Source organism: Thermobia domestica, chromosome 16 (genome assembly GCF_964235325.1).
Source record: "Thermobia domestica chromosome 16, izTheDome1.hap1.1, whole genome shotgun sequence".
NCBI classification, from domain to species: domain Eukaryota; kingdom Metazoa; phylum Arthropoda; class Insecta; order Zygentoma; family Lepismatidae; genus Thermobia; species Thermobia domestica.
Genome location: NC_137469.1, coordinates 134,733,355 through 134,839,445, shown reverse-complemented (window position 1 = coordinate 134,839,445; position 106,091 = coordinate 134,733,355). Strand labels below are relative to the sequence as shown.

Here is a 106,091-nt window from a genome sequence, read left to right as displayed (position 1 = left end):
AGGATGATGTAAATGAAATCTTTGAGTTTTACGTCCCACGGATATGCCGATTAGGCTAAAGGAGACGGTGATGATGAGTAATGGATGAAATGGTGAAATGAAGATAGTGGGAGGAAACGGGAGAACCCCGAGAAAACCCATGCACACGGTGTTTGTCCACCACAAAGTTCACTTGGCGGGGGCTGGGATCCAACCCGGGACCCCAAGCACCAGAGGTAGGTGAACGCTCTACCACTGAGCCACCGCGGCCCCCAGGATGATGTACTCCGCACATATGCTCTGCCTGATTTCTATATTTCTTTGCCTTTGTTATTAATGTTTCGGCATAAAATGGCCTTTCGGCTCCATTTGACATTTCGTTTTCTAAAATAAATATTAATTAATGCATTTAAATTTACTCCCCAGTTGTGTGTGTGTCTAACACAGCAGCGGTCTATTTCTCAAAACTACTCGTCTTGTAATGTTTTTTGAGAATCCATCAAATATCATGACGCAGAAATACTAGAATAATAGTAAAATTCATTTCTAAGTACTATTGCTGACAATTTTAATTTGCCGCTTTTTTACAGTATATACAAGTGTAAAATATTTGATTTTGAGAAGTTTCACTAGCATTACAAGACTAGTAGTTTTGAGGCGTAGGCCCCTGTAGTCTCAAGTTTGATTTTTTAAAAAGGAAAAGAATTGGGTTCTCGATGTCATTCAAAACGCAGATATGTAAATAAAATATATATAGTAAAAGAATCGTACGGACCGTTCTTTATTTTTACTCATTTCTAGATTTATTAGAAAATTTTGATATAAATATACCTAACAGACAGTAAGTACCAGCATTTAGTATGTCGTCCGTTTTTCCTAAGACTTCTCTTTGATCTGTATGTAAACTTTTGTCAGTTGATGCAACAAATAAGCGAGTTTGCTCTACGCTCTACAGTTCGAAACTCATTTTATAAGATGAATAGACTTCCCTCACTTGAAAACAACATAGACAGATTTTCTGAAACTGTCGTACCTTGTTAGCTGCAATATTCTTGTACAGGTAATTATTCGCGGAGATGTTTACGTAGTTTTTATAAAATTTTGGAAAGAAATATGCTATGTTATTATATATATAATGTTCCCCTCGCGTTCCCCCTCAGTTTTACCCCTACCAGGCACGTAGCCAAGGGGGGGGGTCCGGACCCCCCTTCGAGACCAGAAATGAAAAAATTAAGGAAGGATAAAACAAAATGAAATGACAAAAAGAAGGATCAGCGTTAAAAATTAAAAGAAAACTACAGGAATCTTTTGCTTACTCTTTCTTATGAGGACCTTTGTATTACTTGCAATATGGTGGCGAGGTAAGCGAGGTATTCTGGAGGAGTCAGGGAATTTGAAATTTCAAGAAAAGTTATAGAATTCTCAGAATTCCTGCTACTAGTCAGGGAGAGTTCAAGCTTTCGAAAGCATAAGTGCCGTTGTGTAACAGCGTGGACATTTTAAATCATAACTTTTCGTCATCGCATCCTTACAGTATCAAACATGTTATTTCAAGGACAATTTTCTGTTGATCCTTTAACCTGTCATTTGGAACCGACAGTAGTTGACGGAATAATAAAAACAAAAAATATGTTGAAAGAAAGTTTTGTTAGCATTTGATTCAACAGAGAAAGGAACGCATATATTGTAAAACTAGTTGAATATACACATGCTTCGCACAGGGGCTGTATTTGGAAGTCAACGCCTGTGGGAGTATCACCATTGATCTCAGCGACCGCGAAAACTATGTATTTGATACTAATATCGGTCATTTTGGACTATTTCTTTACATGTGTCGGTATCCACCCCCCGCTGACTCCCGGCCCCCATACTTGCAAGTCATTGCTAATGGAAGTGTCACCATTGATTTCAGCGACCGCGAAAACTATGGGTTTGACACTAATATCGGTCATTTTGGATTACTTTTACATGTCTTGGTATCTCACCCCCCTCCGGTGACCCCCGGCCCGGAGCCGCATAGCGTGAATTTAGAAGTTAATGCGACTGGAGTTTCCCCATTGATTTCAGCGACCGCGAAAATATGAATTCGACACTAATAGCTCAAGTGGTAGAGCGTTGGCTTCGCATTCGGGAGGTCGTGGCTTCGAATCCCGCTGCCTACCATCCTGACAGGTTTTCCAGAGTTTCCCTCAGTCCTACCAGGCAAATGCCGGGATGGCACCTACTAAACAGGCCCTGGTCGATACCTTCAAAAATCCTTTCCATTGTGATTGTTGTTGGATATTCAATGTAAAATGGCCTCTGAGCTGTATCTGGTGATTGTTAAATAAATAAATATCGGTCATTTTCTACTACTTTTACATGTCCCGGTAAACGTCCCCCTGAGACCCCCCTGGTTTGAATTTGGACAAAAACGTTTAACTCTGGTCTGGAGCCTGGACCAAGGTATTCGTGACTAAAATTTGGTAACTCTCGGACAATTTGTCTGGTTCCCAAGCCGGTTCCGGTAAACGCTCCCCCTGATACCCCACTGTTTCGAAATTTAAAAAAACGCTTCGTCTTGATCTGGGGCCTGGGCCAAGGTACCCCTGACCAAAATTTGGTAACTCTCGGTCCACTCGCCTGGTCCCCAGGTCGAACACTAGACAGACAGACAGACAAACACACAAACAAACTCTTTATTTTATTTATATTAGAAGATAGTTTACAAGACAGTATTCAGTGTGTACTTTTTATACTAATTGAGGTCATAACGAAAGGAAAATTGTTAGATTTGAATAAACAGGAGAAGGTCGTAAATATTGCAAAATCTTTTTCAATCCTTTTTTTTTATTATTATTTTGCTCGAAATTTCTTCATAGTTTGTTATTAAAATACTTGCCAACATATTGTTTTGTTAGGACAATAAAATGAGGATATATTTTGATAGTAAAGTAGTTTAGATTGATCGAGCTCCTGGACCTTCAGAATTTCATGCCACTCCCCCTCCCCCCCGTTACGAAATCCTGGCTAAACGAACCAATATATGTTCCAGTAAAATAGTTTAGAGTGATCGAGCCCCTTTTGTGATGACCACACTATTTCATGTCACGGACCCCAACGTTACGAAATCCTGGCTACGTGCCTGCCCCTACTATATATGAGAATTAACATTACCCTTTATACTTATTATGGAAATAACAAAATGGATACTCAGAACAGTTTTGGTTTTCAAACACTTAATGCCAAGAAGCAAGCATATCTCCATGAAACAAGCATATCGCTTTGTTTGTTTATTCTTTCTTGACTCCTCTAGTCGATCGCCTGAAGTCAAAACATCGTACAGCAAACAAGCTGATTCGACACGTGCCAACGACAGAACAAACGTCTTGATTTTAGTACTTTAGTACACTCAGGCAAAAAAACAAAATGCCAGCAGGCTTCTGTGCCTTGAAACATTGTGCTAAAAAAAAACAGACAGAAGGTCAGTTGTGAGTTCCTTACTTCTTTCTAAAACACCTAATAATACTTTTATACAAATCGTTGTTGTTTGAAGCCTCTTTATTCCTCATAAAAACAATACATCCAGATTCGCGAAAGCCCACAGGGATTGTATTAGAAAGTTAAAAAAATATATTTATCATTCAGATCCTTTATTATTATTATTATTATTATTATTATTAGTAGTAGTAGTAGTAGTAGTAGTAGTAGTAGTAGTAGTAGTAGTAGTAGTACCACATAACATTTTTCGTTACTCCTTACAGCAATTAATACTTAGCAGCAGAGGTAAAAGTGCTTGGGAATGCAGGGGACGCTGTCCCCCACCTCCAAAACATGTGTACGGCGTCCCCCCAGTTCATAAGAAATTACAATGAGCAAAGATAGGCATGGGGGACGGCGTGACGTCATGCCGCTACCTACCGTTCCCCTACCTTTTCAGATTCATTTTATCTTTGCTTAGCAGGAAATCGATACAAGAGTTAGTAGGACAGCTACTCTTTATTGATAAAAATCGTAATTTGGAGGTTATTAAAAACAATATATTTGTGTCTAGAGGTAGAAGAGAGGGGACCATGGAAGTTACTATTGCCACGTACAAAAATGAAACCTGTATTCAACACTGACTACGTATAATTCAAGGATTTTTTTTTTAAAAAAAGCAAAATGCTTACACCTTTTCAAAAGTAAAATTAAAATAATTACTAAGAAATACATTCATTGAAAAACTCAGAGGTGGCAAGTCCACCGTCTCAAATCCGCTTGAGGGGCCGCGGCGGCTCAGTGGTAGAGCGTTCACCTCTGGTGCTCGGGGTCCGGGTTCGATCTCAGCCCCGCCAAGTGAACTTTGTGGCGGGCAAACACCGTGTGCGTGGGTTTTCTCGGGGTTCTCCCGTTTCCTCCCACTTTCTTCATTCCAGGAGTCTTTTCTCCAGGAGTAGAGTTAAGCAAACATTAAGTTTAGTTATTTTTTTTGTTTTTTGTTCGTTTTATCTTTATTTTTTGTCCAATCCCTTGTTTTGGTTTCACGTCCTTTTCCCCTTCCCTTTCCTTCTTCAAAATTATGAAATAAATAAACCCAAAAGAGAAATCATTCGCAATGATGATACTTCGCCGGTTTTGAATGCTCAAGGCACCGGCTGACAGTAACGCGGCTGAGCGAATGAAAAAAAAAACTTTCTTCATTCCACCATATCATTCATTACTCATCATCACCGTCTCCTTTAGCCTAACCGGCATAACCGTAGGACGTAAAACTCAAAGATTTCATTTCATTTTTTCATTTTTTTTTCAAATCCGCTTGAGAGCGCTCGAGTCCAATTCAATAAAGTTAACACATGGAAGACCTAGGTTCGATTCCCGGTGGGAGTTCATGTGATTCGGATTCGACGTTAATTAGTAGGTCCACGTTTCATATAGCTTCGCTGCTGAAAGGGACGTTAAGCTCAAAATCAACTCAAGAAAAGTTATAACAATGAGAATGTTTTCTACTGTTTTGGCGTATGCAATTCTATGTTAAATAAAACTACATCATTATTTGATAATGGAAGCATTGTCAGAAATACAGTATCCAATAAATCAAACTTTTCGAGGAGGGTTTATCTGAAGATACATACAAATATTGAAAATAGTTTAAGAAGGTGCATAATGCAGAAATACTATTTTATCGCGTATGAACTTGAGACTTCTAGAACAGCAAGTTCTGACCAGATATTAACACCGCAGAACCAGGATATGATCAAGGGATGGGCTAAACCATAGTTTCCAACTTAACCCAGTGTAAATAAAGTAGGATTCAAACCCACTCTATCCAGTGTATACCTGAGCGTCATGGGGGGGGGGCTGTAGACCCTATAAAATTCCTCTTGGATCCGCGCCTATTGAAACCAATTCGTATTTCATAACTTCATACACGGCACAATCAAGCACTGAATCTATTGAAATTTTACTATGTAAAATAATTATCGAGTGTCTACACTTTTTCTATTAAAGCTCATAGTATATTCTATCATAACATAAATTGTCACTCATGTAGTGTGTGCTAATGTAACTAGGGATGCGCACGAGACAAGATTTGTGGCTGTCTCGTCTCGAAAATGTGCTGTAAAAGTGATGTCTCGACTCGAAAAATGTATATTCTCTATTGGAAGTGCCGTGTCTCGACTCGAATTTTGTCAGGAAAATCCTGTCTCGATTCGTCTCGTGCGCATCCCTAAATGTAACTCATGACAAAAATGTTTCGTTTTAAAACAAAATGAAACGGTTGAGGTGGACTCTGCCGAGTAGAAGACATCCAATTTATTAAATCGCCTCGCAACCCACTTGGCCGCACACTTAGGTTACAGTTTTCACCTTTATCCCATGCTATCTAAAGTATTGGCTAATCTTAAATTCGCATTGCCGACTCGGGTTTTCTAACAAAAATTATTATGTTCCAACTTAATTTGGATGTGAAATCCTTACTAAATTAGCATTTAAAAACTTCGCAGCGTGCATTAAAATCATGACAGAAATATAGTTAAATCTCTGTTTTAATTTTCATGTCTACCTTGCATCCAAATACTTGTGCTGTCATTTCTTTCAATGTTGGTAAGAGCCGAAAGTTTCAATTGATCCCAATTTTTCGCTTTAATTCCCTCTATTTGTTCATACAATTTAAAAGAAATATTATTATTAACAAGCAACACTTCTGAAATGTAACACTCCGATTTTGGTAAAATTTGGAAGGTAGATACTACACATGAAATAAACGAATACGTGTTTCTTATTTTCTACGGAAAAACGGTTTTAAAGCGCAAAAGACCCCACCCACAATTTTGAAAGTTGACGCCCCAAAGGCAAAAACCAAGGAAACCGAAGTAAACGAAATTTTACACACATATTGCAGACATAAAATGAGGGAACACGTGTTTCGTATTTTCCTGGAAAAAACGGTTAGGTGGGGATCGGACCCCTCCAAAACTTTCATCACGAAATAAAATTGAAAGTGATAATAACAATATGACAAATGTGTGTAAAGGACACAAAGAAATGCAACGAAACTTTGTGTATGAAGAACATACCAAAAAATAAAGGAACACGGGTTTTTTATTTTGTGCTGAAAAACGGTTTCAGGGGGCAAAAGCTATCACCCAAAATTTTGAAAGTTAAGGCCCGAAGGCCAGAGGAAGTGAACAGAAGTGAATGAAATTGTGCACAGATATTGTAGACATAAAATGAGGGAATACGTTTTTCTTATTTTCCAGAAAAAAAGAAAACCATTTAGGTGGGACACACACACCTCCAGAACTTTGATCGTGAAAAATCAAAACTGCTAATAACAGAAGTGTTTGAAGGACATGACGAATTGGAACGACACATTGTGTACAATACGCAAAAAATAAACGAATACGGTCTTTCTTTTTTTCTGCGGAAAAAACGGTTTTAGGGGGCAAAAGCCCCCACCCCAAATTTTGAAATTTGAGGCCCAAAATGCAAGAAGGAGTGCACCGAATTAAATGAAATTGTGCGCAGATATTGTAGACGAAAAATGAGATAATTGGGTTTCGTATTTTCTTGGGAAAAGCGGTTGAGTGAGCACGGTCCTTCTAACCGTTGATTACGGAATATCAAAAGTGCAAATAAGCATACGCAAAAGTTCCTAAAGAATATGGAGAATTGCAACGAAACTTCGTAAAGGGACTATTTGCAAAACAGTATATGAAGCATGTTTTAATTTTTGCGGAAAAACAGTGTTGGGGCCTAGGTCCCATCCGAAAAAAAAGAAAATATTACCGTAATAGCTCAGAAAGGAGTGGACCCAAGCAAATCAAATTGTGTGTAGATATTATATGTAAAATAAGGGCTCTCGTGTTTCTCAAGTGTTCCTATCCGTTTTGCTTCAAATTTGTCATATCAATAGCAAACTGAAAATAAATTGACACGTGTTTTTCTTTATGCTGAAAAAACATTGCAAGGATTAAAGGTGCCTCCTGAAATACTATAAAAGACGCTTTACTGTTTGTGTTTGCTGTTACTTGATCTGCCAAATTTGAAAAAATCGGATGGAGACACGACACTTGTGAAACACGGAAGGCCATATTTTACATATCCAATATCTACATACAATTGCTTTCGCTTCGGTCCACTTCTCCCGCAACTCAACGCCTCGGTTCACTCACATTTTTATTTCTTTCAGGAAAATACGAAACACGTATTCCCTCACCTTACCTCTACAATATTAATGCACATTTCATTCACTTCGGTCCACTCCTTCTTGTCTTTTGGGGTCAAATTTCAAAATTGTAGACGGGGGCTTTTGCCAGCCAAAACAGTTTTTAACCAAAATTTAAAAATGTATTCGTTTATTTTTTTCCGTATTGTCCACACACGCAGTTTGATGCAATTCCTCATGTCCGTTACACACATCTAATATACTGTTACTAGATATTTTGATATTCAGTGATGAAGAGTTTGGAGGGGTCCGTGCCCCACCTAACCGTTTTTTCCAGGAAAATACGAAAACCATATTCCCTAATTTTGTGTCTACAATATCTGTATAAATTTCATTCACTTCAGTTCACTTCTTCTTACCTTTCTCGCGTCAACTTTCAAAATTTTGGTTTTGGGTTCTTTTGCCCCTAAAACCGTCTTTCCGCAAAAAAGAAAAAAACATATTCCTTTATTTTTTGTCCATACAAAAAGTTTTGTTGCAATTCTTCATGTCTTTTACACACATCTGACACATTGTTACTAGCATTTTTCATTTTTTGTGATCAGAGGTTTGGAGGGGTAGGTGCCCTACCCAACCGATTTCTCCAGGAAAATACGAAACCCGTATTCACTCACTTTATGTCTACAATATCTGTGCACAATTTCACTCCCTTCGGTTCGCTTCTTTTTGCCTTTCGGGAGTCAACATTCAAAATTTTGTTTGGGAGGTTTTGCCCCCCAAAAACCGTTTTCCCGCAGAACATAAAAAAAAACCCGTATTCATTTACTTTCTGCGTATTGTCCATACACAAAGTTAGGTTGCAATTCTTCATTTCCTTTACACACATCTGACATACTGTTACTATTACTTTTGATTTTTCGTGATAAAAGGTCTGGAGGGGTCTGTGCACCACCCTACTTTTTTTCCCAGGAAAGTACGAAACTCGTATTCTCATTTCACGTCTGCAATATCTGTACACAATTTCATTCACTTCGGCTCACTTCTTCTTGCCTTTCGGACGTCAACTTTCAAAATTTCGGGTGGTGGCTTTTGCCCCTGAAGCCGTTTTTCCGCAGAACAAAAAAAAGTATTCTTTTTTTGTGTATTGTTAATACACAAAGTTATGTTAGAATTCTTCATGTTGTTTGCACACATCTGACACACTGTTGGTAGCACTTTTAATATTTTGTGATCACAGGTTTTGAGGTGTCCATGCAGCACCCAACCCTTTTTTCAGGAAAATAGGAAACCGTATTCCCTCATTTTACGTAGAAATTCATTCACTTCGGTTCATTTCTTTTTGCTTTTCGGACGTCAATTTTCAAAATTTTGTGTGGGAGCATTTGCCCCCTAATACCATTTTTCAGCAGAACATAAAAGAACCCGTATTGCTTTATTTCTGGCGTATTATCCATACATAAATTTCATTGCAATTCTTCATGTCCTTTATACACTTTCTACATACTGTTATTAGCATTTTAATTTTTTGTTATCAAAGGTTAGGAGGGGTCCGTGCCCCACACGTCCATTTTCTCCAGGAAAATATAAAACTCGTATCCTCATTTTATGTCTACAATATATGTGCACATTTGCACTCACTTCGGTTCACTTCTTTTTGCCTTTCGAGCTCAACTTTCAAACTTTAGGGTGGGAGCTTTTGCCCCTAAAACCGTTTTCCCGCAGAACTTAGAAAAACCTGTATTCGTTTACTTTTTGCGTATTGTCCATACACAAAGTTATGTTGCAATTCTTCATGTCTTTGACACACATCTGACATACTAGCACTTTTGATATTTTGTGATCAAACGTTAGGAAGGGTCCGTGCCCCACCCAGGGCCGGATTTCCCAATAGGCCCGGTAGGCCCGGGCCTATGGGCGCAAGCTCCCAGGGAGCGCACGGCCGAGAGAAAAAAAAATTAAAAAATATCTAGAAATAAAAATAAATAGCCATAACTTAACATATTTTTTGAATTGATTAAAAAAATCAGGCTAATAAAGCATTCTGAATTTGAAGTTCATTGGAACAAATAATTGTTGGTAAAGTTAAAGATAAAATTGCATCGTGGAGTGGTGTTTAAGCAATTAACATATAGGCCTGATATCTTTTTAAATGAAGGTTTTTAAGAAAGTAACTTTAACCAGACTAGGGGGCGGAAAAAATTATTGGGCCTAGGGGCGCCAAAATGCTAAATCCGGCCCTGGCCCCACCACCCCTTTTCTCCAGGAAAATAACAAACTCATATTCCCTCATTTTATGTCTACAACGTCCGTGCACAATTTGATTCACTTCGGTTCACTTCTTTTGCCTTTCCGGCGCCAACTTTCATAATTTTGTCAGAGCTTTTGCCCCTAAAACCGTTTTGCAGCAGAAAAAACCCTTGTACATTTTTTGCGTATTGCCCGTACATAAAGTTTCATTGGAATTCTTCATGTCCTTTACACAAATCTGATATACTGTTACTAGCACTTTTGATATTTCCTGTGCAAATGTTTGGAGGGGTCCGTGCCCCACCTAACAGTTTTTTTTCAGGAAATACGGAACTAGTATTCCCACATTTTATTTTCACAATATGTGTGCAAAATTTCATTCACTTCGGTTCATTTCTTCTTGCTTTCCCGGCGTCAAATTTCAAACTTTTGGGGTGGGTTCGTTTGTTCCCTTAAACCGTTTTCCTGCAGAACATTAAAAAACGTATTCTTTTATTTTTTGCGTATTGTTCATACACAAAGTTTCGTTGCAATTCTTCATGTCCTTTACACACATTTGACATATTGTTACTAGAATTTTTTTTTTTCGTGGTCAAATGTTTGGAGGGGTCCGTGCCCCACGCGGCCGTTTTTTCCAAGGAAATACGAAACTCGTATCCTCATTTTACGTATGCAACATCTGTGAAAATTTTTATTCACTTCGGTTTACGTCTGCCTTTCAGGGGCCGCGGTGGCTCAGTGGTAGAGTTCACCTCTGGTGCTTGGGGTCCCGGGTTCGATCCAAGCCCTCGCCAAGTGAACCTTGTGGTGAACAAACACCGTGTGCGTGGGTTTTCTCGGGGTTCTCCGTTTCCTCCCACTTTCTTCATTCCACCATTTCATTCATTACTCATCATCACCGTCTCCTTTATTCTAACCGGCATAACCGTGGGACGTAAAACTCAAAGATTTCATTTTTTTCTTCTGCCTTTCGGGCGTCAACTTCCAAAATTTTGGGTGGGAGCTTTTTCCCTCTAAAACCGTTTTTCCGCGGGAAATAAAAAAACAATATTCATTTATTTTTTGTCCATACATAAAGTTTCGTTGCAATTCTTCATGTCCTTTACACACATCTCAGATACGGTTACTAGCACTCGTGATCAAAGGTTTGGAGGGGTTAGTGCCCCACCTAATCGTTTCTTCCAGAAAAATACTAAACCCGTATTCCTACATTTTATATCTACAATACCTGAGAAAAATTTCTTTCACTTCGGTTCACTTCTTCTTACCTTTCGGGCGTCAAATTTCAAAATTTTGAGGTTGCCCCCTAAAACCGTCTTTGCGAAGAACATAGAAAATCCTGTGTTCCTTTATTTTTTGTGTATTATCCATACAAGAAGTTTCGTTTCAATATTTCATGTTTTTTACACACATCTGACTGACATACTGTTACTAGCCTTTTTACTTTTCGTGATCAAATATTTGGAGGGATCGGCGCCCCACTTAACCGTTCTTTCCAGGAAAATACGAAACGCGGATTCCCCGTTTTGTCTACAATATCTGCGCACAATTTCATTCGCTTCGGTTCACTTCCTTTTGCATTTCGGGCGTCAACTTTCAAAATTTTGGGTTTGAGCATTTTCCCCTTAAAACCGTTTTTTCACAGAAAATTTAAATAAATGTTTTCTTTTATTTTTTGCGTATTGTCCATACACGCAGTTTGATTAAATTCTTCATGTCCTTTACACACATCTGACATGCTGTTACCAGCACATTTGATTTTCCGTGATCAAAGGTTTGGAGAGGTCCGCGCCCCACCCAACCGTTTTTTCGAGAAAAATACAAAACTCGTATCCTCATGTTACGTTTGCAACATCTGCCTTAATTTCGTTCACTTCGGTTCACTTCTTGTTGCCTTTCGGACGTTAAGTTTCAAAATTTTGGGTGGGACCTTTTGCCCCTAAATCCGTTTTTTCGCAGAAAATTTTAAAAGCCCGTATTCCTTTAGTTTTTGCGTATTTTCAATACAAAAAGTTCCGTTGCAATTCTTCATGTCTTTTACACACTTCTGACATACTGTTACTAGCAGTTATGATATTTCGTGATCAAAGGTTTTTTCCAGGAAAATACGAAACTCGTATTCCCTTCTTTTACGTCTACAATATCTGTGCACAATTTCATTGACTTTGGTTCAGTTGTTCTTGCGTTTTGGGTGTCAACTTTCACAATATAGAGTGGGACTTTTATATTAAAACTTATGTAACTTTATGTAACTTTTTCTTTTTTATGAGATTCTTTTTTTGGGAGGTGAGGAGAGAAATGCTTTCCTCTTATATATGTTTCTTGCCATTCATCTTGTTTGAACTGCTTAAGTAAGATCATTTTGTAACTTTTGATGTCATCCATCTCCGTCACGATAATATTATTGTCATTTTTAACAATTTGTTTTATTCCCTTATTTGCAGTTTGCCACACTGATATATTTATTACAGATTTGAGGTTTGGTCCAGCGCCTTTCGAATTCGGAACCAACCGAACCGCCGAGCTTTTTGGGTTGCCTGCTATTGCAGGAAAACGAGAATTGCAGGTGGTAATGCACTTTTGGAGTCGTGTATACATTGAAAAGGTTCTTTCAGTTTCTACAGAAACCACAGTAGCATATTCGAAATAGACCATATCACTAATTCCTAGATCACTTTCTAATTTGGGCAGTACAAATTTTCTGCCTGAAAGAATGTTCACTATCGCACACAAAACATGGTAACCTGTTTTTTTCGATATATCTGTCATTTTTCTTGACAGTACAAGTCCTACTTCCCCAGGAACACTTTCTAATGCACTTGCTGCATTTTTGATTGCGTCAATTGAAGTCAACTTTTCTTCAGATTTCTCTAAAGAAGTAATCACACCTGGTAGAAATCCAAAATTAGATTGAATGTTCACAAGCTTACCTTGAATTTCAGGATTGACCAGTATCTCTTGTGCAGTTCGAATCGCGGAAGCTTCGGAGGAGTCGAAAGTGTCTATCATTTTCTTCACAGCTTCGAAGTTTTGACAATAGTATTTACAGGCTTCTAGCCACGTTCTCCACCTGGTAAGAACGGGGCTAGGTGGTAGAGGGAGTTCAGGATGCTCCGACTTAAAAGCAGCTACACGTGGTCGGTCCTTACTGAACACTTCCTATGAGTTTATCAACATCAGGAAACTGCACACGTATCTCTTCAGCCACTCTGTGGCAACCATGCGCGAGGCACGTAATGTGAATCATTTTCGAATATAGCGCCTGCAGTGAGTTCGCTGCTTTTACCATATACGGTGCAGAATCGGTTACAAAGAGCAGCACGTTTTCGTAAAGGACGCCATTAGGCCATAAGAGATGCATTGATTCATCAAATAACTTACTGATCGTGGAATAAATGACCTTTTCCAGAACTTCGCAATTCAAAAGAAATGTTTTACCCGGCCCCCCGTCATGCATCATTCCAACAACATTCACTACATTTCGTCCCTCCGAATCAGAAGTTTCATCCATGGACACCCATATTTTCTTTCCGGCCATTTCTTGTCTAATGCACTGCATTGTTTTCTCGTAAAGTTTGTTCACATAATTCTTCCTTAATGTCGAAGAATCGGGGAGGGGTTTACAAGTGTATTTTTCCAAAAAGGCACGCAATGTCACGTTGTCCACTTTGTTCAACGGAATGTCAGCACAAATAAATGCTTCACAAAAATCTTCGAAAAAACAGAATGATTTTTGGATGTACCACACTGCGGGAGAAGTTGTTGCGCGGCGTTTGCCTCTCGTTTGCACGTAACTTAAGTCCCCGTGGGTGTTTGTCCCTTGAAACATGCTGTTCAACGGTAAATTTTCTTTCGGCAAGGCAGTACAAATTTTCTTGCCGTATCACACACCTCGCTCCAACGAATATTTCGAACTAGAATCGTGTAGGTGGAAGCATTCTACTTCAATTTATTGTTTTTATAAGAAAATGAGAATTGTGCAGTTAAAAGTAAGAATAAATACTAAATATGCACGTAAAATGCCCAAAAACTTTAAAAAATGCACTTATACACAGAAATGGGCAAAAAATGCAAAAAAAAATGCACAAACAAGTTTGTCTTAAATTATTTCTTCTTAATAAAGCAGGATTTATAACACAACGAGCAATGTTTATACTAATCCAGAAAAAAGATGCAAAATCAACAAGATCCTAACCCTATTAATGATATACCAAAAACTACCAAAACACATATAGCAATGTATGCAGATGACACAATCGTGTATGCATCATCATTCTTGCCAGATCAAGTCACAAAATACATACAGAATCACCTGAACGAACTCAAACCCTGGTTTAAGCGTTGGAAAATTAAAGTCAATGCTGAAAAGTGTGAAGCCATACAGTTTACTAAGAAATACAAACGAAAACCAAACAACCAACTAACTCTATATAACACACCAATAGAATGGAAAGATAAATATTTGGGAGTAATACTAGATAAAAGGCTTACCCTTAGGTACCACATGAACTCCCAAAGAAACAAGGCTAGTGCTAGACTGCGAACCCTAGCCGGACTTTTCCGCTCACCTGCCCTCAATACGCAGAGCAAAGTTATATTATATAAAATGTTAGTTAGACCAATAGTCACATACGCTGCGCCAGCATGGGCTTTCTCCGCACCCTGTTATACGCGGGCTCTGCAGAGACTTCAGAACAACGCTGTGCGCATAATAACAAATTCACCCCGATATCTGCCTGTTCTACGCCTACAGCAGCGCCTAGGGCTGACTCTGATTGAAGATCATATACAGTATTTAGTAAGGAACTTCTATCAGTCTGTGAAAGCAATAGACAACGACCTTGTGAGTTCTCTGGGTAGCTACACGATTCCAGAAAGCTACTACAAATTCAAACGCCCGCTTCATGCGCTAAAATAGAAACAAACGCAAGACACTTTTGAGAATCTTAAGAGAGAGAGAGAGAAAAAAAAATGTAAATATGTAAATAAAAAGGTATGACGAGGCCTGTTAGGCAGAAACATAACTACTACATCTCACTTAAATTATTGATATATCACTAGTATTAACAAAATTGACAAGTCCAATAGGATACTGATATCAACCATATCTCACTACATAATCGTATACGTGTATATATCTTAGTCTCATTTTAGATTGACGCAGTCCAAGGGTGAAGAAGACGACAGACTTGCATGAAAAAAAAAATCCCACTAACAAAATTTGTCCACCAAACTACAGACAACTTAACACAATAGTATAACTCACACTTGACTCTTTACGATAGGGAATCAATACAGACAGTAAAGATGCTTTTACATGGATTTTACCACCCCTTCATAGTGTGGTTTTGCCATGTAAATACTTGAGCACGAGCATGACCAATAAAGGGGGTTTTCCTGGACTCCATGTGTTTCCTGGTTTTTCCTCCTACTACCCAAGCCAACGGTGAGGCGAAAAATCTTCACGCGCTTTCCTATCTTCTATTTTACCCTTCTTTCTTTCTCTAATACACACTGTCCGGTAAATGTCTTTGGATAAAAACCGTGACGCGACACAACACTCGACATGCTGCTTTAGATCTCTAACTGCATGTAGGAGGTGCACGTAGATATAGGTTGGTGCATCACTCAAGGGGGCGAGCTTTCTTGCTAAGGGGCCCTCTTTATTCTCTAATTTATTTCCGTAATTTATTTCCGTATGTTCATTAGTAAACACTCAGTATGACCATAGTTATTGAAATATAAACTTTGGTGCAAAGTAACCCCATAGGTGGAACTATTTTCTGGATCCGCCACTGTTCATAATTTATTTTCCAACAAGAAATTCATTCCGACATCTACCTAAATTTAGAATGCAGGAGTTTCCAATAGCAATAATTTCCTATCTAAGGGGTAATTGGGATTGATGCAAAGTAACCCCGAGTAGAGGTTGAAACTGCCTTCTCTCAGTTTTACTTTTTATGACTTTAAAACGTTTTACATTTCAATTTCAACTATTGCATCAAAGTCCCCTTATACACAGTAGTATTCAACGAAACTGACTTAACTTTAACGGAAATTCTTGTAGGTGATACCTTTCAAATTTTGGTGGTCTTTATATGATTGCTTTCCATACCTCTACAACAAAACCCTCCGGGTAATTAGAACTCATGTTAACCGCCAACATTATAGTCGAAATACAGTTAGATGTTCAATCTTACAGTGGCAGTTGAAACTTCCTCTTTACAGTTCATGGTTTTACCGACAGAGGACTGTGAAACTCTTATCATATTTTGTGCAAAGTAACCCCTGATGTGCAAAGTAACCCCTATACGGTATCTAAACGGTCTTACGGTATCTATAAAGGCACGTAACGTCTTTTTTGTAGGTGATCTGTTCTGACGCTATCTGCGAAAATGTGCTCTACTGAAGAGCAAATAACCGTGGTATACCGTCCTCTGCGTGGTAGGACATATGCATAGGTAACCTACAAGAATATTTCATCCTAATTAAAAAGGAAAAAAAAAGCACCTTCAGCGTACATACAGGAGATTATTCATAGCGTTGACAACAGTGTCCCATGTAGTTCACGTGCATCGTGTAACGGAATTATAAATTAATGAGAAAAGTTTGTAACTGAAATGGACATTTCCAAAATAAAAGAAAAAAAAATGTTTTTGATATATCTTATTATTTTTGCTCTATGGAAATGAATATTAAAATTAGAAGTACTAGTAATTTCAACTACTTCCAGTTTTGGTAAAATGAATCGCGTAGTAATGATATGTTGTCTTAAGACGTTGAGTCGATTGTAAAAAAAAAAAAAAAAAAAAAAAAAAAAAAAAAAAAAAAAAACGCTTATCAATATTTATTACCGTTTTCTGCTAAAGTGATAACGTTGATGGCGTACACTTTTGATTTCTACTACTTCCGGTTTGAATAGAGAATTGATGGAAGGAATGGAACTTATTCTTGGAACGTTGAATCGATTGTACAATATGTTTGTCCATATCTCCTAGCTTTCCTACTCTATGAAAATCAATGTTGAAAGCGGAAGTACTAATATATTTCAACCACTTGAATGTTGGTAGAATGTTGCGGGTAATGACAATGTGTTCCCTTGGTGCACTGAATCAGTCGCAACAATAATTTATTGCTGTCTGTTGCAATTTTTGTTCTATAGAGATAACATTTGAAACCGGAAATACTTTATTCTACAACTTTCGGTTGGATTAGGGGGTTAGGCCCTAATGTTGTTTATGGAACCTATTCTTGGAACTCTGAGTGGATTACAAAAAACAACTTTTAGATATCTTTACCGTTTTTGGCCTATGAGATTCAGTATTGAAAACGGAAGTACTAGCAAATTTTAACTTGGACCGGTTGCGGTAGTGATGTGTTCCTTTGACACGCTAAATCGAATTCAAATCCACTTGTCGCTGTGTTATCGACTTTCTTGTATTGCTATAAACGTTGAAATTGGAAATGATTGAACGATATCTCTTCAAAAAATAAATAAATAAATAAATAAATAAATAAATAAATAAATAAATAAATAAATAAATAAATAACTAAAAATAAATAAATAAATAAATAAATAAATAAACTTTCGATATCTTTTACTTTTTTCTCCATCAAATCGATAATGAAATCGGACGTACTAGTAAATTGAAACCACTTCTGGCTTTGGTAAATTGTAGCACGTAGTGATGGTATGTTGTCTTCATAAAAGTGGCGAAAAAATATTTTTTAACACTCATAGGCAAAATCCCTAGTGGCGCCCCTTCACCTATCGAATAGGTCACATGCATGACCATCTATGTATAACTTATGCCTACGCGCAGAAACGAACATAAACCGAAAATTATCAGTGGGACAGTACTGACATTTTTTTTTCTTTTTATATCGTTGGGTATCTCTTTTAAAAGTAAACTGGACATTAAAAATACACTCGTGTAAAAATCGGCCTCTTTTTTGTATTGGTAGTGTAAATAAACTGTAATGCATCAACCAGTACTGCCGAAAGGATTTCAAATGAATACATCTATATAGTAAGTTATGATTTTACATAATTATAAAATAAACAATAAAAATTTGTGAAACCGCTTATAAGCATTTTTTTTTTTTAATTGACAAATTGTATACAAAATCAGAAGTGTTTCTTTCTCATTTTTGCTTATGCATATTCTTTTATCAGTTCACAGATTTCCAATTCATGGGCAAAATTTTCACTGTCAAAGTGTATGTTTGCCGCCCCCCACCTAGTCCTAGCCTATATTTAACATTTTATTACAGTGATATTAGAAAATACGTTGGAAAATTTATTTGGGATGATCGTTTGGGTGCTCCCTGACGTTGCCCCTCAGGCTGTTGCCCGATTTGCCCGACCTTTGGTGCTTCGTCTGGGTCCTATGTATCCGCGGTACGTGGCAATAGTACTGTGACTCCATGGCAACACTTTTTAATTCCAGATTTTATAGATCATAGAATTTGTCATTATTGTTGAAGCCTGTTGTGCAAGGGAATTTTATTTAAAGTTAGTAAGCTCAGTACATGTAATATAGGACTGATATCGTATCAATATAGGAGGATTAATATCTTAGCAATACTGTGCTATAACCTTGACGAGTTTACAGTAATGTTAATAATTTTATACGCAAATGTAATAGACTGCGAGTGAAGTGAGCAGAATTTTTGTTCTTGCCATGTTCAAAGAGAAATACCGCGAAAACTTGGGTCTCTATTTATATAATTTGCTTCTTTTTATTAAAAACCTGGGGCACCCCTATTATACCGAAATTTCCTGGGCCCGTAGGCAATGCCTACCCTTTCTACCCTATTGCTACGCCACTGATCTCCAGAAGCTATGGTACGCCGATTATCACAAATTAAAGGGAAAAATTTGTATTGCGTTGGCGCAAATCATTACTGAAAGAGAAACCAAGTTGGTTATTGGTTTCTGAAACTTGGTTTACATAATTATTGGCAACACTGCCGGTGAAGCGGTAAAACAGTAGCATTGAAGAATTGTTTGTTTTTATTAACAAGTTTTGAAAAAGATCTTATTATGTTATAGTGAAAGTGCTTTTTTTAAAAAAGATACAAGGTAGTCAAATAGTCATTACCTTATTATATTTTATTTATTGTACTTTTCGTAAAAGTAGATAATAAATAGTGAGGTTAACGAAACAGAGCGCAGAACTCTTGATTAATATTTTTGTATAATCTGCGTCATAGAATGTTCTAAAAACAGTAATACTTAACCTGAACCCGATAGAAAAACGTTGTTCATGCGTGCAAATATGAAATACCTCAGTCTATATGTTCTGCCTGCAAATGTTCTCGTTTTGACAAAATTAAGTTTCTCGATGCCTTATACCCCTATTCCCACATTTACTTTAATAGCTATTAGTTCCGTACCGTAACCCAGTATAAAGTGCAAAGGCCAGACTTAATTAAGGAAGACAAGTAACATAGACAGGATATAGAGACGTTCCATTACTTTAGTTAAAGGTATGCCCCGCTGTAGTTTCGTCTTCATGCGCATCAAATAGTAGGACTGATTTGAATGTATTTTGTAACAGAGCCAGGCATTGTTTACCGATAAAGCATGCTTGGTGGCGTTCTGTCGTCAAGTACGAAAGACACGCACCAACATATGTTAGGCAGTCACTACAAGTTAGTATTGCATGCAATCCGAGTTAGGGCAGGGCGAAACAGGAGCATATGTACGAAGACGTTTCTTCAGGGAGAAGGCGTGTTTGCGAATATGGATATTCTATAGTTTCCTAATTATAATTGTCTTGATGGTTGAAAGTGTTGTGCTTTAATAGATACAACCTGGTGTTTTAAGAGTTTGTATAAAGATACGACCTATGTTTAGCAGAAGGGGTCCAGCTCTTTTGTCTAAAAAATGTTACAATTTTGGTAATTTCTGTTCACATTCGGTTAGTTTATAGTAGATTATGTTATTTTAGGCAAGCTTAGGTTACTTTAGTTTAGTTTAGGTTAGGTAAGTTTATGTTAAATTAGTGTACGGATCCCGCATAATTTTCCAAAAAATTATAGAATTTCGCTTATTTCTATAATATTAGGTAAGTTTAGGTTAGTTCAGGTTAGCTTAGGTTAGTTTATGTTAGGTTAGGTTAGATTTGGTTACGTTATGTTACGTCTAAGTACTTGCATCATTCATTTCTCCTGTAAATTTTGTGTTTTTTACGTGCTTCTGGACCCCTTGTACTAAACATACTCCAAAGATACAAACTGGAGTGGGAAGTGCAAAGTTGAGTCAATATTTCTTAGTGAATTTACATGGCCTATGTTTAGCAGAAGGGGTCCAGCTCTTTTTTCTTTAAAAAAATACAATTTTGATATTTTTTTTCACGTTAGGTTAGTTTATCTTAGTGTTAGAGATGCAAAAAAGCCGGCTGTTTTGAATCGATGGTTTTTTGCACATAAAAAGCCGGGTTTTTGGGGGAAAAAAGAATTTTAGAAATTTTGGCTTTTTTCATTTTCATGATTTTTCTGTTTAAATAGCTTTCTTATAGTATACTCGAAAGTTAAATAAGATTCCATGACCTAAATGCAATATTTCGCTCTGGAATTCACCATCATGATGGATGGAGCACATGGTTTATGAATTAAAGTAAACATAAAGCACGTAGTATTTGAGGGCAATTTTAGAAGCTATTTAACTTTATTTTAACTTCTGAATTATCGACATTTTTTCTTCTCTAGATCATTTGTTTTTAGTCATCCGTGTTTCACTTCTTAGTACTCTAGCTTCTAGCACATAATTAAACTTATGTTTTTCAATATTTGCATCAGAGCGTACGTTTTTCAATATATCTCTCAGAGTGTACTTCCACATTTCCATTGTACTGCAGCTGTGCAATAATTTAACAATAATCTTCCGGACACAACTTTAATACCATTTGATAGAAATAATCAGTATTGGATTTAGAAAAAAATATTTAGGAGGGTTTTTTCTGAATAATGTTTGGTTTCTCTAAAAATTGCTAACTTTTATTGAAGAGAAGCTTAAGTTTATGAATACAGGCATAACAAATATTTCGTTTCGTTTGTATATTCAGCTATATTCTTCCAGATACAACGTTGAAGACCTTTTTATACTGATAAGCAGTGGCGGATTTAGAAAAGTATTTTGGGAGGGGCTTCTCTTATTAATGCGTAGTTATTCTAAAAATTTCTAATTTTTTATTTGAGGACAGCTTGAAGTTTGTGAGTAAAGGCAAAACTAATGTTTCATTTGTTTTAGAAATTCCGTAATTTCGGGGTAGAAGCTTCAATCCGAAAAACATCCCCACCCTAAACCTCTTTGCAAATCCATCACTGCTCGTAATTAGTAATAACAAAGATTTAAAAATCATTAGAAAGGAGGTCGGCTAGGACTCACAGTACACGTACTATCTCTACATTCACATATTCAATTAAGAAAAACTGTTGTCAAAATGGTCGAATGCGGGGTTGAATCCCGGACTTCACGATAGAAGCTGAAAGCTAATCACTCACTCATGTTTGTTCTGCAGTTGTGCTTAAGTTAAATGTATTTTCTCTCTCTCTCTCTCTATGGCCACAAAAGCTCTCCATTGACTTCTGTCTTTATCCAATTTAATCTAGTTTCTTCTCTGTATTCCTATTTCTGCTAGATCCATCTTAATATTGTCCTCCCATCTGGGCCTAGGTTTTCCTAATGGACGTTTCCCGATTGGATTTCCAGTTAAAACTTTGAAAGCGTTCCTGCTTTCTTCCATTCTAGCTACATGACCTGCCCACCTGAGCCTCCTAGACTTGATGACTAACGATGTTTGGTAAACCGTATAAATTATGTAGTTCATCCTTACGAAGTTTCCGCCATTCCCCATTTCCGTTCCTCTTGGGTCCAAATATTCGTCTCAGAATTTTATTCTCAAATAATTTCAGACTGCATTCTTCCCTCAGCGTAAGCGACCATGTTTCATAACCATAAAGCATAACAGGGATGATTATCATTTTATATATTTTAAGCTTTAAATTTCTTGACAGAATTCGCGACGACAAAATATTTTGAACTGAATAATAACAATAATTTCCTGATTTCAGTCGACATTTAATTTCTTTGTGGGTATGATTTTGATCTGATAATACTGATCCAAGATATTTGAAAGTATCCACTGTGTCGAAAGTATTAATTGATATTTTAACGCATTCATAATTTGCCGTATTACGATCCTTGTGAACTTCCTTGTATTTAGATTTCTCTGCATTTACTGATGTCCCTGCAAGCGTTTAATAAGGCCTCTGCATTTCTTTCGATTTTCTCCTATCAGATTTACATCATCATCAGCATACATCATAACCTGGTGAATACCATTCAACTCTAGGCCCTGGTTCCTATCTTTAATTTTTCTTTTAGCGTACTCCGGAACAAAGCTGAATAATAACGGCGATAACGCATATCCTTGTTTCAGGCCAATCTCGACGTAGAAGTACTCGGACTTAACTCTGGGATTCATTTAAACACTTAATAAATCTAGCTTTTTCGGTAATCAAAATTCTGTAAAAATGTTGTACAATGTTTCCCTCCTAACCGAGTTGTAAGCCTTTCTAAAATCAATAAACAGTTAATGTAGTGGGTAATATATTCCCATTTCTATTCGAGTATTTGTCAAATGGTAAATCTGGTCGATTTCGACTAAATCCACACTGATAATCTCCAATAATTTCATCTGCGTATGGGGTCAATCTTATTAATAGAATGTTAAGAGAAATGCCTTGATAATTATTACAATCAATTTTGTCTTGTAAATTGGAACAGTGATTTATTCTTGCACTCTTTTTAAATGTATTCCATAGTTTTCCTCTTTGTAATAAAAATAAAAGAAAAGAAAAAAAGGTTTCGTAACGATATGTTGTATTTTCTTGTTAAAAATTCAGAAACCTTCAGGACTGGGTAAACCATGATGGTGTTTGAATATTCTACAGCCTAGGAAACCATACCTCTCAGATGAACCGTCTATTACGTATATGATCCATGAACAGCAAATTCGATACTTTCTCGATTCTGAACAAGCTTAAGTCAGTGCATTACAGAATTTGGAGCTTTACCTATTTTGCAGATCCGAAGCACCTGATAGGTGGTAACAGCTTATTACGTATGTGATCAATCAGTAAAAAATTTGTTCAAAATATTCATACAATGTATATGAAAGTTAAAACTTAACTGAAAAATTTCAAGAATGTACAGAACCACCCGAGACGAAGCTCTTGATGTGCAGATTTCTCTCATTTTTATTTTATTTTATTTTATTTTTTATTATTTTTTTTTTTTTTTTTATTTTGCTTCAAAAAGAGGGTGTGTGATATTTTGAAGTAAAAAAACTGCATATAAGAGATTAAAATATTATTACATATATTGGGTAATCCTTTGGAATTCATGTAAATATGTTACGAATTTTAAAAAGCCTTTTTGAAATTCATGGTTTATTCTCGAGGTTTCATATTATTATCTGCATCAACCACTAATTAAATGAATTTTTTGTTTTAGAGAAGCGAAACAAAGTCTGCTTTATCAGTTTAAAGCAACATTTTCAAAAAAGCCTAAAATTTTCCAAGTAAAATAGCGAAGCAGAAAAAAACGAGATTTCCAAAAAAACCGGTGTTTTTCCGAGCCCTTGCATCTCTAGTTAGTGTAAGTGTCCAGCATAATTTTCCAAAGAATGGTAAAATTTCGCGTATTTCTACTAATATTAGGTTAATTCAGTTAGGTTACGTTACGTTACGTTATGTTGCTACCTACTTCCGATGCTAAGTACTTGCAGCATTCATTTCTCCTGTAATTACGTGTTTCTGAACCCCTTCTACTAAACATGCTCCATTTACAGATTCTCCTGCTAATATTTTGTTTTTGTGCAGGGGTATTTCTAATATCTACCATTCTATGTATAGTCAGGAAATGAAGTTATGAATTAAGTTGATGGGAGTCGTGAGATACTAAATTTTTTGTATAAATTTTTACTCCTCCGCTCCACCGAAAGATAACCATTTTAATAAAAAGAACATGATATAAATCAAGACCTAACCGGCATAAACGTGGGACGTAAAACTCAAAGATTTCATTTCATTTATATGTATGTATGTATGTATGTATGTGTATGTATGTATGTATGTGTATGTATGTGTATGTATGTATGTATGTGTGTATGTATGTATGTATGTGTATGTATGTATGTATGTATGTATGTATGTATGTGTATGTATGTATATGTATGTATGTATGTAGGTATGTATGTATGTATATGTATGTATGTATGTGTATGTATGTATGTGTATGTATGTATGTATATGTATGTATGTGTATGTATGTATGTATGTATGTGTATGTATGTATGTATGTATGTATGTATGTGTATGTATGTATATGTATGTATGTATGTATGTGTATATGTGTATGTAGGTAGGTAGGTAGGCGGCGGCGGCGGCCCAGAAGTAGGTATATACCCCTGCATTGATCAAGTATAACATTCTAGTTTATAGGTTTATTTGATTCGGTTTACTCTTAGAAAGCCCTCTAGATAGATTTTAAAAAATACCAAATTTCAACTTTATATATCAACCAGTATTGAAAATAGGGCTATCTAAAGTTTGAGAAAAATACCCAAAATAGCATGTTCAATGAATTTTCAAATTGGAATTGCAGCTGTCCTAATTGAGCTAGAGAGCTGGTTGAGGTATCATTTTACAACATTTTTTATGCCCTTTCCTGTGGTATGTAACATCATATAGGGTAATACAGATTTTTTTTTTTCAAAATCAAACTCAATTTTTTTAAAAAAGTACATGTATTTTAAGATTTTGAAATTAATTCCATGAATAGATAATATTGTTGTAAAGCACCTGACAAATATGAATGTGGGATGATAATGGGTTCATTGTTTAAAAAATTCAGAACTAGCAGGTGATTTTTCAAGAATACTCTGTACGTAGGGTAATAACACAAAAATACTAAGTTCTACACTTCTGTGAAAATAAAAATGAACACTAATTTGAAGAAAGAGTACAGATGATTTCATAGTAAAACTTTTCAATAAGTAATAGGATATGTTTATCACTTGAAAGTTGAAAAAGAAGTGACATTTGTTAGGCGTACATCACTTTCAAGGAGATCATAACTTATTCCATCTGGAGTTACAGGATTCACTTTTGTCAGAACGTCCACTACTAACATCCACAGAACATCAGCGTTTCTTGGATATGGATGAAGAAAAGTTATTTTTACTTCATCAAGTTCTTCATTTTTCTGTAAAACATACCCGAGCCACCAATTTCCTTCATAGCGATCAGTGACATAGCCTGATATGTCTTCTAATTGAAGTTTATTTGGAGATTTTGACACTTTCTTTTCCCAACCCTGTACATATCTGAAAATTTTAATGCAATTTGCTCTCATATTGAATTTGACCCCCCCCCCCTGAAAAGCTGTGGATCCCCCGAAATAAATTCCTGCGTACATCCCTGATAATCAGTGTGCTAAAATGGCGTTTATACAAACATTGAATGCTGGAATTTTAAAATTAGAAGTTTAGTATATTACTCAAGAAAATTAAAAAGTCCAATTGATAAGGTACAGATGTAGTCGATGAAGTTTGCCTACTTTCTATCAATATATTTAAACAAAGTTAAAAATATTGATAACTATGAAACAGACACTCAGGCAAGCAGATAGATAAGATAGAATTTGTTTCGTTAGCAGGGGTGGTTTGAGGGTTTGAATTTTGAGTAGGTCAAATTATTTTATTTTATTTTTTTAAAAGTATGAAAATGTAAAGATTTGTTCCTTGTCAGTAAATATATATTTATATGTATAATATTATAAATATATATCTTTTAGACGTTTATTTTTTTCAAAATTTTTGGGTAGACCCGGGCCTACCCGCTAAAGCTGTTTCAGTGTGTTTGGTTTGTTTAGGCTTAACGTTCTTCTTGGCTTCTAGCTGAGGGAAATTTTGTGGCTCATTGGGATCCCTTAATTACAAATCGAAAATTAGATTCAACTAACACAGATGATTCGAGATATATGAAAACGTCACTTGGAAATTACACGATTTGTGGCATCATTTTGTTGATACCAATTAAAAAAAAAATGGTTTAAACCAGCCAACCCTGCTGTTCTACCAGTGCTAGATGTATACTTATTACAAACCACGTTTATTTACAGCAACATTTTTGTGAAACTTGTATTAGTATTATTTTATTGCCTTCTATAAAACTGAAGTTCAAAAGTACCAGCACCTTAACTTAGCTTTAAGTTAAAGTTTTTAGAGCATGAGCTAATAAGTATTACCAGCAGATTACAAGTCTGTATGATATGTTTTAGACCCATTACTCTACTCTTCACATTTATTTCCACAAGTAAAACAAAAAACATTGTATACTTGTATTTTTCAGCTACGTACAGAGTATTAATGAAAACTCTAGTTTTGAATTTTTTTTAACGATGAACCCATTATCATCCCAAATTCATATTTTGCCAGGTGCTTTACAACAATACGGTACTATCTATTCATGGAATTAATTTCAAAATTTTTAAATATGTACTTTTTCAAAAATTTTGAAGTAAAATTTTGATCTTGATTTAAAAAAAAAACAACTCTGTATTAGCATATATGATGTACATCACAGGGAGGGGCATGAAAAATGTTGTAAAATGACACCTCAACCAGCTCTCTAGCTCAATTAGTAGAGCCGCAATTCCAATTTCAAAATGCATTGAACGTACTATTTTGGGCAATTTTTTGAAAGTTTACATAGCCTTATCTACAATACCGGTTGATATATACCGGTAAAGATGAAATTTGGTATTTTTCTTAGTCTATATGAATAGTACCGCTGTGCAAAATTTTCATGACAATCTGAGATGGTAAGGTAAATTTTGTCTTCAAATTGTGTTGATTTGACCTGGAACGGCTCAATGGCCTCACGTAGCGTAGTCACTAACGCTCTCGGCTATCTGGGGTTCGATTTCCGGTGGGGATCTCGGTTGAAAGGGTTGTAACAGCTTTTTTAGGTCAGCTATCCTGAGTAAGGTTTTTTCTCATTCACACGAGGCAAATGCTGGAATGGTACCTAAGATACAAGTCCTGGATCGCTTTCTTCCTTTCCCCTTTCCTCAAATAGTGTGTTCGCCGAGGGACGTCATCCTTCATACGTGACGGAGTTAAGGCTGTAGATGCCGGTATTGTCCAGAAATACATATGAGTAAATAAGTAAAATCATTTTGCTACAACTTAATTAGACCAATTTTTTTACTGACCTTTGTAGATCATCATCTGTAGGCTACAGAGCTTAAGGTGAGATATGAAAGCAATGATAGTTATGTTAGCGATTTATAAGATTACTTAAAGAACGAAGGAACTTTTATTTATATTTTTAATACACGTGTCTATATTCCCTGAGAACAGGTATTTGTAAAGTGACCTGATATATTTCAAGAACTCCTTCCTCTTCGTGTAGAAGTGATGCGTGTGTATTTTACATGATCCTATTTATAATTAGTGTAACATTGAGTTACATCTGAGAAACACCAATAAACTTTTATAAATTGCGTGTTCCTTACTCCTTTTTTATTATTGAAAATGCGTAAGCTTGTGTATCTTCTGTCGAACTTACGCGAAAACTAATAAACTTGAAAGAATATTAACGTAGAACAAATCTACAAAATTGGCTTATAGGTTCAGTGTGTTTGACTTGTTAGTTTATGAACACCTTTCCACCTCATTAAGCAACACCTTCCACATAGCAAGAACTACCAATCATGTATAATATCAATTGATGCAAATTGTTTGTGGTTAGGCGTATAATGTATGTATCTATACTTGAAGTTATAACGAACGATAAAAGTTAAGTTGTTTATATTTGGCAGGGTTTGAAAAAAACAGTTCTGTTTTTAAAGCCCAACCCACCTGGGCCCATGTGGGTTTTTTCGGAATATTTCAATGTCTGAGGTAAAAGTGTTAAAATGTGATTTATATTTCAAGATTATCATTGTCACAACTTGCAACAATTTTCTATTCACTGCTGTTTTGAAAAAATGACCGCCATTTTGAAATTTTACGTTAGATCGCCGCCAAAATATATACAGCTAATTTAGAGTGTCTCGTGCTTATATTCTAAAAATTTCAACGTAAAAGACCGAAAATTGTACTTTGTAGCGTGGATACCAGCTATTTTTTTTAAAAAAGCCACCATTTTGAAATTGTACGTTGGTATGCCGCCAAAGTCTATACTGGAAATTTAGCGTGTCTCGTGCTTGTTACCTGAAAATTTAAACTTAAAGCATCGAAGGTGGTACCCTGTAGTATGTGTGGTATAGGCAGACGAACGAACAAATGTGGATCGAATCATCTCAGAAGCCTCACTGACGTTTGCAAAAATATGAACATTAAATATTTGGTATTGTCTTGTTCTTTTACAAAATGAAAAGAGAAGAATGTTGAAATATGGAGATTAATATGCATAAATATATAAAGGTAAAATAAGTATGTGGTTTAAGAAATTCTATCCGAAAGATTATTGTTAGATGAAGCCTTTAACGAAGAAAGGAAAAGAAAAACCAAAGGAAATGTTTTATCGTGTGTTTAAACTGTCCTTATCAGATGCACATTTGCATACAAATCCTGACTAGCAAATAATAAAATTAGTAATATTAGATTAGCCACGGCTACAGTTATTTCTGTTATTTTTGCCTGTGTTCTAATAGAATTACAGATTCAGTTTCTTATGAGATCATTTTAAAATTTAATAACTACATAAAATATATGTTTACTGTTGTTTCTGCGGCATTAAATATGTAATCCGTAGTTTGTTAGTATATTTTCAGTGTGTTAGTACATCTATCAAAGTTTGATACAGTTGTATAAGCTCGTTTATCCATGTTTTACAGATACCATGCTTCCTGACTGGGAAAAAGCGGAGACGGAATCCGGAATGCCTTACTATGTTGAGTAAGTGTCTTATTATAAACCTTTTTCCACAATTGACTCAGTGTGCGTTATAAATATAGTTATATTCCCCATTTCATTTATTAAACAAGTAATAAGTAAAATCCTAACATAATTGATATTTAGATATACATCTACGAGATACTCTTCATTCTGTGTTGTACCCAGGGTTGGCAAAAACCATGTTTTTTTTTTTTTTGTTTTGTTTTTGAAAAAACAAAAAGTCAGTTTTTTCCTTTGGGTTTAAACTTTTTTTTTTTTTTTTTGTATTTTGTTTAAACCAGTTTTTTAATAATAATTTGCTCTATGTATTTATATCCCATATAAACAGAAATAAGTCTGTTTCACCTTGGTGTTATTATGCAACAACCGGGTTATGCTGGAAGGGGTCACATAAGCTTAAAGCGGAATCCAAACTATTTCTCGGCTTACATACGAAAGAAACTGTCCTCCATTTGAACTCGAAACCGGAACTAATTGGCCACAAATGCGATACGTCTGTCGACTCAATCACGAAGACTTCTGATAAAAAATATGTTGTACTGATCTTTACATACTTGTTAATATAATTGTCAAGAGTCATTTCAGAAGGACAAAAAGATAAACAGTTGCAGAAGTGAAACCATTATACAGATTTATATATGGACAATTTCAAAATATTGCAGAATACAGAAGAACTAATTTAGTCCAAGTTAGTTCAGTACGACTTAATTTGCATAAAGTGAAAAGTGAATAAAGATTTGAATTGTTTGAGTCCACTTTGGCTCTGACCCATTTATCATAAATAGATACCAAAGATACTTTTGATTTCAATAAATGCCTCTCGTAGGGTTTGTATGACACCCTCCCCCCCCCAAAAAAAAAAATAAAATACGGTATTTCGATGTATTTTATCAATAGTAAACATTATTAAATCGAAACAATATTTAGAATCTTTCTTTGATTGCAATTGCATAACAATAATAACAAACTATAAAAATAAATCACAGAAGGAATATTGGGAGTAAAACATGATAACCCACAAATGTGTGTTCATCAAGATTTTACGAACACTTACACTTTTACTTTAAAAAAAAAAAAAAAAAAAAAAAAAAAAACTGGTTTAAACCAGCCAACCCTGGTTGTACACACGGAAAAGAAAGTATTTGACAGTTAACAAATTTTCTTTTGCCAATAACTCGGGAACAAATGAATTGATTTGAATCTTTTTGTTATTATTCATAGGATAGTTATAATTTGATGACTTGCCAAAATCTGTACTGTAATAGGTTAATTTATTGTTGAGTTATTAAGAAAAGAATTTTGTCAACTGAATAATACTTTCTTTCGCGATTGTACCTCCGTTAATGTAGATGACAGAATCGTGAGAGGTTAAAACAAGTATTTTATATGTACATATATACAGGATCCAATAAGAAAATGCTACCATTGATAGGGAAGAGTTTAAAATACATACACATTTAATACACCCTTTCAACCTGTAAACCAGAAGTGTTAAGACATATGAGCACTCCGTTGACCATTAAGTCCGTGACCTTTGAACATATGTCTTGCGATATAGAGCGTATCACTCCAGAAATTTAAATAAGTTAACATACCCAAACAGCAGGCGACAGTTAACGTCGCAGTGTTAAAAGAAATAAGGGCCCACTATTCCCAGCTTAGAAACACCACGTCATACTTTTATCTTCAAGGAGTCCCATAAATGGTGCCTCACTTCATGTAGATATTCAGTAACTCAAACAGTGTTTCTTCCAGACATGTTTTTGGGGAGCACTGCCCCCCCCCCCCGGAGCTCAGTGTCCCCCTCCCTGACGAGACCAAAATAATACGTCTATAGTGTAATAATAAATAAAATATTACCAGCATTGCCCCCCCCTTCCCTCCCCGGAATACTTTTTCTGAAAGAACGACTGAGCCCAAATCACACAGTTATGTTTGTTAACACGACCACTGATATGAAGCGTCGCCTCGTCGGAAAAGGAAAACAGTACAGATGGATCTATTCTTGTCATTTCTTCTAACACTCTGCAATTTTTACGCGGTCGATTTTATCGGCATCAGTGAGTGCTCACACAATTTGAGTGTGATACGGTTTTAAAGCCCAAATTATGGTGCATGATTTGTCGAAGAGGTCGTTCAGGAATTCATGTTTCACATTCTAACCGAGAGTATGACCTTTTCGAGTTATTAAACATGGCTTCTTGGTTACATCTTTACAATGTTGTACTCAGTTCTGACAATTCTGGGCCGTCCACTGTTACCTTCGAAGTTATTGGCCACATAACCAGTTTGTTCGAATTTCTCAGGTACTCCTCGAATGATTAACCTACTTGCGGGATCTTCGTTATACCATATTCTAAGCTAGTTTCTTTACTGCTGTAGGTGATTCATATACTTGCATCCACGTCGCAATCTTCGCTCGTCGGGACTTACTTATCTGGCAATCCTTTATCTGAAAAGAAAGAAAATATCCCATATTAGCCTTTTTTTTTTTTTTTTACCGGGCCATATATATAAAAGGGAACCATTTATCTTTATACTCCCTTGTAACTTCTAAACTAATAAAAAAAGAAAAAAACACTGAAATGATTTTTATAAAAATTAGGCTATTATGTTAAACACAAAATTTTATGTTAAGGTTTTGTTTATTTTAAATTTGTATGTTCAGTGTACATCATTTTACGCTTCCGCAATTAAGTTAGACATTATAAAATTTAACTCAAAACGTACATTACAGTACATAACAAAGATTTATAAAGATAACTAAGAAAGTTCTGTCGTTTTTTGTGGAGGTCTGTGTTCCATTGGCCCTCACACCGTGATTTCAATGCGAATGGAGGTAAGTCGAATGTCAGTTGTTGGTGTGGGTATATCCAATATACTACCTGATTATCACATTTCAGTTACACCGTGAACTTGAGTAAGGACAGAGTAAACATGGGACCTCCACAGACAGTCATAAGAGAGTGTATGCTGTACGAGTTCAAACTAGGGTCAAACTCCGCTGCAGCAGGGCGGAAGATATGCCAGGCCTTTGGTGAGAGTGTCATGATTACGCGAACAGAGCAACGGTGTTTAACAAGTTTAAGGACGTGACGAAGCACTCGAAGACGCACCACGTCCGAAAGACCAACACATGTACAAAATTAAGATCTTCAAGCAGCAATTCAGACGAACACTGGCCAGTCATGTGAGGATCTGGGAGGGACTACAATTCAGTGTGAGTGGAGAGAACATTTGGCAGCTCCTCCATCGACTTGGGAAGCACTACAAGTTGGGTCGATAGGTCCAATATAATTTGACTCCGGGCCAGAAGGCAATGCGAGCAGACACCTGTGTTTCTTTGCCAGTCTCGTCTGAAGAAGGAGCCATTTCTGGACAGGATGTTGACATGTGATGAGAAGTGGGCCCTGTACGAAGCTCCACGGCGCCGTCATCATTGGTTAGCATCCCATGTACCGGTTCCAAAACAGCCGAAACCAGCACTGCACCAGAAGAAGGTTCTCCTGTGTGTTGAGTGAACTGCTCTTGGCATCGTGCATCGGGAGCTGCTGCCAGCTGCTCAGAGCATCAGTGCAACTGTGCACTGTCAGCAGTCGAGCCATGTCCAAGAAAAACTCAACACTTTGAAGTCAGCACTTCTGTATCGCTAAGGGATCCTTCTGTTACGGGACAACGCTAAGCTCCACGTGGCTAGGATCACCCGGGACACCATTTTACGCCTTGGATGGGAAACACTATTTCATCCGCCATACTCCCCGGGCATTGCACTGTCCGATTATCACCCGTTCCATTCCTTGGATAATCATCTTAGAGGACGCCAGTTCAAATCCCTAGTAGAGGGGCAGAATGTACTTGATACCTTCTTCGCTTCACGGCCTACCAAGTTCTACCGCGATGAAATCAATGGCCTTCCAGAACGTTGGCAGAAGGTCGTCGATGCTGAGGGGGACTATGTTTAATCTTCCAGGTACGTCTTAGGTGACGTATCAATGTTCGAAGGTGATGGGTGAAATTGCAACAAAACTTTCTTGTTTACCTTTATATAAAATATTAACCTGTACTAAGAGAACACAAAATATAACAAGAACGAATTTTGGTACAAAGAGTATTTTACAGTATGGATGGTCAAGATGTAAGTGATTATAGAACTTCGACCTATCCGGCATTTTGTTACCAGATCTGCTTTTTGGCCACATTAAGTCATCATTAGGCATGAGTCTACTGTATTTACATTTACAAATAATGAACTTACTATATACCATTACCACACGAGTTGTGAGTAATCCAGATTTGTGTATCGTCTTTGAATGGACGCCTCTCAGTTACGGAATAATGATCGTCTGCTATCGATGTCCTTTATTCAGACGTTTCTTGTATTTTATAATTATTATCTTGTTGATGCATTGTAGCATTCCAATTTTCTCTTTTAATTTCCATGTCTTTTAACCCAATATTGACTGCTGTGTCCGTCTTCCATCAAATTTAGGTTATTACTTTCAGGGTTAATCTCGGACAGCATCGTGTCAAATGGGCATTATGGTGAACAAACATCTTGTGCGTGGATTTTCTCGGGGTTCTTCCGTTTCCTCCCACTTCCTTCATTCCACGATTTCATTCATTCTCATCACCTCTTTTAGCCTACATGACGTGACTATGGGACATAAAACTCAACGATTTCATTTCATTTCGAACATTACGTTATTTACTTTACATATATAATGTTGCACTTTGTCATTTACTTTATGAACACTTCAAACACCATGTGCATGTATTTTATGGACACATTGTTTTTTTTCAGCAGGTCACTGCACGTTGCTGGTCTCAGAATAAAACATGTACTTTTGGAGTTTAGCCCTTAAAGTGTTAACAGAAATTTATGTTCACTGCTTTATTTTATTTTATTTTTTTAAAGGGAAATTTTGTTACTAACGTTCTTTTCGTAATTTTGTATATTCGTAAAATTGTGACGGAATTTTCTGCCACTCACCATCTGCGTGCAGATCAGAAACTAATTATTAAGTTCTAACACAGATAATGTCTGGAACATTTTTGTTATGATTAACAACCACTTTTTTATATCTAGAGCATATATAAAAACATAGTGGTTGCTAATTTTCAAGTATTTTTATAGAATATATTTCTAAGGAGTTACTATATACTAATTGTAACAATAGGGTACGTAATTGTGTACTACAAATTAGCAAGTTTGTATCCTTTCAGTCATAAGAATAAGAAGACGCAGTGGGATCATCCCGCATTTAAGAGGATACGAGAACTTTTGGATGAATGCAACAGTATCAAATATGCAGCGTATCGAACAGCAGCAAAGTTGAATGTTTTACAAAAAGCTCTGCATTGTAAGTGTATTATAGAATACTTTTTTAAATTTATTTTTATTTTTTTTAAATAATCATCATATGTAATTATATGGTATATAATTGTCTTCCTTTCATGACATATTTCTTTTGATGGTACATAGAATTAAAGGTTAGTAATAAATGCCCCTCATAAACCCACCGTTTTCCTCTAGATGTATTTAAGTTCTCAATAACAAACCAATCCACTACGAATCACACACCATATTACTAGTGACTCGTCGCAGAATTAATGACAAAGAGACAATGTGCATTTTGATATTTTACTGCATCTCGAAATAAAGAACCTCAATGGGCCTACAAGATGTAAGACCCCCACCTACGAGATTCTAATGGTCAAATTACTTTTCGAAAATTATGCCATAGCAAACTCATGTAGCTTTAACAGTACACTTTGTTCTGCTTTCCTGTCATTTCAGTTGTTTTAAGCTCTGGTAAGGGGTTCATAATTGACATATAGTAGATTCCTAACATTGGCCAGTTTGCTATGTTTCCTTATTTTCATTGAAATGTCGGCGTTTGATTGAGAACATTTAAAAAAAATTGAAGAAACAAACTGCATCCTAATAGCATTTGGCTATAATATAAATTAGAAAACGAACATTAGTGTGAAATTAGCTACTTTTTCTGTCATAAAAATGAAAGGTCACTTCGTAATTCCAATTCTCCATTTCTTGATGGCATTATAGTTTCAGTATTTAATAAAATAAAACAGCTCCATATGGACACATTCAAATCTGGTTATCAGTTCAGATTATTTGGAGAATGAAAAAAAAAAGTTATTATTGTTTTCTAATAATAATCATAATTGTTACTACTTTTTCTGGTTTGTTTTTTCAATATTATACTTCTGTGTGATATACAAAATGGTTAATTTTTGTTATATCAGGTCTGCCTAAAACAGAGTAATGTATAACATTATTTGCCTTCCTATCGAAAATGCTATCCAAAACTGCAATGTAAATTTAAATTTATTTAGCAGTTCGCTACCCAGAAAGGTTTAAAAGAAAGAAGAATATATATATACACGAGGGTTGGTTCTAAGTCAGTGTAACCCAGTAATATTTCGACAATCGAATGATGTATTAAAAATGTGTTATATACAACTGAAAGATTAACCAGAGTAGGTATTTTGTTAGTAGGAATCATGAAAGAAACCCGAAGCAACTCTGTGACATACCATGTATTAATACACATGGTATAAAAACACGTCTCTTACGATAAACCCTCAAAATACTTCATGGCATCGCAGACTGAGCGAAATGTACAATCTAGCTGTGCAAAAGTCCAAAATCAAGTTGCGTGGAATTGCACTCATTGTACCTGTAATGAGTCACAAAGAAATCACAGATGACAGAAACAACAGTAGAAAAATATGACGTTCTGCAGGGAAATGGGTTTGGACATATAAAAGACGGATTGTGATACAGCAGCAAGTATTACTTACAGCAGATTTAGAGGGTCAAAGTTAACCCATCGTGCTGAACGTTTGCTCGACTATTGGAAATCGAGAACTGCTGCAGGGATGTACTATGATTGAAATACAAATTGACTAAAAAATTAAATGCGTTTACCATAAGTAGCACGCATACAACATCGGAAGTTGCAGTTCGTACAAAATGGTATGTGATACTGCATTTTAAGGGAAAACAATAAAGATATCCACCTCGAAATTTGTTTATGTGCCATAAATGAATGTTCTTGTGTGCAATAATAATGACATTAGCTGCAGAAAACTGCAACCTATGATGTGTTTAATCATTTCAGTTACGATATCTATATCCCGGGGAGAACGGTTAGATATTTGGCGTGAGGAAGGAACCCTACCTGCCAAAAGTGCTGCAGTTACAACATATGTCTGGAGCAGACTGGGACTGGAGAAGACAAACACAGATGAAAATTAGTACATTCAGCAGCAAGTAAAGAATTTTAATCAAAAAGCTTATCAAAAATGACAGAAATCGAACCTTGTACTGAAGGCATTTTTATCACGAGATAGTGTGGCTGCATAACAATGTCAGCTTGGTACCTCAACAGTAACAAGATGATCCAGAACCAGGGGCAACATCCTGCAGCACACTCGGAAGGCCACCGAAGGAATTTGAACAACTGTCCGTACCAGAAAAGAAGAGAAAGATTTCCTCGTTAGTGAAAATACAACAGAAGAATTAGCATTTGCCGCCCAAGGTAGTTTACATTTGTCTGAGAGAAGAGATGAAGCTTGCTGCTTGTGGGGTATTGTTTCACCGACCTCACGCGCCAAGATTTTTGCCACTTTTATTAAAATTTTGGATATTGTTATCCAGCCACTTCCCATTTCATGATAAAAATGCCTTCAGTACACGATTCGATTTCTGTTATTTTTTTATACACTTTGCTATTAAAATTGTTTACTTGCTGCTGAACTTACTAATTTTTATCTATTTTGTCTTCTTCAGTCCCAGTCTGCTCCAGACATATGTTGCAACTGCAGCATTTTTGGCAGTAACGTTCTTTCCTCGCACCAAATATCAAACTATTCTCTCCAGGATATAGATATCGTAACTGAAATGAGTAAACACACCATCAGGTTGCAGTTTTCTGCAGCTAATGTCACTATTATTGCACACAAGAACGCTAGCGACCAAATTCAAATGGGGCTCGTCAAACAGAGGTATAGTGTGATGGAAAAAAAAGTCGGCAAATAGGGCATCAGGAATGAAAGGAATTTTTTGTACTGAAACGACAAACAAAAACACGAATAACATAATACGGCACACACGTTACGTGACGAAGTGTAACGAGGATTGCACGTTTCCTCTTATTGTGTTATTTAGTGATGAGACTGTTCCATGTGAACGGCGAGGTCAATAAACATAATTACCGTTATTGGTCAGACACAACCCAGCATGGACAGATGCCTCGAGGTAATTGGTGCGGAATAGGTGATGGTGTGGTGTGGGATATGGAACACTTGTATCATCGGACCGAACAGATATCTTGCTATGCTGCAGGAACAGGTGTTTCTGCCACTGCTGAACCCAGAAGGTGACTTACTTTTTTCCAACAAAATGGTACGTCTCCTCAATATGCATTAGGGAGTGGTTGAATGCACAGTTCTCGGGCCAGTGGATTGGTCGTCGAGGGCCAATTGAGCTGCCATCCCGTTCGCCCGACCTGACACCTTTAGACTTTATCTGTAGGCCCATCTCAAAGCACTTGTTTATCAAGAAAAAAAAATCACTGATCTCCGACACCTCGAAAAACGAATCAGTCACGCATGTGACTCTGTGACGCCGGAAGTTTATTACATATCCATCAGAACTGGAAAAGACGTCTTGCATTATGTGTAGCACAGAATGGGGAACATAGTAAATTCTACATGCAATATTTTCTGGAAATTTCATTACTGGTTAAAGTTTCGTGAAAAATAATTTCAGATTCGTATTTCTGGTGAAATTCTAGCCTAAAGTCGTGTGTCACATGCTCCCCTTCCCATTTGAAATATTGGACCTGAATTCAAGATGGCCGCCATGATGCCAAATGGCACTATCTGGTGCACCTCCACCCCAGTTTTACCAAAAGTTTTGTTATCTTTCCCAAGCCGTTTCAAAAATAAAAGGGTGGTACTGGACTTTTGCCTCACCTTGTAGAATGTTCCATGATAATTAGTGAACACCTTCTTACACACATCATTATAATCAAATGTTATGTTTCACTTTGCTGAGAAACATTTACTGTCGGAGTTTAAGCTCTGAAGGAATCCCATTAAAAAACGGTTTGCAATTTGCACGAAAATTTGGATTGCATCTTGCAGCGTAAGTCGAATATAACTTGAGTATGTGGCATTGTTTAGGTTAACAACTGAAATAATATTAGGAAGTAAAATAATAATAATAATATCTGACCAAAACAATCATTTATTATTACTAATCTGTGTTACAGATTAGGTAATAGATTATTGTCTTAATCAGACGCATTTTGAAAATACAGTGTAAGGCTACAGGAGACTCATAGCTGGAGATTGGCCAGGGTGGACTCAACCTTTCCTGAAACATTGAGTTGCATGTTGTTACGTATATATGAATGAATGTAAGGTGAATTCAAGTTGCCTCTCTCGAAAAATAACTTTGCTGATGTTTTGACTGTGTGCCTGGATTACAGCTTATAAATTTCACAAGTAACCTCTTCTTCATTATTTTCTGAAGTTTAAAAGCTGTAATTTAAGATTGTGTCTGATGAAAGCAGTGATATATTGCGTAAACTTTGCTACAGAATAGTATTGATAAATGTTTGGTTTGGTCAGATTGTATTTTTAAGTTATACAAAGTTCCAAAGTCAGAATGAGTAGCATTCAAAAAGAAGAGTAATATTAAGAAAGATGCAGTTCTTACCAATAAGAAATTATACTTGTAGTGATAAAATTAGTGTTAAAATGTAGTAGCTTTCAGGTTTATGATGTACTTTCTCGTTGAGTGTTTTTCAGCTACATCAAATTGTTATCAATTCAGATCCTACGTGTATTTTTTTTTTCATTTTTTTTCTCTGGGTTCGATTCTCGGTCGGAGCTCATGTGGTTCAAATCCCTTGTTAAGTTATAGGTCCACGTGTCGTATACGTCTTTGCTGCTGATCGGGACGGTCAACCCCGTTTATTCCGGTATCAACTTCGACACGGTCAATTCCGGCATCAACCAACCAAGTTTATTTCTTTTTCTAAATTTTAGTGCCTTCCTAGCTGTCTAGTTTATAATCAGCGTGTATTGATTTAAATCACTTGATTTTTTAAGTAAAAATCGTTGATTTAAATCAAATCCGGAAATAAATTAATTTGAAGTGAAAATAAGTAAAATCCCGTTTCTGTTCTGTTATTTCGATTTTGGAAGATAATAATCAAAATACAACGAGACTCAAATGTATGTACAGCACAGTATGAAAACGAGTATCATGCAGAGGATGATTAGGGAAAAATCCTGTTTTGAACGGGTAACAAGGCAATCCTACTTTCTTCGCTTCGTAACATAGGGTTTTTAAATCATTAACTATTCCAACGGGGAAATCACCATGGACATTTAAGAACGAAAATTCTTGTGTGCGCGCGTCTGTTTGTTTGTTCCCAGATAATAGAGGCGTATTTAAAGGGATCCGATCCCCTCCAAAAATAAAAAACTTTTTAGATTTTAAAACTTTAGGCGAAATTTATGTATTTTATATGTATTCCGTGCCGCAAGCTATTTTTTTTTTTTTTTTTTTTTTTAATATCCTTCTGCCAAATATCAGTAACTTTTGTGAGAAAAAAAAAAGTGTCATGTTGATGAACGTTGCTGTACTTATTCCTTAATGTTTAAGAAACATTGTGTGCAATTGAAATAGGTTAATGATTGGAGATCAATTCAAAATTCAAACCCAACACTTTCACTTAAATTGCATAATTAACATTTAATATTAATTTCTAATGTTTTTTCTTCAGTTCGCAACTTGTATTATACGAGGAGAAAAACTTGATTTAAATTTTTAAAAAATCGATTTAAATAAAAAAAAAAAAAAGAAACAAAAATGATTTTCAAAAAATTATGATTCTTTTCCACCCTATGCCTAACGTACCTAACGTAGATGCAAGAGATCTAAGATTCGATTTCCAGTTGAAGATCATCGATAGTGATTCAGATCCCATTTCAAACTTTACATTTCGTCCGGTTCTCCTAGCGTATTTAATTACATCATAGCAATATTTCTTTTGCGTATTCATGAAAGTTAGTGTTAGATTTTATACCTAAGTTATAGAATTTACCAAGGGGTAAAAGTATTCTTAACTATATTCTATACTTTAATACAAATTCTGCATGTGTTTTATACATATTCTAGTAAAGGATGTGAGGTTGGGCATCATAGCAAGCGTCTTCGATCACCATAGACTGAAGGCAACAGAGAACGAAGTAACTCTTGAGTGTGCAGAATTAGAAGCAGTGTTGGCAGATATATTTTTTGCTGCTCATAAAGAGAGTAAGAATGCTTTGAATGTCGATCTGGCAACTGAATTAACAATCAACTTCTTGTTAAATGTTTTTGATGAGTAAGTATTTTAATATTTAATTTTTTATTAATGTATTATTTATTTATTTATTTATCATCTATAGTCATGGTTCAAGACGTGGATGTTGGGTTTTAGTTATAAAATACTCTTGGATGAAATAATAAAAATTGTACTATATTTATGTGTCAATGTTGAAAACAGTTTCTGCGATTTGTACGGAAATTTCAATTGCTTCTTTTTGTAGCATAAAAGAAATACGGCTTGATTACTGTTAAATCTTTTCGCTTTGAATCTGCTATTCTGTATACCCTTCTAAGTCATTGAAATTGTATAAATGCTTGGTTTCAGTCAATTGACCTTAAATTTTAACATGTTTCCAACGGATATGAAATTGAAAAATATCAAAAGATTTACTTACATGTACGCTAAGATTGTGTCCGAAGTATACTTAACATTGTTACAATTTTCTATTGTTATTAAAGTGCTACAGCTATTATCCGACAATGTTTTATACTAGTTAAAGAGTAAAGGCCGTAATTTGCTTTTGAAGTGCAAACATTTATTTATAAAATCAAAAATGTGTGGGGAATTAAAAGCCTTACATCTTACATTAAGAAGCACATATATTTTCACTTCGGATTATCAGCGATCAGCTTCATAGTTCATAAACCATCTGGGTTCATAAATGAGGATGTAATAAGGGACATCATTGTATGTGAGTCCATACTAACACCGAACAACAGAGATTCAAGTTGTCCTACTTTTCAATCAGAAATAAATTTTAGCAAGTAGTATTTTCATGCAGTTTACGCTGCATTTTTGTTGAAATACGGTAGTTGATCTTGATCCTAACTGCTACCTAATAAAATAATTAGGCTAAGAACAATAAAATAATAGTAACAGTAATAATATTAGTTTTTCTCAAACAGGACAAAATGTTAGGTGTAAATTAGTATTGAAGTGTGTAAAAGATTCTCCTTTGAGAAATATTAGCACTTCTGTTTTCTAATGCATGGGTCGAGAAACCTTTAAAGCTGCTTCAGAAAGAGAGACCACTAATTTACGTCAGTGAATTTAGTTTAAAATCTGTTGAAGAACGTATTCAGACAAGATTTCCAAGTTCATATCAAGAGTTAATTAGTAATGAACTGGAGGTACGTAGGATTAAGAACAAGGCAACTCTAGAGAAAATGAAAAACCTAAACACAATCTGTTTTCTTGCACGGAATGAGAAAATTCTTCCAGCAGGTCAGAAAATGCGTTTTCTGAACTACCATTCATCAGTCCTGTCTTAATTTGATTATCTTCTACAGCCGTTACTTCATTGAAATGAGTGGGAGATACTTCATATTAAACTTTTTTTTTTTTTTTTTTTTTTTTTTTTTTTTTTTTTTTTCAAAGCCCAAAAAATGGTGAAGAATCCTACAGTGAGGAGTAGCGGTCCAAGAAGATCGTAGAACTGTGCGTGATGTTTCGTTTACTAAAGTTGTGGTGAAGAACGGTCATCTCTGATACAAAATATTTCTCATTTGATCCCAGTTCATACAACAGCATCCTGTCTCTTTGGTCATTATTTACTCTCATTTATCATGTGTTAAACTGAATATTTCGTTTCCCAATGTTGCAATCGATAAATAGCGACGTAGTACGAGATCGACCCGCCTTGTTCTTCATCACCACTTCTTTTTTCGGAATCTCCTATTGGGTCATTCCATGTCAAGTGGACCAATTTTGAAAAAAGTTCCCACTCCACCATCGCATTTGTTTCAAATTTTGTACAAATGTTATCTGCCACCAACAATGAAGAATGGTCAGTTTTGAGTTGAAGATCTGTATTGGTTGCGGTAGTAGGGCGTCCTCAAAATGGCTCCTGTCTCAGCAACAACGAGTAGCAAACGTCTTCTTCCATTTTAAAGTGCTTGCTATTTTGAACTGGAAGCTCTGACAACCTTCAAAATTGATTTCCTAGGAGAACTTTTAGAGTAGATGGGGTAGTCAGTAGGGTTTCAGAATTCCCTTGGGTTTTCAGAATTTGCACAATAAATTAACAAATTTGACTAAAAAAAAAAAAAAAAAAAAAAATGTGTGCACGTTTCATGTGCGAAATATTTACAACCCATAAAGTTGTATGAAGTCTAGTCAGTAGATTGATATCTGAAAGAGACAAACCATAACATGATACTTACTTTAGAATAGATAAAATGTTTACCCTTTAGCGCATATGGTTTAAGGGATATGTGGCCTTAGAAATGCGCAAAATGAAAGTATGCGAAAAATGAACCTTTTTGTTACCCAAAAATGACCATGTTCCAAACCTTGCATCAACTTGCAACCGTAACCAATTCAAAGAGCATATCTTGATGTAATGAGGAATGAATTTTGGTGTTGGTGCCTTGTTTGATTTTTGGCTGGTCGTAAGTTATATTCTAGATCAGTTCACAAAAAACCACAGACTTAATTTCTATAGTATATCTATGCAAGTGGTAATTTTATTCAACCTTCGCTCTTTGTTATCAAGTTACATTAAGAAATTTTCTCTTGCAGATAATAGAGCCACATCAAGCGATATTGGTGTTCCAGATTGTACTATAGGGGAAAATGAAGGCTCTGCATGCCACAGCAAAAGGTTTCTTAGAAGTGTTACGTTTAAAATGTGTGCAGACTTTACAGAACAGAGATAATTATTATTTATGCGAATAGGGTATGAAGTACTACCAGATGATGCATCTATATATATTCACAATGAACAACTGCTACTGGCTAAATATGAAGACCTTCAACTCCACTGTTGCAACCCGTTCGATTACCATAAATCAACACTGCCCCCCCTCCCCCCCCAGAAAAAACTACGAGTCATTGATACAAAAACAGCTGTTGTGTTAAAAGAAAGAACTTAATGGGGTGTAGATATTTCACACATGAAACGTGCACACACTTTTTAGCCAACTTTGTTAATTTATTGTACAAATTCTGAACCCGCAAGGGAATTTGACCAACTGACTCTAAAAGTTCTCCTAAGAAACAAATTTCGAAGGTTATCGGAGCTTCCAAAATGGCAAGCACTTTAAAATGGAAGAAGACGTTTGCTACTCGTTGTTGCTGAGACAGGAGCCATTTTGGAAACGCCCGCATTACCGCAACCAATACAGATATTCAACTCAAAATTGACCATTCTTCATTGTTGGTGGCAGGTAACATTTGTACAAAATTTGAAAAAAATCGGATGATGAAGTGGGGACCATTGGTCCACTTGACATGGAATGACCCTATTGCCTAAAAACATGGAGAGGTTGATTTTCTATGTTCAGTTGTTTGGCGATCTATTCCAGGTAGGTTCGTGTTGATAACCTTTGGCGGTGACATTTTATACACCACAAAGATCACTCATGATCTGAAACAAGATATAAGTTGATTCAAATTTAATTGTAAAAACATAAAGTAAAGCATTAATAGTGAAATCACATTTAACAGAAAAACAAAAAATTTAAGTGTGATTTCCTAAGGTTTCCTATTGTGGAACTACGCCACTTACACTGCCGGGAAAAGAAATGAAAGAAGAAAAATAGATCGGTAGATAAAATTTGTAAAAGATTGTATTTAATATAATGCAAATTGATATAACTTTGTGCAGTACTGGTGAAGAAATTTAGAAATGGGAATGTATTTTTCAGGAAGCGGAGAGGGATTCTTCAAGTAATCTCTGCTAAATTAATACTTGCAGTCCTTAGTGCAGGAAGGCTTCAAGAAAAGTACCAATATTTCTTCCGACAGTTAGCAGATCATAATAACTGCATTACTAGAAGAAAGCTTGAATGCTTATTAAAGAATCTAACTCAGCTGACAGAATATTTGTCGGAGTCACTTTCCTTTGGTTCTTCTCTCATTGGTGCTACAATGGAGAGTTGTTTTAAACAGGTAAGTAAATGTTGAATGTAAATGTAAGTATGACCGCAGGAATTTATCAGAATCTTTTAAAAGAAACGTGTGTATGTTAACTCGCTGATATTAGTAATTATCAGTGAGTTATTTACTCAAAGAAAGAATTGAAACTCTCAGTCGAAACTACCATATAATTTTTCAAAATTTGTTGAAAAATAGCTCCTAAGTTTCATCAGTGAACAAGACATAATCTTGAAATCACAACATGGTTCACAAAAGTTAAAATCAATAATTAATGTGATATATAAACCCATGAAGATAACAGTAGCAGCTATTGATTACCAGGTCCACTCTATAAACATTTTTTCTGATTTTGCAAAGACTTCAGGTAGTGTAAATCAGTATACGAGGGCGTACCCCCCCCCCCAAAAAAAAAGTGGAAACAATATTGAGCGGATTACCGATGTAGTTGCGGCTCGTACCGCTGGGTGTCGTTAGTATGGGATATCTTGCATCAATCTGCAAGTTGGCATTTTGCTGTAGTGAGTAGTTCGTTCGTAGTAATGCATTGTTTGTAATGCTGCGGCAAGAGTATGGAGATTTCTGATTGATTGTTGAGATGCTTTCGTTGGACATGGTGAATTTAGAGTTTTCCATTGGCTGGATGTTTGTTTTGATTCAGATTGTATCTGTAGCACCAGGAATTATCCCTAATCACAATTCTTGTGAGAACATTTGGGACATTGTGGAGTTCAGTCTTCGTGCCACGACAAATATTCACTCTAATGTCTCTCTGCTCCTCTGACAGCAAGCGAGGCACAAATTTCGCGAAAACCCGTCTCATCTTCAAATTGTCAGTTAAAATGCACTGGCAAATTTGCACGATGATCTTTCGACGATCTTCAGTAATCACACATCGAACTTTTCCAATGTTTTCTTCATTTCTTCCTATCGAGGGATTCCCAGGACGTGTCAAGTCTTCAATTCTGTGTCGCCATGTTTGAAGCGAGAAAACTACTCTTAAACTTATGTCTTTCTCAAAGCAGCATCAAGAAAAGCTTGGCGAAGCATAACATCGGTCTCAGGTGCAGTTTTCCCAACAAAAAGCAAAATTTAACACATATCCTTTGTTTCTTGTTGTCCATTAATATCAACAAATCAATCAGAAATCGTCAGATTCTTGCCGCAGCACCACAAACAACGCAACACTACGAACGAACCGCTCAGCACAGAATAATGCCAACTTGCAGATTGATGCAAGACATTCCATACTAATGGCATCTAGCGGCATAAGCCGAAACTACATCGGTAATCCGCTCAATACTATGTTTCCAGTCTTTTTTAGGTACCCCCTCGTATATTCGTTAGTAAACTAGAAAAGTGCAGTAATCAGAGAATTGGTTTGTAGTGGTTAAAATCATGTCTATGCAGTTTTCTTGCGATATCACCAGAATTCTGAGCAAACTAAGCCATGAACAAATAAATAGTAAAAGTGATCTACAGAGAGGAGTTCTAGGATCTATAACACTGTTCTACAAATTTTAACTTTTTTTTTCTTTCCAAAACGAAAGTAGGTGTTCTTTATGGTTTCTGACCTGCTGATCACGAATCTGAAGTCAGATATGCTGTATCAGGTCTACCTTTTGAGAAATGTTTAAATGAAAGTTAGAATCAAACTCTATATTTGGTGAATTTATGCATTTTAATAATATTATTACTTTTATGTACAATAGAAACCATTTTTTAAAAAAAATGTAAGCATGGCATATCTGGATATCACAAAGATAAAAGAATGCTTATACATTAGTATTTCATGGAGTTTTTCATTAACAATAAACTAAAATAAAGTTTAAAAAACACTAAAATTCCACATTTGGATTTGAAATGCCTTTATACATTGCCACCCAAACAAAAGTCATCTTTTGATTAAAACGTAGAGATAGATTGAGACATCGTAAGAAACGAAATACCTACGAAGATTTCCTCTTGTGTGATGTGGGGACAGTATCACGGGCCAATGTCCAGCAGTAGTCTGCGAGCATTGAAACACCAGATTTCCCTTTGTATCGCTGCTCCAGGATCTGAATTGATTGATGAAACCTCTCACCATGCTCATCAGACACATCTCCTAGGTTTTCGGGAAAGAAAGACAGGTGACTATGTAGAAAATGCACTTTCAGCGACATATTGCACCCCATAGTGTGTAAGTTTGACAACAACTCCTCAACTAGTTGCGCATAGTTCGCACTTTTGTTGTTTCCTAAAAAGTTTTCTGAAACACTCTTAAGAGAATTCCAGGTTTTCCTCTCCACTTCAGTTAGTTTTCCATCGAATACGTCATCTTTCATCAATTGGCGTATCTGGGGACCAATGAACACACCTTCTTTTAGTTTAGCATCTGAGATGTTTGGGAACTTTGTCTGAATATACTTAAATCCTTGTCCTTCCTTTTCCAACCCTTTAACAAATACCTTCATAAGCCCTAATTTAATGTGGAGGGGAGGCAAAAAAATCTTCTTGGGGTCTACAAGAGGTTTCTCTTTCACATTCTTAACTCCAGGAGTGAGGGATGCACGGGTAGGCCATTCTCGTTGTATGTAGTGCATTTCCCTGGCTCTACTGTCCCACTCACAAAGAAAACAGCAGTACTTTGTGTAGCCTAACTGTAACCCTAACACCAAACCAATCACCTTCAGGTCCCCACATATGTTCCACTTATGCTCATCATACCTCACTTTTTGCAAAAGGAGTTTCAAATTTTGGTAAGTTTCCTTCAGGTTTACGGAATATCCAATTGGAATCGAAGGGTAAGTATTACCGTTGTGGAGGAGAACACACTTCATGCTTGCTTTCGACGAGTCCAAGAATAACCGCCACTCATCAATTTTATACGGTATTTGTAATGCCTGCATCAGTCCTACAACGTCAGTACAATATATGCAGTCATCACTACTGCTGTAAAATTTAAGAAAGTCATGTTGTCTTTCACGGTAGAATGTAACTTTGGTTCCTTTTTGAAGAAGGTTCCAACCTTGCAGTCTTGAAGCTAGAAGCTCAGCTTTTTGTTTGGGTAAGTTCAAGTCTCTAACAAGGTCGTTCAGTTCCTCTTGAGTTATCAAATGTGGTTCTGTGACACGTTCACTGTATGTAGGATCTTCATTCTCACTACTCACACAACATTCATTCTCATCATCACTACTGTCTACTGTCCATACTGCTGGCGGCACAGGCACAGGAAAACCTTCGCCATGTGGGATGGGTCTTCTAGCTGATTGTAGATTTGGGTATTGAACCGACTTTTTACCTTTGGACGTTATTCCCTTTACATTTGAAAGACAAAAGTAACAGTCATGTAAGTGATCATGTGATTCAAACCATAACATTGGTGTAGCAAATGGCATACACTTATGAGAACCACGTAACCACCCCCTTAGATTCACAGCACAGGATTTACAACAAAATTTCGGTGCCCAGGGCTTCCCTACGTCGACCTTTGATGAGAAATACAGTTCGTATGCTTTCTTAACAATAGGCGTTATCTTGGTGAGTTTCTGTTTTGGAGTTATTCGCCCACACACATAACAGAAATTGTCACGATGATTCTTACATTTCCTAGGCATTTTCAAAATTGTAACACTTAATTTCACAATACCAAACGTTTCCAAATGTTAACTACTTTACAATGAAACATCTACCCGTTACGGGTCACAAAAACACACCTTTCAATGTTCTTTGTCTGCTATAGCATTCAAGAGGAAATAAAGCTCACCACACCAACAAGCAAAAAGTAAATATTGATAGTCAGTTGTTTCACCGTCATCCGGTGTTGCCAGGTCTATGTGGGGAAATTTCTTTCCGACGTCCAATTTTCCACTTTTTCCGCCAAATTTCTTTACCTTTTGTGTGTGAGAAGGGGTAGTCATGCGTTTTATATTAATAAAGGCTTGCATTTTATACATCAAGATGTATGAATAATGTATAGTGTCTGAAATATATACATATAAAACATTATTATAATAAAGTTTTTAAAATATATATTTCCCCGAAATAGTTCCACAAAATAGAAAATTTTAACTACATTTCCCCATTTTTCCAGTAACTGAGACCTGATACGCAAAAATGGATATTATTTTCAGATTCAGCAGAAAAAAATCTTTAAGAATCACCTATTAGTTTACAGGAAAGAAATTCAGTGTTGAACAGTGTAATCTTTGTATCTTCATGAGTTACCCATTAATGTAGAAAATAATATTTTTTATTGATAATATAATAGTAATGGTGACTAAATAATATAGTTTGCAAGAATATATATGCAATACTTTGTTAAGTTTCCCTCCTTTTTCTTAGAAGAATAATTTGCTGCTGCTAACAGTTAAGCTTTTTGCTTGTATATAAATAAGAAATTGTCATGGCAAAAGCACAAAGGCAAACCAAGCTGAATACTATATCAGGCTACGTACGTAATACTTCTCTAATCCTTAATATGCAATCTGTTACGTCTCTTTGCTCTGCCTCACTCTATTCTCATATTAAATACGGCATTATCTCCTGACGATCTTCACCGCAACATCAAGGTCTATTCAAACAACGAAACCAGTGTTCAAAGTGGAAAAAAAAAAGCAAGGGCAGTGTGTTTTATTACGATTTTGACTAGACATACCGGGTATCTAAATGTTGAAATGCAGTGAGGGCATGTTGCCTAACACATTGCATTTCTATTTGCATAATGTCTGAAAACCATTGGAGAGCTTCTCTGTAGTAACGGGGGAGGGAATATGGAGAGACTTTGATCCCCCGCCAACAACTTTTTAAAAATATTTAAAATATTCCCTTATGTTGTACTATAGAGAATTATACACGAAAATACTCAAAAACCGAATGAGGATATTAACAATTTCCTTCGGGAAAACTTCAAGTTTCCCCATTCGACTGTGTGGTATTCCAAACCCCCAGAAGGTCTTCCCCCCACAGTAGACAACCATAAATTCGCCCATGCTCAAAACAAAGTATTTATATGCATTAAGGCAAGAAGACACACGCATACATAAGAAACAAACAATTCAATATGGCACATCAAAATATAAATTAAATGAACTTCTTTGAAGAGACTTCATTTTAAAAACAAAAGATAGGGGAAAGATATAAAAAAAAAAAAATGTCGGTGTTGTCAACTTAGAAATTATTTGTACATAAGAAATAAAATCTTTTTTCGTGCAAAGCCAGTCGTCAATTGCTGTGTATAAAAATGGATTTATTAAAGATATTTAGCATCTACTTTCCAGTGATGGTATGTTTTAATCATTGAAAAACCAGAGACGGTATGGCATACCACCGCACACCATCTCACTTCGACCACTGAACGAAACCATATAATAAGAATTATCAGAAACTCACCTGAACGCACAAGCTGTAGGAAACTATCATCACTGATTTTGAACCTATCAAATTACGTAAAATTTCACGCGGTCATTTATACAATACATATTAAAAGAAACGAAATAACTCTCACAACTTTACTATACGTGAGAATTTATCAGCCGAATATATACATTGGAAAGTAGTTTTATAGGTGTAAAATTGTATAATAAACTAACTAGTTATGTAAAAGATAATCAGCCAACTTAATGTGCAAACTACTGTTAAATAAGAGAGTTATGAAAACAGAAATATTGCATCTGCTTTAAGCATTGACAAGTTCTATTCCATTTTGTTTAAATATACTGCAATATGGTCTACAACATGATTAATAAATTAAATCAGGAATACCTACAAATGCGCATTTTGTTGATAAACACTCATTATCCCTTGTACCTTTAAAATACTTGACGAGCTCCTTTTTTAGTGTTTGTTGAATGCTCTTAAACACAATGGTATTTTTTAAAGTTTAAACATGCCATATAAGTGTGCGATGCATAATTATTTTACTTATTTACTTGTGTGTTTTAGACTCAAGGAACCTTAGGGAGCACAGAAGAAACCTTCATTGGTTGGTTGTTGCATGAACCACAGTTGTTGGTGTGGTTATCCACTCTATATCGAATGAAGGCGGCAGAAGGAGGTAAGTTATATGTGTTATATAATATGAACATGAGTGTTTGTAGATATATCTTATAACGTACACATTTGTCATGCACTTCTGCATGTTGATACATTTTTTATTTTATTTATGCATTTTATTTTGACTCATACATGCTTTCACTGTATGTTTTTGTATGATTGTAATTGTATACTAGTTTGTCTATTTTCTTTGAGTAATACGTAAGTTGTGTGATAACTTGAGAAAGTGGGACACTCGAAATCACTCAATGTTATACCACTTTACATTACATGAATTGTCTGTCACATTTACCACTCGTAGTAACAGTTAGTAAATTTTGTAACGTGAAATAAATTGGGGGGACACTGTGGTTCAATTAGAGCACTTACTTTATGTGCTAAAGGTCTGTGGTTCGATCTCAGTTAAACATTGTGGGCCATATGCAGAATCGTTCTAACACGTGATTAGTACCATACTAAAGAGGTCGATTAACATGTTTTCTGCAGTAGTCAGGCCTTTCATACGTCAAAACGCTTTCAGGCCTTTCATACGCTAATCATACGTCAAAACGACTCTGCATAAGGCCGTGTGAGTTTATAGTTGACAGTTGACTACATTGTGTCTGTGTTTTGTTCTTGAAATTCTCTCCTTTTCTACTTTTTTTTTTATTCTATCATCATTTACTTGCATTTGTTCTGTAATCCATAACCATGAAACATATTCCGTGTGATAAATGAATAAAACCCAATCAATTGAGCCTGCTGAAGTAAAAGGACATAAAATAAAAGTTCAGCATAGTTGCCCTGCTGAACAAAATGATGGTGTAATCGAACGTTTTCCTAAGTCATTTATTTACGATTTATCTAACGGCAAAATTGTTAACCTAAGTAAATTATCATGCATCTTTTTGTCCATGTTTCTTTTCGCAAAACATGAGCACCTTCCCACTGTCGAGAATCTTAAATCAGTGCATTGCATTAATTTTTCTACAATTTTCTGAATTATTCAGTGAAACTACCTGACATTTGCAACAACAATCAATCATTATAGAGTTAAATAATTTACCAAGGAGCTCCAAATCAGGCAGTAAATTCAAATAAGGGGAGACCACAGTTCAATTGTAGGACTATTGTGGTGTTTGTTGCTTTGTTTTCCTTTAATATATATATAGCTAGATAGATAGATAGATAAATAGATAGATGGATAGATCAATCAATCAATCAATCAGGCTTTCCAATGCTCCTATATTTCCTATTTTCCTCTATATTTGCGTCTCTTCCTATAAACTCCTATATTTCTTACCTTTTAACGAAACTTCCTATATTTTTGTGGCATTGCTACTTCCACTTGTGAAAATAACATAAGGAAATAAGGTGTGAGTGGTTGGAGGGTCTTTTTTTCCTCTACAGTAGGGTGATTGAATGGAGACTCTTCTGTGTTTTGTCCTTTCCTGCTTATTGTTTAAAGATAATTACCCCAAACAATATACAGTTAGTGCAAAAAATATTCACATACCTACAAAATGGAACAAAAAATATTTTCGTCATATTTGGAAAAAACTGTGTGCCGTTGACCTTCGTACCTCTCTTTACCCCGTCACCCCTCTGTATAGAGTTTTCTCGTGGCGCGCGGTCTGTAGTTATATTTAGAGTGGAATGTATGTTCATATAACAATTGGTGTAATTTCCATGTGATTTTTTATTTAATTTATTTATTTCTACCTATTATATAATTGAAATATTCCTTGCAGTAGGTAGAAATATTGTTATATGAGTTTCTTTGTTCCTTGTTCTTTCAAAATGTTCTTTGAAAATGTCCCAGGAAATTATTGAAATGTTCTCTTTTCATAGCTTCACGAAACCTCCTATATTTTTTCGTCGTGATTTCCTATATATTTTTTCATTAGCATTGGAAAGCCTGATATATATATATATTTTAGAGGCAGCCTACCAAATTGTTGTAAAGCATTTGACTAATTTCCAAGCTCAGAGTACTTCACAAATCCTATCGTAAGTTGAACAGGGCGTAAAATGAAAAAGAGAATAAAAACTGTTCCTTAAAAGAAAAAAAAGTTAACCGGAGTTAGTTCTGTTTATAGGATAGTGTCAGTCAATTTCTGAAAATTTCTAGAATTATATTCTTTTCGCTGATACACTTCATTTTGACATATTTTGAAGAGCAAAGTTGGTAATTTTCTTGAGGTATCAGAAGCATCACTTTGGAAATTTGTTTTACATGAATGCTCAACTATTCCCCAATCTCAACAACACACCAAGTATACTTCCCAGACTTCAACCACATGCTCCATTGGTAGTTGATACTGTTTATTAACACTTCAGATATCTCACTTGAAACATAATTGTAGTCGTCTTTAAAGAGACTGACAAAAAATTTCTTGTAACATTAGTGGTCGTCGGTCCAGAGTAGGGGTGGTCGGCATAAAGAGGGCCTAGTGTACATTGTTTTCATGAAAATAAAACCCTTTCCAGTAAAAATCGATTATAATGAGTGGTGGTCAGCGTAAAGAAGTAGTAGTTCAGAAAGGTTCCATTGTAATTATGGACCTACTATTTTTGAAATAAGTATTTCGAGATTAAGGTGTTTGCTATGCGTAATTGTTTTATGGATTTCGGATGTTTCCTTCGTTATCAAATCAGTGTCTTGAAAACATTTTGTTCCATACATATTTTTACTTATTTATTTATATATAAGAATAATTCCGGTTGCAGTATGTTGACATTTTACACAGAAACGTGTAACAGAAAAAAAGTAAGACCTGTAACAGTAATTAAAGAAATTATCAACAAAACATTAACAATTATTTACATAACAATATTTACAACTTAATTTTGCACAATGCAGGTTTGAAAATTGTTTTAGGGGTAAAGCTGTGTGTTATAAATGGAAGTCTATTAAATTCGCTAGAAAGTCTGTACATGAGCAACCTTTCGACCAAATTTAATTGCCTATAAATAGTGTTATAGTTGAAAAGTTCCCTCAGCTACCGCAAAATGGCACCATGGGTATTAACAACATACCTAGACGCGATTGAGATGTGTGTCTTGCACACGGTGCTTGCATTAATGCTTTGTGTTCCTTGCTGAACATGTTTTGCCAAAAGCAAAGAGTTTTCATTGCTGAACATTATTTTACCAGTGGATATTCTTATGCACGTGTTGCAGACAAATTTCGAAGGAAATATCCTAATGTGGCAGTGCCTAACTATTACGAGATTAATCACCTGTTTTAGAGCTTGTGGATATGTTGTAGACAGGAAGAGAACCAGGTGACCGTCCATTTTCGCTGAGATTAAAAATGTAATGCAGAGTTCGCTCTCAAGAAGCTTGACGAGACTATCAGGGCACTTTCAGATTTCATATGGAAGTGCTTAGAGAGCGATAAAAGGGTTATACCTCGTGTTCGCAATTTTCAGAAATTGAACGAGCTGGATAAAGATAAGCGCATAGTGTAGTGTACATAGTTTCGCTCATTAGTTGACAGTCATGGAATTGCAGAGCTTAACTATGATGTCTTCACTAATGACGCATGGTTTCACCTTAGTGGTTACGTGAACAGACAAAACATTCGAATTTGGTCAACTGAAAATCCATATATGGTACACGAAATCTCCTTACAATCTTAAAAAATTGGAGTTCGGTGTGCCGTATCACGTCAACGTATAGTGTGGCCCGTTTTCTTTGAAACTACAGTGAGCAGTGTTGTGTACCAAGATATAATTACACAATTCATTGCGCTTCTTGACGAGGATAGACGTGATTGCTAGTTCCAGTAGGTCAGTGTTACATGTCACGTATCTAACGACACTATTAAACCTTACCGGTGCACTAGCACAAAATGTGGATAACATCACTTCAAGTAAAGCACAAATAAGCGTTGATGACAGAACGATTAATAAATTTCATTGCTACCGAGGCTTTAAAGTAAGACATATGCAGTTGTTTTGAGAATAATACTATCTAACCATGAGAACAAATGAAATTGTAGATTGTCCCACCAATTTCCAACAAACAGGTTTTAAAAAATAACAAACATGCTCCAAGAGGTACAGTTTAACCTCCTAAAGAGACAGTTTGGTGGAGATGTAATATTAACAACTAAAACATTGCAAATATTTCGTTACTACTTTACAATATTTCGTTACTACTTTGCAAATATTTCGTTACTATTCTTGACATTACATTCTAATAGTTGTAAGGCCAAGATTCAGTCACGCACTTTAGCACGCATACGTATGTATGTTATAATTCGTACTGTTTTTAATTTATGTTTATGTATTGTATGCGTGTCAGAATGCACTGATTTGAGAAACATGATAGAAATAATATGAAAACATGATACACTTCCATAAGCAGAATCTACCAACAATATACCACATTGTCTAAGTAAGTTAATAGTTAATTACTTGATTTTTGAACATAAATCATAGTGCTTGTGTCCAGATCCTTCCCCATCTTATTTAACAGTTTACTCAGTTTTAATCTTGACTGCTCTACAAGTGTCCCACGCATCGAGGCGAAGTATTACCAAGATCTTCTGTTTTATTATTATTATTATTTTCTTCAAATGGTTTCTGTGCACGCCACTGTTCTTTTTATTCACAATCGACGTAGTTTATTTTCCTTCTTTCCTCTGTGTAATATATGTATGTATTTCAGTTTTATTAGCATGAGTAGAGATAGCAATCATTTTATTTCGTTTTTACACATACTTCTTGCAGTTAGTCATTCTGTAAAATGTGCTGTATGCAAGGTGTATCCAATCCATGGTTTGCGATATCGATGCTTACAGTGTTTAAGGTATGACATGTGCCAACAGTGTTTCTTCACGGGAAAACTAAGTAAAAGACATAAACTAAAGCACCCAATGCAAGAATACTGTCGAGAGGTAAGTACGTTTTGAAATAGCGTATTTTTTTGTTACGCATTGATAAGCATAGTTCAAGTTTGTTTTATGTATAGCGGACTAGTTTCACTGATTGACATTTCTTAATCTAATTCATCACCCAATAGAGCACGAGGATATACAATATCTTAGGTATCAGCCTAATGAACGCAAGGAACAAAACTTGTTACTGCGTGTACCTACTGAAGTTTTTGGTTTTTAGAAAGGGATGAGGGCTACGTTTTTATTGGTTTTGATAACAAAACATGAAAAGAAACAATATTCTATAATTAGAAACATAATAGTAACAGTAAACCAGTCTGGAACTCGCTTAGTTTGAACATAAGTATAAATCATGTTATAACTAAAATTATATATAACTAACCAATAGCTTTTTTACAAAAATATTGTTAGCAATCTCCGTATTAAACAACTTATGATTCTTAATTTTGGTCTCGAAAATTGATTTTCACCCATGACAAATAAATGATTTTGAAATTGGTGCATTATTTGTGTCAGTTTAATACTTATGTTGTATTGCGTTATTTAAGTATTATGAGAAAATAGTTCGCTTAATAATATAATTGAACTTACTGAAACTTTTTAAAGCTGTATATCCTGATAAAATAAAATATAATACGTTTGCAAATGCAGTTTACACAATATACATAACACAATTAGTGTAACATAAAGGGAAAACAGAAACATTGTTATACCACACAACAGAAACGTTAAAATCACTTGAATATTTATAGCAGGAATGAAATACGTGAGTATATAACCTAGTGAGTAACGTTCTAATCTACCAATCAACTGATTCATGTTCGAGTCTTCATCAAGTTTGTTTGTTTTTCTCTCTCTCTCGAAGAAACAGAAATTTACTGTAGTATTAGAGTTTCAGATATGGTTTCATTCTGTTAGGTTTTTCTTATTTTTTCTAAGGTAATAATATAATGTTACAAGTAGGATTCTAGATGGAAAGTAAGATTACTATTAATAAAACATAAAAATAAATTTACATCCGAAATATAGACATAATTCAAACGAAAATAGCAAGTGTCTACCAATTGACTTAACCAGTATTTGTGTGTGTGTCTGTGGAACCATAACTCTCGTAAAACTTACTCGATTTTAATGAAACGTGACAGCTACATGCCTTTCTTCAATCTTTGAAAATAACCTTACTGTTTGATGTTGCAAGAGTCTTTCAAAAATAAAAGAATAAAATCCTCCCCATGCTAGAAGTTTTCACGTAAAAAAAAAAAAAAAAAGAAAAAAAGAAAAAAACTACCTAAATATGATTTGAATTCGATAAAATGTTTTCTGTATGGTATCCCATTCATCGCCAATGGTTGTGGTTCAAGGATGAGTTGGTAAAAAATATAAGTTCCAGAAACTTTCAAGTCTCATTATTCAAATAATATACTAAGAAAATAATGTTCTTTGATAACTTTACAACAATGCTTCAATTTTGATGCAATATGATGTATACTTTCTTTTAGGCTTCCCAATCATGAATAATGTCATTGATTCGTTTTGTTTCAAATCACACACACTCTCTCTTTCTTTATATATATATATAGTATGTAACAAAAAGGTTGGGACAGTGGAATATCTCGAGAAATACACTTGAGATTCAAAAACCGTGAAACACGTATCCAATATTTTAAAAAGATCTATTTAACTAACATGAACTGAAGCTGCCCCCCTCCCTAACGGGGAGAGGAGAGAGCAACTTTAAAATTTTAAAAAGAAACCGCCTATTTTTATTGCAGATTAGGATTCTGCAACCAAAAATAAGCAACTTTTGCTGGAAGTACTTTTTCGTTATCTTTCTAGATGGCGCTGTAATCGCAAAAAATGAATATCATCGAAGCGACGTCCCCTAATTTTGCGATCTGAGATATTTCCGAAATGACATAAATGTGACAAATCCAGTTACGCAAGAACGTACCCATGTCAGGGGCCTATACAATTCTGTGAACAACAAGTGCCCCCAGGAGTCCTAGCATAGGGCCCCAGGGGTCAACTTGAAAATTTCAAATAGAAACCCACTATTTTTATTGCAGATTCTAATTATGGGACTGAAACTAAGCAACTTTTACTTGAAGCGCCTTTTCGTTGTTCTACTAGATGGCGCTGTAATCGCAAAAAATGATTATCATCGTACCGACGCGACGTCTCCGAACTTTGAGACCTAAAATATTTCTGAAATGACAAAAAATGTGACAAATCTAGTGATGGAAGAATGTGCCCATGTCATAGGCCTATAAAATTCTGTGAACAATTGCCCCCAGGGGTCCCATCATAGGCCCTGGGGCCAACTTAAAATTTCAGATAGAAACCCGCTATTTTTATTGCAGATTTTGATTTTGCGACCGAAAGTACGCATTTTATTTAAAGTACTTTCCGTTATTTACCTAGGTGGCGCTGTAATCACAAAAAAAAAAAAAAAAAAGAAAAAAAGAAAAGAAAAGAAATATCATGTACTTTACCGGGGATTGATAATAACCTAAATATCTCGAGAAATACACGTGCAATTAAAAAACACAGAATACATTATCAATATTTTAAAATGCTTAGCATAAAACAAATTTGCTTTCATTTACATTTCAATGCGACTTGTAAACTATTACGATATGAAAGGAAAGTGTGCTTTACAACAAGACACATCTTCCCTTGAATTGTGAAGATCAAGTAGACCAATATGTTCGTTAAATATCACGTGACACGGACAGATTAAATAAAATAATTTTTCACTCTAGTACGAAAAAGCACAAAAATGACTGAGATTTCACAGGAAAACAAATTTACAAAACGCGGATAAAGCACAAAGAAACTTAATTGATATACAGAGGTATTGTAAATGATGATCTCGATTTCACAGGTTAATAACTAACGTTTATTTACTCACAATGATATGCAGCTTATATTAAATGAGAGAAAACTCAAAAAGTTTTTTAAATAAACACATGTGTGTTATGTTCCTTGTCAAAGATGCTCAAGATGAGTGCCGTTTGTTATTCAACATACATCAGTCTGATAGGAATTCTTGGCACACTCTTTCCTACATCCCACAGTCAGTAGATCCACCTGCTTTTTAAATGCGTTCTCAAAGTTCAGTTAAATTGTTAGGGAGGTGTGACTGATACACTTGGATTTAACATAACCCTAACTTCGTTGAACACTAATTACATTCCGTTTCACATGAAATTTGAAAGTGAAGAACGTTGTCCTGTCTTCGCTCCCTGCTATCTTAATTTACTGTTAGGCTAGCTGCGGAATGCGTAACTACACATCAGCTTTACCAGCCACGTACTGTCTTCCTGTTTTTCTCGAAAAACTTGATTATCGTGAGTCCCCTTGCCTCTCACGACTTGGTTGTCTAAAATTGGCAGATGAACGTAGTGTAACTGATGTTTGACAGCATGTGCTCAAACTGCCCACCTTTCTTGGTTTAACATTAAGCAATTCGTTGGTAAAAGACAAAGACTGCACTCCTGATGACGTCCAGTTCAATAAGTGCAACTTCATTAATAACCCTTTGGCGAAGATTATCCAAAGTGATTGGCATTGTTTGGTATATTCGGATTTTTAGATGAACCCAGAAAAAGTAGTCTAGTGGCGATAAATCAGGGGAACAGAGAACGAGCGAGCCACTCAATCTCGTCTCTTGTGCCAATCCGTTGTTTAGGAAATCCCGTCTTAAGAAATTGCCGCATATTTACACTGTAGTCCGGTCCTGCACCATTTTGTTGGAACCGTCTGTAGGCAAAATTGTATTCTACATTGTCTCTCATTGATAGAACTACTTGATTTCGAAGCATTTCCTCACACAGTTCAAAAATCAAATTGTTATTAATAAAAAGGGGGAACAGTTATTGTATTATTTAGCACTGCTTCTCAGATATTCAAGTTTTCAGGATTTAGTGTGTGTTTGAAAGGACCAATGAGATTGCTGTCAAATCGAAACCTGCAATTATTTCTGTTAATGTAACCGGTTACGTGAAACTTGGCTTCTTCAGAAAATTCAATGGTGGTGGAGGATCATCATTGATTTGTTTCATCATATCTTCAGAAAATTCTAGACGGTGATCAAAGACATCTCCATTCATCTTATATATCAGATGATTTTTGTGTGGGCGGAACTTTATTTTCTTCAACATTCTTTTCGCAGACATGTGACTAATCTCATGTTGTTCAGCAGCTTTATGAACGCTAAGGTGAATATTTTCAACAAATGAGTGCAACATCAAGCTGTTGTCGCCGATTTCGGTCGACCAAGAATGTTAAACTCTTTTATAGTTACCGTTTCCTCGACACGTCTTACGATGCACTCGACAGTAGATCTCGAAATGGGATTGTATGGAACGCTAATTTTTTTTTTGTTAAATTCTGCACATAATCTTTCGAGATTGGCCCATTCTTGCATCATCGAGAACGTTACAACTTTACTTTGAGACCTCTAATACAAACCATTTGAAATACATCTTGAGTGTTCAGAGATTTTTTATAACAATAATTACTGCTACCAATATCTAATAGCTTCTACGTTACTGGACCGTAATTTACGACCAACGATAAGTATTTACAGAACATGCCATAGGGATGACACATACCTACCTGGTCAAATGTTATTTGTTCCACTAATTTTATAAAAGTACATTTGCTCTCTTCTATCGATCAACTTTACATGTTCACACTTTCACTTCTCAGATGGAATTACATGCAATTTCAAATTAAATCGTAATTATGCACATCTACATAACCATAAGAAACTGATAGTTTCATTTTAAACTTTAATAGATTCACCTATCAACATTACGTGTTTACTTTCACTTTTACCTCTCAGGTAAAATCACATGGTCTATATTCAAATCAAATCGTCATTATAATATCTACATAAACGTGAAAAAAATGAATAACTTAATTGCCTTTTGACACTATGTCCGATTACTAATTGAAACTGCATGTCCCAACGGAGAGCTGGCGTTAATCAACTTTCATAGTGTCCAATATCTCACAGAAAAATCTCAGTTCTTGAAGAATATTATTACAAACATGTTCATAACTACTTTATTTGTTTGCAAGTCTTCGCAACAACATCACACTGCATGTCCAGTTCTTGAACCAGCTTTTCATTTATCAGCCTCAGGTGACGTACAATAATAATAATAATAATAATAATAATAATAATAATAATAATAATAATAATAATAATAATAATAATAATAATAAAATATTATTATTATTATTATTATTATTATTATTATTATTATTATTATTATTATTATTATTATTATTATTATTATTATTATTATTATTATTATTATTATTGCGATTTATGTATTATCTAGGAGGATAACGAAAAAAATACTTAAAGTAAAAGTGCATATTTTTGGTCGCAGAATCCGAATCAATCTTAAGGTAGAGGGTTTATATTTGAAATTGTGCGAAGATGAAGGCAACTTCATTTTATGTTAGTTGAATAGATCTTTTAAAATTATTGGACAAGTATTAAAATTGCAAAGTATTTCTCGAGGTATCATCAGCCTCAGGTGACGTACGTGCGTACGATGATATTCAATTTTTTTGCGATTATAGACCTATCTAGCAGAATAACGAAAAAGTGCCTCAAGTAAAAGTTGCTTATTTTCAATCGCAGAATTAGAATCTGCAATAAAAAAGGGGGTTTCCATTTGAAATTTTCATGTTGGGCCCTATGATGGGACCCCTAGAGCACTTCTTTACAGAATTGTATAGGCCCCTGACATGAGTACTTTGTTGCGTAACTAGATTTGTCACACTTTTTGTCATTTCGGAAATATTTCAGACCGCAAAGTTAAGGGACGTCGGTACGATGATATTCATTTTTTGCGATTACAGCGCCATCTAGAAAGATAAAGTACTTCCAGCAAAAGTTTCTTACTTTTGGATGCAGAATCCGAATCTACAAGAAAAGTAGGCGGTTTGTTTTTAAAATTTTAAAGTTGCCCCCTCCTTTCCCCGTTAGGGAGTGGGAGGGCAACTTCACTATGTTAGTTAAATAGATCTTTTTAAAATATTGGTTACGTGTTTCACGGTTTTTGAATCTCAAGTATATTTCTCGAGATATTCCACTGTCCCGATCTTTTTGTTACACACTGTATATATAATTGTATTTTCACTTAATAGTTCACATGGTGTTAAAGTCTCAAGAATTTAAGGGTGAATCCCTAATGAAATTTATCTATATACTCGTATTTGATTTTGTACAAATATAGCTCATATTTCCTTTGAGGTTTTCAATGATTCCCCCTGGATGCAGTTAAAGTCAGTAAAAATAAGGAATGGATTTATTTGCCGATCAAAAAAAAAAAAAAAAAAGTCCGACGATAACATTCTAAACAAGTATTCGGTTTTCGTGAAATATAGGATACTTGTTTCTGAAGTCTTTCCAGACATCTCTCAACACTTGGGTATAAAATCAGTCGAGGATTGACGAATGAATTTAACGCTCTCCCTGCACCTTAGAAAATATGTCGTACGATATCTTTCGTAAACATAATTAGATTTTCATCATATATCTGAACTCGACGTGGCCGTCTCATGGCTTTGTCTTTGCAGACAGATCGATGACGCAGAAAATGGTTCCGTATTTCTTGAACCATTGATCCTGGGCCGCTGTTGTTGCCTACGGTCTTCCATTCCTAATCCGTTCTTTGTCTGTTACCATCCTCTAAATTGTGTCCAAGTTTCGTCAACTTCCCAGCGAGCGCCAGCTAACCATTTTCTTGTAAGTACTAAATATTGTAAGGTTCCACGTGTTTCCACATCATGCTATAACCATGTGTCTACTGCACGTGCTTGAAGTAAACACACACACTACAGACGACAGCAATAAACAGGACGTCGTCCAACATCGCCAACATTCGACTAGTGACGCAGGGTCCAGCAGTCAGCAACATTGTGGTATAGAAGAGGAAAGCACACCTTAAGTATCAATCTCACCCGGTTGATCAAACTACCAAAAGCTCTAAGGAGCCTGATCATTGGGTTCCTTTCACTTTCTTACTTATATAGAGGAAACTTTACTTACTGTAATATACTTGTATTCAAGAGGAACTTTTTGTAAGAAAAGGTGATAGGAAAGTCCAATCTCCCGTGTACCAAATTTACTCTACCTCTAGAAGAGAGAGAATTTAGCAATATGTTCAAAAATTAAAAAATGAAATGAAATCTTTGAGTTTTACGTCCCACGGTTATGTCGGTTAGGCTAAAAAAGACGGTGATTATGAGAAATGAATGAAATGGTGGAATGAAGAAAGTGGGAGGAAACGGAAGAACTCCGAGAAAACCCACGCACACTGTGTTTGTCACCAGATGTTCAAAAATTAATTTCAAACGATTCATTCGTTTTCTCGTGATGATCAGACAGACAATCACAATGTCACTTTTATATATTGACTAGATATTTGGAACTTCTTCCCTTTTCCCCTAAAAAGCGTTTTTTAAAGATAATGGAGAATCTGCTCACGTATTTTAAAATAAGGTGTCTGTATGACTAGTTTTACCTCTTTAACATAAGGTGTTCTAGAGATACTCTATATATTTTTGGCATACATTTTTAACCTTCTCTCCTCCATTAGGATACGCATTTTAATAAAAATGACGTAACAGCCCAGTTCGAGGTAGGTGTTAACTATGTTTTTAAAAAAATCATTTCAAACGGTTGACATTTTTCGTTATGGTAGACAACGTCTTTTCATTCGTATAATATAGATATAGCTTAATAGTATTGACGCAATCTTGTATGCGTAAGTCATTTATTGATATCAAAAATGAGTTGTTATATTTAATGTGGTGAACAATATATAACATTTTCCAAGTTATCAGGAGTCAAGCTATGAATTTTATCTGTAACATTTATATGACGATAGTAGAAATTGAAGCTTGAATGCTGAAACATTGTTCAATTTCATTTCTCAAGAGATTTTCAGCCAATTTTTTGTCAGTAGCTTACAAAACACTGGCACCAGACTTTTTGGATGCATAGTCTTCAACACATTTTCCTATACATTTTTCTCAACTTTCTCAGATTTATTGAATATTTTCATCAACACCTTTTCAGTACTGAAAATTGTTCATATAATAATTTACTTCTATAATCTAACTTGAAAAGTGCTTCTGTTAAAAACTGAATATACACAAGATCATATTTAGATTGCTCATCTTGCAAAAATTTCTTTGCTATCGATATCGTACACTCTGATTTCTTGGTAAATTATTTGCTTCTCCTGCAGCTTGGATCACTTTGCTGACGACTTTTATCCACGTCACCTGAGTCGGGGATTGTTTTCAGACCCAGTCTCACTCGGATAGGTCCTGTAACCAAAAAAACGTAGCTATTCGGACAGACCCGATGGCCCGGAAGTAATCTCCAGAGCATTTTATAAAATTATTGATGTCAACTGTTCTAGCTCGAATATTCACATGTTTGTTTTCCGGTGTGACATTTCTTAATCTAGACCAAGTCTTCATTATTTCAAATAAAATTTTACGTTTGTACATTGGTCTCAGCTTATAATTCGTACGTGTTTATTATCTTATAGACCTTGCGGTTATCTTTCAGGCAATGTTTTGACGCACACATCAAGAAAGACAGGCTTAGTGAGAAGAGAGGGCAGAATCGTGTTTAAAATGAAATGAACGTTAATGAAAAGTTAGTTTAACGTCCCTCGCATAAGACCTTGAGGCTAAAGGAGATGGCTGATTAATGGAAGCAAATGCTGGTTAAAGTAAAATTTTGGGAATCGAACCTAGACTACCTATACCAAAGGAGCACACGCTTGCCACTGGACCAGCAGAAAGGGTCAGAACTACATTAATAGTGTCATACAAATTTTCCATGTGTATGACGATGTTCCGTCGTCATCAGGTCTGTTAGGGTCATACCGGGTCACGGCTCTGACTGCTTACAGATCACGAAATTTGTAACCAGTTTCATACCTTCTTCCCAATACCAAATATTATAATAACTTTTGTTGAGAGCTCATGTGGCTCGGATCTCACGACGTCAAACTTGTGTTGAGTTCCTCAAGGTTTAAATTTATTAATATACAGGGTGTCCGGAATAGGACTGACAATTTTTAAAAGTGTATAGTTTTAATATGGTCAGAGATACTACAGAAGAAAAAAAAAACATTCATATTGAAGGAAAACTCAAAAAGTTTTGTTCAGCAAATTTTCATACTTGAACAACTACCGGTGACGGCGCTAGTATCGCCGATAAACAGCAATGGCGTTGGATAGGCCGTGATGGGCCAATTAGATGCCTCCACGCTAACCTGATGTTACCTCCCTGGACTTCTTCCTGTGGGGGTATGTGAAAGATCTTGTGTATTCTGGTGAAAAGGTGCGTAACGTTGATGAATTGAAGAACCGTATTAGGAATGCGATTGCTTCAGTAACACCTCAGATGTTACAGAATACGTGGAGAGAGATTGAGTTCAGGCTTGGTATTGTAAGAGGTACAAATAGAGCTCACGTGGAGTTACAGTTAGTGACTTATAAGTAAGACCAAATAAACTTTTTGAGTTCTCTTTTAAAATGCATGTTTTTTTTTTTTTTTTTTTTTGTATCTCTGACTATATTAAAACTATATACTTTTAAAAACCGTCAGTCCCATTCCGGATACCCTGTATTTTAGATTCTGTAGAGAATCGAATTCAAGATTTATATTTTAAGGTGAAGTGTCCCTATCTATTCAAGAAACTTGTGTTTTAGCATATAAGGGCAAATATATTTGCTGACTTCCAATACCTTGCACTTCGTTGCAGATTATTTTAGTATAAACCACTCCTTAATTTGTTACAGAATTATTCATAATATTTGTCAAATTATCTTCTATATTTTCAAGTAGATATGTGTTCATTTTATTTATTTATTTATGCAACGAAATGTAATGGCATAGCGACATTTTGAACTAAGCTCTCTGTTTTGTTTAGAACTAAAGATGAGTATTTTCTTTCTGAAGAAAGAAAAAAAAATACTTTAGTTATATTTAGTCCCAGAAATAAAGATAATGGAAGCCAATATGCTGACCATACACAAAATAACTTAAATACATCTCGTTAACCATAGCTGTTTATGGACTATAATTCAAGAGACTTCAATTTAGTTTTAATTGTAAACCAGTTCCTAGTTTTTATTAATAGAAAAATCTAAAACGGTCATTATGCTTTTAAAATCCTTCTTCAGCCTCTTCACTTGACAAAAAAGAAAAAGGATTGCAGAATGTCGAATCGCACCAAAAATTATATTTGTCTTTTTGCTCTTGTCATACCTGATCAATGAGAAAATGAAAAGCAAAGTGCGATGAAGATTCGAACACGGTTGTGTGTATGTAAGAATTTTGTACGGATGCAATGAGTCACGGAATAACAAATGTCAGAACTTGTGTACTCTTTAAATATGTGGCTAATAGCTGTAAATTTGAAACTGGGGAAAAACGTAGTTTTATTTTCTTCTTTTTATTAGGTTTTCTGATATTTCTATAGTGTCTTGTGTGAACTGCAAAGAGAATGATAATGCATTTATCAATTTTGTTAGGAATTGGGCCGTTAAAATTTTCAAAAATTTATTTAAATCGCGAGGTGGTAGAAAGTTAACGTGTACCGATTTCATTCTCATAGTAAGGGGAAAAATATATTATCTTGCGAAAAACATGCATTTTGTTTTGTGACATAATACAGGGCACTTTGAAAGGAATGATTTTTATTTATATGTACTTACAGTGTTAAAACAAGGTGTAGCTTCACTTAAACATGATGTAACTGTTGAAATTTAATCAGCAGTTGTTAATATGAAGCCAGCAAGTCATGAACACTCAGTGTGAACTTATTGGGTGTTCGACACAGGTCAAGCTCCTGCCTGAATGCTGCAGCAACTAAACACGATAGAATACATTTACGCGCTCTGCACCATACAATTGGTTGGCCAGTGTTGATTCTCGGTCCGTTTTCGCCGTAGACTTCCGAAATCTACACTGAAAATAAAAAATCTCTATTTCTTTCCACATCAGCGTCAGACTTTGGTCCGTCAGACGATTTACCCTTATAAAGGTAGATGTTATATACAGAACAATATATATATACTAAACAATATATACAGTAAACAGTATATACAGAATAATATCCTGTACCTGAAAAGATGATAAGCAATTGTTAAGTACCGCCACATATATTCTCAGGAAAAAATTATAGAACTAGAATGGTTTTACAAGGAAAGGCCACAAATTAAGTGTAAGATCGAAATCTTAGACTACAGCAATCATTTCTGTGTTAAACTAGTGTAGTTTTATTAAGAAAGTGTACAAATATATATATATGAGGGCTGGTCGGAAAGTAACCTCTGATTGGTTAAGAAAGAAGCACCAGAGTAAATAAGAATAATTTATTATATACATCTGAAAACTACTTCGTTGCTCTATTTTGCAACATAGTTTCCATAAACATTTAAGTACTTATCATATCTCTGCACAAGCTTAGAAATTCCATCATCATAAAAATCTCCCGCCTGTGACCGCATCTTTCAGCTCCGCATCACCAAAGTACTGAGATCACGTAACACAGTCCTGGAAATTTGTGAAAATTCATCGGAAAGCTCCGGGATTGTGAAACGTCGATTTTCATGAACTTTTCCATCAATTTTCTGAATGAGTTCATCAGTGACCAATGATGGCCTGCCACTGCTTTCTTCGTCATGAATGTTTGTTCGTCCTCTTTTAAATGAACGAACCCATTGATGAACAACTCCTTCACTCATCGCACTTGGTCCATACACGACACAAAGTTCCCGATGAATAGCTGTTACCGATATTGTTTTGCCGTAAGGAAACATGTAACAGCTCGCATTTTGCACTTGGCGGAGTTTTCTATTGCAGCACACATTTTGAGACGCTACAAAATGAAACTAGGAATCAGACAACCTTCACTCTACCACGGCTTGATGCAGACTGATCTACTGCGCACGTCTGTGCAAAAATGGTAGCGCTGCCCCCTCTACTTCACGCACAGTGACCAATCGGAGGTTACTTTCTGAAACGCGCTTCTTGTGTATATATACGAATATATTGTACTGTTTTATGAATAGACTTGTAATCCATCCTCTAACATTTTTGGGTTTCACATTTGGAGTACTAGTTCTCTTATGAAGATTTTCGGGAGCAAGGTTTCTTACATGTATTTAGCATCGAATACATTTTCTTACAAGGTACAGGTTGAATTGAATTATTACGTTCTCCAGAAAAGTAGCATCACAATAGTGTGTTCTAAATATCCACTAAGTAGATGATGATGTCTATTCTATTCTATTACGACCTAAAATCAAATACAGGAAGAAATTAGAGAACATGTTCATGTAATATCAAAGCTGATTCTTCCCATTCAGATCCTAACGTGTTCAGAGTAGGGATGGACAAAACTTTTTTGTAAAAACCGAAAACCGGTTTCTAGAAAACCAGAAATCCGGGGAAAAACATTTCGGTTTTTCTCCAAAACCGATTCGTTTTTTACAGAAACCGGTTTCAGTTTGCTGTAAAAACCAATACGGTTTTCACCGAACACAAAATTATTTCTGTAGAAACGAAATGGTTTCCGGAGAAGGAAACTTTATTCTGGTTAGTACGGGTAATAGAACCAGTATTGGAAAAACAAACTGGTTTCGATTAAAAACTAAACCGATTTCGGTAAAAAAAAAAAAAAAAAAAAGGTTTGGAGAAAACCGATAACCGTTTTCCGAAAAAACTGTTTTTTTTTTAATTTTCAGAAACAGGTTTCGATTTTCCTGAAAACCGGAAACCGAAAAGACGGTTTTTGTGCCCACCACTAGTCCAGAGCTGTTTCTTCCTCTAATTCTGTCGCTATTTGTCTGAATTCATCTAATCACTCTTATCGTTTAACCTGCCGGTCATAAGTACGGACATTAAAATAAAGCGTTAGTTTTAAAGTTTTTGTTAATTTTTATATTTCGTGTACTGATTTCTTTATTCTGTGATATGTATTGCTTCATTCATAAAATAATTTATCAGTTTTTCTTTATATATAGACTACATCGAGGGAAGCTACCTGGGCTTTCATCCAGATGATAAAAAATAAGTTTTGCCGTACTTCGTCAAAATTACAGTACCTTCCAGTGCAACCGTGTGATGCTGCTTTAAGTAATGGGTAAGGGATTAAAAGAATTTTAATAATACTACTGTTTCTAGCATACCTAAATACGGTAACTTGGTTTTTCTTGTAACGATTTCAGACTTCTTCCCTCTTAGAAAGAAATGATTGTATAGTTTATTTTGTTGTATAGTTAATAATCAAAAGAATGATCAAAGAGTACCTAAACCTTAACGATGGAGTACCAGTTGAAAATTTGAGTATTCTGTTTCAGCTGTTTGAAATTAGATGTAATTCATTCTTAGAACAAACAAATATATGCTTATTAATCAGCAAGTTTATGCTACTCTGTATTTTCAACTTACTGCTATTTAGGTTGCATTATTTATGTTCCTAATTTGGATTTGTTTCTACTTTCTTCTTCAATATTTTGTAAACCATAACAGTTAAAATTCCAAGTCACTGAAAAACATTTTCATTTTCCTTTGAAATACTTACGTAGGCTTAATATAGTTTAAATCATTTCTTAAAACAAAGTAAGAACCTACTAAAAAAAAAAAAAAAAAAAAAAAAAAAAAAAAAAAACATCATACCGTACATCTGTGTAAAAAGATTATAACGTACTGTTTCAAGGCTTCACTTGCCTCGTTTTCAATGTAACTTTCCGCACTGCTAAACGTATGATATGTTAATGCAAATAAATCATTATGCAAATTCAACCCACGCTTCCAAATATGTTTGCTCAAAATTACTGATAGTTCTTGAAACACCGTTACTGTGCAGAGAAGTGATTCACAAATGACTGATATACTGGAAAAGTGTTCCAGTTATACTTGAAATTATTGAAGTCATGTTCTTATAAGGGTGTAGGTTAAGATGGTTTTGTGTTTCTAAAACTTAACTCAGTAAATATATATATACAGGGTGGCTGAAAAGTAACTAGGTATTAAAAAACTGTTATAAACTCAGCAATATTGATTTTGATTTATTAGAGAAATATGTGAATGTCCTTCGTTAGATAAGAAATCAAAGGAATATTTAGATCGCAATATAAACATCTGTTGTTAACCAGTTTTCTCAAACGGCCAGGGATACAATTTTTACTTTTCTGAAGGAATTCAGGAGGGATGTTAACAATAACCTCTTGAATCCCTGTCTCCAATTCCTTCACTGTACGAGGTTTTGACCTTTACGAGGCCTGTCTAAAAAGTATCCGACCTTAATTTTTTCCACGCAAAGTAGTGACTCTCAGGCGGCGCCACCGTGCACGGTGGAAGGAGGAACCTTAGTGCGCATGCTTGAATTTTTTCACCGCGTTCGCGTGTGCCAGTCGTGAGCTGGTGGTCGCGAAGTGAGGTGCTGTTGGTAGTGTTCGTCGGATTTAGTGTTTCTCGCAAGATGACTGAACGAATTGAGCAAAGATACTGCATCAAATTCTGTCAAAGGCTGGGTGATTCTCAAAGCCAAACAATTCGTAAGATTCAGCAGGTGTTTGGAGAAGATGCGATGGGTGTAACACAAATTAAACAATGGTTCAACCGATTCAAAGATGGCCGCACATCAGTCGAGAGTGAGCAGCGTAGCGGCAGGCCCCAAACTGCTCGGAATGCAGCTGTTGTTGAGCGGGTGCGAAATTTGGTGATGGCAGATCGCCGTTTGACAGTGCGGGAGATTGCAGAAGATGTTGGAGTGAGTAAAGATTCTGCACATGCAATTTTGCGGGACGATTTGAACATGAAACGAGTGGCTGCTAAATTTGTACCCAAGTTGTTGTCTCAGGAACAAAAAGACACCCGTTTTGACGTTGCACAGGACCTTCTGGACACCACCAACACTGATCCTGAGTATCTGAATTCCGTGATAACTGGAGATGAGTCATGGGTGTACGGGTACGACCCAGAAACAAAACAACAACAATCGTCTCAATGGAAGCATCCCGATTCTCCAAGGCCGAAGAAAGCGCGGCAGGTGCGAAGCAAAATCAAGGTGTTGCTGACTGTTTTCTTCGATGCCCGTGGAATTGTGCATCACGAGTACGCTCCGGAAGGACAAACGGTGACAAAGGAGTACTATCAAGATGTTCTCAGGCGACTCCGTGACGCAGTCCGGCGCAAAAGACCAGACATGTGGACAGCGAAGAGATGGCACGTCCATCATGACAACACCCCAGCACATTCATCCCAATTGATCCACACGTTCTTAGCCAAACATGGAATTACAACCGTTCGCCAACCTCCCTACTCTCCAGACCTGGCTCCTTGTGACTTCTGGTTGTTTCCAAAATTGAAGACGCCTCTGAAGGGATCCCGTTTTGAGAGTAGAGAAGACATAATGCGGAACACGACGACGGAGCTGAACAACATTCCAAAAGAAGACTTCCAGCGGTGTTTCCAGCAGTGGGAGGATCGGTGGGCTAAGTGTGTGGAAGCACAAGGGGCCTACTTTGAAGGGGATTAGGGTCCCAAATCTGTCAGGTATTTGCAACTATTTTTCTGGCCAAAGGTCGGATACTTTTTAGACAGCCCTCGTACACCTCATCCTTAGTGTAGCCTCCACAAGAAATAAAATCACACGGAGTGAGATCTGGACTTCTTGCTGGCCATTTCATGAGGTCTACACCGCCCAAGCCAACGTTCAGCAAACTTCTTGTCCAACCACTCGTCAAAAATTACTGCGAAGTGGCGTGATGCACCCTCCTGCATGAAAATGAAGTCCTCAGTGTTTTCCCATTCCAATACTGTAGTGCACTTGTAATCTTAAAGTAAAAGTCGACATTCATGGTATTACGCAGAAGATTTGGGACTGTTTTGCATAATCTCAACAGTCATTTAGGAATCATTATCGCTTGATCTCCAGTAATGGGAGTTATGGCAATTGATAAAACCCCGAACATGGAATTCGGTCCGATCCAGTCCTCAACAAAATATTTTCAAACAGTTGTAGCCAATGTTCGTGACAAGCTAGCATATGATCCCCTAATTCCATCCTTCGGTTACTTTCACTCTTTTACATAATGGAGTTTCCATGGGCAAGAATTGAGTTCTTCATGCAAAACCATATGTATTGCATGCCTTGATAATCCACTACGTATTGATTTTCTCGGGCTACGAGTGAACATTTCTTGAACTCTTGCCACTTTTCCTCCGACCACAATGTAGATGGACGACCACTTCTTCTTACATTTACAGTGCCTGTGGTCATTAACTTTGTATGACAGTTCTGTATTGTCTCTGGATGAACTGTAACATTCACCCAGTCACTGTACACCACAATCTCTATACTAAAATGATTGATTTCCGCACTTACTAACGAGCAGCAATCATAAATAAATAAGTGCTCCACCGTGTTCGTTTACACGATGCGTGCTGCTTCCAGTGGTCGACGATTGAACTAAATGAAGCACGCAATTTGAAATCTTAATAAATACTTTATATTATAGCACTGTTTTCAATATGATATCATAATTTCTATAGAGTACGTAAAAATACCGTGTTATTTTTCACCCACCCAGTATACTCTTGTTGGGAGAAAAAAACTGTCACTTACCTCTTTGAAATTACCTATAGATGGAACTAATTAAACAAATATGAGTCTTCCTAGGCCAATCTAGCTTTTATTTCAAGCCAAAGTGTTAAAAATTTCTGCATACAGTTGTGAAAATCTAGCCTTTCAAAGATAAGCTATATAAGTATGCTTTGGTTATTTTAATATTTTAACGGAGCATTCGTGATAACTATATTTTCACGTACTAATAATTCTAATGTTAAGAATTTCATGCAGACATTATTAATATACAATATCAGCGAGTTTTTACCACCTTTTCCATTAGGAAATTGGACAAATAAGTCACTGCTGCAATCAGCCAAATAGGAACAGGTAATAAAAACAAACTTCACACCTCACATTAGACATGGGCATACACGCGATCAAACTGATTGTGAAGATAAAGTATTTCGCAGAACTTCTCCAAACTTACAAAATTCTCAGAATCTGTAAAGTAAGTAGTGGGTTTCTGAACACAACGTATTGCGTGAACCCTATAAATCACTCTCATGTTTTTTCCGTGCATATGATAATCCTTCGCACCTAGGAAGACCAAGTAGAACCAAGTAGACTCTTTGTCAAGAGAATCCATTAGATCCAATTAGACGTAAAAGTGAGATTTAAATATATATCTTATAAATATCGAGTATACGTGATTACACTTATATTTAAATAGTGTATATATTGTAGGGAAATCCAAGACTCGGATGCTGGCTTTAACAGAGGTGATGATGACGTTGTGAATGATCTGGACCTATCTGTACGAACTGTTTTGCATGGGTCTAGAATCAATCTTGAACAAAATCCTCAAAAAGAGCTTCAGAGCATAATTATGCATTTAGAAGAAGAAGATAGGTAAGCAACTATATATATACTAGCTGTATGTGGTAAGTTCCCCATAGTACACCTGCTCCAACAGCTCGTGTTGATCCTTTTAATTCTTTCTTTCTATTTTGTCTATCATCTTTTCCCATAATCCATGTATTACAAGTCCACTAGACCAATTCATCAACTTCTCCTTCCCATGTTTCTTAATCCACTGGGCTTTTTTCCACTTCCTTATCACACTCCTTTTCTCCCTTCCTAATCATTTTATTCCTTCCCAATCTATCTCATGTCCCGTTTCTTTAATATGTTTATATATTGTGTTCTCTCTTTTTAGTCTAGCATCATCGTTATGTTGTTTTATCCTTTGTTCTAATCTCTTTCCTGTTTCCCCTATGTACTTCATATCGCACTCTTTACAATTAACCTGGTACACTACTTTTTCCTCTTCTGATCTTATCTCCTTTCATTTCTTCTTTCTTTTCTCTCTCACTGTCTATTATCCGCTTTCCTCCTTTCCTGTATGTTTTAATCCCTTCCTTCCTCAACAGGTTCTTCAGGATCTGTGTTTTCTCTCGTAAACTTTCAATACCAAACCATCCTTTTCCTTCTTTTTCTGCTTCCTCTTTTCTTTCTCTCTTTCTTTCTTCTAAATCTTCTCTTCTTCATCCGTTCCATAAAAAATAAATTTACTTTTTAGAGCCAATTAAAAGTTTACGTTTTGTAAAGAGAAAGTAGGCGTGTCTTGCATTCACATTGTCTATAAGCTGTCAAAATTGGGTATTTCTCATAATGAGTCTGAGGAAGGCTATGATACATAGCCGAAACTGTAACACAAATATATAATCTTAAAATATATATACTGCTTTGGTCAGTTGGAGTTTTATTAGTAATCTTAAATTTTCCAAAGCTACAATGAATAATTTCCAAGATGAATGTTCTGTACTACACATTTAACGAGGGTAATAAAATTAGATGGAACATTGAGTTTTTAAAATTTATTTATTTGACATTTCGTGGCATATTATGTTATTTTTTTTTATTTTATGAATTTGTTTCACCTTTCTATTATTATGTCTTGTAATTTGAAATAAAAATAATGGGAAATATAAATTAATAAACGACGTAATAGTCGATGGAAAAGAAGAACCTCAAAATATTCATTCATAAACATAGTATTTATGCACCACAAATCCATATAGGTCAACTCTCAATTTCACACGTTACCCTCGTAGCTCCTGGAGGACTAGTTGTTTTAGAATGAAAGTGATTAATTATTTACTTCTGATATTCTATAGCCGATGGTTAAGAAAATAAAGTATGTTTATTATAAATTCAATTTTAGGCAACTTCAAGAAGAAATTAACCAGTTGTATGGAGAAGAAGAGAATGCAGCCCAACTTGTTAAAGGTGATCGGAGACTTGAGGAATGTTTGCAGGAACATCGGACTCACATTCGAGCGCAGATTCATCGGTTAAAACTGCTGAAGGTAATATGATTAATTGTTTCTTTGTAATTAAGCATCCCTATTCAGCATCGAGGCTATATGAGAGACGGTGTAAAGATGGAATCTGAAACATCTTTATGCGTTCAGTGCTGTCCGAACGGAACTACGTGCACCAGTAGCGTAGAGTGCTATAAGACATTGAGATTCTCTCTACCCTTTCAAATTAAAAGAACATTCTTTTAGAATTTCCTTATTAATAAGAGCCAATATACATTTCATGTTGTAAAGAAATAATGGAGTCGATGATGGCTTGGTTAATAGCAATAATTGTAGAATTAAATTTCTAAATAATTTTATTTTTCAAAACTGGGGAAGAAAAGTTCCCGTCAGACAAGCTACAGAGAGACATCAAGAAATATACAGGGCCCCCAGCTGTCCTATTTTCCTATTTTTTCCTATATTTTGGAATTGTGTATATTTGTCCTATATTTTAATCTTGTATTATATTTCCTAAATTTTTAGTGATTGAATTATTAAAAATATAAACTAAGGACAGTTACAGTGATGATTTAAAGTGCTACATATTAGCAATATGCTAAATAAGTCAGCATTTTTTTAGAACTAGCCACTAATCCTCATTATTATTTTTTCTTTTTAATGTGCTCTTTCCTATCCTTCTATGTCCACTTTTTTTCTGTGCTTCCTATGTGCTTATTCTTCCCCAATGAAGCTTAGCTGAGGAACCTTACCATGCTCCAGTCTCGTATAACGCAAGCTGTGTTAGCATTTTCTTTCAGCAGTGTATGCAGCAGTATTGGCTAGGCATTCAGGTGTGTTGGTATTCACCAAAATATCCCAACGTCTTCCAATATTACTGTACATAATATGCAGGGTTCCCACGCGTCCTAAAAACCTAGAAATAAAAGTTTCGTGGAAACACCCTTAAAAAGTCATGAAAAGCAGAAAAATGCTGAAAATACTGGAAATTATGTATGCAGTGGAAATGTCCTGAAATTTATGTTGTATAACTGTTGTTAGAAATGTACACTATGTGATCAAAAGTATCCGGACACCTGGCTGAAAATGACTTACAAGTTCGTGGCGCCCTCCATCGGTACTGCTGGAATTCAATATAGTGTTGGCCCACCCTTAGCCTTAATGACAGCTTCCACTCTCGCAGGCATACTTTCAATCAGGTGCTGGAAGATTTCTTGGGAAATGGCTGCCCATTCTTCACGGAGTGCTGAACTGAGGAGAGGTATCGTTCCAAAACATCCCAAAGGTGTTCTATAGGATCCAAGTCAGAACTCTGTGCAGGCCAGTCCATTACAGGGATGTTATGGTCGTGTAACCAGTCCGCCACAGGCCGTGCAGTATGAACAGGTGCTCGATCGTGTTGAAAGATGCAATCGCCATCCCCGAAGTGTTCTTCAACAGTGGGAAGCAAGAAGGTGCTTCAAACATCATTGTAGGCCTGCGCTGTGAGAGTGCCACGCAAAACAACAAGAGGTGCAAGCCCCCTCCAAGAAAAACACGACCACACCATAACACCACCACCTCCGAATTTTACTGTTGGCACTACACACGCTGACAGATGACGTTCACCGGGCATTCGCTATACCCACACCCTGCCATCGGATCGCCACATTGTGTGCCGTGATTCGTCAGTCCACACAACGTTTTTACACTGTTCAATCGTCCAATGTTTACGCTCCTTACACCAAGCGAGGCGTCGTTTGGCATTTACCTGCGTGATGTATGGCTTATGAGCATCCGCTCGACCATGAAATCCAAGTTTTCTCACCTCATTCCTAACTGTCATAGTACTTGGAATGGATCCTGATGCAGTTTGGAATTCCTGTGTGATGGTCTGGATAGATATCTGCCTATTACACTTTATGACTCTCTTCAGCTGTCGGCGGTCTCTGTCAGTCAACAGACAAGGTCGACCTGTACGCTTTTGTGCTGTACGTGTCCCTTCACGTTTCCACTTCACTTTCACATCAGACACAGTAGACCTAGGGATGTTTAGGAATGTGGAAATCTAGCGTACAGACTTCTGACACAAGTGACATCCAATCACCTGACCAGGTTCGAAGTCCGTGAGTTCCGCGGAGCGCCCCATTCTGCTTTCTCCCGATGTCTAATGACTACTGAGGTCGCTGATAATGAATACCTAGCAGTAGGTGGCAGCACAATGCACCTAATATGAAAAACGTATGTTTTCGGGGTGTCCGGATACTTTTGATCACATAGTGTATATATAATTCTCAGGGCTATGAAGAATGAAATGCTGTTACATTATTTATTTTACAGGGAAATACGTTAATCAAATAATTCAATGTTTATTTAGATTCAAATATTTCATTACACAGTTATTTTGTATAATAAACGTTGCTTTGTTCAGTGATTTTTATTTATTTATTTAATTTTTTATTTTTTTTTCTTTTTTATTTTTTTAAAGTTCAAGTTTAGATAGCAAAGGTAATATGAACCAGTTAGCATATCAAGTCATTTATATCAATCAGTTTTTTTTTCTTCAAAACAATGCAGCAGGTCTATTAAGATTAAAAAGGGGGGATTTAGGATTTGGATTTCTGGGCTTTCGGCATCTAAGGCCATTTAGCCCTTCACGATTTGAGGGATGACGTCCCTCGGCGAGCACACAATCCGGGGAAAGGGAAGGAATAAAGGATTGGGAAAGGAAGGAAGCGGCCTGGGACCTATAAGTTAGGTACCATCCCGGCATTTGCCTGGTGTGAATGAGGAAAACCCAGGAAAACCTCATTCAGGGTGGCTGGCCTGAAAAAGCTGTTACACTTTTTCGACCGAGTGACCCCACCGGGAATCGAACCCGGGACCGCTCGCACCGAAGGCGAGAGCGTTAGCGACTACGCTACGCGGGGCCACCTAAGATTAAAAAGCAAAAGGTTATATATATATATATATATATATATATATATATATATATATATATATATATATATATATATATATATATATATATATATATATATATATATATATTCTTATTCTGTATTAATCTAAATCTTGTTTTCAGTTGCCAATTGGGGTGAAGGGTGACCTTTTCTTAACAATACATTTTTTTCTGTGCCTCAGAGCATAATATTCTATTGTATTAACCAAATTGTCCTATTTTATAAACCAAACTGTCCTATATTTTTTCAATGTCCTGCTGGGAGGCCTGAATATATCTCAACATGGCAGAAACAATTTGATTAAGCTCTCACTTGAAAATAGCGCACATGCGGCTGTGGGCTTCTCATTTGCCGAAAAAACCTGGTAAAGAGACATTTAAAAAATGTTTCAGCAGCAGTGATACCATACTTAACACAATTATACTATTTTAAATCCAGTATACTTTTCACTCTTCCTTTTAGATATTCAGTCATATTTGAAGGAGGAGAATTAAAAAAAATAGAAGGAAACAAAAACCTAAAGTAATAACTGCTTGCTGAAACTTGTATGGATACCAGTAATTCATATAAATCTTCCATGATCTAGGTTTGGCTTCTTTTTAGTCGCAATACGAGAGTGTTTCAACAGTACGAAAGGCAAAACTGAGCGCGGAAGGTTTTGTAATCTGCTGTGTTGTTATTTTTAAAATCGTTAGTTAAATTTGTGTGTATTTGAGTGTGTGTATGTGTTAATTATGTATTATGTGCAAACCAAATGATTAGGTATAGACTATTGCACTAGTTGTTATTAAATTACATGTCTAAGCTGTCGTATACTAATTTCTGAGTTGACTTTTCGAATCATGGATCATGCAAATGCTTCTAATAGGGAATCGCATATTCGTATTTACTTTACAAAGGCAAAGAAGTAGGAAGATAATGAATAGGAAGGAAAGTATTAATTCAATTTAATAAATTTGTGTATATACTAGGATTCATCAGAATAAATTAATATTGATATACCGGTTTGATCTAGCCGGTAAGGATTTTATTGATCAAAATTAGATCTCCATATGTTATATGCAGTAGTGTAACCTCGCAAGAAACAATTTTAACAAAATTTTGTTAGTCTCGAGTTTCACATTCCTTTCCAATATTGACGCTATATGGGACGTGGACTTATAGCTTAATGTTGATGCCGAACCAGATGTATTCATACGGGAATTAAATCTAATGCTCGTAAATTGAATTGAATCGAATTAACTTTAGCGTCCTGTTCAGCAGCTAGTCATATGAGGCGTGGACGTACAGCTTAACGTGGGATTCGAACCACATGAGCTCCCGCCGGGAATCGAACCCAGGTCTCGCACGCCAGAAGCGCGTATGCTATCCACATAGCACGAGAGAGTTCCCCAATGCTCCTGTAACAAAGGCGAAAATGGTAAGCACCACTGTTGACTATGTCACGAATGAACTCATGCTGATGAAATTATTACCTTTAATTCAACCTTGCTATTGTTGGGACTATCTATGGCCTACATTAATTAAAGACCATCTACTATCGCATAAAGTATAAGGAGCATTAACACTCTCAAGTGCTTAAACTAATTTTATGAAATGGTGAGTTACGATTTTTGACTGTAATGACTGTTTTGGAAAATCTATGTTTAAAGTTGTAAATAATGTACGATTTAAAGAAAATGAGCAGTTACTGAGAAGGATCGTAGCATGCGCATATATATATATATAATATGAACATGTAAAAAGTTTCAAGATATTAACATGGAAGTGCTTCCAGAAATGTTGATTAATACAAAGCTCTTTCAGTTCTATTCACTCAGATGTTTTCATCAGGAAGTAAAAACCTCAAGGTCAATCATTGGTTAGGTCGGACGTCGATACCATATATTTTGCACTATTTGTCTGCTCTTTCTAATAATATATTATATAATACTTAATTTTCATACATGTGGATTTTGAGGTTACAAGGGACGTTAAAGTACCTCAATATTGATAAGAGATTTTAAACTGCAAAAATTCAAAAATAAATAAGTAAAATAAACATGTTAAACCGAAAAGTCTAAAACTATTACGGGAAACTAAATGGGTGCTTTTGTAGTAAATATTTAGTAAGAACCGTGGTGGGTCAATAGCAGAGCGCTTACCTCTGATACGTAGGATCCCTTGTTCGACCCCAGATCACATCAAGTTGGCTTTGTGGTAGACAAACACGGTGTATGGTTTTCTTGAGGTTCTTCCGTTTCCTGCCACTTTTGTCATTCCATCATTATCATCCAACTCATAATCGGAGAGAAAGAGAGAGAGCTCAGTGTCTCACGATAATCACTTACGCTGATTATGAGTCGAATATATATAGAGTTGTGAATTGAATTCTAACTCTAATAATTGAAGTTTACAAGGAGAAGAAACAAAACTGTCTACCCCTTGTGAATCTTAACGCTACGCTCCTGACATGCACCAAAGACGCGCACGCTAGTCATTAGACTAACATGGAGTGCCTCTGAGTGTACTTGTTTGGGATGTTGCTCAAGGAGCCCAATTCTCTTGAAGAGCAATACCTCGTATTGGTTATATGATCTTCGTATTTAAAAAGTGTTAATTAAATTTCACATGTTTTGCAAAAGGAAAGGAATGTTTTTATACTAAACTATCGTATAATTGGTGGAATAAGAATGCAAAGAAGCAGGAGACCGCGAAGAAACCCACGGATACGATGTTGTCTATCACAACTTTGAAATAGGACCTAACACCGGAGATGAATGTTCTATCACTGAGCATCTATGCTCCCCAAGTACACCCACCTCAAACACGGCGATATTCACAAGGAAGCAATGGAATTCATTCTAAATTATTTGTCACAATGTCATTCTCATGTACGTACATCTAATAAATTAGAGCTGAAAACACAATTTGATTTTTTTTTTCAGTATTACTAGGTGCCATTTATGAGACAATTACAAATTAACTTGTCTTCTCGAGCTTCTTAGTTATTAAATCGCAACGCATGTCGAGAATGAAGTGCATGTGCCAAAATAATTGCATGTTACCCACTCTGAATTCTTTTATTGATTATTCGTTTTAATAAAAATATCTATGCGATCTTTAATGCGACATTTTCCTTCTCACATGTCCTTGGTCATTAATTTATTTTACAATTATTTATTTTTATTGATCATCCGTCTTCTTTAGCCTCAAGGGCATAAGCGTTGGATGGTAAATTAAAGATTTTGTTTTCCGTTGGGGTTCTCTCAGATAAAAACATGAGTAGTGGTTCGGATCCACTTTAACTGTACACCGTTTCATATAGCCTTGGTGCTGAAAAGGGGACGTTAAATTCCAATGAATCAAAATAATGTAGAAATGTATTGCCAGTTCTTGTCAGAAACTTTCAATACCTCAAAACTTGCATTATGTCAGTTTTCATCCCTTCAATTTGTATTGTTCATTAGACAAGCGATTACTGAAAATCAAACACAGTTAATTTGCATTAGTTGTGACTTCTTAAATAAACTCAAAAGCATTCAAATGTTTAAATTTGTCATCATTAATTGTTGAATAAAGGGACGCTCAGCATTATTATTTATAGAGTATAATATTAGCTATAGTACCATTTTCAGTGAAAAAAAGTTAGTAAATAAATAAATAAAGGAATTCACATTATAGTGTATGTGAAGTTTTATATCCTCTAATTATTTGAAAACAGAAGTGTAAAACATCAATTTCTGACTAAAAATTAGGAAAATAAGCAGAAAAATCTTTGTTAAGGGGGCAGACTACTGAATATTTTACAAAAGCTAACAATATTTCTTTTTGCCTAATTTTCGTAAGTGGAAAGAGATAAAATGTAACTTACCACAATAATAAATAATTTATTCTACACCCAAAATTAGGAATCGAAGCCATAGAAATTACAGTGTGGCCAGAATATGAATTACCCAAAAATCTAGATTAAAACGGCGATTAGAAAAATGAACTCAACGGTAATTGATGACTTATCATGTTGTCTTGGTTCCTTGTTAACTACTTTCTAAATAATATTTGTATTTATTTTGTAATAACTTATGTAATTTTAGTAATTTTCTGTTTATTACAAAATCAATACAAACATTATTTAAAAAGTAGTTAACAAGAAGCCAAGACAACATGATAAGTCATCAATTGCTATTGAGTTCATTTTTGTGGTCGCTGCCTTAACCTAAATTTTTGGGTAAATCATACTCTGGCCACTGTAATTTCTATGGATGACAACACTGATTATTCTTCCTATTCTTATTTTCGGGTGTAGAATAACATTATCTGTTATTGTGGTAAGTTACATTTCATTCTCTCTTTTCACTTACTGAAATCGGGCAAAAAGAAAAATTGTTAGCGTTTGTAAAATACTTAGTAGTCTGCCCCCTTAAGACGTCTCAAGTTGTTGTTTATTTATTTTTTTTCTTCTCATCATTTCTGTTTTGTACTATTGATTTCGAATCCAAGATAAATACTACGTTCGATATCTGAAGTTATAGGTAGTGAACATATATATGAATCATTTTGTATATATATATATATATATATATATATATATATATATATAACATTTACAATCCATATCCTTAGTATTTATAATTTCGGTTTCTTAAATCATAACTATGAATTAACTGTTACAAGTAGTATGTGCGTCACTGTGTTAAGTTTGTTTATCACAGTGAGGATAATTTCCAATTTAGTGGTCTACTCGCCACACTTCGTACACTGATAAGGCGTACTGCGGCCGTTCGGCCTATTCGATGGATCGGTTCCACCCAGCCCGTGGTTCCTCCATCTCGACAGTTTATTCTGATGCACGAGGTGCACCATCAAGATGTATCCCTCAACCATACTTCGCAAAATATGATGTAACCCTTATTCTCTCAGGGAGCAGGATACGCCCACTGCCCGGCCAGATCGAAATCCTGAGTGTCTGCCAGTAACCTGCTCATTGAGGCGGTCTTGCTAAGGAGTCAATTCCTCCCATGCTCTGCAGGCATGATACCCGAGTATTGTAAGGCAAGTTCACCTCCCGCTCATGCTCACCATTACCCAGAGTCCTGGAATAAGCACACACAGGCTACCAAATCCCACGGCTTGACCACAGCCCGGCAGAGTCCAACCCAATTCCGGGATCCTCAGGCATGCCCTGTCTACCTCTATCGTTCAATAGCTACCGCTTTCCGCATAGAGATAGCGTGCACACGTCAAGATATTTCCATATCTCATCCCGGATCCAATGGTACGTGATAAGTCACCATTTGAGTTTGATGCCAGCCCTTATCCTGTAGAATTTCCTCCCTTCTAATGGGAAACGTTGTCCAGATACCTAGGATAGGCACTCTTCCCCACTCACCGTTCGGTTCCCCTACAGGCAGAAATCTGACATTTCCCTCCCGGTAGGAATGTCTAAGCAATACAGGATTCAAGAGTTATTGTAATTTTGGGCCATGTCTCATTAGCCATACTTAACATACAGTGTACTGTCTTCCTAATATCGTATTGAAAAGCTAGGTGAGGATCCACTTCAATATCAGTGTCACTGTAATTGGTCGCGTGGTGATCATAGGGCATCAATTTTTAGGGTGACAAAAAATTGCTTGAAAACTACACATGAAGATTTACACTCGGCTATATCATTTCGTTCAGCCGAATGAGATCTATCGATTGATATATATATCTCAACGCTGTACGCTAATAAAAGAAATGTACAAGTGTAGTAGATTTCATGTAAATGAGCGTGAACTTAATACATTTTCAATTATGATTTTGACGTAAATTTTACGCACATTTTTCATTTTGAGTGTGAGTCAAACTAATAGCCTTTAAAACGTTGCTTTAATCAAACTACATAATTTCTAACATCAACTACAATAGAAACTTTTAGTGGTTAAATACTAATATCTTCCGCATTTTATGTTGCAGCATTATTTGCAGAAATTACAGCCTGTTGGTGTAACGAATGCTCTTCAGCTAGAGAGTACACCAATGACTACACACGGGAGAGCTCATTTCGACGTGAGTCCTATCATCAGAGACTGTGAAAATGAGGGAGCGAAAGAGGCCAATGGAAGAAAAACTGATATTACGCCTCAGCCCTGTATTAGATCTAACCAAGGAAGTGTTAACGGTGTTGTCAGTTCCCTCCCAACACTCACTGAATATGCTCCCAGTGATTTGAGTACTATTTTAAGGCGACCAGGAATGGATAGTAGTAAACTTACCTGCTTTTCGCGTAGTTCTGTGAAAGAAGACAATGAAACTCTCGAAGAAATTGAAGATGATGTAAACTGTATTTTGGAGAAACTAGAAAAGATGATGGCTTCGGATGCAGTGTTGGAAGGTATAGTGTTTATATTTATTCACTTTTAGTATGCAGTAATGCATTTCATGTACGAATTTAGATAAGGCTATGTGCGTTTCATAGTGTTGGCTTAATCATAATAACTAAACTCTTCTGAAAAATCTCCTAATAAATGAGACTATGATTTCAAAATATCCAAAAGGTGAAAGATGCAACTGAGCCAAAGGTCGTACCCGGGTCAGTGGTTCATTGTGCCAGTGTGTTGAATTCTGTTAACTTCTTTCTTCCTTCTAGATAACCCACATATTTTCATTGAAGTGCTGTATATTTCCAGCCATTCAAATTATACAAAATATACCACAATTTATATTAGTTATGTTTAGCAATCGATTGTCTATACATTAATGAATATCTAATATGAGGTTTGTATGTGTATATAGCGAATTGCCTGCTACAAGATATTAAATAAAATGAAATGTCCTATAGGCTATAGGAGATGGATGATTTATGAAAGTAAATAACTTTGAAAGAATTTGTAGAGTAAGACTGTGAGAGGAAACGAGACAACACCGAAGAAACTAAGGGGAAGAAGCAGGGAGGCAAAAAATGACCAGAGAAGTAGATATGAAGTGTCAAAGTGAGCACCATGATAGTAGGTAAAAAGTTTACTAGAAGATGATGAAACTAATAGGACGTGCAGAAGAGCGAACGAATAACAAATGAAGAAAAAATGTGTAGGTATAGGGTGAAAGGTGTGAAAAATAAAAATATATAAATTAATCGAAAAATTGACAATCGTAATAAGTAAAAAAAAAAAAAATCCTATTATTTATTACTGAACGCTTAATTGAAATGTTTAAGAATTCACCTAAACCATCCTATTACGATGTTTCCATCGACCTAGAAATTCTGGAAAAGTCATGAAGTTTCAAGTACCAGGATGGCGACAGACCTGGAAAACCGGGAGAATCTACAAAGAATCAAGGGATTTATATATATATATATATATATATATATATATATATATATATATATATATAGAACGAGGGTTTAAAAACATTTAAAATTAAAATTTTAAGGTAATTTCAGATTATTTTAGTGATTGTTTTTTAATTGGGAATTCCAAACTTAGAAGCTTACCTGTGTTTTTCACTAATGATGTGTAACAAACTTACGTTCTGCAGTTGTGCACATTAGCTTCTGCTTTCGTTTGTGTAGCAGAATAATATCATATTGGTGAATCATCCACAACATAAAGTTGGATCAACGATCCAATGTATGTTTCATCTTCGACACACGCATAATTCCGATTTTTTTTCTTCCACTAGTTTCGATTTTATCGCAGTTTCCTGATCATCATTATTTGAGGGTAGCTTATCACACAAATAAAAAGATTTTGGAATACGGTTGTCGTATTTCAGATTTTGTGTTTTCACTGTAATGTATTTTAATTCGCAAAGAATTTATTTCGGATGTGCAATTGAGTTTACGAAAATAGCTGATAAACTTACACATCATCGTATGCATTGGGTTAGTACTCAGGGATAGTCAGACTAATTTAATCGGACTTCTAATCTTTAAATATGGGATACTTCGATAGATATCAAAGTGTATTTTCTACCTTGTACTTACAATGCAATATTTATGCATTTGTAGGTACATATTTAATAATTTTTCATCAACAATTATACATTTATAATAATTTAATCATAATAACTCACCTCTTTATTCTTGCTTTAAAATTATTCTGACATTAAAAATGATGCAACAATTTGCGAATAGTATGAGTACATGAGTTCAAATAAAGTTTCAATCTAATCTCTTTCTCTCTCTCTTTTTTTTTTTGTTATTCTTTGAGCCATGCCAATACAAAACGTTTAAAGTATTGTAAAACAAGATGTTTTCAGACAAGACGTAAAAATATTTTGTAACTAGAATGCAGCTTTTAAGAGGGGCACAAAAATTATTCTGGGGGTTGGAAAGTGTGCCCCCATGGGAACACGCCTACTTCAATCCCTCTCCAAAAATACATAACAAAGACTGATTTCTTAAATGTCCTTTCACAATTTTGTAAATGTTCAAATCTGCGAACCTAACAGTTAACACAAAGAAATGAATACATTATTTCAAGAAATTCCAAATGAATAAATAGCAACATGAGAATGTGTGTATACGCTTTATTATCATATATTAGGAGAGCGATCATGTTGCATTGTTTACGTGTTTTAGTTCATCATTTTCATTTCTTATCTTGAAACCTAATAATACTTAAACTCCTAGATTAAACAAAAAAAACCTGACTGCCCCTCCCCTCCAAGAAGAAAAAAAGAAACTTGCAGATTGAAGTTGATTTGTGCAGTGGAAGGAGGTCACTGAATAACATAGCATGGCGAAAATGATAACGAGTCACATGAAAGATAAAAAGCATATGCAGAAGGCCACGTCTATTTCAATATTAGGAAAATTTATGCTTTTGTGAATCAAGAGAACAAGTCAGTACTTTCTGACTTGAAATGTTATTCTATTTGTACAGAATCATGGTTTCTAGTGATGTTGCGTGCTCAAATATGGATTCTACGATGCAAGTGGGTACGAATTCGGGAACAAAACGAAGTACAAGGTAACAAAAAAGTTCTTGCCGTTTTTCACATATAATTAATTATGTGCTCACAGAGAGGAAACAAAATCTGGAGTTAGTCGGACCATACCTTGTCCAGTGTCAAAGAGAAATGAAGGTATGGAAGCAGTTTGTTCGCGTATGTTTGTTGTGGGCTTGTCAGCTGCCACATCAAGTCGCCACATATGCCAGACATTTGGGGAAAATGCCATGAACAAACGCACCGCCAGCCATTGATTCCAGAAATTCCGCTCGGCAGATGTGATGTTTTCGGATAAACCTCGCAGTGGATTACCACATATGTTGTATGACGAGGCTCTGAAAGCAGCCATCGAGGAGGACAGTGGTCTAACGTTTGACGAACTTGCAGAAAGGTTCCATGTTTCCTCTGAAACAGTCAAACTGCACCTGCATGGGATAGGGAAATCATACAAGCCAAGCAAGTGGGTACCCCACACATTGTCGGCAGCCAATAAGAAACAACGAATGACAGCATGTTTGTCTTTGCTCACTCGGCTCCTGAACACATCTATCTTTGATTACTTGGATATTGGTGACGACAAGTGGGCCCTGTGATACTCCCAAGCGTATCAGATATTGGTTGTCGCCACGTGACTCTGTTCCTCAACACCTCAAGATCACTTCTGCACCCACGAAAGGTTATGCTCTGGTGGAATTGTCGGCTTGTGGTGCATTACGAACTTCTGCCACCTGGTCAGACTATCATTACTGACCTCTACTCTCAGCAGTTGCAAAGGGGGCACCGTGCATTGCGGCAGAATAGCCGGCATTGGTGAATTGCAAGGATGTGCTGTTCCTATACGACAGTGCCAAGCCACGTGTGGCAAAGAGGACCCGGGAGACCCTTCAATAACTTGACTGGGAGGCAGCGTGCCACGCATCATATTCAACGGACCTGCGCCAGGGACCTGTTTCATTCCCTCGACAACCACCTCCGTGAAAGATCCTTCGCAAATGAGAGAGAGCTGAGCAGCACACTCACAGACTTCTTTGCATCCACAGCCGCCGAGTTTTATCACTAGGAATTTGTGCAGCTGCAGGAATATGTTGGATGCTGATGAAGATTACTTCGAAACCTAAAGGTACATACCGTCCACTGTATTGTTTTTTGTCTTATCACTGCTTTAGAGCGGCAAGCAGTTTTTTGATACCAGTAGTTTACAGGAATTTTTGGTAATAGATAGCATTATAAAAGCAGCATTACTATGGTATATTCAAAGTGTAATTACATACCTCAATGCGCACTGGTGCTAAAGATGTGAAAGTATCACCTATGTTCCCAGATTGTGAGATTGCCGGGAAGATGCAGCTTCAACGTGATAAAATATCATAAACTTTAATTTATTGGTTATCCCCATACGTTACAAGTGAATTAATCTAATTGTTGAGAGAGACATAAATGTGCGATTCTGAAGTACCGTAAAAGGTCAAGTGTGCACGCGTTTTTTGGCATAGGCACTTTTAGAGAATTGTACAACTCCCGACCTTTTAATCTCTTTCAAAGAGACGCTTTCACCCGTTAACTTTCTAAAAAAGTCAAAATTCAGTGGATGGCCTAATGTAAATTTTACATTTCTGCATATCTTCAAGTGAGATATCAAGATGTCACCAAAATGTGAGTCAGTAAAGTAAGTAGGTTTGGGTAGCGAGAGTATATTTCCCAGGGACTTCACATCACTTTGTGTAAGGGTTTTTAATTCACTTGTTTCTTTTCTGGAGGGTGAAGATGCCAAGACAGTAATAGATAGCCAGTGCAGTCTTCATAAAATGATATTTTGGGAGCAGGGTATTGTATGGAATTGTCCCAAAGACTTATGCAACGCATGAACTTTACCGTGTTGGTCTGTAGCTGGGAGATTCTCATGTCCTATCATGTACCAGGTAAGAGCTAATGTCAACACGGACCAGAAATCAGTAGGGTATGGTTTATTAAGTTTACCACTGGCCAAAGTAGTATATACCCCTTGACACAAGTTTTTCATTCCACAATAGAAAAATGGAATGGAGGAAAGCCTAGAATTTAACAAGTAACTTATTTGAATAGCGTCTGTATGCAGGGAACTTTCTCTAAACAGGTAAGGTTTTCTGTTTGAAGCTTGCGCAGTCATATTAAAAATAGTGCAATTCCCAAAACGTACGTGGAAAGTTAAAAATAGATCTCATCATCAACAATAACGTGTTTCTGTCTTTTGGGCTGATTATGGGTTCCGCAGTGGTAGAACTCAAAAGGTATTTGTACAAAAGAAGCCATCCGATGAGTGAATCATGATGTAGACTTCGGAATGGTCGTCTGTGCCGAAGATTGTACAAGAATAGAAAAATTAATTATCCAACGGTTGAATTCCCGGCGGTAGTGGAGCATACATTATCGTTTTCTGTCTAAACTGATAATGCTATTGCAGCATCCTCAGCAACATTGGCCATTGCCTTCGAGTTGTCCTGAAGAAGAATAATACTTCTGCGATTCACCAACACTGGCTTCACGTTTTCAATTTTTCATGCATGCTTTCCAATCGCTGCGAGTACACAGTTATATTAATCGTCTGTTCATATGGTTACAATCTGCAATTTAATTTTGTGTCAATGCAGTGGCTACTTTGGTTATTTAGGATAAGTCCGTGTAATTCCAACCAATTGTAACGGTTTGTGTATAATAATTGGTAAAAAAAACGCAGTTCTCATCGCACTTAGTAGCCTATCCAGAAATTAATCTTTACCCTTACAAGACCTTAAAAAAAATGTTAGTATCGCTTTGTCAATACAGAGGTTGTTCAGCCTACGTTTGGCCGATTTCGTTCCTTCCTCCCCCTCCCCCCGGCAGAATGGGCTCGCCCGACCTGGCTCGTGGCGTACTGCAGTGTTCTGCAGTGGCTTCCTGGGAACGGAGTTGTTTTTCCGCGCGGACGTGTTGTGTTAAATTTGTTTCCAAGTGTGTGGGTGTTCGCTCTGTGATCAAAATGCCACCCAAACTAAGCCGGATATGGGAAGGCTATGTTGCGGCTCTTTATGACGCCCGGGCAACGAAGCTCTATCATTTGGATCACCAACGAAGTTGCCTAGGAAGCGGGAATGCACCAAGGCCACCTCCACAATCCAGAGGAAACTTCGCAAAATGGCAATGCAAGAAAATCCGCCAATACAAAAGTCTAATCGTCTTGACGTGTCTTTGGGGACTGTGAGCCGGACGTTACACCATCAACTCAAGCTGGAAAAAGTCATGAAAGCTCGCGGCCATCTTCTCACGGATGCCCATCAAAAGGAACGAAAGTGTAACGCCCGGAAGCTGTACGAACGGCATCTGGCAAAACAAAGGTAGATGTACGTCGTAACACTCGATGAAGCATGGATTTACCTTTCCGACTGCGGCAAACCGAGAGCCATCATGTACCGAGAGAAAGGCGCCAAGAACTTCAGAAGGTGGGTCCGTATCTGTAAAGAATCATTCCCAAAAGGGTTCATGGTCGTTACTGGAGGTAAACTGAAGATTCGTAGGGTAGCGAAGAATTGCAAAATAAATTCGCAGTATTTTCAGGAGCAGATCATGCGGCTGATCTACGAGCATGAGATTTTAACAGTGTACGGAAATGACGCCAATCTGGTGCGCATTCACATGGACAAGGCCTCATCACATACCTCACGATCGTCCCTCGCATTCTACAGGGAGATGGAGGAGGCAAGTGGTATACAGGTGATACCTTTCAATGAGGTACCTGTTAAATCTCCAGATGGAAATCCTATGGACTATTGTGGATTTGGATTGCTGAAGCGGGCTTTGGGAAAACGGCGTGTGACAACTGTGGAAGGACTTTGGAAAGCTGTGCAAAAGGAATGGAACAAGATTCCCCTCCCAGTTCTTCAGAGAAGCCTATTACAGTGGAAATTACGCTGTCGGGCTGTTGTTAGGAACCAAGGAAAACACATCTAGCACTTACGGGCCTGGTGCCATGGATTCTTCTAAATTTTTAGGTAAGTCGAAATTGGCCAAATGTAGAGTGAATAACCTCTGTATCAACTCATGTGGGAAAATCATTCCACATTATGTCGTTTGCATAACTAGTGGAGATGTTGGCAAATAGTTTCTGCACTGCTGTTGAATGCTTTCGCCAGTGTCTCACATTTTTGACCATTGTTGACCTCAATATTCTTCTTAAGTGCCTTTTTGTGTATGGCGTGTGAACAACTTATGTGGTACGTCCTTGAGAGATCCATCGCCGTTCTTAATTTTGTTAAACCATCGCTCATTTACTACATCTCTACTGAATGCTTGGAATATATACAGCTAATTGTTCAATTGTGATAGGGTGACTACAGTATATAAAACAATCGACAAACGTCGCTTACGTGTCTGGGACCTCAATACCAGAAAAAAATTATCTCTCTCTCAAATCGGAAACATCTAAGCCTAATTATGCAGATGGGGCATATTGAAAGTAATTAGAGCGTTCACCTCTGGTGCGTGGGTTTTCTCGGGGTTCTCCCGTTTCCTCCCACTTTCTTCATTCCACCATTTCATTCATTACTCATCATCACCGTCTTCTTTAGCCTAACCGGCATAACCGTGGGACGTAAAACTCAAATATTTCATTTCATTTTTCAAAGTAATTAATTCAATTTTTCATAGGATAGTTACCTTAAATTGTTCCCCTCTCTGCCTAGGAAGTAATTAGGCGTAACTTCTTTCTTGTATTGAGGTTCTGAACATATATACGAAGTTTGTCGGTTTATTCCCAGAACAGCCTATATATATATACTTATTTTTCTGTTCACTGCCTGTCAAGAATTTAATCCGAGACTACACACATTAGCTATAAAGCTACCAGAAAGCTATGAGATTCTGGTCCTCAAAAGTTGCTTAACCATTTCAGTTTCTATGCCCATTTCAATGGACATATAGTGTATCATGTAATTATTAATTCTTGTAACGAAATGTTTCAGTTGTCACAAGACGGTGCTGTCAATAGAGTAATTATTAACTCCCGCTTTTTTCTTTACAGTTGAAAGAAAATCATGTTTCAAAGGGTTAAATAATTATGGGGTCTGTGATTAGTTATCATCATTTTTCTCTCTCTCTCTCTCTCTCTCTCTCTCTCTTTCGATTGATAACCCCCTAAAGATCATTCCTCTTTCTTTTCAGAGTCTATACAATCTGGTGAAGAAGCACAACTTCAACAAGCTGTGAATGAAATTGAGCATTTATTAGCTCAGTTAGTAACCGGTGTAGAGAACAGAAAGAAGAAAGAATTAAATACTTCCTAGAATATAATATGCTTGAGTAGAGGAAAAATGTAACGATCGTTACATTTGTATCGAAGTGGGTTAAGTTTAGTAAAATCAAAATCTTTTTCCGACTTTTGAGTTAGTTTTTAAAGAAGTAGTAATAAAATAAGTGAAAAACTTGTTTAGTTTATATGTAATTAAGAAATATAGAAGTTACATATGTATTTAATTTTTGCATTACATTGTTTTTATAGCAGTTGTATAATCAAATATAGGAGAACTTGTATACTCATTTTTTCATATGCGTAGATAAAATGTGTTATCTGTACAGTTCATCCATTAGTACATGTGTATCATGATACGAGTATATTCGATGTTTATATTAGTAGTGTTATTAGTTGATTCTAGAATAGAGACTATTCTACTAAGATCATTGATATAGATTTTCAGACGCGAAAAGAAAGCTGAGGCCACTTTTTTTAAAATGTTTTTAATAGCATGATTAGCATGATCTGTCACGAATATTCGTATGCATATAAGTTGTTTCTTGCGGAATCCTTAGTGCTCAATGATTTATGAGACAGTTCAGTTGTATTGTGTATAGTATGCCCACTATTAATCTTAGATCTTCTCTGAGAACTGTGTTAAGTTCCTATCAGGGCCAGATTTAGGAAGGGTGCACGTGTACCCCCCTCCTTCGTTGTAAATATACACTATCTAAAATGAGAAGTTAGCACTGAAAATAGCAACACTTTCCGAAACTTTCTGCCGTCATGTTTCCGTGTGGGGTTTTGCACAAGCAATTGTTTAAGTCGATTTTCTGAAGGTTGAAGAAAGAAGATTCACCAAGCAAAGCAATATAACGTTTGTAAAGTAGGAAAGGAAACAGAAGCCAGGAAAAGAGAACAATTTTTCCTGCATATCACTTGCGACACTTTTTAAAATACGTATCTATGTATCAGGTGTAAAGAATATTGACACATGTCACTTTGAAGAGTTTCAATGAAACTGGTTTAGTAGCATGGTGCATCTCCCTCAGAAAATCCTGGATCCGACCCTGGTTCCAGGCAAAATCTTCTGGCAAAAAATTATCATTTATAAAATTTACATAGGAAATTATTTTGTAAGTCAGTAGATGATGCAGATTGTGATATCCTGCACTACTCTATGTGACAACTTTCAGTCAGGAAAATGTTTGTGAATAATATCGAGAACAGTGATGCTTATATGAACCATAAACATGGCCCGATAGCTGCTCTAGTTTTAATATACTGAATTACTGTATACCCAACGTAGTTGCAACGAAGTGTTTCCGATCCTGTGTTTGCTATTTCACAATGCTGCTAACGGAAGGAAGCAAATTGTTATGTATTATGTTACCTTTTTCCACTATGATTCCCATTCATATTTATATTATTAAATTCTTTAACAGCCTTCCTGACCTCTCTTTCACTAAAAAAAATAATTACAAATTGTCACTGAAATTGAATCAGGAATAGAGTAAATAAAGAGAAAAAAATATATTTAAAAAATGATATGCATTATACCAGTATTTTGTAAGTCATGGTTTCTTATTATTTGGTTTTCTGTTATTGTATTTGGGACATTCCATGTCAAATCAACAAGTCATCAGACATGAACATCTCAGATTTTTGTAAAAATTGGTGCACAGCTTTATTACAGTGGGAGATGAAAAAATCCCAAATATTACCTCTCTCCTCTTGAAAGTGTCCCCATACAGGGTTTCAAAAATTGCAAAATAGGACATTTTTTCAGTTACAGTGATTATTAAAAATTGTCATAAAATGGTTAATATGTGCACTAGAGACGTGGAACATACACCATTGGAAAGCTTAAAGATTGCTCTACAAGTAGTATTATATTGAAGAAACCTATACAATAAAAAATAAAACTAAAAATTCAAATTCAAATTTGAATTTTGAATTTCGCACAGAAATGCCCCTGTGAATTTGTTCAAACTTGTCCAGATTGTAGTCTCATATGTGTACTAAAACATCACAAAGTTGCATTTTGGGCACTCAATGGGATCCGATTCAAAATTCAACTTAAACCAAACATTGCAAGACATTGACCATGTGAATATCTGAGTTCAGATCGATAACCATTTGTCTCTAGCTATTTACCTGCAGCATCAAAGGAATTTATATTCAACTTCATTTGTTTCTTGATGTATTCATTTGAATTTACGTAATTATCCAGCTTTCGAGTTATTTTGAGTGGTATTATGGTTCCGAACAGTACTCAATACAGGTCATTATTCTTGTTAGTCAGTATGGATATTTCTAAATTTATATTGGCTACATTGATACAAGTTAATTTCATCCCTTTGTTTCAGGATTGCTGTTATAGACATGTGGAAGTGCATAATTGAAATAGGAAAAATCATTTATTGACTAATTGTTAGTGCTGAAAGTGTGTGAAGTGATTGTGAACAGTATTATTGTGTTTCATAACACATTTGATACAAATATTGTGAAAGCAAGGAAAATATATCCCTCCCTTTCATAATAAATTCTGTAACAGCAATCCTGAGACAAAGGAATTAAAATAACATGTATCAATATAGCCAATATAAATTTAGAAACATCCATACTGACTAACAAGAATAATGACCTGTATTGAGTACTGTTCGGAAACGTAATACCTCTCTAAATAACTCGAAAGCTGGATAATTGTGTAAATTCAAATGAATATATCAAGAAGCAAATGAAGTTGAATATAAATTCCTTTGATGCTGCAGGTAAATAGCTAGAAACAAATGGTTATCGATCTGAACTCAGATATTCACATGGTCAATATCTTGCAATGTTTGGTTTAAGTTGAATTTTGAATCGGATTCCATTGAGTGCCCAAAATGCAACTTTGTGATGTTTTAGTACACATATGAGACTACAATCTGGACAAGTTTGAACAAATTCACAGGGACATTTCTGTGCGAAATTCAAATTTTAATGTGAATTTTTGAAGTTTTTTCTTATTGTACAGGTTTTTTTCGATATAATACTTGTGGAGCAATCTTTAAGCTTTCCAATGGTGTATGTTCCACGTCTCTAGTGCACATATTAACCATTTTGTGACAATTTTTAATAATCACTGTAACTGAAAAATGCCCTTTTTCGCAATTTTTGAATACCCTGTATGGGGACACTTTCAAGAGAAGAGAGGTAATATTTGGGATTTTTTCATCTCCCACTGTAATAAAGCTGTGCACCAATTTTTACAAAAATCTAAGATCGTCAAGTCAGATTTTGTCACTTCATTGGTTGATTTCACGTGGGATGCCCCATTTATAATATTTCTGGTACAGTTTTACAGTGACACGTTAAAGTGACAGTTCAGTGACACTTTCTAGTTAGTTTCTTTTTACTGTAGCAGGATATAGCAAAAAGGCTGTCAAAAAATTGCTAGTAACAAAGTCACCGTTAATCATAGTTGAATAAGGTACGTATAGTATACGCTAATTCTTTGTATTTAAGTATAATTATAAATTATTAGATCTTCAAGTTTTCAGAGTTAGCAAGAGTTAATGAATGATATTCTAGGAAGAGGATGTCAAAATTCGTTCTAGCTGGGATATCCTGTTCCACCATTTTCAACTTCAATTGTTCATGAAGCTTTAAATTTCTTTTTCCATTGAAAAACGAATAATGGATGACCAAAAAATTTCACATACCAATAAAAAAATAATAATATAAATTAAATTGAAAGTGTATTATACTTCGTTGTTTGATTTTGTAACATTTTGTGTTAATTTAATTGTATCTAATAAGTTAATTATAGTAATAGTATATTTTTCGAGATAGAAACTAAACTATTCTGTATAAGCTTTTGGGCACGTTGTTTAGTTATGTGTTTGTCCGCTGCGCTTCCGATTGTATTACGCGTACTTCATCAAAGTCGTACTACCATATAATCAGCGAAAGTAGATAGTTTTCAGTGAAAAGATTATATACGTTATATTGAACGAGACTTCACATGTCATCTGCTTCTCTAATATTTTCTCTTAATGAACAAGTTATTAGGATCATGCTAGAAGGGACAATTACCGTATCAAATTTCATTTCGTAATATTGCAATGGATAGCAACAATCTTGTTTATGAGAAAAAGCAGTGGTTGTTTTATGGTTCCAAATGGAATTGGATAATAATTGTGTAGTAATAAAAAAACAGCTAATAACAATTAAAAATCTTTGCTAGAAATAATTAATTTCCTGAAGAATACAAATTACCAAATAACTTTCAATTTCAGCTAGTGAGTCCTGATTATTAGGTATAGGATAATGATACAGGGTGGTAAGAAACTATTTGAACAAACTTCGGAATTGTGTGTGAGGAATTCCCCAAAGGAACATAGGGATCTCCTATAACTTGGCAAGTAATCTCTACATTCCTTTGGGGAATCCCTCACACACATCTTGCGGAGGTTTGAAGCGTACATTTTTCAGTCTAGCAGGTATGATTCGATGTTGTAAACCGCACTCTCTACGTTGTGTTGTGTTTGAATTACAGCCCTCTGAAGTTCATTTTTCCGACGCTTTCGATACCTTATATCGCCGAAACTATCTCTCGTTGACCAAAGTTTCAGAGGACATTTTTGCTTGTTTCGGTGTTAGGAATCAGCTTCCAAAGTTTGTTCAAATAGTTTCTTACCACCCTGTATATACTTCCATTGCATATCTCATTGTTATAATTTTTACTTCACGGTTGAATACATAAATAAAGAATTCATGTATAAATGTCTTTTACTCATTGTGAATATGTTGAATTTCATAGATTTGATAATTATTGATAGAAAATATATAGTGAGATAATATCGATTGTTATGTTGGAAAAATAATGACAAAGCAAATAGAAATAAGAAGTGTGATCACTCCTTTTAATTCATGACGTCTGCCGCAATATGGCGTTAGTGTTGCATCCAGCTCAACACTCCAATACAGTTCATAGCAGATCGTCTGTCAACTTCACTTGTTTTCTTCCCTATAGTAGAAATTAAATTCGTAGCGTGGAAAGAAGGTTTGCTTATTAAGTATTAAGGAAAGTCATATCTCATTTATTTTTCGAACCTTGTAGTCGAAATTGTGATTGACACAAACAAAAATCGTAATCGTCTCTCTTATTTGATGTTACATTGAATCAGTAGCATTTTAAAGTTATTTGAAACTCGTACGAATGGTTATCAATATATAGGTAGATTTTTTTTTTAAGTCATTTTAACCTCCTGCAATTCGAAGTAAGGTTTTATAAGTTTCTTTTCCTCTTAATTGTTGTATGGTTACAAATGCTTTGCCATGGATGGGTCTAGACTCTGTAGAAGTCTCTCATTCATCATAAATCTGGCATTCTGACCTCCATTTAGCTAATTTACGCAGTGAAGTTAAGTTCTCTCGCCTAAGTCTGTAATACTCTTCTTGTAATTGTTGTACAGCACTTGATTAAATCTTATTTGTTTTCCTTAATTTCTAGTTTCTTCCCGTTTGGAATTTCAAGAAAATTATGTTTCATCATTACTTTTTCCATTCCTTTCGTCCAAACATGGAATTATTTTTTCCATTTTATGAAAAGATTGTTTAAAAATGTGGTTATGTTTTACTGAATTTCCATTTCCAGATTTACATCCTGCAACAAAACAAGAAGGTATCTTCTTTAATTAAACGTAACACGAACATGGTGGACTTTTCAGGAAGTTGCTACACTAAATCTTCCGTATAATGTCACAAAAAGAAAATATTACAGGGAAAATATGTAGGGAGCGTAAGTGCATCCTCTCACCCTCCACAAAAATTTAATACCGCTACAAATAAATGTTAATCTCCGAATTGCGGATAAGCACACCAAATTATGTTCTTTGAATGAGCTCTTCTAGACAAGGCTGAGCTGCGTGCAGAAGCAATGCTCTAATTTTCCAGTTTGTCGTAAGACAACGTGTTGTACACTTTTTACTTCTATTCGCTGTGGTAATGATAAGAGTCCAATATATAGCTTTACATTTTTTAAATATTGTGTATGAAATGTATATTTTATAAGTTTATTTAGTTATTTCTTGCCTTTGTAGCTATCTTTTAGATTCTCTTATACTTTCCTGTCTATGGCTCTTTAAAATTAATGTATTATTATCTGTAATACTAATGTTCAACAGGTTCTTTTTCATTCGCAGACTTTTGTTAAATACCATGTTTCATATACGTAAAGCACAGGTGGTTCTCACATATTTCAATAACAATGTACAGAAAACATACTAGTCATGTACCAAATACCTGCCAATATATTTCTGCGGCATTAATTGAAGTTCTATTAAACAGTTCTGTCATATCTGGCCACATACGTCTACTTCAGTTACCATATTTTCCAGTGGATTAAATGTAATTATTTGCCGTTAGAATTAGGGTGCGATTTATATAATGAGGCGTCCATGTACTGTATATAATTTAACCGTATATAGGAACAATCATATGTTACAGAATCATTAGAACAAACTATGATTATAAAACAATTATTTTTGTATTAATTAGCATCGTTATATATTTTTTCTTTAAATTTTAGCTTTCAGGAAAATTGTGATAGTCCAAGCATCGTCAACCTTTTCGCCCCCGGAAGAATTCCGATAGAAATTTTCAAAATCTTAGAGAATCCGAACAACGAATTTGTTTATAAGCGCTCTGCGTCGCATGTTAAAAGTGCAAAATGCGTGTGGAATGCAAATATAATCAATGGTCGTTGTGTTTACAATGTCTTTAAAATCTTCTCATTGTAACCAGCATATAGCTTTTATAGCGTTCAGTTTGAATAACTATCTAAGGTTACAAATGAAGACCAGCGAGATGCGAAAAGCGCAACAACCTTGACCTGATCACCAATTTAGCCCGTCTTTCGCATGACTGTTTCAATGAAACGAATAATTATGTTGTACTTTTCAAGTCGTTACTACTATCGCAGAACCTGTAGTGATCCCTGACACACCTTTTAGGTTTAAAGGAATCCTAGTTGAAAAATATTACCTTAATCTGAGCATTCTAATAATACACTGGAAAATACGAAGTTGTTTGTTGTTTTCATTAACTCACACCAAAACACTTACTTGTGAATGAATATATATATATAATATTTAAATGTCATAGTAGGAACATAAAACTTCAATTTTTTCGTTCAGATTTACGTATGTACTTTGTAATATATGTGACAACGTACAAATATAACTCAAGTGAAGATAAAATACTTCGAAATTTATTGTTTCTCGCACATTACCAGTACGTAAGACAAAAGTTGGAAGGAGCGATATATAAAATCGCTGAATTACCGGGCAGTGAAATCCATAACCAAATCATACAGCTTTTTAGAGTATTTTTTGTGGAGTTCGTTTGACTGAAACTACAGGAATAAGTAATACTCAGAAAGACAACCTGTTTTAAAGAAAAATGTACATTATTCGAAGAAATATTTTATATATCATGTTGAACATGAAAATGCTACATTTAGCATCTTTCTTTATATGTCATGAGATTTGTTAAAAAATAAATAAATAAAGAACTTAATAATTCTAATTGTAGTTTCATTTATTCTTTTATCAATAGTAAAGTAATTACGTAAGCTACTGTAGTTAATTTGCATGAATAAGTATTATTTGAAAGTCTCTCCCATCAAGTGAAGTGCGGTACGTACAATAGGACAAGCGCAAAATAAGCAAAGTTGGAATTTTCCAGTGAAACATCCATATGTAAGCTTCCTCTATCGTGCCTATCGGAAAGCCACAAAATAGACCTGGAGTCCCGATTTAGTTGAACCAGACAGGGGCCGCGGTGGCTCAGTGGTAGAGCGTTCACCTCTGGTGCTTGGGGTCCCGGGTTCGATCCCGGCCCCCGCCAAGTGAACTTTGTGGTGGACAAACACCGTGTGTGTGGGTTTTCTCGGGGTTCTCCCGTTTCCTCCCACTTTCTTCATTCCACCATTTCATTCATTACTCATCATCACCGTCTCCTTTAGCCTAAGCGGCATAACCGTGGGACGTAAAACTCAAAGATTTCATTTCATTTTTTTAGTTGAACCAGACAGTCTTTTGGTGGGTGCAACATGTGATTGAATTCTCTCTCCTCAGCAGATGAGTCGAACAATTTCGTCACTTCTGCACTGAACGTAAGTTCAAAGTTCCAAAGCTTGGCTTTTTAGTTCCAAACAGTAAGTCTACTAGGTAAAGAAAGCGTAGGGTATGGTGTGTTTCACTTTATTCTCAACTAAATAAGTTTCCCTACCTTCGTTATCTTCGATCAATTTGCTCTTTAGAGTCCCCTTTTTCGGAAACTTAAACAAAAATTACAGTTCTCTCTTTGATTTGAAAATCCGTAAGTCAATACAAAACATGATCATTGTAAGTGGCGTATGTAGCTCATGTTTTTGGAATCCACCGAAAAACAAATTATGCGGAAAGTATTGGCGGAAATACGTCACGCTTAACTCATCCACAGTGTTGCTCGCGGGACGAGAAATCATGTATCACTAAAACAGGGTTTCAGATCTGAAACATGGGTGAACTAGCGTAGCCCACGTAACCCTCGTATTAATGAACGTGATGAAAGGAATGTTAGCAGGAAAAGAAGACGAGCAACGGAACAAACGCACCAAGCACATTCTTGAGTAGTAGTTTTGCCCACAGATTATAAATAAAACTTTCTCGTCGTGTTTTTGTAAATTTAGAAGTCGTCTGGAGAACGTTTTCTCGTCATGTTTTGTAACTTCATGTACAGCATTTATGCCCTGAGTTTTTCTTAATGTTACCTAGAAGTTATCAGAATTCTTCCGTGTCACGAGAAGTCCATGAAAGTTGTCACGTAACATGACCTTTCTTCAAGAGCACAAAACTCTTGAGTAACTTTTTGTCTCAAAAACGAAACGAGGAGTTTCTCGAGTTTCGTCGGTAATACTAGTTCATCTAAGTTTAAGATCCCAAATACTGTTTTAGTGTTACATAAATAATAATATAAAAACTATAAAAAGGTAATCATTGTAGAAACACAATTAAGAGCACTTATAATCGTTTCAAGATAAATTGGTCATTTCACAGTGTATCTCCAAACTCAAATAATAAACTTGATGTAAATGTTATGTACCTAGGTATACAGCCCGGATTTATATGCGAAATGCATGTTTATAGTAACACGCAGAAACATATAGAAAATGTTTTCTTCTTTTTGACGGACTTGCAAGGATTCGTTTAAGACGCACGTGTTGGTGCATATAAGTTCATATTTTGAGTGAATGTCGATGTGCATGCATATTCCCGAATTTTATTGATGCATACTAGCATATTTGAGGGTATATCACAAGAAAGTGGGTTATATTTAAGGTGAAATGACTCACTTCGTAAATGCAGATGTAGAATAAAATGTTGTATAGAATAATAGAAGACACGTGTTGTATCCTATCGTAAATTAGTCCACCTGACCTGTCTTGCACAGGTCTTCATGGCGTAGCAGAAACAATCAGATGCCAATATCCGGCAGTTGATGCGCTTGTATCAAAAGTAAAGAATATATTTGAGAAAGATCCATCGCGCGTACGTATCTTTCGCGAAGTTGCGAAAAATTTTCCTAGAAGCTTTGCCTTATTATGCAGATAACTTAAATCAAGTGAAGACAGTTGTAGACTCACTAAGTCCCGATGATGCAGCCGCTATTTATGTGTCTCAAAAATGTTTCTCTACAAGTGACAAATGAAAACAAAATTAAGTACATACAAAACCACTTCTCGAGAATACCTGAAATTATCAGACAGTTGGAATCTCGTAAGAATGGTTTGCAACATTCACTCTCCTTGTTGGGCGAATTATCACAGACTTTGTCCTGTGAAACAACTCATGGTCTTGCGAAAATAGCGTCAGATAAACTTTGCAAAGTATTAGGCAAAAATCCCGGGTACAAAACAATCTGTGCCATTGCAAATGTACCCAGTGGTGAAAACATGGAATTGGAAGAGAACGTAACACAGGAGAACATTTGTTGTTTTTCACATGCACCAGGGACTTCTGCTGATGTAGGAAGAAACTTTTCTACCTACAAAACGTTTCTTCCTGATAAACGCAGAGGGTTGACAGAAGAAAACCCAAGGAAAATGTTAATAGTTAATTGCAACAAAGATCATTAAGATAAGGTATTTTTGTGAGAAATTGACATTTTATTTTCTTATTCTATATTTCAATGAATGTGTTAAATTTTTAAACTGTATATTTTGGGGTTGGTTTGTGCATGGAAATCCGGGCTGTAGTTATGTAACACCTTTCATGGACTTTTCGTGACACGGGAGGATTCTAATAATTTCTAGATGAAATTAAAGAAAATATCAGGGAATAAATGTTGTACATACATTTACAAAACTAGACGAGAAAAGATTTTCCAGACAATACTACTACAAAACTTACAAAACGAGACGAGAAACTTTTATTTCTCATCTCGTTTTGTAGGTGACACTAATCAAGAATTTGCTCAGTGGAGCTTGTTTGGTTGTTTGCCGCACGTCTCAATTGTAGTCTCATTTTCCTGCTGGCACTCAGTTTATTACGTTCCTTATTACGAGGGTTACCATATCAAAATTACTGCATTTGTAAGCATTTCACGTATGAGCCAAAAGAGAGTTGGACAAACCTTTTTCGGTACCAGCAATTCAAAATCCCACACATGTATTTCTATCAGTTCGTATTTATTTTCTAATACTTTACACAATTTGGGGATACAGAATGTACCGGTATCCACACGTGTATTCCTCTTCATTCTGTTCATCCACGCACGAGTTGGGTAATCCAAAGATCAACTTACTGCCAGTGACATAAGGAAGGATTGGAAAATACTGATCGAACGATGGAAAAACAATACATTTTACGAGGCCGTGAATTTTTCATACATCAGAAACTCGGGGCCAGTGTGTACTTTAGGAACATTAACAATGATGCCACGTTTGCAAATGACGGACGAATTTAACGATCTACATAAGCGATATATTCGTACTCTACACATTCTACGTACAATTTGAAACTTTCAGTTCCACTGCCTTGATAGGAGAATTTCAGAATGAGGGGATCACGATGTTCCACATATTTCCAGGACGTTCTGTATATGTTTATCCCTCTTTACCATTACATCCCACTTGCATTCCCATATTTCCACTGCTTTATATTCTTTTTTTTTTTTTATGTGCAGCTATGCACCTTTGTTCGTACTGTTTCTCAAACGTATTGTATGCACCATTTTCCTTGCATAAAATGCTGTTTCTGTTAGTTAATAGCATTCTTTATAGACATTACTAGTTACAGCCCATGAACAGGTAAATATTGTTTGTTGTAACATCAAAACTGTCAACTTTATGTCTTCCAAATCATTCCTTCAGTGCAGTACTGACATTGACAATAACGGTCTTTGTTAGGTATTCCGTATACTTCAGCCATTTTAAACCTTTAATGCTCTGTTGCTCAGTAAGTTGCAAACTGTTCGGAGGAATGACAGGGATTCTGTTTTCCATCAAGTGATGACAATGGTATATCAACATGGCCAGGTTGTCAATAGTTGTACTGGAGATAAAACCTTGCATCCCATTCGATTTCATAGAAGTAAATTTAATGACTGCTTCTGCCAAAACCGTAATACCATTTTGACAGTATTCAAGCAATTCTTTTTGAAAATTGAAAACCACCACATATTCATGTCATTTCATTAATTCTGCCCGTTCTTTAGTACTCCGTGAATCAGAATCTTGATGATGCAGTGCCGGCCATTTCCCCGTAGAATTTTGGTATTATTAGAGATAAAGGAAATGACCATTTTTAAATTCCACATTCGACCATAACGTCTTGGGCCATTTAGGTAATTTCACTCTGAGGTAAATGAAATTACCTTTAAAAGTTTATACTATACATTAATACATAGGTGTCTCGGAAATAAAAACGATTACTGCTACTGATTTAAAAGTTTTTGTCCATACATGAGAACCTGTGGTCTTATTTTTTGTTTTCCAATGAGCGTACGAACACAAACCATCATATCTGAAGTTGTGTGCCAGCATTACAATAATCTGATATTCTGGCCTTCCATAAGTGCATGTTCAATATTGCCTCCAAGGTTGTAAAAGAAAACGAATGGTTTCGTGTCTTTTATCTCCGTGCCTGTTGCATGGGGTCTTAATACCAAGTCCGTCTTACAATAAAAACACATTTAGGCAATAAATTAACATCATGTTCACGTTCCCCTTTCTCATATGATGCTAAGACCATAGTTTCAACATCAAATGTAATATTCAAAAACGATCTGTGCGTTTTATTTTTCTTTGTGGAACGAAACATCCATGCCCGATCATAACGTATACAGATTACAACAGTAGTCGTCGCGCTTATGAACCGTTTTTGTTTTCGCGTATCGTAAATCATTCTCTTGAGTTACACATTTTTTACATAATCACATGTAGGTTTCTTCGCTTTATTATTCAAAATTCAAATGATCGTCAAAATAATGACACAATAACTAGAGCAGATCATTTACACTCTCCGGCGTCCCTTTCTACCCTGACGCTTCACACTCAAACTGCTTCTAGGTTTTTAAGACGATCAGAAATATCTAAGCCTTTTGGTCACTGTAAAACTCCATTCCTGTAAAATACAATAAAAGTGCAATCAGTAAGCAGGCACGCAATCATCCTAAGGTTTTCCTTACGAAAAAACTCAAAACTAAACAGAAAAGTTTGAAACCAGCAATAATTACTTACCAAATGTTATTTTTCTCTTGATCGGTGTTTATTATGCAAACTTCTTTCACCATTACTTCTAATCACTACTCATTCTTTTTTCGTTGCTTGTATCGCGTTCCTGTTGTTTCACCACTTAGGAAAATAAGAATGACAAAAATCACAATTAGTTACTTGGCGTATTACGATTTTCATATTTACAAACTATAAAAATATAACAAAATCTCCGTTTGTGTGTTTATCCAAATTTTCTTTTAATTTGAAACTGTTCGATCACTACTACGCTTGCTATTTTTGTGTACGTTTGGGTTCATCCCCATAAGCATTCCGCCAGCGGGCCGCCGTAGACCCATCGACGTGTGAATGGCGGACGCCGCCGCCGGGCCACCTGCTCTATTACACTAATTACGCCTTCGTCCCGACGGCGGGGTATCCGCCATAATCCCGCTGCTCCCCCGCCTTTAGCCGATACCCAGCCGCTGAAATTTCCCCACGTGCAAGACGTAATCGGATCTACCGCAAACCACGGCGGATTGCCCCCAAAAATTTCTCTTCATGCCGCCTTTAATTATCTACTCCCCATTTTGGAAACGTATTGACACTAAAGCACTGAAACCTTTATACCAATACATGGTTAAAATACAGATTTAACACCATTTTTTTTAAGAATTCCATTTCCATCCGGAGATGGGTGGGCTGTTGAAGGCTTTTTTTTTTTTTAGTGTAATAGGGTTAGGGATTGGTAGGTTGTGCTTTATTCATCAATTAGTAATTCCGAAAGAATAAATGCTTTTGCAGTATGTCTCCTTAACCCTAGCCATTAGAGGGTTACGCCCTCTCTTTGGCAATATTGAAGGAAATACCTTCCAAGCATATGTGAACTACTATTTCGTAATTGTCAGTGAGAATTGTAATTTTGAAGTTGATTGTTTGCAGTGATCAAAGCTTTAGGCAGTATATTTGACATTTTGCCAAGTAACAAATGACGTAACATGTTCTGCAGTAACCTGTCACGAAAATAGTTTTGTAAGCCAACTAACTGTCTGACAATAGTTACATGAGTACAGTGCTGCCACCTGTTGCTCTTATATCCTAGGTCAGCAGACGTTACCAAGTTCTCTTCTGTTCATATGAGAACCAGAACAAATGACGTTCACCGAAGAGTGAAGAGTTGTGGGTAATGCAAAGCCAATCCGTGCCCGCCACACGACCGTAAGCAGGGACAACCGCCACGATCAGCGTATGGTCCGAAGGCTACATCCGTCGCAGTACCGCGTTCGCGGGTACACTGACAAAACCGTCATAGGTCCGCCAGTGGTTGCAGTTACTCAACCGACTCGATGTCTCGCCCCGTTCCCGCTCGAAATCCGCTTGTATACCGCCACAGTAGCGTCGGCCCGACGATGTGCGGCGGACAATTGCTTATGGGGATTTTTTATGTGGCCCCAAAAGAAAAAGTCCAGTTGGGTTAAGTCTGGGCTTCGTGGTGGCCAAGGTATTGGGGTAGTCCTGCCTATCCACCTTCCTGGAAAGCGAATGTCAAGAGCCGCACGCACATGGTTACTGTAATGAGGTGGGGCACCATCTTGTTGGAAAAACACAATTTCCTTTTCCGCCTCAATATCGTCCATTTGGGGAAAGACGTACTCTGTCAGCATGTCATAGTAAACGTCCCCGTTTATTGTTTTTTTTCTACAAAAATGAAAGGACCAATCACACGATCTTCCATCAAACCGCACTAGACATTAAGTTTGGGAGAGTCACGTTGATGCTGAATAACCTCATGTAGATGCTCTGTCCCCGAATTCTGCAGTTATGACGATTAACTGTTCCACTGACATGAAATGAAGCCTCGTCAGAAAAGAGAATCTTAAAAAAAAAAAAAATGACATCATCATCAATTCTGTGTAGAAAGTCAGCAGCAATCTCATACCTTTCGATTTTATCAGTAGGTTTATTTTCATGTAACAGTTGCAATTTGTAGGCGCGCAACTTAAGTCTTTTACGCACATCATACACAGTACCTTTAGGCACTCCTATTGTAGACTACGTCTGGCCAATGACTTCTTCGGGCTCCGAACACAAAAAACACGGATCTGTTCAACAACATCTTCAGAAGTTCTCGGTCTACGTGGTGATTTTGCTTTTAAAACACTACCTGTTTCCTTGAAAGACTTTAGTCAATGACGGATAGTTTTTGCTGTAGGTGATTCACCATCATACTGACGTCTAAAA

The 106,091-nt window shown here is 36.0% G+C and overlaps 1 protein-coding gene and 1 non-coding gene across 3 annotated transcripts; one reads left to right on the top strand and one right to left on the bottom strand.

Moving 5' to 3' along the window:
- Positions 1–18,792: 18,792 nt before the first annotated feature.
- On the top strand, positions 18,793–98,674 carry LOC145673437 (dystrophin-like). Of its 2 annotated transcripts, none has more exons than XM_081743140.1 (12): positions 18,793–18,941; positions 28,776–28,836; positions 34,060–34,196; positions 40,058–40,265; positions 43,898–44,141; positions 50,052–50,163; positions 54,881–55,047; positions 68,131–68,249; positions 72,426–72,590; positions 73,906–74,050; positions 82,885–83,302; positions 91,036–98,674. In XM_081743140.1, the coding sequence occupies exons 2-12, from the start codon at positions 28,781–28,783 to the stop codon at positions 91,155–91,157; spliced, it is 1,893 nt and encodes a 630-aa protein (XP_081599266.1). In that variant the 5' UTR covers positions 18,793–18,941; positions 28,776–28,780; the 3' UTR covers positions 91,158–98,674. The 2 variants fall into 2 exon arrangements, with proteins under 2 accessions (XP_081599266.1, XP_081599267.1); XM_081743141.1 differs by lacking the exon at positions 18,793–18,941 and adding an exon at positions 19,326–19,348.
- Positions 76,842–76,916, bottom strand: TRNAR-UCG (transfer RNA arginine (anticodon UCG)). Its single transcript has one exon. It is a non-coding gene; the product is annotated as a tRNA-Arg (tRNA).
- Positions 98,675–106,091: the final 7,417 nt, after the last annotated feature.

Coding starts and splice junctions, on each gene's coding strand:
- LOC145673437 (XM_081743140.1), top strand. CDS start 28,781: ATGCTTCCTGACTGGGAAAAAGCGGAGACGGAATCCGGAATGCCTTAC. Junction 28,837..34,059: donor GGAATGCCTTACTATGTTGA/GTAAGTGTCTTA, acceptor GTATCCTTTCAG/TCATAAGAATAAGAAGACGC. Junction 72,591..73,905: donor CATTTAGAAGAAGAAGATAG/GTAAGCAACTAT, acceptor ATTCAATTTTAG/GCAACTTCAAGAAGAAATTA.